At 39.5% G+C, this 128120-nt stretch overlaps 4 protein-coding genes across 14 annotated transcripts; 2 read left to right on the forward strand and 2 right to left on the reverse strand.

The window, feature by feature from the left end:
• Positions 1-27326: 27326 nt before the first annotated feature.
• cep76 (centrosomal protein 76) lies at positions 27327-50662 on the reverse strand. 4 transcript variants are annotated; one of them, XM_069537541.1, is made up of 13 exons: positions 50403-50662; positions 49297-49452; positions 49043-49127; positions 44520-44744; positions 44151-44336; positions 42466-42563; positions 42133-42261; positions 41719-41910; positions 34751-34917; positions 32482-32641; positions 32073-32246; positions 29415-29632; positions 27327-28315 (listed from the first exon to the last, which is right to left on the reverse strand). In XM_069537541.1, the coding sequence occupies exons 1-13, from the start codon at positions 50463-50465 to the stop codon at positions 28177-28179; spliced, it is 1992 nt and encodes a 663-aa protein (XP_069393642.1). In that variant the 5' UTR covers positions 50466-50662; the 3' UTR covers positions 27327-28176. The 4 variants fall into 4 exon arrangements, with proteins under 4 accessions (XP_069393642.1, XP_069393641.1, XP_069393644.1 ...); XM_069537540.1 differs by having other exon boundaries at positions 49034-49127; XM_069537543.1 differs by lacking the exon at positions 49297-49452 and having other exon boundaries at positions 50403-50650.
• Positions 50663-51326: 664 nt separating this feature from the next.
• Positions 51327-61398, reverse strand: ptpn2a (protein tyrosine phosphatase non-receptor type 2a). Its single transcript, XM_020091359.2, has 9 exons — positions 60548-61398; positions 59339-59429; positions 59148-59248; positions 58891-58989; positions 57842-57979; positions 56185-56394; positions 53810-53974; positions 53392-53600; positions 51327-53056 (listed from the first exon to the last, which is right to left on the reverse strand). The coding sequence occupies exons 1-9, from the start codon at positions 60602-60604 to the stop codon at positions 52867-52869; spliced, it is 1260 nt and encodes a 419-aa protein (XP_019946918.1). The 5' UTR covers positions 60605-61398; the 3' UTR covers positions 51327-52866.
• Positions 61399-61404: 6 nt separating this feature from the next.
• Positions 61405-68513, forward strand: seh1l (SEH1-like (S. cerevisiae)). 3 transcript variants are annotated; one of them, XM_020091387.2, is made up of 10 exons: positions 61405-61707; positions 62171-62221; positions 62696-62842; positions 62978-63189; positions 64161-64259; positions 64366-64506; positions 64672-64826; positions 66480-66633; positions 67856-67973; positions 68263-68513. In XM_020091387.2, the coding sequence occupies exons 1-9, from the start codon at positions 61597-61599 to the stop codon at positions 67932-67934; spliced, it is 1149 nt and encodes a 382-aa protein (XP_019946946.1). In that variant the 5' UTR covers positions 61405-61596; the 3' UTR covers positions 67935-67973; positions 68263-68513. The 3 variants fall into 3 exon arrangements, with proteins under 3 accessions (XP_019946946.1, XP_019946944.1, XP_019946945.1); XM_020091385.2 differs by lacking the exon at positions 67856-67973; XM_020091386.2 differs by lacking the exon at positions 68263-68513 and having other exon boundaries at positions 67856-68135.
• Positions 68514-72597: 4084 nt separating this feature from the next.
• cep192 (centrosomal protein 192) lies at positions 72598-118997 on the forward strand. 6 transcript variants are annotated; one of them, XM_069536589.1, is made up of 52 exons: positions 72598-72804; positions 75435-75547; positions 76841-77085; positions 77277-77384; positions 78114-78271; positions 80181-80242; positions 81884-82019; positions 82149-82264; positions 82585-82737; positions 82917-83067; positions 83194-83411; positions 83841-83975; positions 84307-84462; positions 84707-84992; positions 85722-85871; positions 85968-86032; positions 86883-87101; positions 87393-87534; positions 87642-87724; positions 88552-88827; positions 89256-90084; positions 90187-90304; positions 90564-90720; positions 91207-91897; positions 92879-93070; positions 93336-93484; positions 94597-94827; positions 95010-95129; positions 95384-95518; positions 95676-95736; positions 95885-96024; positions 98233-98325; positions 98970-99088; positions 99782-99979; positions 100763-100853; positions 102317-102496; positions 102656-102916; positions 103125-103252; positions 106350-106459; positions 106966-107128; positions 107778-107868; positions 107974-108052; positions 108232-108355; positions 108675-108780; positions 108879-109098; positions 109850-109926; positions 110847-110942; positions 113803-113922; positions 115666-115778; positions 116005-116131; positions 116818-116876; positions 117758-118997. In XM_069536589.1, the coding sequence occupies exons 3-52, from the start codon at positions 76913-76915 to the stop codon at positions 117888-117890; spliced, it is 8298 nt and encodes a 2765-aa protein (XP_069392690.1). In that variant the 5' UTR covers positions 72598-72804; positions 75435-75547; positions 76841-76912; the 3' UTR covers positions 117891-118997. The 6 variants fall into 6 exon arrangements, with proteins under 6 accessions (XP_069392690.1, XP_069392691.1, XP_069392689.1 ...); XM_069536590.1 differs by lacking the exon at positions 75435-75547 and having other exon boundaries at positions 72603-72647; XM_069536588.1 differs by lacking the exon at positions 75435-75547 and having other exon boundaries at positions 72607-72804.
• Positions 118998-128120: the final 9123 nt, after the last annotated feature.

The raw sequence follows: 128120 nt of genomic DNA on the forward strand, positions 1-128120 counted from the left end.
CATTGGAGTTGAAAGTGACTGTAAAAGAGAATGCTTTGCAGTATTTTTACTTCCAGCTTTAATTTGTTTAATTAAATATAAAAAAGATTTCTGAGTCAAGTCCGGGACCTTGATAAAACTGGAGAGGACATAACTTAAACCTTACTTAAAAAAAACAACCAAAAAAAACATAGGTTTCACTGTCCTCAATGCCCAAATAATTTCCCCACACTGCCATGGTATGAGTAAACCTTTTCCAAGAGTGCTTGCCTCTTCATAAACTTCTGCAACCTCAGACATCTGATTAAATAGTGAAACTAAAAGACAAAACAGACAGTTACACCAAAATTCATCTCCCCTCACTCCTGCCAAATGCCCAAGCTGTGCATATTATTAGACAGACCTGAGGTAATTTCCCATGAAATGCTCACAGTCAGTCTTAAAACAATTAGTATCTTTGTTTGATGGCAGAGAGAAGAGAAGCGTCTATGAGAACTGATTATTGAAATGGAATTTTATATTGCTTTTTAAAAACCAATTAACTGCATAGAGCTTAGTGGCTTTTCAACAAATGGCACGTTGTTAAAATATTGTTGAGAAACATTGTCGGGCATGATAATTGGCCTCAATTTAGAGCAGCCCTGGCAGACTCTTAGGAGAGCATCTCTCTGAACAATCACACAGTCAGTGACAGAAGCCTGAGTTGGCATTCCTCTGGCCTTTTCCCTTCATCGCAGATTTTCACCTGCCGCCATTTCTCAATCCCTATCTTCACTCCAGCACTGCAAACGCTTACATTTAACAGGAATCTTAAAAAGAATACTTTCAGTCTATTCATTTGAGATACAGGGCAGGGGACGTTAGGTGCAAGTATTGTCCAGTCGCTTTTTGACATTGAATTTAAATTAGCAATTTGAATCATCCTGCTATTTCATGAATTTCTTAACAAGTTGAGGAGATAATGACATTCTCCGTCTACAGTACTGCAAATGTCAGCATTTTTTTCCTTTGATCAGAAGTCTTGATATAATCTATTGTCCCCAGTCAGAATTTGTCACCTCAGCAGTGATTTATTGAAATTGCCTGAAATAAGATTGAATCCAATTTTGTGAATGCAGATTTAGCTGTTGTGGTGTGGTCAGTGTGTTTTGTGACAAAAAAATCAATATGTTCTTTTTCTTTTATACCACTGACCTTCTGATGAGAGGATAACGCTCTATACATGCTGAGCCACAGAAAGTTTTACTTGATGTGGAAATGTTGTGATACAGTCAAAAAGAGAATACTTTATTACCTCCGCCAAGGAGATGTGTTTTCTCCCCTGTCCCTTTGTTGGTTTGCTGGTATTCTATTCTATTCTAAAAATATAACCATATGTCAACTGACTTCCAATTTTTGCCACTATGAAGGAGTTGTTTTCTTCCACAGGGGTCTACTCTGACCCAGGCCTCTTCTTCCCTGTTGAACGTGGTCCCACAATGTGTCAGTGTGCTGGAGTGCTGCTTTTGCCTTATGAGTTGGTTCTTTTGGTTTCCATTTCCATCCTGTTGTCAGTGACAGTCCAACAGCCCATATGGATTTGTCTCGGGACTCTGAGACAGTCATCTCCAGCCTTGTTTTGGTGCATTTAAACTCCTCTACAAGACTTGAGATAGACAGCTCGAGGATGCCGTGTCCATACAGGTTGCTCAGACATCTTGGGACTCCTAACCACTTTCTCACATAGGAGTTGATCATTCTCTCCATGTTCTCAACTCTTGAGAAGGAAACGTTGATAGCTGTAAGTGGCCACATCAGCCAGGGTAACAGCCCAAACTGGAAACACCAGAGCGTAAGCTTGCTAGAAAGCATGGACTGGTCGATGTAATTAAAGCTGCTGCTGACATCCTGCATTCAGTTGCTGGACCTGCTTGCAGTCTTTGAGGCTTGTATCATAGCAAAAGCCAAGGTTTTTTAGGTTTCTCAGACACATTGTGGAATGTTCTAGAACCTATGATCTGATCTTTTATCTATGTTTCATTCTGGCCCATGTGATGTTTTCTTCAAAGTTTCCAACCGTCTGGTGCATGGTGCTGTTGTGGTCAGGGTTGTCATTTCATCCATGTAGGTAGGCCATGATTGGTGTTTATTGGACCCCCGACATTTTTCGCTCGCCACCTACTACCCAATTTGAAGCTCTGATAATCACCTCCATCACCACAGTGAACGCTAGTGGGGAGATAGTTCAGCCAGCCATGATGCCTACTTCAAAATGCTGCAATATGGTGGTAAAATCTGGTGTCATGAAGCAGAATTGCAGATCTTTGAAGTAGAGATTAATCACATTTATGATGGGCTCTGGTACTTCGAAGAAGTTGAAAGCAGCCGAGAGGACACTATGTGGTACTGACCCAAATGCATTAGCGAGATGAATATAGATGACATGTAGATCTCTCTTCTCACTCTTGGCTGATTGGATTTGGGGCCAGATCATGCTAGTGGGTTGTAAACATCCAGAAAATCCTGGAATTCCAGCTTTTTGGATCAAAGTATCCAATTGAGCTTGTCAGCCTTCGGGCTATGACGCTAAAGAAGATCTTGCCTTCTACATTGAGGAGTCTGATGGTCCATATTGGCTGTTTGAGGATTCCTTCTTTTTGGTATAAGTACTCCTCCAGCTCTGCGCCAAGCTTTGGATATAATTTGCTTCACCCATGCCACTCTCATTAATTTCCACAAGAAGTGTAGAACATCAGGAGCATTCTTATATACCCTATACAGGGCACCATTCAGACCTGGGACTGATGTGTTCCTCTTCTTTCCATTTCAGATGGCTCACATCCATTTGGTGTTATGGCTGCTCAATGGGTGGGATAATCGATGGAATAGCCATTGGATCATGTCTCTTTGGATCGGAGTGTGTTCTTTCCAGGTGCTCCTCTATGTCCTTCTTCAAGGTCCTCAGGGTTCCTTGCTTCTTTGTGGTGAAGAGAGATTTCACGAACTTGAAGGGGTCTGCTCACGTTTACAACACTATTTTACCACATGCCGTGTGACGTCTCCACGGACACAGTCCAGGATGGCTGGTATTAGCGGTACAGACGCATCTATTACTGCTGAGTTGGAGTTTACACACAGGCCACAGGCCACATCCCCACTCACTCATACAGCGACACACACAGTCTCAGGACCTGATCAGTATGTGAAGTTTACACAGTGTTGTCTCCAGAGTTTATGAGGCTGCATTTAAACATAACAAAAAGTTAATTAGTTAATATTTTGTGTGCTCAGTACAACACGATACATGACGCACAAAGCCAGGGCTCAGTATTAAAGTGACCGGGGCGATCCAGATTCATGATACAACACCATTGATTACATAACTAAATACATGATCATATGTTTGTAGTCTAATAAGCCCAATAAAAAATTGAAACAAATAAATGTGAACTAGTTTCATCTGTATGAACTGAAATCTAAACTCATTCTAAAGTGTGAACTTGTCCAACACCTGCACTATCAGGTCAACAAGTGACTGCTGTTTTCTAATCACACACAAGTAGAACTGATTTTTATAAAAACTTTATAAAAATCTTTATATTATGTTCCAGGACAATCGGGGCATAGCTTCTTCTGCAACAGTGAAGTTAAAACACAGCATTACGTCGTAATCTGCAGGAAGAATTTATCTTCTGTGTGTGTGTGTGTCTGCTCGTCTCTGTCCCTCTTCACACACAAACTGATATCACATTGGATGTTCACCATCTAATAGTTATTAATTTTTGATGTCTGGTCATGACTTCGGATCATTCCGGTCACTTTAACCTTAATGTCCTGACTGTGTCTCATAAACTCTGGAGTGAATCAAACAAAGTAAATGTCAGTCCTGTACATGTGTCTAATAACTTGTGATCAGTAATGGTGTTTATTGTTAAAGTGTAAATTGAGCGCAGGTTAGAGGGGGAGTGAGGAGGAAGCAAACTTTGACACAGACACAAACAGGACGACTGGACTTTTAATGAGTGTCTTTCCTGATCCTGGTTATAATTAATGAGTGGTGGAAAACCACTGACACAATGAACTAAGTGGAAAACATGATTATGTTCAGTCACTGCATCAAGTCATCCACCTCTCTACCGGAGCCCGAACATTAGCACGTGTGCTACTGCTCCTCCTTCACTCTGTGCTGTGTGTTTCAACCTAACCTAACGTGGCTGTAACTCTGTTGTGCACTGCTCCATGTGGCGTCAATATAATGTTATTATTAATGACTTTGCCTCACACGGAGCACCAAAAATGTTGTGATTATGTACTTTCCCTCGTGTGGGGTACGATTATGTACTTTCCTTCACGCGGGGCACCATTAAATGGTGTGCTTTTGGGCATTCAATAAATGTGGCTATCAGAGAAATATTAAATATTAATATTAAATAATAATTAAACTAATAAAAGATAAATCGGGGCACCACCCTTCAAAGGAAGGGAAAAGATTGCCAATTTATTGAATAAGTCTCATGAAATGACTGACTACAAATTTGGAACTCGGATTAATAATTAAATAAATAACTATAACCAAAATTACCACATCAATAGCTAGCAAAGTTGAAGGATATGGAGTTCTTGACAGTGTAGAGGTTGGCAAAATTCACACTTATGCAACATTAACTAAGACGTGTTTTGAAGAAAAACATTTGTTATGAGAATAATAAAAGTATAAACACAAAAACTAACAAAAGGTGTACTTACTATATACAGATGTGTATGCGAGTATGCGTGTGTGTGTGTGTGTGTGTATGTGTGTGTGTGTTTGTGTGTGTGTGAGTGAGTGACTGAGATGTGGCTGAGATCACATGTAGGTGTTAAGTTTGTGGAGATGAGTGTGTGAGGTGTTGGTGCCAGGTTAAAGAAAGTAGTTAGATGCATGCAAAGAAAGTGCTCAGCATAACAGAACTAACATTAACTTTCAAATAACAGATTACCAAATATCACAGCAACACAAGTCAAACTTATAAACATCACATGAAATAGAAATAGGATTAAACCGTCCTTTGCTTAGCCTAGCGTAATAATAAAGCCCAGTTGTGTTACCAGTCCATGAAAAAGAGGGAAAGGTCCTTTTTGGATGTGCTGTTTGAAGTCCAGTGAAGTGGTCTTGTTGATTTGTGGCTCCTGTTGTGCATCTGCTGGTCAGACCTTGTGTCGTGGCCAGATGTGCTGAAGTTCTTAGGCAGGCTCTCACGTCGCTGCCTTTGGAAGGTTTTAGCAGTCTGCTCCAGGCAGGCCTGCTTGAAGTTGAGGAGCTTGTGTAGGGAGGAAGTCTCCCTGGCTGGGAGAGCAGGAGCAGAACCTACTCCTCCAGGAGTGGCCAGCAGGGGAAGAGGCAGAAGAGAGAAGAGGAGAAGAGGGAAGAGATCTAGGAGAGGGGAAACTCGGCTTATATTGGCCTTGTGACCTCATGGGTCATGGGGCACACAGTGACCAATAGTGGTTGAGAGTTGTCTCCAGGAGCAGTTTTACCACCTATGTGTGAAGATGAAGCACCCTGGGAGACTGAGTTCTGGAAGCTCTCCTTTATTTCCAGAGCAAAGGAGACATGCGGTCAGGCTTTTGACTACACAACTATGGTTCACAGATACCAGGTCACAACAACTGACACATGATTGGTTCGGTGCAGCGCTACTCTCATTATCATTGGCTGTTCATTTTGTCTATCAAAACATGGATGGAATGAGTTCTATCAACGTTATATCCATATGTCTTAAATTTCTAGCAAGAAAAAGTTATATCACGATAATTATCGTTTTATTGCCCTGCCCTACCTGCAGACATAGTTTATAAAGAGACCTTGGAAGACAAGTACCTCCCTCACCTGTCCAGCCTCATCTGTACCCAAGTGTCAGCCCCAGATTCACAGCCATAAACCCAAGCATGCATGCTAACACCCAGCCTATTTGCCTTCAGTGTTACAAAGTTCCATTCCCGGCTGGCCCCGCTACCGGTCTGGTTACACCTTGGTTGATTGATTGGAGCCTCGTAGAAGCATCCATGTGCCAAAGTCTTCATTCCCCAGAGCCACACATGAGAACCACCCTCTGAGAGACCCCTCCAGTGACGTCAAGCCTGGGGGTTCCTGGCTGACGCCTCTGCTGCTCTGGCATCAGGGTTCCCGGTCCTGATCATGGACCCAGGTCAGTGGTAGGCAGATGACTGTTCCTGCTCCTGGTCCCTTGTCTTCATTAAATAATTAAAGGCTATGGTGACATTAAAACACAATCATGTATGTATTTAAGGTGTTATTTAGTTTGGTTTTAACATTAATCAGCCAGTAAGTCTACAACCCCAAATCAGAAAAAGTTGGGATAGTATGTTACATTTAAAATTAAAACTTTATTTTTTAATTTTATGATTTATAAATCATCTTTGACCGGTTTTACAGTAAAAACAATACAAAAGCACATTATTTGATGTTTGACATTATGAATTTGATTGTTTTTTTTTCAAAAATAAACATAAAAACATAAAATACCTTGTGTTCATACTGTTGGGGTTGTACTATGCCCAGAAATGGATCAAGCTTTTTTGCGTTTTTACAATATAAGATGTTTTCTATTTAAATTCACACTTAGATGAATGTAAGTTTGGATGGAAGAGGATTGTATTGTCTCATGAATCACAGATGACTCTCTGTGTTTCTCGTCTTTCAGAGTAAAGAAAAACATATTCCTTTGTGATACAAGCACTGTGTAATGAACCCAAATGTTTTTTGGTTTTTTTTGCTGGTGGCTGAACCTACAGAGAGAAAAGAGATGAATAAAAGATGAAGAAAGAGTAGGGCAAAGAAGATTAAAACATTTTTTGAACAGACAAAAAGTTTGCGTCTTTCAAAAAACTGACAGGAAATAATCCTGTTATTTATTCTAAGAAATGGCCGTCTCTTTTCATCAGAGCTTTGATCAGAGTGCCACAAACAGATCCAGAGAGAGAAAAGCAGGAAAAAAAAGAACTGGTCTCATTTCTGATTGACAGCTTTAATTAACAAAAAAGAGAGGGCTCTGTGCACTTCCTCTCACAGCCTCTGGGGGCTGAGCTTTGATAACTGCGAGATGTCAGCAAACAATACATGATTTTTGAAATGAATTATCTATTCACCTCACAGTTGCATCAGTGTATGTTTGTTTCATATTTTTTAATTAGAAATTTCAATTTGCCGAGATGCATCAAACTGGAATTCAGTGTGGAGGTGCTACATAAGAGCTTCCCTTATTCCCTATTCCCTAATTAGTGAGATACCATATGTTTTAATTGGTAAGAGGTTCACATTTATCCCGCATTGTTTGTGTATGAAATTTTCCCTTTCATCCTATAATTTCTATTTTATATTTTATTTGAGGGATAAATGAGGGAATAATTGTCAATTTGTTTTTAACATACCAAATGTTTATAAGAAATATTTTCTCGATGATTTCTTCTATTTGGTTTTGCATTAAATTGATTTAACGATGCAATTTAAACTGATGTTGACTCACCAATAACAATAAATATAATCATAATATGTTTCTATTTTTCATGTTCATACCTTCGCTAGGATATGACACGTAGGAGTGTGCCAAACCTCAGGTAAAGGTGTTGGAATGGTCACAGTTTGCTTTGGTTAATGCATAAAAAGTGAGAAAAAGATTGTGGTCTGTGTTAAGTTAAGTACTTTCTTGAGGTTAGAAGATATTTGTTGTCATGGTTACAATAATGAACATGTGACTAAGGTTTACGAAAAAAACGCTGTCTCCTGTGTGGAAGACTGTGTTTTGTCAAACCATCTGTCTATCCCAAGCTCATTTTAACATGGATTTTACCCCCCTATGCTCATAGATATAATTTCGGAACTAAGTAATTTACTGCAAATAATACGCATTACGTTGTTTACAGTTATACGCAAATAACATGATGAATATAATGACTCCCTATAAGTGTTCGTACTTATAATGCACAGTCCCTCAATTTAAATCATTGTGTTCATCGCAGGATGGTGGGTAAGAGTCAATGATTATGGTGAATGCAAGCAAATATTAGCATTAGCAAGACACTGACATCAGCATTGTCCCAGGAAGCCTGTTAGTTGAAGGAGGCTTTAATTAGCTATTTTCCATTTAGTGAATGGGAGAATTTAACAATAACCCCAAAATAAGACTGAAACTGGGGATGCACACACACAGCATAGAAACATGCATTCACAACCAGAAACGTGCTCTCATGCCTTCACTTTTAAAATGTATTTCAGTACAGATAGCAGAATACATGTCCTAGAAGTTTTTATGGTATTCCATTACAGCGCTCAGTGTGAGAAACATATTTAGAGCAGACATAGTGACTTCACATCACTATGAGGATATGTTGTCAGAAATGTTGAAGGTCCAATCCACCATTACCTTTTATTTTCAAGAGCATTTTTTTTTTTCCAAACACATGTTTTATCCACTACTCTGTCAAGCTCACCTGATGCAGCCCCACCATCATTTCAAACCATTAGATAGAGGGCAGCAAGCAGAGTAGAATCATAGTAGAATGTATTTAAGGTTAAATACAAGTGCCTCAATAGTATGCTTGAGTATTGGATAAGAGTTTGTCATTCCTTTGCACCACTGTTGCAAATTATTATCACAATCTTATTAACAACGTGTTTAGCTCTTTGATTTTCTGTATATTACAGTATAAAATATTCAAACAGATGAGCATTGCAACTAATTGTGTTTGACAGTTAAAGAGGAAAAACGAATTATATTCACAGTATAATAATTTCTATTATACAGGGACAGTTCAATTACATTAACACTGTCCCAGGTGTGACTGTAACAGTGGTTCGCTGTAATGCAGTGAAAGTTCAAAGAAAAAGTTTTGCGACAGGCAGCAGAAAGTCCTGAGGCTCGGTCAAACAACGCTGAGGAGAAGTATTGCTTTGAACAAAATTAAACTGAGAAAACATCTGAAGCCTTTCCAAAATAAATTACATTTAGGTGATTTTAAAAAATGGTGTGTAGGAGACACATCTGTTTCTGAAAGTTAGTTGAGGTGAATAGAAAAAATAAAGACTGAACTTCCAAAGAAAACAATGGAGCTGTCAACATTCTTGTTCCACAACGTCCTTGCTGCATTCAAGGGGCTGCTTTTGCCCTTATTGCACTGTAGTTGAAGTACTAATGGTACAATAAGACTTTATAATAAGACATGCACACTCAGATGATCAATGATGGCTGACAGATACTAGGTATTCTTTTGTGATGAAAGCAATGTCCAGAAAACATGCCTGGACTCTCAGCTATAGTTGAGCTCAGAGAAAGTCACCCTCATGGCTGTGAGCACCTTCCACATCCAGGAGGAGGGTGAAAAGGCACAGTTGTTCTATGTAGAAGATAGAAGAAGAGAGAAGGCTAGAAGAGGCATTTGCTCAACTAATAACCAATATTATTTGGTTTTGTCTGAAGCAATATATTCAGGATAGGGTTTTAGGGAGTTGGAGTGGATAGGCTGAGGGATGAAGCTGCTAAAAACAAACATTTACAATGGTTGATGTACATTACTGACTTTCAAAAACAGTAGTTTGATAAAAATTATGTGAAACCATATTTTGTTAAAGGAATAACACTTCACCCACTCCTCCATTGGCATTGTGGGGAGTAGATAATGAGTGAATTTTCATTTTTGGGGTGAACTATACCTTTAACTAAAGATTTGCTTGCCAGCTTTATCTTTAACCTCTTGTCACTCTTCCTGAGTGAATCACATTAAATCAGCTTCTAGTTTTAGTATATCTTCACAGCTCATCAATATCATTTCTTCACAAATCTTTTCTACACATGCACAACCTTGAATTTTTTATGCAGATTTATTTTACACATATACAAAGGTTACAACAAACTTTGCAATTATTTGTCTGCTCTAATCTACTTATTTTAAAACTTGGAAATTACTTTCTTTCTTTTTGAATCAATGAGTAACTTGCTGCAGAAGTTCAACCTCTTCCTCATGAATAGATGACATATAAACATTCCCCTGTCTTTCCCAAGTTGTAGCAGCCCTGAAAAAGTTGTGCGGGGAGTCATGGTGAATTCTGATTGACTGTGGCATCTATGTGATTTAAATGGAAGACCTGTGTACCTCCGAAGTTTACCAACATCAAATATAAAACAAAACAAAACCTCATCGTTCCAGCGAGACCACTTCACTTTAAATATTTCAAAAACCTTCCCTCTTTTTCCTCTTGCCGACAATCAGGAAACAATCTTTCCTTGTCTCTCCCCGGCATCTTCAGGGACTCTGGGTACACAGTGTGTGGGAAGACGTCTGAATTCAAGATGACTGCTCCACATCCGATGGCGGATGGGTGTTGCTAGTGGAGGGCATATTAATTGGTGATGTGCCTGGCTTCTCCTGCGGTGGGAGAATAGGAATATGAGTGGCTCCCAGTGGCTCAGCGCGTCACATAACCAGTGACCTAGAAAAGGAACACTTATCACTCCCTGGAGCGGACAGCAGAGGAGCCTCACTGCTAACGAGTGCACGGAGCTGACGTCTGTTGCTGAGAAGAGACAACAGGGGCGTTGTGGGTATGCAGGACAAGCAGAACTGAGTCTAACAAACTAAGGAGGAAGATATGCAGTGAGTGACTGTGGACTGCTATTTATAGCATTTATCAGATGAATGGTTCATAATAAGCCTGAATGCGAGTTAATATAAGAATGTTTGATTGTTTAAATTCTATTCTATTTATAGTGATATATTACTTCTTCAGTCATTCAGTCTGGTTTGTCATCAGTTCGGCTCCGAACTCTGTTTTAATTTCTGATGCAGCCACTCCCTCACCTACTGCAGGTTAAACCACCTTACTTGTCCTCAATTTCCTCACAGCTCCACTATACTGGTCCACTTCCTTTGTTCTCTGGCAGATTGTCTTTGTGCCATGTGCCTTTAGCTTCCTAGCGCGGTATTCTAGCTCAAGTCTTGTTATATTGATCCTGTTTTTTGACCCAGCCTGTTAAACCTACCTTTTGTTAAAGTTTGCCAGCCTGGATTTCTGTATCCTTGTACTTTTGTTAAGTAAAGACTTTTGAACTTTCACCTGCATCCTGAGTTGTGCATTTGGGTTCTGTTGTGCCTATCTTGATCTGTGACATCCTGCATATCCTCTATCAATTAATGCTGCAGCTAAGAGTGTTGCTGAGCTGGAGCCACCAGCAAACCAGACAGTCAGCCAGTTGGTCAGTCAGATGATACAACAGCTTAGATAGCAGATGATTTTGATTAAGCATGTCTGTCATGTTAGAATCGAGTAAACTGCATTTACACCCAGTATTAAAATCATAAATTACTCAGTTAAAATGCTGCCAACAGCAAAACACTTCCTGTGGTGTAAGTGTGCTTTCCAACCTGAGCCACAGGATAAATTTGGAGTTTCATGAAATAGTCATGGAAGAAAAAGATCAATTACACAAAATAAGAATTACTATTACTTTTATACCTCAACATAATGGGATCATTTTACATTTTCAAGCATATAAATTGGTCACTTCTAGACGTTGCTTTCAAAAAGGTTGAGAACCACTGGATTTTTTTAGAAAATAATATATTATATTTATATTTTATATTCAAAACAAAAACAAATGCATAATGTCTAATATTACACATTCTTTATCTCAGTGATAATGGCATATGTGGGTTTAAATGTATTTCACAGGATCAAATTTTACTATATTGTGTCCTCTTTTTATTTTAAAAGAAACCCTCTCCCGTTCATTTCATTTGTCTCCCCCACTGACGTGCATCACAGCCTTCACATTAATCACCCGTCTGTCGCTCCATTCTCTCCTCCTCCTGGTCTCAATTTATTCACACTCCTCTCTTTCCTCTTCCTTTAACGTGAATCAAGCCTAATTAGGCGCTCTCAAGATCTGATTTTCATAAAAGGCTCGGGGGAAGTGAGGGGTTTGGTTATGACAATTATTTTTCATAGATGGAACAGGGACAAAGTATAAATGGTTATTAGTATTCAGCACCTTAAAGGAAATCACTAGAAGATGCTGCTTTGATTGTGACATTACATTGTCATTTGTAAATATGTGGGTCAATGTTGAGGGTCAGCAGATAACAGAAATAACCATGTTATTGTGTATCATTTGGGAAACTGATCATTAGAGTTGATAAGAAAATAAGTGACATACTGTTTTCTGCAAAATAAAAAAAATGTATATAAAAAAACTATGCAAACATGCAAAATATCTGTATTACACAACAGCAGAGGTAAAGGGCTGTTTTTCCATGATGAACTAATTGACTGAGTCCACATTTGGCTGTCTTCAGTATTGGTCTTCTACAGTAGCCTTCCTTTGCTCCAATTGAGGGCAACCATGGTTTCAAATGCAGCACGAACAAAGACAGTAGAAATAGACAGCAAATGAAAAATTGTAAGATAAACGGTTGAAACTGTGACCAACATGAACTCGTCAGCACATCTTTAACATCTTTAACTCTCCAAAAAAACATGTGAAACATATATTCAGGACACCCACAGAAGCATACACATTTTCCAGCTTTTTAGTATTGAATAAATTAGTTTTTTTTACATTATTTAAAGTGTGTGCCGATCATCCAATTACAGCCTCAGGGTGGATGTAGGGGTGAGAAAACATTGGTTTAGTTGGAGAATATTCGATGATGTCCCCTGTTATATTAACCACACACACACACACACACACACACAAATTCATGTACACTGATAATCTGCTATACTGTGTACACTCTATTGTGTACAGCCCCCTGGACGGGGTCTCCAGATGGTTGGGTGCCTATTACTGAGGCCCCTACTGTGAGGGCCCCACTGTGTGAGTGTGTGTCTGTATGTGTGTGGTTGCATGTGTTTATCTGTGCATTTCTCTATATGTGTATATCTGCAAGTAGGCTGTCTGTGTGTGTGTCGGGGGGGTATAAAGGTGAGCCAGAGACAACATACAGGGAGACACCAGTGTGGCATTCCTTCAAAGACCTCATCACAGCCTCTCCTCTGACAAAGGGGAGAGCAGTGTATGTTTCTCCGGGGATTAGCTTGGCCTCGGTCATTAGGCCTCAGCCAAATACCCCTAAGGAGACGATGGTTGGTTCTATAGCATGAAACGCATACAGCACTCACACAGCTGTATGCTAGATCCAACTCATGAATATCATTACATAGTAATGGAGGAAAACTACCTGGGGATAAAGCCCAACATCAGAACAACATATTTAACAGTGCAGTCAGGACGACAATGAGAATGTGTGGAAGATAACTAAAAACCTGTATTTTTAAAAACTTGTGTCTTTTTGGGTTGAGTGAAATGTTTTAAGCCTCTGTCGTAACATTGTGGTGAGGATTTTTTTCTCACAGCAGCTTTCTTTCAGCAGAACACTTTCACTGTTTGGCGTTTGTGAAAATTAAAGGAAAAATTAAGAGAAGAGACGCATTTATGTTTTTCATCTCTATTTGTTCTAAGCAACAACTTCCATCCACTTCTGACCTTTGTCACCTGGAGCCCACTGCTCTTCATTACATCACATTGATCAGCAGAGGAAGAACCTAGCATCAATACTGCGTTTACTGAGGATACAAGCAATCAAATTGCATCTAACATCAAAATGGCAACTTGGATTAAAAAGATTGGTAGACTGATGAGTTGTTAACATTATTAAGATAGAAATAATTATATTAAAGAAATGGTGTGGAATTAATGCAAAAAATAAATTAAATGGTATAATAATAAAATGGCTTTTGTCACCATTTAAGGTTGATACTTACCCCATTATAAAGGTTGCAAATTGAATTGACTTGTTCAAATTTTGGAGTATTTCAATAGTACATTGTTATGCATTGTTTGGGCATGAAACAATCTGTTGATTTGTGGATAGACTGTTACTTATAGATAGATAGTTCATTGCAAATTATTTTATTCTAAAATGAGTACCTTTTGGATTTTAAATTATTGGTTGGACAACACAAGAATTTGAATATGTCATCTTGTGTTCTAAGAGATTGTGATCAGAATTTTTTTGGACATTTGAGAGACAAAACTTTTATTTTTTTGTTACAGTATGATGGATTATATTTGAACAACAAAAGCATTTATTGTTTTATTGAAATCTTTAATTTACTGTCTATAATTTTATTTGTTTCTATGCCTGTATTACTTTCATGGCATATATGAACATACATGACAGAAGACAACTCATCGTCCCATCGTTATGAATTATCAGTTCTTGTACAGTTTTTTCTGCACTGCCTCTGTGTGTTCTTTGCACCTCTGATCAAATTCATTGCCTCATTTGGTTAAAAAAGTTACATTTCGTATTTGACACACCCTGACATAAATGAATTCCAACTGTTATAAATAAGTTAGTTTTTATTTGTTCTACGGAAAATTCTTGGAATTTTCTGCCATCATGATGACAATCTGAACTGTAGATACAATTCATTACCTGCAGGATAGATGACAGGACGTACTGTGACGCATTCCTTTGTACGCCACAGAGGCACATTGACATTTCAATATAATGGTGCCAGTAATACATTCATCTGTTCACCGTTCATGGACCAGCAGTCAGGACTGATGTGATAGTCAGGAGTGACATGATATGCACCTCAAGCTGCTGCTGCATCTTTGATGGGAAAGGTTTGACTTTTAGCATTTCGATAAACAGAGGATTGACAAAGGCAAAAAGAGACAAAATCTAAATTATTTATATATATATATATATAGAGAGAGAGAGAGAGAGTGAGAGATAGATTATATAGATGTTTTATATTCAGAATTATATTTTAATCACAGAAAATCAGATTTAGGATGTCGTAATATTCAGACAGTCTTAAAATTCTGTAAGGACAATTCAGACATTTATATTATATTGTGTATTATATATAATCTTCATCACCAATCCATTATCATCAAAATTCTTTGCACAGCATTCCCTCGTGTGCCCCTTTTCATCCAGTGATGAATTATTTAATCATAGTATGGATGTACAGGCTCTAAGTGCGTTGTGGTTGCAGAGCCACATTGCCTAGGGGTGGAGGAAGGGGCTGGGTGCAACGGGTGGCCGGGTATTTTACAAAAGAGCAAGCAAGCAAGGCAAAAAAAGGCAGTACTCTCCAAAGGTCATCGCCACCCACCAGGTCTTCAGTGATATTTCAAATTCTGAGGTAAAAAACACCTGCTTTACTGCACTTAGCTCTCTGTGTATGCACACCACCTTCAGGCCTGCTGCGGTAATCTCCAATGGAACTATTATGTGTTGAGCATGATGAATAGAAAAGGATGTGGTAGAGCATGTAAGAGAAATCATAAAGAAAAGAGAAAGAAAATAGCAAATAAATAGAAAACAAGAAATTGACAAAACTGGAGATATAAAATACTAATCAGAAAATAGGACAGAGAGAAATGTAAGACAAAATAAGACAGGAAAGGACTGCAGATGGAGGTAGGGAGATAAAGGAAAGTGGAGAGATCGGGGGGAAAGAGGAGAAATAAGACTTCATTACAGCAATGTGTCTCCTGCTAAAGCTAGAAATCAGATAGGCTCTGATTGTTTTTTTTCTTAGATACACTGTAATCTCACTGATCTCTAAATACTGCTGTAATTGGATTCTTCTGGGGTGATCAGCAAAAAAAACCCTATAAACTGCTGTCTTTTTTATCCACACAAGAGGAACAAGAGAAGGGAAGATAACTAAAAGATAGATCAAGCTTTTTATTTTTGTAAAAAACCGTGATAAAAAAATGACACTATCTTGTAATAATGAGGCTTTTAAATATTACACAGAAATACAACCTCACATATTTTGATGCTAAATTGTAGAATATGACATGTGACACACATGATGTTAAATTTTCATTATATCATTATAATTGGTTGTGTTGTATCTTCCTTCACAGATTTTGGGAAATGTGCTTACATGCTTTCTTGCCAAGAGTGAGATAAGAAGACTCATACCACTCTCATACACAGTGGTAAGAGAAAGTCTGTGAACCCTTTGGAATGACCTGGTTTTCTCCATTAATTGAAGATATAATATGATCTGATATATGTATACAAACTGTGTTTAAGCTAATAACACACAAACAATAATGATTTTGCATGTATTCATTGAACACACCAATTGGACATTTGCAGTGCTGGTGAAAAAAGTCTGAGAACCCTTGGAGTGACGAATTGGCCAAACCTCCTTTTGTAGCAATAACCTCAAAACCAGTAGCTGCAGATCAGAAATGTTGAGGAGGATTTTGAACCGTTCTTATTTTAGTTCTGTTTGAGCTCAGCCACATTATTTGCATGCTCGCCTGAACAACTCTCTTGAGCTCTTTCCACAGCATCTCTATAAGTTTCAAATCTCTGCTTTGACAGGGCCACTCCAAAAGGCCGATTTTCTGACTGGTCTGATAGCACCCACTAACATTCAGCTCAAAGACAAAATGCTTTTTTGACCAATCACAATTGTTTTGATTGGTGCTGAAACCAGGATGCAGTAATAATGACTAAGGGGAGACATGGTTGAGGGGAGCACTGTCATTGAATTAAAGTAAAAAATACATTTAATGACAAAAAAGATGTGGAGGTGGGCCTGGTTCGGCACTCAGCTGTGGGAGTGAGAATGTGCACAGCTGGCTCAGCAGGAGCAGAAACAGGCATAGCTGCATTGAGTTGTCTCGTGCTCTCCTTTAAATGCAGTAGCGGCTGGACTGACACACACACATACAGTATGTCAACCATGTGCTTGTATGATCATGTGTAGGCTTGCGCTTTTTTTAACAGAAAAATAACGAAAGGGAAGATAGGGGTTTCTACCCACAATCCACACATTCAGTCGGACTAAGACTGTCCAAATTTTCGACAAAGGTCTTTTTGGGACTTTCTTCCCATCTAATATTTGCTTTGAAATGTATCTGCCTCTATATTTTTATCGATTTCTGTGTTTATAGAAGGACTTCCACAATTTTCTCATGATCCTTTCCTGTCTTTTCCAGGATATCTGTTCTATACCATAATCCTTTGAATAAGGCCAAGTCTTTGATAAAACTGATGAGAGTACCAAGACACAAAACATTTGATTTAAGAAATGTTGTATTTCAGAGGCATGAAGCTGGTGAAATGAATACAATGTCTTATGTCAAGTTTGCATGGACATATTTTTGTGTGAGGTGAGGTCCAGGAAATGTTAATTATTGTTTAAGAACGAAGGTATCATCATCATATTTGTTTTGGACTCCTTTGTTTCAAGGGTTGTAATTATAAAGTAGCCTGTTCAAATTCTATAATAATTATATACAGAAACTGGCCCAATTAGTGATCCCATTTTCTCCATCTGTTTGAATGTCACCTTTGTCATTGCAAGAGAATAGTGTTCTTGTGTGTTTGCTTCATAGAATTTGTTGTAATTTCATAATAAATTATAAATGACGGTATGTCATTTATTTGAAGAGATGCTGCCAAAAGAAAGGAGTAGATTTTTCTCTGTGTTGGTGTTTAGTAAACAGGTCAGTCTGTTTGACATGAAACGTGCCCTACACCTAAATAGACATACAGAGCAAACATCTGCCATAGGTTTTTTTCATATCAAAATAGACATTTTAAATTATATGACAAGATACTGTGCTTTGAACATTTCACATGTAACCCTGAAGCAATTACTGTCATAGACGTTGTGCCAAATTGGTGTAAAAATGTTAAAGCTGACTGTTAATTAATTATTCCTTTGAAATGGCATTAAAACTCCCCTGAAAATATGAATTGCTAATTGCCATATAAACTCTTAAAGGGATGGTGAGGAGGATATAAACCAGGCTGTGCAAAACAATATGACTGTTACAGGTTCATTTCAAATGAGGTGGGAAAGTGAGCAAGCAGGGAGAAGGTGAATCATACAGATCACTTTAAGATTTTTTGTTAACATGCCTCTTCCCTCTCTTTCAATTCTCCATCTGTTTGTTTATTCTGTTGCCAATCATTTTAAAGCTTTAATTGGATGTTCATATCAACTGATGTTCTTCTGGTGCCAGAGCCAAAATGTCTCTCTGTGTGTCTCTCTATCTCAGCAAACAGGGTAATTTGGGTGTTTTTTCTGCTGGTTTGACCTTTATTTGAGACTGGCACATCACTGGTCTCTAGCAGGTAGAGTCACCTGTTAGCAGTGTAGTGCCACCACTTTCCATTTAGATCCAATACATCAATACTTATTTTTCTACAAACTCATTGTGACGGCGGGGTGTGGTTAGGGTGCCAACTGCTGGACAACAGGGAGGAGTGGCTCAGCCGGTGATCGGACAGCTGTGCTTCCAGGTAATCAGGAATCATGGTTCTGTTCTCTTGCAGTAGGCTGGGTTCGAGAAGCTGGAGCAGCCGTGTGAACGTGTATGAACGTGTGAGGATCAACAAGCCTGTGTATATGTGTGTGGGGGCCTGACGAGGCGGACAATTATAAATAAAAGAACACTGTTGAAACGCCATTCTCTCCTTCTGTGTTTATCCAAAGTGGGCCGAGTAATCCCACACTCAGCTAAATTTGTGTTGCAATAAGTGTAGTATTTCAGATCCCTATATTCTTGATAGTTAAGACTGTCCTCCCATAAAAACACTATCATACAATATATGTTGTTTGTGTTACAAGATCTTGCAGCCGTGTGAGACAGTGTGTCATTTTGGAGCAAATTTTCCAAGTGGCTTGGAAAAACACTGTACTTAAAAAAGAGAGATCACTGTCAACTTTTCTGCATTCAACTAACAGTCAAATTGTTTCTTTGAATGATCACAGCAATTATTCTATAACCTTAACCTCAAATGATTGATCGTGTATCAGTGGGACCTTGTTACGACAGCTCCATCTTCCCATTGCAACTACCTGGCTCCAAATGTACAAGAGGGCAGCATTCACAGTCAGGATATTTTAGCTTCTTTTCTGGATAGTGGGAGGAAGTGTAGACCTGTCATACGTCATCCATCTTTATATACAATGTATTGTTTGTCTCTGGTTTTACTTAACAAACCAATGGAATTCAATGCAAAGGTTATTTTCTGTGATGAAAGGCTATTGCAGCAGAGTTATGTATATTATTTCCACTTTGCACAGTAACTTCTGGTTGCCAACATATTGACTGTTTTTGTAACTACCCAACCTCACCCAATCCTACATTTCCTCCAAATATTACTTATAAACTATTATATGGATTTCTTGCTTTTGTCCTAAATGATTTATTTTATTTCTATTAATGTCTCCCCTCTCTGTCCTTTCATCTTCTTCCTCCTTTGCTCCATTTATTCCTCTTTCACCAATGCTTTGGCTCCCCTCTGCTGCTTCACAGCCCTCTTTCCCCTCTGATCTCTCTTCCTTTCTTTTGATTGATCACCATTTCAATAACAGTGGCCAAGGTTATTTGGCAGCCACCACAGAGCACATTTGTTTGTCCCCCTCTGCAACTGAAGAAGATACTCTGCTATTTTAATGGACTCCAGAAGAGAGAGTCCTTAAACTGGTGTAAAAAGAAGGCCAGCAGATCCCTCTTTCTCTCTTCCGTCTCTCCTTCTCAGCCTTTGTGGGTGCTGACAAAGGACTCCCTCTGTTTGCCATGGGGCCAGATGTATCCAGGCAGTTCACAAGATGCTAACACATGGAAGCTCTTTTCTTCCAAATGCTATAGGACATTAAAGCTGGACTTAGCATTTTGGCAGCTCCAAATTACATTGAGAGGTGACTGGAAACTTCCCATCCTCAATAAACATAAATCATGTAAGGTGTCACTAAACTTTACTTCATCAGCTTCTGTTTTCCAGTAAGGATGGGACATGATGCCTCACAATAAAACTGAAAGGAGGACAGATGCTAATGCTTGAGTCCAAATTAAAAGGTAAAAAGGACAACAATAAAAAACATTCAAGCCACACAATCAGCAGTACTGAATGAGCTCTGCAGAAATTAAAGAGATGGAGTAATCCCACTTTTTAAGGTATCACCATATGTCCCATTATGAATCACTTTCCTTTTATACAGATTTTAATCGACTCAGTATTAGAGGTGTGACTTCTGCTACCAGCTCACATTGCAGCCCTGTACCCCCTCTGCTTCATGCACACAATAGGAGACAATCCAGAGTTGGACTGAAGTCATGCAGGGGTCAGCAGCGTCCTTGTGAATGTCATCCCTGATGTGTTGCCTCTCTGGCCAGTAAGGAAGCAGAAAATGTTGGTGGGTCTTTGTGCAGCACTGAGACACTGCTGGGGAATGAAATTTCTAATTTCCTGGCACTGAATCAATCTACAGTTGTTATGCTAATTTTGTTTTTTTGGCAATGCAATGCAAACTATATAATTTGAGTAGATCAAATGCCAGTACACATTTAACATCTATGAGGGGCCATTTGGTGTTCAGTATCTTGCCAAAGGACATTTTGGCATGGGCTGGGATTCAAACCACCAACCTCCTGCTAGTTTCATTGACTAATACTTATACTCTATCTGGCATCTTTTTAAAAAATTCCTCTCTGATTTCTTTTTTAATGTGATTTCTAATCATTTTGAGCGGCTGAGTTTGGTGTTTTCTGAAGCCTATCAGGTGCTGGGAATCTGGAGTGTACCAAGTGGAACAACGGGAAGGAGGGACAGGAAGGAGGGACGGAGGAAACAGCAGATTATTTAGTTGTTTATTGTTGTCCTTCCATTCTTGATAAGATTAACTGTTACCTGAATATGATGCTGTGGATTTCTTATTTATTGTAAAACCTACATAAAAACCTAATAGAAATAACATTGTTGACAGCTTTATTCATTGTTTCCTCCCCCTTAATGGGGGGTTTTGACCTCTGTTTTTTTGACTGCTTTTCATATCAGAGATTAATAAATCTTGGCTGATCCTATTGTCAAGAAAAAATATGGATGAATAATAAGTTAAAATATTAGATAAAATGAAAAACTAGGGTCAGGTCTCATCTTAGAATCAAACTTATAATAGTGTTTACAGCTAATTAATTTTGTTTGGTTCAAACTAACTAACTAATTTCCCCAGTTTGTGTGGTTGATTTGGATTAGTGAGAAATCTAATCACAAACCAAACTGAGGCATCTTAAAAAGAAGATCTCTTATGTGAAAGCAACTGCATCAAAAATGGTATTGTTGTAAGAGGAGATATAGGATATGACTACCAAAAAATCTAGCTTCTGCTCATGAACTGTAAGTAATATTATAATCAATCTGAAGAAGCAGTTTCTGTACATCTTTTGGTAACTATGGTATCATGTGTGAAAGCACATGAGTGAAGAAGTATACTTTTAATAATCAGTCAGTTAAAACTGTGGTCTGTGTATTATCCTTTGTTATCTCTCAGTCTATTGAGTAGTGATCCCATTGTAATAACCCCAGAATATTGCTGCAAAACGTGCTTCTCTGCAATCTATCTACTGTATCCGTCATTATTCATTTCTGGGATCTTTTTGTTTACTATTCTGAGTTTGTTGGTAAGTCAGTTGATCCAAACAACAATAGTGTTATACTTTTTTTTCACTGTGCCCGATTTAATGAACCAAACTGTAAATGTTTTAATCTCATGTTTCATCAGAGATGATGATGGCACTTGAGGTGCTTGTCTCAGATATTTTTATTGAGAAGCATTGATTGAAATTTTCCAAGCTTCAATATAGATTTTGCTTCATTTAAAAAAATATTACAAAGGGAAACATACAAAAAAGACGCACCAGACTTATGAAAAGAAAAAGAGACAAAACATTTAAAATGAAATAATTACCTGACAATTCCCACAAAAAATTCCTCTCATTTACCCTCAACTGTCTCACCTGAAGGTACCTAAAGAAATCTGTTCTAGGTAGTCCACACTTCTCCTGCAGCTGCTGAAATGATGCAAACATCCAGAACATATAGATCCCCAACACTATGCAAACCCAGTTCCCTCCATTGGTCAAAAAGTCCATGACTGAGGGTTTAAAGGATGGATTCGCCGACAGTGATATTGTCAACGATAGGTCTTTAACTTTATGTTGTTTTGTAGCTTGTCACCAAATCTGTATGGTGTTGTGACTAACAGAGTTATAGCTATAACAGGATTTTTTAAGGTGAAGGAGTGACATAACAATAGCACCACGTGAGATATGGCAAGCAGTCCTCTCTTTCCATATGCCAGTTGGCGAGCACTACTGTCTTGTCTAACCATAATGACACACATCAAATGTTAGCCGCTAGATAATAGTGCATGAAATCAGATAGGGCCAACCCTCACAGAGATTTAAATTTACAAATTCTAATTCTATGGGATTAATAATTCCATATAAATGTGAGTATTATGGTATCCAATTTTTTTTTAAATTGGCTTTATTATAAATATAAAATAAACATATAGTGTATATAGGTACATTTTGAAAGTGGTATAGTAATTGAGGGAGACAAATCATCTTAACTGCATTTACTCTGCCTTTCAGAGAAATTGGAAGAAAACCAAAATTTGTTTTTAAATTTGGTGAGTATAGGTGTAAAATTTGCTTTTAATAAGAAATAAAAAAAAAAGTGATCTCCAGTCCCAAGTGTGTAAACTTGTCCATCATCAGTTTAAATGGAACTTCAGTAAGCCCATCTGGGTCACTACAGCGAATAGGCATTAGCTCACTTTTGTTGACTGATGACTCTGAGGGTATCTTAGTAGTAAGAATTTTGGCATTGGGCCTGGTTATATAGCAGCTTAATCCATCAGACAAAAATTAGACCAAACTAAAATTTTCATTGCACTGAATTATGTACAATTCCACTTAGTCAGTTGAGGTGACAGTTTTTATATGATCTGTTTACATATGTTGTATTGTACACTGTAATTTCAGAAGGTAATGCATTCATGAAGAGGACGTCATTATAAAATACTGAAACTCACATTGCTTCCCATAGAAGCACTGAGTGTGTGAGAATGGGTGAATGGCAATAACCTGTACTGTAAAGTGCTTGGGGTGGTCATCCAGACTAGAAAAGCCCTATATAAATAACATTTACCATTGCTCCAAGGAATATGTGCTGGATCTCTTGTTACACTTTTCGCCATCCTTTCTTCTCATGCATCCAACAACAACAAGCTCATTAAACCGCACGCATACTGACATCTCACCCCAACTTCTCCCTCTCTCTCCTGTTTTACATCATTTAGTGGCAGCGTAAGGCAAAGGTAGTTGGGCAACGTCTTTGAGAGAAAGCTAGCATTTTGATGAGCTTGGCCCTCCCTCAACCCAAACATGCATCATTAGTATTTCAGTCGAAACACCTATCTGCACAAACTTCATGTCTTTCTCTCTCACACACACACAGTTCCTTTCTCTCTCTCCCACCATCTCCCATCTCATTCTCAAGACCCCCTCCTGTTTTTTAGCACTAATTAGCTGGCTTCTCCCTCCTCTGTGCTTCCCCAGTCACATCTCAAAGGGAGATGGATATGATTTTTCTTTAACCTAAAGGCCAAGTTAATCAGCTGAATTAATGACTTTATTACCCGATAGGCTCCAGGCCATGCAAAACATTTCTCTCTAATGCCCAACGCTCCTCTCTGTATCTCTCCCACTCCTTCTTTTTACCCCCTGCAAGAATTTTTACATTTAAAAAAAAAAGCAATAAGACAAGAGAATAAGAGGGCCAGAGTCAAGGCGTTTGATGGCAGGAAGATATGGGATATATAATATATAATAATTGCATAGATGTGGAGTTACAGGTGCGACTACTTAAACAACTAGCCTCAAATCATTTATGTATAAACAATATTTTCAGGGGTGCTTCCTAAATTGAAAAAAGTGCAATTTATCAAATATATTATTCGAATAATGGTGTAGTCTCTGTATCTGGATGTAAAAGAGGACATGTGGTTCCTTTCACCCAGAAACAACATTTCTGTCACACGCACCCACGTGCACACACAAATACACAGCAAACACAAACAGCTTTTTTGTATGGTTAAAACCCAGTAATTAGATGATACATTGGTGTCAGTCAGTAGATTTATTACCACAGTTGAAAAACACCACTGATAAGGAGATGTGCCATTAGTCTTCTTATTTACTTGACAAATTCCAACTGAGCCCAAGGCCTGTACATTGGATTAAGTTCATCCACTGACAACAGAATAATGAGTTTGCTCTACAAGAAGGAGACCAGCCTTGGGAACTCACTTCTTACTGCTGTGACCAGACAAGCTCAGTTACACCTGCCCTCTGTGTGTAGAGATGAGCTTTTGCTTTGGATGAATACCTGGGGAGAAGAATGTTAGCAGCCTAATACTTAGCAGGCAAAGAAATGCATGCAAATACATACAAATTGTTTCTGTATGATTTGGCCAATGATCATGCCTGCATTTGTATCTCTGAATATTTCTCAGGTCAACTTCAAGGCCGAAAAGAAGAATGAATTTGAAGCGGGGCAGTAGGTACAGCCGAGGAAACTGGGGTCAGGACGTTTTTACATTTCAGGGTTAGAGATTTAAAATTATAATAGTGTATTTAGGCTTGGAGTCCGTCGCCATTCTAGTCAGTCATTCGCTAATTATCACTTAACACAATTCAAGCTGAGGCTGATGGGAATTTGATTCATGTTGCAGGTATTTGGTCATAAGACCTAAGATACATCATCTGGACACATTGAATGTCTGCACAAAATTTATTGACATTGCATCCAGTAGTTGTTTCAGTCTGGACCAAGGGTGTTATATCAGTGATCAACATAACCAAAAAAGAATGATTGAGAATGTTTTTTTTTATCCCAGGCATCTCCTGTCTGAATTCAGAAGTGTCCTTGGGCAAGATACTGAACCCCCTGACAGATAGGATAGAAAAAAGCACTGTAGGAGTGTATGTGTGAATGAGTGAATGGGACTTGGAAAGTGCTTTGTTTGGTCAATTAGACTGAAAAAGTGCTCTACAAATACAGCCCACCTACTATTTACCATTGAAACACATCACCAGAGTGGCACTGTTTGATTTCTCTTTGATTCATGATCTAAAGCTACTGTTCATCAGAATTGAATTCACAATATTGTGGAGTAGAGAGACAAAGGTCATGTTTTGTCCTATAGTAATTAATTAAAGGAATTTTTAAATTGTCAATTAAACAAGCAATACCTTATCTGTGAATTCCTAAAATATTCCTAGAAACATCCTGGGGAAAAACAACCAACTTCTATATTTTTTAAACTTATTCATAAATGCAAAAGCTGATGTTAAGTTGTTGCTAGTTGTGAAAACAGTGTGAATACCAAACCTGCATCCTAAAGGACACAAGTGTGGAGCAAGGACATCAGTCAATTAAGAAGATTACAAGAATCATCTCGAGTCCTCCCTCTCCAGCAAACACTTTTTAATTTTGCAAAACTTCCTCAGATATTTAATAAATTTAAAAAAAAATTGTCAATGAATTCTCACAAATAAATTTTGACTGTCAAGCACAATAAAAAACGTGCCAAAGTAATGTGCTAAAGATGGCTCTGAGCTACAGTATACTCCTCCCAATCAACACCATTACAACTGATGATACAGTTATTGACAAAACTTGTTAAGTGTGGGTGCCTTCTCTATGGATGGAGGATACTCATTAGCAGCATATGCGACCTTGGAAGAGGAAGATGATTATATGTGTGAAAAAATAAAGTGATTGCACGATAATTAAATAATAATTAAAACAGAATTCATACGTTACTTCCACCTGTATGTCTTTTCTATCTATATATAATCATCAAAGTACAGGCCACAAAGCCATTTACAGCATATAAGCTTTACCTTTAATCAATTAATTGCTTTGTTTAAATGAAGAATGTATTTTCACTCTATACTTAACACATGCCTTGTGACCGAGGGTAATATACACACAGCACCATTAGAACAAGAAACAAGAAAGTCTCACCTGAATCCCAACACTGCATGTCAGCAGCATGGGTGGAGACGCAAGGTGTGAGTGGTGCTTTTACAATCAGTTTTACCAGAAACCAGCATCCTCTCTTCTCTCTTCCTGTTTTATATAGTAAATCCCTTCCCACAGGGCCTATTAGTCAATTACACCTGAGTACTACTGTTTAATAAGGGCTGAAAACATACCTGAGTTCCCAGCATCAAACACTTCCTTTGCTCTACATTTTTTCTGTGGTATACAGTAATGAGTGAAGTGAAGGTGTGCACGTGTCTGCGTGTGTGACATTCAGAAAAAAGAGGAATTATTCATTAGCTCTCTATTTCGCTCTTTCAGCCTCCCCCCTGATCCTCACGCTCAACAACTCTGGGGCAAATGCAGAATTGCAAATTACCTCCTGGAAAAATCGAATTAATTGGCCATCCTCATAGGCAGCTAAGTTTGGGCTGATGTGTCAACCATTCCCCTAGAACTCCAATCAGAGCAAAACTTTGTGAACTGACTTCTCCTAACACAATAACTCACCCAGCTAGGCAACTGTCACTTTGCCTTCTCTGCAATTTCAAAATCAGTCAGTGTCAAATTAGAAGTCAACTCCTGTGGGATTTCTGAATAATAGGCTCACTGTGGTTTTACTCACTTTCAAAACTGAAAAATATCCATGGGATTCTGCAGAATTCCGTAGTTCTCCCTACAGTGGTGGGTTTCTTGACGATTATTCCTTGTTTACACTATATATCACGATTGATTAAATATGCGCCTAGTGATTTCATCACACCTCATCAAACACTGAGAGCTGGAGTGGACCAATAAAGTGACCGAAGACATGTTGTCCAGTCTGTATGCAGAGAAGCTCTTGAGAGCTGTAAGCATATGGGTGTGTACTGTGTTGGAACAAGCCAGTAAGAACAGAACAGAGAGCAGTTGCTGGTATCCAGGGCCAACATTAGTCTTAGATCACCATCTAGTGTTGAATTAATGTATTTCAGATGTATATGTCTAGAGTTTATGATAGGTTTGGCCCAGTTTTAAAACACGGCTGGACGAGCCCCTAATTGTCAGGACTCGGCTCAGAAATAGAGGGAGACGCTGGTTGAAAGCAAAAAATTATCTGACAACAAACATAACACAAACTAAATAGGTAATGAGGTATGTTCATCAGTGGAATCAGAAGTGAGGGTGCATGGGGCGTGTGTGATGCAGAGATAATATTGAATGGATCAGAACAAAGCAACGCCTATACACGGAAGTCAGTTGAGTGAGAGAGAGAGCAAGTCTCAGCCAGGAGGATGGGTTTTTACAGCAGGGAGAACACCAGGCCCAGGTGCTTCCAACTACCAGTGTCTCCGCCCACCAGTTACCTGGTGTACATCAGGTAGAATGGGTTAAATAAGACAGGGGCCATCAGTTTCTATGTGTAAAATTCATAATGCAAATAGTCAAACCTTACCTTTAATCACAAAATGCTGTTCTTATAACCAAAGTGCAAAAAAATATATCACATGTTCAGTCATTAGAATGCAGTTAACTCATACAAGCCTAAACTGACTCAGGCAATGCAATACGAATCAATGCTACATTTCCAAGCATCTTCCACACATTTCGGCAAATATTTCACTAAGCTTACATTACAACTTAAATATATGACAGTCGAGGAAAGACAAACAAACAAAAAATAAAAGCATCTACTTTCCTTTCAATTACTTTTACAGTGTATGGTTTGGTTTCATGTCCACCATCACAGTATTATCTGTAGTACATACAACACATTGAACCTCATTAATATAATCATGACCACTTTATTATGGTGATGACAATGATAAACACTGTGATGTTTAAAACCTTCTGCTTCATCTTCTACCTAACTTTATACAGGTATTTTAGATTCCTGTGCAAGATTTTAAGGTATTGCTTTTGATTTTAAGGTAGTGTTTTGCTTTTGAAACTGGTGAAAATTGAGCCAAAACAATTCATATATAATAACCAAGAATTATTTAAATCAAGTTCTAACATTTAAAGACTCTTATAATCAAAAAGAGATCCTGTAAATATTCATGATAGCAAAAAAGCTGACTACAAAACAAAGGCCTGAGCACCAGAGTAGAGACAAAGGTCACAAACATCTCTCTAAATGTCTTTATCACTGAGTACAACTTCATTTAATTTAATCTTTCATGGATGCAGATATTTTAATGCAAAATTAGAAATTAGAAAAATTAGAAAGTTTTGTCTGGGCCCAATGTACTACACAAACTGGTAGTTTTTTGAAAACTATCTTTCCGTTGTTTAGAGTACAGAACGATATTTACATGCAAACATGAGCCACACTGCACAAACATTCTCTGGATACACAAACACCCGAGCTCGTACCGCCAGCCGCACATGGTCGCCACGGCAACTAACTATTTCCTGACAGAACGGAGACCTGCACAGAAAGAGACAAGAAATATGAGGTAGTGCAAAGTTTTTTTTACAAATAAATAGATAACATCAAGTATGGGCGTTTCCTTTGCCTAGAAGCAATAGATTCACAGACAAGTTACTTACACATAATAGACGATTGTGTGACTTTTGAGACATATTTCAGTCTATGATGTTACTGAAATCTGTCAGCAGCATTGTATTGAATTCTGTGCATGCATCTATGTACTGTTGCTTTATGTTGCTCTATTTACATAAACTCTCTTAAAGGGATAGCTTACCCAAAAATAAAAATTCACTCATTATCTAAATGTCCACTAACTGAAATAGCGAAGCTACTGGAACTAGCGATGCTGTCGTGCACCACATGGTGAGAGCTTGTGTGCAGTGTGTGCATGCAAACGTGAAGGCAGTTCCAGAGGATATCAGGACATTTTATTCTAAAACTACTGTGTAAATGGCGCCATTTTGAGTCGAATATGAATGTCAGGGCTATCCTACACTTGGATGACACCACACGAGCAGTATAGAAGCATCTTTTGTTTAAAGAAGGGGTCACCATCTACTACAATTGTATTGGATTTGGCAGCAAAGCTGTTTACCCCTTTTTACCCCCAAAAGTGCTTTGTTGACTCAAACACTTAACCCACCCCGCCATCGGCAGAGTGGTAAGTACATAATGAACAAACTTGAATGTTTTCATTAAGTCTTTTGCAAACATGACCTCCAGAGAAACTCCAGAGCATTGGGTCTGGACTTTCTCCAGAGGTTTCCTTTCACACATGCAAAACGCAGCAGGAGATTTTCTGCTCAGACGCGCTCACAGCAGCAACAATTTCTCCAGAGGATTCAGGTGACGGATGGTGCAGTAGGCAGAGGCAGGATGTTACATATTGATTCTGCTGCGGAGATCGTTTTTTAGTTTACAGCATCGACACCTGCGATGGCTCTTATCACTACATACTCTCTTGATATCTTTCTCAGTGTTTTCTACCTATATAGCACTGCACGTCTGTCGTCATCAACCCAGCATTTAACTTGTTAAACATTTTCCATGCACATACACACTGCTTCTATATAGTATATTTACAAATGTATCTTACCTGAGGCAAGTAGCAAAGGCTCTACGAGCACTGCGGTGCAGGAAGTGTCTTGGGAAGCCTTTGAATGTGTGTCCATCTGGCACTGCCCTCCTCACTGCATCCTGGAACTCCTCATTGCCACAAGACACACCAGTGCAGCGCTCAAGCTCATAGGCTGATAAAGCAGAGGAGAGCAGGTAGGACAGGTGATCATCCCACACTGTTGCCAGCTCCAGGTCCTAAGGGAGGGAGCACCACAGAGCCCATCATCAGCTCATTACATTACATGTTAGGATAAATCCCCTAACATGTTTCTTACCAGTGGCTCTTTAACACAGAATATAAAACTTCAGCAGCTCTCGGTCTCTCAATTAAAACAGTCACAAAAGACCCAGGGCCTGTACTACGAGCGAGTTCAACATACCCATGATATCTTTCCGATATCCTGGTGGAACTTGACCTAACAATGGCAGACAGGCTAGGCGGTCACACAAAGCTGGTTATCAACTCGTTAAGTAAACCCAGGTTTGCCTCATCAAGATTCGATCGCGTGCAAAAAAAGGGGCGGGGATTACAGCATATGAACAATGTGTAGGTTATGGAGCCATTTGGGAAAAAAATTTTTTGGGTGAAATCGACATAACGATAAATGAAGCTGTTTTACTAAGAAGACCTGTGGAACTGAACTGAAGATGGCTTGTTGATGAGAGATGAAATGTTTCACTTAATCACATGACGTAGCTTCTATAATGAGTTTTAGTTTGACACACACTGTCTGCACTGACTCTGAGGACACATTGTGGTAAAAACTTGAAATTACTAGTCAATAAAACATATGGAACTATTTTTGTACGCCATGGCGCAGGGAGCGTGTCTGTGCGCATTTGGAAAAAGGGAGAGATTGAGATGTGCTGGGTTAGTGCCGGGAATTGACTTAACCAATCAGACAATGTTTTATACTTCCCTTATCCTCGCTTTTGAACAGTGTGGTGTCATTTTGGTGAGGGCTGGCTGTTCGAGTCTTCAAGAGAGAGGGGAGCGAGGGAGGCTGGGGGCTGTCTCAAGGTAAATCTGTAAACTATCTATCCCCCATTCCAAGTAAATATTTATTTCATTGGATAAACCTACTTAAAGAGACGGATAAGAGTAAAAAACTATGTTTGGTTTTTCCACCGCTAACACACCCACTGCATAAATATAAGTAACTTCAACAACAGGACCTCAAGTGGGAGTTGAACATCAGCTCCCTCATCAAGAAAGCTCAGCAGAGGATGTACTTCCTGCGGCAGTTGGAGATGAAGAAATTCAACCTGCCAAAAACAATGATGGTGCACTTCTACACAGCCATCATTGAGTCCATCCTCACATCCCCATCACCATCTGGTACGCTGCTGCCACTGCCAAGGAAAAGAGCAGACTGCAGCGTGTCATTCGGTTGGCAGAGAAGGTGATTGGCTGCAATCTACCGTCGCTCCAGGACCTGTACACCTCCAGGACTCTGAAGTGTGCAGGAAAGATGGTGGCTGATCCCTCCCACCCTGGTCACAAACTCTTTGAGACACTCCCCTCATGGCCTTATCAACAAGGCCCGGAACCCAGCCTGACACTCCACCTTCACACTCCACCTCAGCTATATACTTGTATTGGAAATACTCTGCATACTGTGAACACTGTACTTACTCAACTGTACTGCTCTTCCTATTTTTCCTTTTTTACCTTCAAAAACATACTGTGTATATATTTTTATATTGTTAAATTTTAATACTTGATTTTTTTTTATCTTGTTATATTTGTGTCATATATACATATATGAGATGTCTGACATGCACCAACAACATCAAAACAAATTCCATTTATGTGTAAACTTACTTGGCAATAAAAGCTTTTCTGATTCTGAACAAGTAAAGAAACATAGATCAATGCAGTGAGTCTGTGGTACTGTGAGCACATTGCTCCTACGTGTCAGTCCATGTTCAGTTCCAGCAGCTGACAAAAGGTTTAATATTCCCTCTGATGAGAATCTATATCTTTTATAAAGACACTCATCGTCTCTCTGAAGACCCTTGTCCTCCTCAGAGACCCTCGAACAAGCCGTGCACCAAGCTACATGGGATAATTTTTTTTGCTCCACGGGATCTTACGGAGATGTCATGTTTCAAATGAATTGATTGGTCAGTGGACAGAGATTTTTATACTGGTTGATCTCTTATCTCCAACTTCAATCAAACAATCAAATTTTATTTGTATAGCCCATATTCACAAATCACAACTTGTCTCATAGGGCATTAACAAGGTGTGACATCCTCTGCCCTTAACCCTCAACAAGAGTAAGGAAAAACTACCTAAAAAAACCTTTTAACAGGAGAAAAAGAATGTAGAAACCTAAGAGAGAGCCAAATGTGAGGGATTCCTCTCCCAGGACGGACAGAAGTGAAATAGATGACATATGTAATGGAGAACATCAAAGAAATAGGAGTAATTAATGCCCCCGAGCAGGTTAGCTGTTCATCATAAGTTACCATGGAGATTTATCCCCTTGTTTTAGAAGTGAACAAGCTTTGTAGGACTGAAAACCCTGAAATAAACCTGAAGTTACCCCAGTAACCGCAAATCCTGATTTGGAGTACAGGCCCCAGGTGAGTTAGAAATCATCTTATAGTGCTGAGCTGAATGTTTTACCTTCCTGTGTTCCGAAACCAGGTAGCGCATCTCAAGCTCCAACTGGTTGCTAGATGCAGCAGGATCCAGAGATGGGGCACAGAGCGAAGGTTGAGGGGGCAGAGAGGAGACTGAGCCTGGGGCGCAGACAGACTTCAGAGCATCTTCACTCATCGCCTTCCAACAAGATTGATTCTTCAGGAAATAAAGGAGGAAAAAGGAAGCGATGAATTAGATCTATGGAGAGTTTGATGCTGCACGAATTAAGATTTTCATTTCAAACTAATTTCAACAAAACCAAGACACTAACACAACATCTACAAACAAAACAAATGTGGGCAGAACTGTGGTGTAAAAACCATGATGTCCATGTAAAAATTATATAATCTGAGATGGATCACAGTAAATGTAAGGGACACCATGCTCCTACCTGGAAGTCAAAGACACAAAGCTCTACAGCATCAGATGGCTGGCAGTTGGCCAGGAAGGTCTGGTGGTTGAAGACACAACCCACAGTGCGGTAGGGGGATGAGGGTTTGGGCTGTGGGGTCAGAGGCGGAGCTTCTGGGTCAATGGCCTGATGGAGGTATCTGACCACAAATACTCAGTCCAATTAGAAACCCACACAATTGTTGGTATAATTAAAATAGCACACTTTCAAATGTATCTCTTCAGAGTTATGCTGTATAAATATATAAAATTAAATAAAACTGTACTGTAAAGCACTATGAGTGCCATAATCATGTGACAGGCCGATTTGAAATCAGGTCCTAATTATCTCCAGGGTTAAAGCTCAAACACAACATCTAATTAACAAAATCCCAGAAGTGGATAAAAACAAAAAGTTGTTCTTTGGCCCAGAGCCTGGTCAACAAATTTCATGGAAAACTGTTCACAGGATTCAGAGATATCCTTCCGACAAACACAAACTTTGACAAAAGAGGCAAACTAAGGCAACAACAAAAACTGAGTGTAGTTAAAATAATTTTTTAGGCCTGTAACACCACATTATGCAATAACAACACATTATGTGATAAAACTTAAAAATGTAAAACATTTTCACTTCATTATGTAATAACACCCGCATTATGTAATAATCTGACACGTTTTGTAATGAACACAATATATAATACATTTCTCTGCAATCTGTGATCAATTATTACATAATGCAGTAGTTATTACAAAATGCATGGGTTGCACTTTTTTTTTTTACGGAAGTTTAATAATATGGTCCAAAACAGATGTCTTCTTCTCTACTGGCTTTGACAAATTAAAAGGTAATAAATATATTTCACCATAAAACATTTTTTTTCGTTCATCTTTTCTTACATGGTGCTTGCTAATGTACTGGTATGAAGGCTATGGTAGGAAACTACATCGAGAACCTAGCCTACTATATACAGTATATATATATATTATATATCATATATTATAGTTTATATTTTATATTAAAGTATATATTTATACTATAAATACACTAGGTAGTTCAGTGAGTTCCCTGAACCAATGCAACATCATCTGTCTGTATATACCTTTTGGTTGCAGTTTGCAAAAGTCACTAGATAGAAGGCATCATGTTGTAAGGTATGTGAATAAAATGTTATTAATCCCCAAAGCAGGATTCATATGTTTTCACATTTAGAGTTCACTGAAGAGAAAGCTAGCTTCTCAACTAATCAAACAAGTTACAAAAGATTAAGATTAAAGCTCAAACCTTTAACAGCCACTGCACTAGCTAACCTAGCTTGGTTTTAGAAAGTGTCTGGCAGGAAAATAGTGTTTTCACTCACTCTGTTTAAACCATAAGTGTTTATTGGAATAGCTCACAGTAGTTACCAGGCATATTCAATTAAGCTTACTACTTTTTTCTACAAATAGAACATCTTTGGCTATGTCTAAGATGTAAGCCATAGTCTGTTTGAAGTAATACTGTTGTTCAAACATGTGCATCCATGTTGTTTACAAGCGGTATCATATTGGAAGTTGAAAGAATAAAGAATTTGAAATTATGTATGGTTCCATATTGGTCTTTTTTGTGCAACTATTTTCTGTCTTTTTCTAATCCCTGAGTGCATAATGGCTTAATGGAGTGTGTGTGAGTGTGTGTGTGTGTGTGTGTGTGTGTGTGTGTGAGTGAGTGAATACAGTGACACTTATTAACCAATGGAAGGCAATACTAATCTACTGAACAAATAGTATATTTTTAAAATTAATTTTGAGTCACTGTCATCCATGCTAGAATGCATAAAATAATTGTAACCATGAATGAAGACAATCATTTTGGTTGGTTATCACATAATGCACCATATTATTACATTTCCGTAAACAAAAATGCAACCCATGCATTTTGTAATAACTACTGCATTATGTAATAATTTATTACAAAATGCAGAGAAATGTATTACATATTGTGTTCATGCTGTTTATTACTAAATGTGTCATGGTGTCAAATCTGATTTAGCACTAATAGGAAAGTAGTTAATCTCACAATATATGCACACACATTATGAAATATGGTTGTTCTCCTTCAATTTTATGTATCCATCACACAAAATCTATAACATACTACATTTCAGCTTGCGTCCAACATGATATTAGAGTGCCACATGCAACATTAATTTACAATAATAATAATGATAATAATAATAATCATGATGATAATAATAATAATAATAATAATAGTAATATCAACAACAGACCTGTGTGCTGTCAGGCTCTCCCAGAATGTAATGCTCCCATCCGTACCGCGGGTCACGACCCAGGTGTGTGTCCCTCCCTTCGCTTTGGTGCCTACACACACATACGCATCCAAACCAAAGCCAAGCAGGAGGCTGCACAGCAAGGTGGCATGGTCTTCACAATCCCCCTGGGGAGGAAAACTGCAATGAGTTCAGCTCTTCTCCAGAGTTTGTAATGTGGAAACCAAATTGTAAATAATTGTATGATTAACATCTCAACTTTAACACGAGAGTGAAACAACTGTCCTTAACCTTCATTTATTAACAGCATTTTGTTGTCATTTATTTTGAATCCTGCTGAAACCTATTGGCCTCCTAAGCCTGCTCCATTCACTCAGGAACAATGAGTTCCTGTTGAAAGTTCTGAAGGCTTGTACAAGATTATTTTGTTATGCATCTCACCTTCTTATCGAAATATTACAAGTTGTATCTTATCTGTATCTATTTGGATTTATCTTGAAAAGATAATGACTTTTATTCTGAGTTATTATAATTATTGTCTTGTCTAGTATTTTGACAATTTTTGTTCTAAACATTGCAACATTTTCAAAAATGTTACATATTTTCTGAGAAATATGACTTGCAAACTATTACAACTTGATTTTCTAAAATAGTACAAAGTTATCCAACAATGCAATTATTCTCAATATTATTACCCTGTTCTAGAAATATTAAAGCTTTATTCTAAAAAATACTTGTTTCTAAAATATTACTTAAGTAATATTGAATTTTAAGTGTAGCCTCAGTTACAGGACAAATTCCTTATTTACACTGTGACAAGTTGACAACACAAAGTTTAATTACTGGATATTCTAACAAATTTGAACAGATTCACTGGTTCCTTCACTGTTGCTTGTCTGATTCATCATGTCACTACAACTGTCCATTTTTAACAGAGTTACTATATCCTGTTCTCACTGCATTGTTTGTCTTTCACAGAAGTGTTGAACACACAAGAACGGTCTGCAGGAGAGGAAATAAGCTCTGTACATATCAAACTGTCTATGACTGTAAGCAATTGCATTTGACTTTTCTGGGGCCTGGGTTGAGCAAGTGGTTGCTGCTGCTGCTGCTGCCATGTGCTGGCTCAAGCTATAGGCAAGTCAGAATGATAAATGCTCCTCAGAAGTGCTAATATGGACGGCAGCATCAGAACAGGCTGGGGAGGGATGAGGCTAAATTAATTTTCCCTGGAATGAAAGTCATAAATCAGAGCTGACAGGGGCCACTTTGTGAGAGTTGTGTTTTGTCTGTCTTGCCAGCCGCTCACAGAGAAGACGCAGGAAACATTTATCCCGTGGAGGTCTGGGAAATTCTGTGCTATCAAGTCAGGAGATGAAAATGCATCGGTCAGTCAACTGTGAACAAATTCTCCTTTCTCAGAAATGACACAATCAGCTATTGTACTGTTCCCACTACGTGTTATATACATCCAGGCCCGCCGACAGGGGGGGACAAACGGGTACGTTGTCCCGGGCCCTGGACTGGCCCTGGAATGGGGGGGGCCCATAACTGGACCCCCATGAAGTTGGGATTAATTATTGTATGTATACTTCAAAATGTGTTGATTTAGAGAAGAAAAGTGCTTTATTTGCATTCAATTAATGACTCCTAGATTGTTTGCCTTCATTGCCCTTGAAAAAACGGCCAATAACCCCCTATCAAATGCCAAAATGGTTTGGTCTTTGGAGAAGAAAAAAGACGACATCATTCCATTAGTGGTCAGTGCGCGCTGCGCAAGTCGATTCAACATGCACAAGTCAGGAGCCCCCCCAAAAAAAGAAAGGCGAAAAAGAGAGGAAGAAGCCGAAAGCCTGAGGGGATCTCTGTATAAATATTTCAGAAAAGACTCAGGTGATGCTGCAGGTACCAGTAAAGGCAGCTGTGCAGCACAGCCAGTAAGACACGGCCAACTTTTTCCAGCCCCGTCGTCAAGTAACACAGGCACAGGCGGCGTGTCAAACATATTAGCGCAGCACCACATGAGAAAGTCACACGGAGATCAATATCAGACAGACAGGGGGCATTGAATAATTTGATAACCACAACGGCTTTATTACACTGTGTTTCATACGCCTATATATAATTGAATCTTAGAATATGCACATTACCCCGCAAATGTTTCAGGCAGGCACGCGCTGCGCACTCCAATCAGGCTGAATTGATTTGAGAATAATTCCCAGTCAGCTGAATTACAGCCAGTGTAACGCGGCTCATGGTTTAAAATAAGCCAGTGGCATGGCAACATGTGGAATTGCCATTTAGATAGAGTTAGATTTAACGAATGGGTTATAAACGTGACGTTTTGGGGTAGCCTGTAACTTCGTTTCTGATTGCCGTTAACTTGAAACTCGCCAGATGAATGGGCTCCGCCTTGTTCCCCAAACATTCTCTGGAAGTTCAGCGGACATACACGCGGGTCTGGTGATAAATAAATGGTCGATGAAATGTGCAGTTAATGAGCTCTAAGTGAATACAATAGCGTGAGTTTTATTGTGGTATGATTCTGAAAGCCATAACTTCACTCAGTCCATATCCATAGCCTATCCAATTAAAGTTGTAAATAATCCTTTTGGTTTATCCGTAGTAAATGGGCTTGTCATCCCGACGTCATGTGTTTGGGAGCTGCACAAGCGAATTCTGTGGTTGTGTTTCGGCGTTTGACAATTTTGGGAACAAAAAAAAAAACCTTAGATTTTTAAACTTTTGTAGTCTTTGGGATAGAGTTAGCCAAGTTGATCAGTCTATTCTTTTCTGTGTTAAATCATCAAATTAAGGGGTTTTCAATTTGTTATTTTTTAAATGGTTCATTTTGACCCCTGTTAATTTAGATATAGCCCTTTTTATCGAAATATTTTCACCTTTATAGGAGAGGCTAGAGAGGATGAGAGAGAAGAAGAACAGGCTACCAAACAGTATGAGAGAGAGGAAGAACAGGCTACCAAAGAGGATGAGTGAGAGGAAGAACAGGCTACCAGTGAGAGAGAAGGGGAGGAGAGTGAAGGGAGAGAGAGAGAAAGACACAGTGATTCAGGAGCATTTATGGGGACCTCTGCATTTTGCTCAGGATCTTCCTGTCCATGCCTGTGACTGTGGCTGGAGGTGAGCAAGCTTTCAGCAAATTGAAGCTTATAAAAAACTACTTGCGCTCAAAGATGTCACAGGAGAGGCTCAACGGGCTGGCAATGCTTTCCATAGAACACAAGCTTGCAAAGAAGCTGGACACCACAAAAGTCAGGCGCATGGCACACAAAGTTAATGTTAAAATGTTCAAATAAATTGTTTGTTGAGTAATGAGTATTTTTTTGAATTTCCGTCATTTAAGGGTAGGGTAGGGACTGAGAAAGTAGAGGTGTGTGTGGGTTTTTTTTTTGGGGGGGGGGGGGGCCCATTGAGAGAATTTTGTCCCGGGCCCAGCCAAACCTGTCAGCGGCCCTGTATACATCCAGTATGTTAACGCAGATAAACAGCCAGCCAAACTCGGTTTTCACGAGCCAGGAAGCGAGCGCCTTGCTCCTTTATTTACGGTTTCAATTGACAGGTGAAAGACTTTGATGGTAAAAAAGCCATTGCTTTCGAAGGTGTCTAGGAGAAGTTTAAGACACAAGGAAAAACCTCCATCATGTTCATCAGAGCTTTGCTTGTTCACAACAACTTGTGTCTATCCCGTAATGCATAGCGTATCTCTTACAAGCCTTCAAAATAAGAGTACATCATGAAATAATGCAAAGCAATGTAATATTATCACTTTTTTAGCTGTAAAAAGTTACTTTTAACATTACATGAATTATGAACTCCCTTTTTTAATGAAATATATTAAAGGGCAAATCACAACTTTTACCAGAGGGCAGAACAGCTATACTCAGAAATGCATTCACTGTAAAACCAAGTTTATGTGGCTCTGTGCGAATTGTTGGAGCAAAACCAGAAACAGTTCAGTTATTTAATCCTTTTCTTCCAACTTTAACACTACAAATTCATGAATGCAGTGATCAAAACTTCAAGTAGAGTCACATAGCTTTTTATATTTTCTGGTCTGAAGCAGCCTCTTGGATGAAAGGCGAAATATGTAATTATGATGTGTATAACATATTTATAGTTATTCACTTTGTATCTGCTTTCTCTGTTTTTCTGTACTATGTTAAGTGTCTTTGAGCATTGCTGAAAGTGCTATGCAGATAGAATGTGATATACAAATAATAATGTATCTAATCTATTCACAGAACTGAGTTTAACAATGATGGAAATAAAAATTGGTTAATTTTAAAGATTGCTTTCCTTTTATCAGGGACCGATCCAGTTATCTCCAAACATCATCTAAACAAAGTGCAAAGACAAATGCTGCAACTGAGTATCATCAATTGGCACTGCAGCACTGTTAGATACTGTGTGTCCAAACTATAACATAGCAGAAAAAAAGCAAAGATTATACTCTGATTGATTTTCACTGCTTATAAAATACTGCAGAATATTGCATCTTCTGACCTCTAACTCTTTGTAGGCACAGCATATAAACAATAGATTAGAAAATATGAAATGCATACTGTATTTCAGGATGGTTTCTCAATGGACACAAGAGATGTCTGAACAAAGCTGATGTACAAATGTATCAACTTCTCTATTAGACCGTATCCCAAATAGAAATTTTAAGGAAAGATTATACTTAAACTTACATGAAGACTATTAAAGGAAGGTTTGGATGACTGCCTGGCACTCACTCAAACACTACACCACAGACAAGATAGTTATTTACATTAAGCAATAATATTACAGCTGACACTGCAACTGAATGTCTCAAAAATAAATGTCTCAACAAAGTCTTGACAAGTTTAAGACACTAGCTGGTGCAACTTGGACACATCATCAGTGATGAATCCAGGTTCATACAGTGTTTTGGGTCTTTGATCATCATACACCGGGTGGCTGTGGCTGATGGGTAGAGCAGAACCCCGAATTGAATGTGTGTGTATGAATGGCAAACTGTACTGTACTGCGTTTCTATCCAAGTGCGCAAAACATTGGGAGGAGTAGATGCAAATACTTTAATTTAGAACAAAGCCTGAAAATAATTGCGGTGGTAGACTGCATCTAGAAAGGAAGGTGCTAATCAACACAGCATTACGCACAGATGGCTGCAGTTATTGTGGTGAGGAGGAGACGGCAGGGTTTTTTCTGCTCTGTTAGCATGTTTGGATTGACAGAAGCAAAAAGAATCCCTCTCTTGCCAGGGCACTGGCCATCATCAGCCCAGATACAGCTGCTCTGTGTGTGCTACAATGTGTCGCACCTGAGCACTCGTGCTACAGATGACACAGCTCTCATCTCCTGTGCAATATTGGTCAGAGGCATCTCTTCCACCGCCCTCCCCCCACCTGTTTTATTTGCAGAGGTTTTATTATGAGCTATTTTTTCTTTTGTTTTTCTTATGTTCTGCCATCTCTTAATTTCATCGGCTATATGATGATCACAGTTCTTCCAAGCTCCCTGTTTGCGTATTGCCATGGTCCTCCTCTGCACGGATCTCCCCCTGGATCAGCCGATGTTTCTCTCCCCTGGGATTTGTCGTACCGAGGTCTAATGAGGCAGCTAAGTCCGGTTCGTCCTGCTGCCACCATGCCCACCACGATGTGATGTCTCAGCCTTGCTTCTGCCTGATAGACTGCCTCCTGCACCCTCCCCTTTTTCCCAGTTCTGACTGAGATACCTGCAGAGGAGACTCTGTTGTCAGCTGGTGTCTGTAGAGGAGTATCTCTCTGACTTTGTAGACCATGGATTCCTCATTTAGGCTGGTGAAAGGATACTGCACCTTGTTGGTGTGCCAGTAAAGGGCAATGCTGTCTAGGCTTTTTGGCAGGCCCAGCCACACTTGGTGATCATAAACTCCAAGCCCTCAACAATGGTCACTGGGACTTTGTATATCAGCAGCGGCCAGAGTCTCTGCAGTATACCATGATGATAGATCCATAGAGCCAGTTACGGTATATGCAGGCTGACTAGACTGACACTGTTTCTCTCAGGATGCAGTCAAAGATCTTGCCCAGGCTCTTCACAGGCTTATCAGACCCTGATGGAATCTGGACACCTCCTAAAGAGAAGTGGTACTTATTACATGCTCTTCCCTTGTTCAGAACCAAGGTTCTGGATTTGGATGGCTGGAAGCTCATCCTAGCCCAAGTTATGACATTCTCCAGTCCTGTAGGAACCATCGGCATCCTGGCACTGATGCTGTTGTGACCGTCAAGTCATCCATGAAAGCTTTAAACGGGGGTTGACGGATGCCCGACCTGGACAGAAGACCTCTACATCCACTTCTGCTGATTTCACCAGCATGTTCATTGCCAAGTTAAACAGGGACACTGATATGGAACAACCATTTATGATGCCTTTCTCTAGATCAGTGGTCACCAACCTTTTTAATTCTAAATGTAAGCCGAGATCTACTACCCCGATATCTTCCAAAAAACCCACACATATGTATTATTTTTGCAATTTCTGTTAAAGGCTCAATGTACGAGCATGAATATAGACAAAGAAAGGCAGTAATATAGTAATATCAATTCATATACAACATCTATTCAATGCACATTTAGCTTCTCAGTTCAACAATATTTTCTGCAGAGGAGCTGCTACTGCAGTACAATGTTTTTACTTATCGGCATTGCCTTGATTATGGGAATAAAAATGACTATTTCCTTGTATAAAAGTAGTCCTGCGTACTCAAATAAACAATAACAACTGATCCGCAGAGAAAACGCATGCAGCCAGTGAGCCCAGAGCAGGGATCACCAGTGAAGACTGTCAAGATCGACCAGTCCTTCATGATCAATGGGTTGGCGACCACTGTTCTCGACGATGCCATTACAGAGAGTGCATTGTCTTCTAAAAAATGGGCTGACCACTGTAGATGTCAGAGGTCTGTTTCTCCTTACCTTCCCTCGGCATAGGAAAGCCATTAATGTGCACCATTGCTCCTGCCCGCCCCCTCCTCCTCCCACCACAGGAGCCTTCTCATGGGCCAGCAGGCTGACGAAACGGGCTGCCTGTCGAGGAGTCTCCAGCAGCCGCCCCACCCGGAGGACATGTACATAGGAACACACTGGTCGGTTGACGCCATTCTCATCCTGCATAATTCACAGACACACAAAGAGAGTTCAGGATAAACTGGTTAGTCTCGCCCCAAACCACTAACATACTAAACCTGTGAAAACTGCAATTAATTTGCTATTTTTTAGAAACTATCTCATAAGTGTGTGGACATACATGACATGTACATGTCCTCAAAAATTAGCAAATTATGTGAAAATTAATTATTAATTTCAGTCAAACATGTGACTTAGATGAACCTGCGCAAATATCTTGACCATTTTGGATTGGTGCGACGGTCGTATCTCAAGGAACTCCCTCCACCACTGTTTGGCATAAACCAGGAAGAGCCTCTCCTTCTCTGCTGTCCTCTTTCTTTCCAGGGATTGCTGGATGAGAAACACACAGTCACATGATGCAGTAAATATAGACCTTTTACAATGTAGCCTTTATATCCAATCTCAGCAATATTAAAGGCCTTCAGTTGTATTCATTCACTTTGAGTGGCTGATGAGTTTTTCCCTTAACTGCTAAAACCTGATACAGCTGATGAATAAATAGACAAAGATATAGAGAGACTCCAGTGTGCTGACCTGTGTGCTGATGATATCAGTGCTCAGAGTCTCTGTGAGAGGAGGGTAGAGCTCCAGACTGACTGTAAGAACTCCGGCTGGGACTTTAGATTCACTGCCTGGTGAGAGAGAGACATCCATCCGCACACATACAAAAATCTTGTATTGCAAGCATATCAACTTATTACCTCGCAGCTAATACAAAGTATTAATTGTTAATATATTTTACAGCAGTGGCTCCCAGCCTGGGGGCTAGCAGAGAGCATGAGGTCACAAGATCATTAACAAGAGGTGAGAGATATAGTCTTTCCTCCTCTAATTTAAGATTATTTAATAATTGATTTTCTCTGATTGATTTTCAATGCTTATAAAATACTGCAGAATATTGCATCTTCTGGCCTCTAACTCTTTGTAGGCACAGCATATAAACAATAGATTCGAAAATTTGAAATGCATACTGTATTTCAGGATGGTTTCTCAATGGACACAAGAGATGTCTGAACAAAGTTGATGTACAAATGTATCAACTTCTCTATTAGACCCTATCCCAAATAGAAATTTTAAGGACATTTTTCCTCTTATCAACAGTTCTATATTAAATCAGATTAATATACTATATCTCTATCAATCGGCGATGTACCGAAGTCTTATAAGGTAGCAGTACTTTAAACCTTTGCATATATTGCCCAGTTTTAGCTAATTAAAGACCAAAATCCTTGAAAAAGCTGCTGCTAACCAGCTGTGTGATTACTAAGACAGTAATGGTTTGTTGGAAAATGTTCAGTCATGATTTAGAATCTATCACAGCACAGAAACAGCACTATTAAAAGTTACTAATAATAACAAATAAACTCATGAACTTCTCTCGATACTCGTCCTGCTGTATCTTAGTGCTGCTTTAAACACCACAGATCATAAGATTCTGTTACAGAGATTGGATCAACATGTAGATTCCATAGACTGTTTGCTTTAAATGTGCTTCCTTTAAGCAACATAATCAGACAGCACCACATTTCCATTGTTACACAGATGACACCTAGCTGTACATATCTATGAAGCCAGATGAATCAAATCACTTAGTTAAACTTCAGGAATGTCTTAAAGACATTGCAGCGACGATGGCCCATAACTTTTTACTTCCAAATTCAGACTAAGTCTGGTATGCAAGGGTTTTCTTCCAGTTACTGAGGGTGTTTTTTCTCTCCACAGTCGCCAAAGTGCTGGCTCGCTGTGGGTAACGTTGGGTTTCTCTAGAGATAACAGCCGGTTACTTTTTATTACAGTGATTTTAAAGATGCATTATACAATTGTGTGTAAAAAGCTACATTCACATACACAATCATTAGCAGTAGAATCAGTGAAATTTAATGGTCTCCGTGAAGAGGAAATTGTTTTCTTTGTTATCACTTCACATTTAGGTTCATTCCAGTTAGGTTAGCTTATTGTTAAGAAATGAAGAACAGGATCTATTTTGAGGGAGGAGACAGACTTCTTTGTTTCAAATAAAATTTTAAATGTAAGGAGTTTTCATTTCTGATAATGTTATTTTACTATTATGGTTGAATTTTTTATGTCTTATTTGTCCATGTGTGCTAGAATCTTAATTATTCTTAGCTCTTAGCTATAGATATGATGCGCCAGAAAAATGTATACATTTTTGTATATATTATCAATCCTGCATTCACTGCAGCATATTTTTTCCTCACCAACTCCCATCAGCTCTATAGCAAAGCAGGTCTTTCCACTGGGTGAGCTGAGGACTGTCCTCCAGTCCAGGAAGTAGGATGAGACCAGCGTTGTCTCACTGGTGGTGTCCATTTTGATCAGCACCAAGTGAACCGGGTCACTCACAGACAACAAGGCAGTTGCATCTGCCATTTTATTGCTTTCTCCTGCAAAATCAAAAGCAATGACATGCATAACTGGGTTTAAAGCAGTAGTCTATGACAACAGTTCATGTCAAACAAATGTGGGAAAAGTTAAAAACACAGTCCAGATAATATTTGAAGCAACATGATGCAACAGTGTGCAACACATGAAGCTGAATGACATCAACATTGCCAATTGAAAAGTACCTTTTCCATCTCTATGAATCTCCAAGAGGAAGCCCTCCTCCAGGTTGGGTTCACAGGCACAGGGCACTGGCTTTGAGTGAAACCTCTGATTGCGGAAGTGAATGTAGAGTGTGAACGTCGAGCACACTTGACCTGGTAAAGGCTCAGGCTCTTGGAGGTGCTCCAGAAAGGCCTTACCACCAAGTACTTGCAGAAAAAGGTAACACCTTGATGGATCGATATTGTCTAAGAGAAAGAAAAGAATGTCATCACTCATTTTGTACACGTTAACAATGATATTTTATATCTAACACACTCAAAACTGTAGAGTGCAGTGCTCAGCTTTACAATATGTCCTAAAAATCGTACATACAGGGAACAAGAATTACTTTGAGGCAGGAATTTCGATGCAGTAAAAGCTAGAATCAAAGATACATTTCTAACAGAGTAACCATTGTATCAAAGAAAAAGTTAAACTTATTGTAATAAGTTAAACAACAAAACCCAACATGGATTCATGTAGAGTATGAATTTAAAAAAAGGTCAATAGATAAATACTGCATATTATATCAGATAGATACTGTTCAGTCATGAGTTACTTTATAATCCCTGTTTTTCGCTGTTTATGAATTTATAAAATCAGTGTTAGTCATGGCCTTTTTGAGGTTTGGCTAATTATTCCTCTCATTTATATTTTGCACGATTCTTTTTTTGTCACAAAATCTCTGATTGGATATTCTGAATTTCTACTGTCATAATGTTCAGTATTATTAGAGACTACTATTTGTCATTTGAAGTACTTCTGTGTATTTGAATTGATGTCCACCAATATTGGGACTTTTAATTAAGCTTTAAAGTAGGATGTCATTTGTTTTGTTCTTTAAGCTCTGAAAAAGGCATGTAAGTACAATAGAAAATGCCATTGTAAATTGAAGGGGGACAATCATATCTATTTTTGAAACTAATCATAATCAACTACATGCAGCCTTGATATCATTCACATCAAATTTCTCAAAGAGGTTATTAACACAGATGGTCCCAGTGTTTTTTAATATGTTTTGCATTTTTCAAGAGACATAACCTTGATCCCTAGGTTCTTAAGAATTTTAGGTAAATCTCTTAACTTTCATTATTATAAAAAAAATGTCTTTTATGTCATAATAACATTTTTGAGAAATTTCCATCAGGTTTAAGAGCAGACATACAGTACAGAAACTGCCCTCCTCAAAGTAACCAATGACCTTCTTTAATCAGCTGACAGAGGAGAGAGCGCAATTTTAACCCCACTAGACTTAAGTGCAGCCTTTGACACTGTAGACCATGCCCATCAAAAACCTGGGTTGGTATCAAGGACACTGCACTTAGTTGGTTTAATTTTTACCTTTTAGAAAGAACCTGCTCAGTCACCATATGTAATCAAAATCAGAAAAACTTTGTTGATCCATGGGGGAAATTGTGTTTGATACAATTGCTCCATGAAATATATACAATATGTGCGTTCTGTACATTCAGTATTTAGTGCAAGCATGGATATGTGCAGATATTTCAGTGCAAGACTGAGACTACCAAAATGCACTCTTTGTTGAGTCTGTTGGCGTCCCCAACCCTCAGCCTGCTACCCCAGCACACAACAGCAAACAGGAGAAGACTGGCCACCACAGTCTCATAAAACATCCTCAGCATAGTCCGGCAAATGTTGAAGGACCTCAGTCTCCTAAGGAAATAGAGGCAGCTCTGGACCTTCTTGTAGAGGGCATCAGTGTTCTTAGCACAATCCAGTTTACAGTCTATGAACACTCCCAGGTATTTAAACCTGTCCACGCTGACCCCCTGGATGGAGATAGGGGTCACCGGTGTCCTGACCCTCCTCAGATCCACAACCAGCTCCTTTCTCTTTGTCACGTTGTGCTGCAGGTAGTTCTGCTCACACCATGTGACAAAGTTACCCACCACAGCCCTGTATTCAGCATCCTCACCCTTGCTGATTCATCCAACTATTGCAGAGCTATCAGAAAACTCCAACTGGATTTGGCAGGACAGGTCTGGTATAGTGTAGAGCATGAAGAGGAAAGGAGAGAGGACCATCCCCTGTGGGGGCCCTGATGTTACTGACCACTCTGTCAGACACAGTGCTGCAAGCGCACATACTGTGGTCTACCATTCAGGTAGTTCACAATCCATAACACAACAGGGGCAGGGGTTTGGAAACAGACTGCAGAAGAGTTAGGGGGGGCAGGGGCCACTGTATCAAATCTATTAAAAATAGATTAAATTCATTGGTCATTTCCAAGCTGCCCTCAGTTCCTCTGCCACTAGCTGTTCTGAAGCCGTGATGGTCTTCGTTCCACACCAGACCTCCCTCATGTTGTTCTGCTGGAGTTTCCAATCCAGCTTCCTCCTGTTGCTGTCCTCTGTCTCATTGATCTTGATTTTCAGCTCCCTCTGAATAGTCCTCTGCTCCTCACCTCTGAAAGCCCTCTTCTTCTCGTTGAGGGTGGCTTTGTTGTCTTGTTACCTACGGCTTGTTATTTGGGTAACAGCAAACTGTCCTTGATGGGACATTGCAGTCCGCAGTTTATATAATCCGTGATGCACTCTGTAAGCCCATCAATGTCCTGTCCGCAGGGCTCAAAGAGTACATCCCATTCAGTCACCTCAAAACAGGCCTGCAGTGCCACCTCTGACCATCTCCTCAATGTCTTTGTGATCACAGGCTGCCTTTTCACCAGAAGCATGTGATCGGATCTCCCCAGAGGGGGGAAGGAGGAAGACCCTTATGCATCCTTACCGTATAGCATACAGCAGGTCCAGGGTCCTTTCCCCTCTGGTTTTGCAGGTGACTGGGTGAATTTTGTTTTATCCATGTAAACATGATATTTGGACAGAGTCCCACAGCCAACAGTTCAATGTGCAGGTGACAAATACGGTCCTTGATTGTAATATGACCAAAAAATCAGTCAGCTTGTCCATCTTGTTCCCATGTGATCTCATGTTGTGAGATGAGAGAGGGGAGATACAGCTTATATCTCCTCTTCTCCACATATCTGTTGTTTAGCGGACCTGGTTCTCTTCCTCCTCCTCACTGATCCTTTTCCTCTGCAACCCCGGTGTGTTTTTCTCCAAAGTTCAGCCAGGATGTCCGCTTTCCCAGTCGCCAACCTGGCCGGCTTCAGCACCATCAGCTGATCCCTGGAGTAAACAATGTGGTGTTGCTGAACGACGGTCGAGTTGCAAAACAAAACGCGCAGTTCCACAGAAAAAACAGTCCAAAACTCTACACACAAACATGTTTAGCATACACCCTGGTGCACATCCTCTAAAACAAACTTTACCTGTGATGTACCACAAGGTTACATTTTAGGTCCAATTATATTTTCTATTTATATGCTTCCTCTTGGCCAAATCATCCAACACTATAACATCTCCTTTCACTACTATGCAGATGACACAGATATACCTTCCGCTGAGACCTGATGACACTGAAAGCCTAACTGCTGTGTTAGACTATCTTAATGATGTCAACAGTTGGATGACAATTCAACAACTCAAAGTCAGAAATAATGTTATTCAACCCACCTAACCCCATCATGCAGATTGAACGCAGCCTTGGTACCTGGTCAGTCAGTGTAAAGCCTGTTGCCAGAAACCTAGAAGTTCTGTTTCACCAATCCCTCACTTTCAAACCACAAATTAAAAAAGTAGTTCAGTCCTGCTTCCTACAAATCAGAACCATCTCTAAAATCAAACCTTTCACACCAAAAATTAATCCATGCTCTCTTCTTCTCTACACTATACTCCTGTAACCCCCTCCTCTCTGGCATAAGTCAAAGTAATAAGTCACTCTCCCACCTCCAACTAGCTCAGAACACAGCAGCTCGGCTTCTCACTGCTCTTTAAAGGCAAAATCACCCGATCCTTCCTTCTCTTAATTGGCTCCTTGTCTGTTTTAGAATAGATTTTAAGATTTTTCTGATCACTTTTATAGCACACCAGGGTTTGACCCCAAGCTACATCACAGAACCCCCCTTAGACCCCTTATGTGCCTGCACGCAGCTGTACATCCTCAGGTGGAGCCCTGCTTGCTGTTCCAAAGTCGAGATTGAAAACAAAAGGTGACAGTGCCTTTACCATCAGGGCCCCTCGGCTTTGAAATGGCCCACCTGAAGAGATAAGGCTCGCAGGGTCAGTGAATTCTTTTAAATCACTTCTTAAAACCCATTTTTATAGATTTGCTTTCATGTTATACTGGGATTTTTTTTTTCTTTTTACTTTTCTTTTACTTTATTACTTATTTTTATTATCATGTTACTTCTTTTACGTGTTCAAGTATTAATTTACTTTCTTGCTTTGTTGTCAAAGCACTTTGTAAACTCTGTTTGTAAAAAGTGCTATATAAATAGAGGTTATTATCATCATTATTATTATTATAAGTGCCAAAAGCTCAGCTCAAAGAATAAAGTCTGCGCTGTATAACCTTCGAACTCTACAAGTATTTTTGCTTGTATGCTGTTGATTTACTTGCATTGGTAAATTACGTTTTTTACATTTCTTCGGCTGAGTGATTTCTTTGTTGACAAAGTCTGGAGCATGCTTGGGAGGAGATCCATTTTTTGCATCCATGGGTGCCTCCTATTAAAAAGCAGACACAACAACAGTTAGTGCAGAACAGTAAGCATGTGACCAAAGTCAAATTCAGAAATCTATGCAAATATTTGTTTTTGACATACATCTGGAAAATAGGTCTATTTCTCGATCTAATCATGAAGTATTCAAAGCTGCTGGCAAACGGTCATTCTACCTGGTAAAAGTGTAGGTCCTTCATTACATCATCTATTATACCCCTGTTCTGCAGAGCACTTAGAAAATCGGCCTCAGACAGAGATTGATGTGATTGCCCTTGATCATCCCTCACATTCTCAGCCAGCACCTCGCGGATCTTCCCACGTATACCACTCTGATAACCAAAAAAAACAAACAAAGAAAATACACAGATTTAACACCTCTTTCTCATTAACGCTGCCTCAACAAAGATCACAAAGAGACATTTCATGGTAACTACAGGCCTTATAATCATCACTTGTTATGATGACATCTGATTAAGATGGACTCCCTCACTATTGTAAGATAATCATGTAGCTTTGGCTTTCCACATCTTTGCCACCCATTTGTGTGTGTTCCTCATGCTCATCCATCTTCACTGTGTTGGAGGAAGTGATTGGGAAAATGTAGCATTGCTCTTATATCTTGAAAATCTGCATGAGAGTTGCCCATCAACAATATTTTCAAACACCGTCTTAGATAACTGCATAAATAGGTCTGCATCAATGAGTTAAAGCTGTCAGGTAAATACTTAAACATGAAGTTGTGTGATAATACAATCCTATCATCTGCATCATCTTCATTTCAATCTACCTACTAATTCTAAAAATGTATCTCTGTCTGTCTGTATGTGGAGCACATATCTTGCAAAATGTGCAACTTATTGGCTTCACACTTGATATGTGTATTCTAACTGGTCCAGAGAAGTGCAGTGCCAAGTTTGGTGTGATTTGGACACACGATAAGCACATTCCAAGGTTTAGAACAGGCACTGCACTAGTTTTTGTACAAGTTCAGACAAACATACACAAAAAAGACTGTGTCAGAGATCAGTCTGTGTAGGCCAGACACACCGGTCCTTTAAAAGTCATTAGTAGGACACAGAAAGTATAGTGAAGCATAAACTGGTGGTGCTTTGCTGCTGGGGTCTGAAAACAACAAAGGTAATACTAACATATATCCATGATGAATATATCCCTTGTTTAAGTAGTGCTATCTCACTGTGTGCACACCAGACAATAAGTTAACATACAATCATAATCAATTGAACTAACATGAGTGGAAATAACAGCTTACGCTGCTCACCTTGAGCAGATGGTTGTGAATGATTTGCTTCAGCTCGGAAACTTTCTCTGGAGGCAGAGACATCACTGCTAACGACGAACTCTGGCTGGCTTTACAGTCCAACGGCTAGAGACGTTAGCAGAAGGGCGCTATCAGGAACAATTAACAAACGTGTTTGTGCTATTTGAGCTCGATCTGATATTTGTATACACATTAGTTGTCTGTAACTACGCCAAGGCTCTCGTCTGTCTGTCAGTTTAAACTGTGGCGGAAACGCTAATGTCAATAAAGCGGTCCAGATGCCTGACTATAGTCTCCGATTAAATTAAATTCATGAACAAGCCTGCCCGAGAACACAAAAATATTCACTATAAGGAACACCACAATGGGGATGTGAGGGTTAATCTTCTTTTTATATATTTTATTTCAAGAATTATTTGTCCTTTTCATTCAGGGTTTGTATTGGCTACCTACGTGTCGTCTGCGACAACCTATGGCGACAACCAATACAGGACCCAATTGTAGTATGATTTGTAGTATTTATCAATAGACCTATAAGATCAATGTACCTGTCTCAGTATTTATGTGAAATCAACCTAATACTATAAATCATTCAAACATAATGGTTATATGGTTATAATTTCTATAGCGTTCAAGAAGGTACAGGCACAACTGGTAGTTCCTCCTCCACAAACACACCACTGCAGAAAAGAGAAAATAAAATTACTGATGTGATCAATATGAGCAAAGCCTCTTCTTGAAATATTGAATCAATTCCTGGAATCCACAGTGAGAGACCTTCAGTCTGACTGCATTGATCTAGCTCATGGCCAGAATGCAATTATGGAAGGATGGGAACTGGGGTGAGCTGTGGGTGGACAATGGAGCTGCTTGTCAGCTTTCCTGACACAGAATTAAAGGAAAAATACACACAGACAAGCAGACTTTGGTTTAAAAAAAGATTACAGTTTTATTTTAATCTGCATTTCATGTTTTCTTTTCTCAACACAACATATGTCATGTTCTCATTGCAGCTCAGCGATGTACAAATCTCCCCTGAAAATTTTAAAGGAAAACAAGAATGAATGGAATGTTATGGTCAAACTGATCTTTTCTGGTCTAAATGAACACTGAGTCAAACTGAAGTCCAAACAGTGCCAATGTCCAAACCAGCCAATCGCCAACACATCATTACATCTCAGGAGTCAGGACATTCTAATGTCACATTTGGTGTGCAATCACCTCCAATACAATTTATTACATCACACCTCTGGCTACTGCAAAACAGTTAGTGTAATGTTGAAACAACAGCTCACATAAACCATTTTCTGTACTTATCATGCTAAAGAAACTTGGAGCACACATTTTGCTAACTTCAAGGCACATTTAAAGCTATCTCAAACCAGCAAACCAATAGATAAAGACATGTTTGCCATCACTCTCACCTAACTTAGAATTCAATCCAAGGTGCTCTGCTCCAACTCCTAAATAGCACTATTATAGCTTTACATTGGTCCCAGTCAATTGAAAACTCGGCTAGATCATGGGTTCAAATTAAAAAGTCACATGCAATGCAAAGGTGCTGTGACCAATATAATTTTGCAATGCAGGTGTCAGTTATGTCAAAGATCCAATAGAAAACACATTACACATAAAGGGAGTACAAATAAACAGCTTGCTTGGCTGGTATTTTAATAAAACTGGACAGCTTTGCTTTGGTTTCCTAAAGTGGGATAACCTGAACAAACATGAACCCATCCAGTGGGTGAATACACACATTAAGCTGTGAAGGTATTGATAGTCACTATGACCCATGTGAAAACAAAAACTGAAGGGAAACATGTGCTTGTTTAACAGAAAATGAAAGGTGAACATTCTAGCAGAGTCTGAAACATATTGCAATTATCTGCTTAATGTAAATGGAAGAACAGGTGGTGTTCTGGTGAACCTTTAAATGCATGCATGAAATGTGAATTCTCTTACAGGAAAATAAAACTCCCTTGGCAAATGTCAAGGAAAAGGAATCATCCAACATATCTATGGTAGGATAAACAGTCAACAGAACTCCTTTTGAAATGCAGAATGTTAAAACATGTCCACAGATGATCAACACACATCTGACTATAGCAAATAAAGAATGCAAAAATAAATCTTTCAGAATAATTTTTTTTGTCTTTTTACTGCACCTCAAGTAGGTTTCTTTCAAAGCAATTTGCTATGATACAGTACATTCATCAACAGTGACAAAGAGGAAAGGAAAATAAAATCATCGTGCTGGCAACGAGATCCTGAGATGTTACTATTTTTGTTTAGATGTTACATGAAAAATATACACACGCTCATTTGATCTAGCGCTCCCGCATTTTGACCTTAAAGAAATAAATACCCTCGGATATGCACATCTTATCATCTAAATCTGCTTAGAGAAGTACCTAACCCCAGGTACTGGTGCAAAATAAGTCAGTTTTAAGTAACCCCGAGTGTTTCACTGGGAGTACATCCAGCAAACCAGTAGGCTGACAGCCAAAGCTGCCCCAGCACCGACGTTGAGCAGCACGGGCCTCCAGTACAGCCACTTCTCTTGCTTTCTCTCTGAGTCGGTCAGTCTCTGTTTCATCTGCAGGACCTTCTGTGCAGTGCTGGCAATCCTCTCCTCACGGTGTCGCTTTCTGAGACTAAAATAAACGGCAGTCAAGAGGAAGTGGTCAGCAAAGAACAGGGTGAAAAGCACATCCCCACAAAAGCACTACATGCCGGATTATTCAATTATTACATAAGAGTGACAAATGAACCTGTTAGAAGGAGAGGAGGTCTAGAATCTGAATTTCTGGGGTCCAAAAGTTGTCTCAAGGTGCAGAGATTAGAATGAAGCTTTTGTAGTGTGCTTGGGTGGTAACACTGTGTACAATGAGGAGTCCAAACCAACAACAACATTTTCTACAACTGTGTCTTTTCTCCACAAATGACTTGACAAAATTAAATTCAAGAAGTCCAGAGCTGTATTACTTACTGCCCAGAGAGGTCTTCCACATTGTGGTCATGGCTGTCTGGTTCTGTTGGCAGCAGGTTGTCTCCTGAGGCGGCCTGTGGCTCCATATAAGATGTTGGCTGGCCATTGGGCCTGCTGTCATTGAGGTGAGGTCTAGGTGGAGGTGGCGGAGGGGGCAGATCTGACTCCAAAGAGGGGGCAGATCTAGATAGTAGTCTCTGCTTGTTTTGCTACAGGGGACGGGACACAAACACGTTTTCTCTCACAAGTTCTTCAATTTATGGAAAGACTCAAATTAATTAAAGATACAGATTGTTGAAAAACAAACAAAGATGTATTAATTGAAATCCTCTCTTTAGCTGCACTGTAACAACAAAGCTTTTTTGTAACAGTTGATAACTAAAAAATATATAATTTAAAATTCTTTTTACTGGGCTACCTGTATGGGTGAGTTATCCGTCAGAATGATCTTGGCTCCCTCTATGACTGCCATGTAGGAAAAGCGGAGCTGGTCAGGGGTCTGGATCAGACCCATACGATATTCCCTCATGTCCAGCAGCACCTTCTGTATGTCCACTGATGACCGACTCTTACACCTGTCCATCTGCAAACCAGATAAACATGTTGAGAAGAAAACAAGTTTTTACTTGATACCAAAAGACTAACAGACAGATTAAAGGGATAGTTCACAGAAACAGCTTAGGAGTCTCAGGGGTAAACAGTGATGGCTCTTCTTCAGATGTAACAAAACAACAAAAAGAAAACACAGCATGCATCCATACTGCTCGTGTGGTGTCACCCAAGTGTCCACAAGCCCAAAACATTCATATTCGACTGGAAACAGCGTCATTTACACCGTGTTTTAAGCCATATAGTCCACTACAGGAAGTGGCGAAGCTAGTGGATGAAGCACCCTGTACACGAACACGCACCCTGTGCGTGGCCTTAGGCAAGTGTGTGTGCGGTGTCCCGTTTGCCCGAGGGTATGTGAACGCACATCTGAGGAGGATATCAACAAACATTTAGACCAAAAACATGGTGTAAATGACGCTTTTTCAAGTCAAATATAAATGTTGGGGCTTGCAGACACTAGCATGATACCACACAAGCAGTATCAAGGCATGTTGTGTTTTTTCTGTTGTTTTATAATGTCTGAAGAAGGAGTCACAATTGAATTCTATTGGGTTTGGCTAAATCACTGTTTTCCCCTGAGACTTCAGAAGTGTTTTGAATGGAGGTTTTTTCCTATATTTATTCAAGAGTGTGGTCTTTCAGTTCGAGCGCATGACTTGTTGAATTTATGTTCAGATTGTGTATTACTTTTCATTAAAACCCTGCCTTTGCACTTAAATTTGCTCTGCTTCTGCTCAAACTGTGCTTGCACTCAGATATATTGTTGCTTGCACTGATTCCCTCCATTCCAGCTTCAGCCCTTCTCCGCACTGGGGCAGCTTTCTGTGTGCTTGTGAATCGTCTGCGCTCAGAGTTCTCCTCATCTCTTGGATTTTTCTGTGCTACAACCCTCGCAAAATTCCCCAACCAATGGAGCGCAGGAAATCCGTGTGAGCAACAATAAATCTGACGGCAAGCACACAGTTTGAGAGAGCAAAAGTAAGTGCAAAGGCAGGGTTTTGATGAAATGTAATACACAATCTGAACATAAATTCAACAAGTCTTGAATAAATATAGGAAAAAAAACCTGCATAGTTTTGTGAACTCAAACACTTCACCCACCCCTCCATCGGCATAGTGGTGATTAGATAATGAGTGAATTTTCATTTTTCATTTTTTGGATCAAATATTAAAATTTAAAATGTTAATAAAAACAACTTGTCTTTTGATACATAACAAAGAGTCTAATACAAATACTATGTACAAATTCTAGAAATCTTTCCGTTTTTTTTTTTAATGTGGCATTCAAGAACCGTTGATCTTATTGCCTTCACACTTGGCAGGTGTATTAAAGGCCCAAAGATATGCCGTCACATTTGGTGTGATTTGGACTCAAAATGAATGTAATAGACAGGCAACCAGGGCTCTATAGCAGCAGCAGCTGCAGCAGCTGCAGCAACGGCAGCAGCGGCAGCAGCAGCAGCGGCAGCCGTGACTGAATGTTATTGACATTATCGATCTAGAAAACAGTGCATTCATGACTATAATGATATTATAAATAATATAATATGGTATCGGCCACTTTCTATGAACTTTTACTTTGGTACTTTGACTTGAACAGTTTTGGTTTAGCAGGATTTTGAGTGCAGGACTTGTATTGAAGTATGTTTACATTGCTGTATTGTTATTGGTCTGTTTACAATTTTAAATTCTATACTTCATCCAGATCCAAATCTCTTAATTTGATGATTTTGACAAATATCCAGTACTGTTATATCAAGACTTGTATGTATTAATGGTCATCTTGCCTTATCAGCTGCAGAGTATCATATTGTGGATATTCAAATGTGACCACAGAAAATGTGTACTTTTAGGCCAATACAAGAACAATCAGTATTTCCAAACTTTTTGACTTTTCTTTTAAATTTTAAAATGCATCAAGACGTAAGAACCTACATATTATTTTCAATCTATCCAGACCTACATAGTATTGCAGGAAGTTAAGAGTTATGTTGTGTGTGTATGTTTTATGCTTTTTAGCAGAGCATTAACATACCTCAACTTCTCCCTCTTCATCTTTTACTCAGTATAAAGTAATTATATAAGCATCTCATCTTACTCTCTTGAGTAGCGTTTTAACTCTGGTAATGTTTCTCTGTAAGGTTGGCTGCATTTGGTGAAGTTGACCCTCCCAGCTCTCACCAGGACCAGGGAGGTGTCCACCAAGGCAAAGGTCCCAGAGCGTCCAATGCCAGCGCTGCAGTGCACCACTGAGGGCCCGTGCTCTGGACTCAGCGAGCCAGATTCCCGAACCTTGAGGAGGAAGTTGAGGAAAGAGGCAGGAGATTCTGGGACACCAAAGTCAGGCCATGTTGTGTAATGAAAGTGGTAGACCTCCCTCGACTCCCCTGTCTGTGACAGAAAGCATATGATGTTGAGCATGATGGCAGAATGGCATAGAGAGTTCTGAATGACTGGGGTGATTTGACACAAGAAAACATCACACACATAAAACATGAAATCACAGTATTTATTATTCCTTCACATTTAGACTTAAATGCTGGGGCAGGTCACATGTGCAACCAAAAATCTGTGAAGTGCAACTAAACATTTTCCTTGGTCGCACCGGTGCACTACACATTGAGCTGGTCTGTCTCTGTATTTGATCAAAGAGTAACACCTCTCTCTTATCTCCTCTGCAGAGTTTACACCCACACCTGGGCAAGCCCCGCCCCCACACACTCACTCCGACAACAGACAGTGAAGAAGAGATATGAGAGGAGATGTATTTTTCAAACAGTGGCCAAAAACATGTTTTATACATGGTTTCCACAACGAACAACTAATGCAAAACGATTAGTGCCACGGCTTCAGGATCAGAGCAGAAGCAGCAGCTTGTTTGTACCGGGTCAGAGTGTCCTGTCTCTGTGTCCTCCCTGCATACCTGCGCTCACTTAACACTTCAACAATCAACACCAAAACCTATCACAAGTTATTAGAATCTGAACAGTACTGAAGTCTACTTTGTATTTGTTTGATTTACTCCAGAGTTTATGTTATGAGTTTGTGTTATTTAAACACATTTTTAAAAAGTCCAACATTTAGTGCGAGCACAACACACACAACATGAGACGTGCACGGTCAGGACATCAGTGTTTAAGTGACTGGAACGATCCAGATTCATGATCCGACATCATCTATTAATAACTAAATAAATGTGATAGTCAGTTTGTGTGTGAAGAGTGACTGAGAAGGGCAGAAACACAAACACACAGACACTCCTTGAGGAAATGCTAGAATACTAACTTAATACAATACATAGCTATAATCTCATGTAAATCACAACCATCCATCCTTTTAACTGTTAAGAGCTTAAGTTCTCTGAGAATCTATTTTACATCCAAGCAGAATTACTATTGTACGATGAAATATCCTTAACTGAATCGATATCGAATCAAATCTAGACCCTGTGAATTGGAATCAAATTATTTTGGGAAATCAGTGGAGATACCTAGCCAGTTAAGAAATCACAAATGTAAATGTGAACTGTCGAGGAAAGGTATAATGTGTGTATTTTTGCAATGCCAGAGGGCACAGTGATCAATTGTAGGTGCATCTGATTTATATCCTGGTGCACCTAAATGAAAAGGTTAGGCGCAACAGTGCGACCAATGGAAAAAGTTAGTCTGGAGCCCTGTGGAGAACTGGTTAAGTAATGGTCGGAATGTTTAGCTCCAACTTAACTTAATTATCTTAGTGCTGGACTGGAATTGTTTGTGAACTTCTCACCTGCCAAATTCTTTGACCAATCCAGATTCTAAAACATTTACATTATTGAACTCTTTCTTCTCATGCTCACCTTTGTGTTTTGCAGTTCCAGCAATCGGATTGTGAAATAGGACTGGTCCTCCTCTGAAAGTAGCCTGACAACAAAGCCTGTGTCTGTAAAAGACATCTGTAGCTCCTCTGAGGTGGGCCAGTACTGTGCACACTTTTCCTGCAATGACAGAATCAGCTTTATATTTGGGTTTAATTGCTATTGTTAATGTTGATAAGTTTGCTATTCCATTTCTGATGTTGTTAAAAATAAAACTAGAATAAGTATTACATTTTTGTCTTCGACAATAATAAACTTTATTTGTATAGCACCTTTCATGCAAGAAATACATCTTAAAATACTTAACAAATTAGCAGTGTAACATTAGTGTAACATAAGATGGGAATTTTGTCTTTTTAAGTTACAGTACAGTATGTTCAGATGCATACATTTTAGAAAATTAGCAGGTTCCATTTCTCTAATCTTCCATTGTTAGTGTAGCATCAGTGATCAGGATATGTTATGATATATATGAATTTTTAATAATTTGTCAATGAACCTGATTAACATTACTGCAAATTTGATTTTAGTGTTGCCAAGGCAAACCAGATTTAAAGGGAAAATTCAACATTTCAATTCAATTTTTTTGTTTTCTTGCTGACACCATAGCCGGAAGAAGTACTCCAACCCACAATTCCCATCTTCAATAATAAATATAACATGTTTTTTGGTTTTTTTTAATGTGACCTTTAGACAGAGTCAGGCTAGCTTTTCATCCCAGTTTCCAGTCTTTATACTGAGCTAATTTAAGCAAACTCTGGCTGCTGGCTCTAGTTTCAAATACTGTAGAATGGACCAACACAAGAGTGATGTTTTTCTTCTCATTTATCTCTCAGTGAGAAAGCAAAAAAGCATACTTCCTACAGAAATTAACATTGAATATGTATGCTAAGTGCTCTGTATTGTAGAAACTTTTAGAGTTATTGTTGGTGTCAATCTGACACCCTGAAACAAGTCATCCACAACTTTTATATAAAACAGAAAGGTGAATGTGATAAATGAATGATTAGCAGGTAGCAAAGTGTACTCACAGATCCCTTTTCAATGACTCTGTTGAGCATTATAACAGCTTTGCTACACTGCTCCCAAACCATCAGCCAGAAATGACCACAAGTATTCCTCAAAGGCCCCTGAAGATGCACAAGAAAGAAAAAGTAGATAACAAAAAGATCACTGAAAATTAAAGTGACATCCTGCTTATCCTTATCCTAAGTGATCCACAGGCTTCTTCAATCTACTGTATATTCATACAGATAGTGTAATTTAAAGTGTCTATCTGGCACCATACCTGAGACAGAATGTAAGCTCTTTGGGCTTCTTCCATCATAACTAAACTTGCATTAATGTAGTCATTTTCCGCGTTTTCAAGTTTTACTCGACTGTGATCATCTGAAAGCAGATGAGAGATCACAGAAAAATTAGACATCATTTGCAATAATCAAAACTTTCATTAAAAACCTAATTTATCATAAGACTCACATGGGCTGACGTCTCTGTAGCGGTTCAAATTCCGATTCACTTGGAGTTTTGCAACTTTGTAAGGATATTCGCTGGCTTGGTTACGGATCTCCTGTTGGATATAAGAAAACAAACTGACAGTTAGTATTTTCTCTTCATGTCAGCAACGTCAATGAGAGACATATATACACATACACTCATGCATACAAATGATCATATGCCTCCTGCCTGACAAGTAACAGAGATAACATTCATTTAATTATCAAGCTGAGAAATAAGAGGTCTCTTATACAGTATGTAATTTGTGTCATCTGTGCTGACATGTACTGTTCTGCTTTGCTTTCATTTGTTTACTACTAACTACTATATTATATTGTCCTATCTTATTGTTTTGACAATAATTGTTTTCCATTGTGTATACAGGATGCTGCTAAAGATGATCTCCCAGCCTCTGTTGGACGGCAACTTTGTTATCTCTTTCTTTCTAATAGACACAGCATCACAAACTGCTCCACTAAGCAAGCAAACTTTCATCATGCATCAGAATTGTTTCAACAGTAAGACATGTGTGAAAAAAATCCACTTCTCAGACTACTACAAATTTAACTATGAGAAATGTGTTTCGATTTAACTTTCGACTTCTCCTTTGAGTTATTTGGCTACATTAACACGTTACATAATAAATATTAACGTATAAATTGATGCTTTATGCTGTAGCATAACTGGGCTTCAGTAACTTCTGAACAGATTAACTGGTGGTCTGGAAATATCTTCAGGTCAGGGCCCGAGTTCAACAGAAACGTTAAAAATTGGGTCCTTCTGAACAGCTGGCGGTAGAGCACATGCGCTTTCTCTGGAAGTCCTCATGAATTCTCAGAAACTGCAGCTGACGTCTGCTAGCGTAGCGAGCATTAGCTAACTGAGCTCAACTATGAAGACTGTGCCACTGCACGTTTTGTATCGACAGGCTTTGTAGCTACGGAAGTAAGCCGCTGGGAACGCGGACTGCCAGTTTCCCACTTCTTTTTTGCTATGTGCTTATCCCCAAATACAACATGAACATGTGTTGTGGTCTTTAAATTGACACGCTGGAATGTTTCCCCCATGAAGCTAAAAGTTACAATATACCGATTAAAAAGGCGTCCAACCGACTGGCTACCAACTTAGCTAGCTAAGTAAGTTAGCAACTGATCGTCATAGAAACACGAGAGGCCCTGTGTCCGGACTTACATTGTAAAGGTTCTGCCATCTCCCTGACGAATCGATGTCTTCAAATTCCTGCTCCATAATGTCACCGTTTGTTACCCGAGACACTTTGTGAATGACCACGGAGAGTTTGCAGCACTGTTCGTTAAGTTACTCCTTTCTGTCAGCCATCTAGACAACAGTGTGATTAGTCCCGGGATCCCTGCGGGAAGTCTGCTGCTTCTGCACAGTGCTGCATGCACTCTGACTGACTAGGGTTGCCAGTTATGCATCTGACCGCATGAAATAACTCAAGTCTCTCTACTCTGCTGTGTGGTTATTTTATTATATGAATTTGTACATCAATATTGTACTACTGTTACCATACAGCGTTTTGTAATTTTATTCCAGGTTGTGTTTTCTTATGTAGTGTATAATATTTATACACCAGTGAAATATACATTTCCATTAAATTGGACGGTTTTGGAAGTTTTGGATCTTGAATCTTGATATTTGCAGTAAACGTAATTTGAATTATCTTATAGCTAGTCAGTGAAGCTATCTAAAACAATATATAAATCAAAAAATGAAAAATGTGACATTTGCTGAACAGCAGAGAACATTAAAACAACAAATAAATCAGCATAAAATACGAAATAAATATGTCACAAATATTTCTGTGAGTGGTTAACGTAAATGTCAGTAAACATTCAGTGTAAATATTCCACTAAACCTGGCAACCCCGGCCCAATGTAACATAACGATGCTACTTGCTACCTGATTTATATTATGATAGCTGTGTTTATTCTTTTTAAGAACCTGGTATCTTAAATTAATTTAAATACAGTTTTTGGATTATACCAGTTTGTTTATCCGGGACAAGTAACTCAAAATATGCGTTTACAGTTGGTGTGATGCGCCCCTCTGTGGTCAACATGGGAGCACACACTCACTGCTATCACACACATTCACACACTACGAGGACCCGCCAAACACACACACACATACACTCATATAGATCATAGACTGTATACACACCACAGGCCTGCTAGCTGAATTGCCTAGCCAGTGTTGTTAGCACTGTTGTCGTAATCATGTTTGTAGCGCGTAGTATCGCTGCAGATCATAGAGATCTGATCCACGATGTGTCGTATGATTTCCACGGCCGGAGAATGGCAACGTGCTCCAGTGACCAAAGTGTTAAGGTAAGTTACGCGGAGCATCACTTTGCTAACGTTAGCGTTAGCTGTCATCGCTAGTTAGTTAACATTAGCCTCATTACAAGCGCTCTGAGCTCATCACTGAATTTACTTTTATCTCCCACCAGACGTAAAGTTATATTCACTACTTTTGCTAATTCTGACGTTTATATGCAGTTTTATCTTGTTGTATTTAGCTTAGGTTGGTTGACATTTTGTTAGTAGCATATTAGCTAGTGACGCTGTGGGGAAGTTGTATTGTAGTTGTATGTAATCTTTTCAGAGTTAGCATGGAAGAACAACATGGAACTCCCCTGTATGAATAGTACACATGTGACTAAGAAGTTGTTATCTGATCAGTTCAGGATCACAACGTGAAGACCTTATTACTTTCCAGTTATGCCAGTGAGTGTTGAACAAACCTACTTCAGTGCTACTCTTGTTTACATTGTGATCTTATTCCTCTCAGGTTTGGGACAAAAGTGAAAATGGAGCGTGGCACTGCACAGCCAGCTGGAAGGTAAACCACCTGCTGCTTAATCACTTTTAACCTGTAAAAGCTTATGGCTAAAATAATATATAATCCAATAAAAGCTAAATACATTTGCATAATTTTCTTCTTTTGATTTATCTTGTCTTCCTTACGGTTACAGCTTGAACTAGTGAGTTTATTGTCCTGGATTGGGGAAATTCAGTTTCACCCCCCCCTTCAAAACCAAGACCTATGAAACAAACAACAGCGTGACACAAAGCAAACTGTGCACATCGGAATCAGAATCAGAAATCCCTTTATTGTGCCAAGATTGAGAAATTAACAGCATTGCAACAGCAAGATAATCAAACAAGCATAAAAAGTGAAGAATATGAAGTACAAGTATAAGTGAAAACAAGATAAATTACGAAATACAAATAAATGAATTACTGTATACAAATTTGACAATATTATTTTTTGGAGTTCAGTGATTTGAGAGACTCTCTATTCTCTTTTCCTCAGACACACAGCGGTTCAGTGTGGAGAGTTACCTGGGCTCATCCAGAATTTGGGCAGGTTCTGGCTTCCTGCTCCTTTGACAGGACAGCTGCTGTGTGGGAAGAGATTGTAGGCGAATCCAATGACAAACAGAGAGGATTGAGCCACTGGGTGAGTAAAACTGTACCACCAGATTCTGCTCTGTATGTTGCAGTTATAACAGGGATGATCATCAACTTTCTTTGCCAAAGTTCTTTGTTTTTCATGGAAGCTCTGACTCAAGTATTTCACATTACTCCTATTTAGATAAAAAGAACCACACTAGTGGACAGTAGAACTTCAGTGACAGATGTGAAATTTGCCCCCAAACACATGGGCCTGATGTTGACCACCTGCTCTGCGGATGGAGTGGTGAGGATTTACGAGGCTCCTGATGTGATGAACCTGAGTCAATGGTCCCTGCAGCACGAGATCTCCTGCAAGCTCAGCTGCAGCTGCATCTCTTGGAATCCCTCCAGGTTAAAACGCAACTTCACTTTGCAGCAAAAATGCTGTGACAATGCAGTGTCTGCAATGTGTGTGTGTATATATATATACATATAATATTGCACTTCTGTCCGTCCTGGGAGAGGGATCCCTCACATGTGGCTCTCGGAGGTTTCTGCATTTTTCCCGTTTCTTTTGAAAAGCTTCTTGTGTACACACATGTTTAACAATATTTGCGACACTCTAGACTGTTGAATATATATGCACAGATATGGTCATGTTTGTGTGTCAAGTTTTGAGGCACTTTTTTCAGCTCCACTCAGGCCCCATAGGCTTGTACACACATTCTTCATCCGATCACGAGTCGACAGCTCTGCGAGCATTCACACCTGGTATTAACATGTGGCCTCACATGTGTCTCGTGATCGGATCTCTCTTCCCCACCCTATATGCAAATAAACACGTATATCATTTCTGTAAACCTATTTAAGGAAAGTATTGATCATTATGTGGTGATCAGTGATATTGTGGCGGTGGTTACAAACAAATCAATGAGCAGAGAAAAGATCAGATCAACTGTAACAGGAAGGAATTTTATAGACTTGCTGTTTTCCCAGCAGAAAAAAGTCCTGTATTTAAGAGTTATATTTATGGGTTGCTGTATAGAGTCTTCAGCTGGTAAATGGGTTAACCTGGTATTTAAGTGTGGATTAGAACTCATGGAAAACACATTTGTGAATATTTAGGGCTCAAGTTTAATGAGGTACAGGTGTGTTAGGGCATGTCAAAATCCACTTTTGATATCCCAGTGGTGGCAAAAAGTGCATTTTTCTAAACAGTTGACCTCTTTTATTAATCATGAATGTGTTTTGGTCGTAACATGTTATAAAATCAACCAGTGTACCATCTCCAATACCCCTTTATAAGACAGCATTGAATTTTAAATTTGAGCATTGTAGGTTGAACACCGTAATATTTATTTATTTTTCTCCCTACCACCCAGCTCTCGTGCCCATCCGCCAATGTTTGCAGTGGGGAGTGACGACAGCAACGTGTCATACGGTGGGAAAGTTCAGATCTATGAGTACAATGAAAATACAAGGTATGTGTCCTGTAGTGTTCCGTTTGCCACTTTTGAAGTAAACCATTATAAACAAAAAATCTTTTCATTAAATGTAATGTTTTTTTTATTTATCAATGTTTAAAAGGAAATATGCTAAAGCAGAGACACTGATGACCGTCACTGATGCAGTCCATGATATTGCATTTGCTCCAAACCTGGGAAGATCTTTCCACGTCCTTGCCATAGCAACGAAAGATGTCAGAATCTTTAAGCTTGTTCCGATGAGGTGATAGATTCAGTTTTTTTCTCTGTTTATTGTCAAAGTTGTCATATGAAGGACTAAAACATAGAGGTTGTTGTGTCATTGCTTAAAACCTGCCTTTTACATGTCAGTTACATGAAACTGATTTTTTAGATTAAAAGAAAAAAAAATCTTTGATCCGTCTGACAGAAAGGACAGCACCTCTACAGGACCCACCAAGTTTGAAGTGCAGATTATGGCTCAGTTTGACAACCACAACTCCCAAGTGTGGCGTGTGAGCTGGAACATCACCAGCACCCTGCTGGCCTCCTCTGGGGATGATGGATGTGTGCGGCTCTGGAAAGGTTGGGAGGATTTTTTTGTGTTGCCTGCTATTTTAATAAATAGATTTAGAATACTAGTTTTATAAGTAAACATAGACTCTCACATAGGGATTTTACAATAACCGCGGTTTCATAACACCGTGCAGTGAAATCTCCTCTCGTGATTCACATTTTGTGTGTGTGCAGTGCTCTTCGTATGAGCCACTCAACTGAAATGGTAGTTGAGAAGAGGGAACTAACGTACGGGCCTTATTTCCACAAAAACAAAGCCTTAAATCTGCAGTGTGGGAGCATTTTGGATATCTAAAAATGCACGGCAAAGAAGATGGATATAAAATCTGCATAACTATAAGCAAAAAGTGACGTCCAAAGTTTCCAACTCATCAAACATGTTGCAACATCCTCGAGATCATCATCCATCCCTGTATGCCCAAATCAAGGTAAAAAATGTAACTAGCTAATGTACGCTGGCCCAAAAACTCCAACTCTCTCTCAAACCAGGAGTCCACAGCGAGAGGAGAGATCCTGGTTTCCTTTTGGTTTCTGACCAGCTGACGTGCTGACAGAGCCAATGAGTTCAAACATTGATTGGTCCACATTTGAAGCAGTTGTCTGTAAATACGAATGTATATACATTTTTAAAATATCATGCAGCCCTAGTTGGTGGTTTGATCCCAGTCTTTCCCATTCTGCATGCCGAAGTGGCGAGATGACGTCTGTGCCATTCTCATAGATGCACTGTATGTGTGAATGTGTGAGTAGCAAAAGATTTACTGTAAAGCGCTTTGAGTAGTCATCAAGACTAGAAAATGCAAGGGTGGAGTAAAAAAACACAGACTCCAAGGAAGACGGTCTTGAAGTCAGTGCGCTGTAAACAACCGCCAATCTAGTGTTTCGCATTTGCTTTTTTTGTTGCAAATAAAAAAACAATGCTTTGGAAGTCCCTGTGTTTTTGCACCAAGAATACAATGAAAAACAAAGTTGACATAGAACTTTCTTACAGCTGAAAATTAAAACTAGTGTAATGTGAAAATATATGTGTAAATTTGCATCCTCTATAGAGAGAAATAAACATAATTTTAAGAAATATAAAATTAGGTTACACATGAAATAACATAACAGCAACAAAGAGAAACAAACATATATACACTGCCAGTGGTTATGCATCTTCACACAATCAGATGTACATATATATATTCTGCAAGAAAACCAACCAACCGATCTCAAGGTGAAAAAGTGGTGATACAAGCATAGAAGACACAGATGAAGATGGCGTCGGTGTGCTGTTAAAATGATCATGTGGTCTCTGCAGTGGAATTAATATAATACATTCTGCCTCTGTATGCTTCACCACCTCTTGCCTAAATAATGAGGAGGATTTGTTGCAGTTGAGAACTCGTCTGTGCAGAGAACCTCCCACTGCGTTGTGCATGAATGAAAGGTATAGTCTGGAGAATTGGGTCTGGATTTAAGGTCATGTCTGAAAACGGCTAAAGGCTGATATTCACCACATCTAAAAATCATTGGAAGGGAAGTAATCTATAAATGATGATCAGCTGTCAAATCAGCCTGACTCAATTTGTCCCATCATCTCTTTCCCTTTGTTTACATACTAAAGAAATTACATATTACAAGCATCGAAGCCCTAACTTTGCCTCCTCTGTCTTTCTGCAGCTAACTACATGGACAACTGGAAGTGCACGGGCATCCTGAAGGGAGACGGCAGCCCACTCACCAGCTCATCCGGTCAGCCCACAGCCATGAGCACCTTTGTGGGCTCCTCTGTTCAGACACCTCAGAATGCACTGAATGGGATGCCTGCAGGAAGGTAGGTGGTGTGGTGCATCAGACGCCACTCACCCAGCCCAACCCGAGCCAGTCAAAACTGACAACTCACTCTGCCTCACACTGACTGGGACTGCAGCTGCTAACTGACAAACTCCTGGGCCAACACTGACCCAATGCTGCACTTATGCAAAGAGCTTGGCTTCCAGCATATGAGTTGAGGGCATTAAGCCTGTGAAGCCCAATGTGTTGTGTTTTGTTTCCTCTTGATAAGTATGGGTGCATGTTGTAAGGGTTGATTTAGGGCTTAATGCTCTCTGGGTATAAAAACTAAAATAAAGCCGTTCATATGCATTTGATATGGGACTATTATTTTGAGTGCTTGTCCTATTGCGATATACGGCAGAACCATTGTGTTGATAGCAAGCAGCATTTTGTATCTGTCATCAAACTTGATTACAACATTTTAACTTCCAGTAGCTCCATGACTGTTGCATTTTAAATGAAATTCATTCATTTCCTAAACTATTTTATTTTTCACTACATTTGGATGTATCTGAGCAAATCTTCTCCAAATTCTTTGCTGAGTGTTACAGAAGGACGGCTTGAATCAATCTTATTAACCATCGGCAATAAAAGGAAAAAGTATATACAATACATAGTTTATATAGACATTGATGGCCTTAAAGCACGGCTTTGTACATTTTCAGAAACAAGCTAATACATTATTTTACAGGTAACATGGTTGCAATAAAATGTTAAATTTCAGAATTCAACACTCTCCGGGCTTTTGTTGATAAAGCCTTATAATATATATATTTGTGGCTAATGATAGCAAAACTTTGGCTAGAAATTTCAAATTTCAGTCCTCTTTAGTTACATCACATTTAAGCATGAATCTGTTAATAGTCACTTCTAGCAAAAGTTACAAAGGTCTAGAAAATAATATAACTCAGTGTCATATTTACTGATGGTAAAAGTGGCAGTAAACAAATTGAGCTAATGCTGGTTTTGTCAGAGTTTGTATGTGGCTGAATTCATGTTTAATTTGATAACCTAACTTTACAAAACCACCTTAATTTAACATTCTTGGTGTATTTGACTAAACTCTAACCTGAGTAACATTGGATCTGTGTGTAGTATGATGTTCAATGTTACAGAATAATCCACTCTGCTACCAAGTTAGATTTTGTAATGCAGTTTTCTTTCTGGTTGACAAAACTGTGTGACATTTAATATCATAATGTGCTGCTTGTTGCATGCAGGATTGGCAAGAGAGCTTCATTTGCCCCTCCCCTGTGGCAGCTGACCTCTCCAAAGATATACATGGATCCTGCATATTAATAATGTCTCCTCTGCATCAGCTACCATTTGCCCTTTTTGGTAATGCATTTCAAATGTGTCTGTTATGTCCTAGCTCAATACGTGGGAGTTACTTGTGTTGTTCATGGCTTCAAATTTGCTGTGATTACAAGATGCTGTTGTCAAGTGGGTTCGCCTCTTTGAATAGACTCCTTTGAAATAAATAATCCTGTAGAGCACAAACTCCATCCTCACTCCTTTGATTTCTCATCTCTACTTCCTTTTACATGTTCTCCCCCTGTATTCCATTGTCTTTGTCCTGTCCATGTATTTGTCGTCTTCGTCTTCCATTTTATTTTTGTTGCTTCAGGTATTTCTTTCCACCTCTGGATTCTCCCAGAGCAGGGGCCGGGTATGGTCACCTGCTGCCTCCCTCCTCCCTCATAGACCACTGTGATGCTGAGCCCATTCAGCCTCAACAACAGGCTCTGCCTCACAGACACTCCTCTAGATCACTGCTAACCTTACCAGAGGCTGAAGGGCAATGATATTGTTTTTTTAGCTAAAATAAGCAGGGGGCCACAAAACTGATGCTCATTTCTAATAAAAATCTTAATTGTTTTGTGTTTTTAATTGATTGTTCTTTGCAGAAATTAGAAATGTCAAATGATTGTGGGAATTCTACATTATAGCCAGGAAAGCTATTTTGACTGCTGTAATAGTTAGAGACTAATAAACATAATGTTTCAATATGTAGCTTTGTATTCAAAGGTTCAGTTTGTAAGAGGGGTAAAAGATCTATTGGCAGAAATCTAATATAAAATAATCCCACTGATGTTTTCACTTCTGTGTTTCATCTCAATTGTACAAATGGTTGTTTTCTTTCCCCTAGAATGGGACCTTTATATTTATATGCTGTATGCAGCCATGTTTTTTACAGTAGTCCAAACTAGACAAACAAATCACTTTTTGAGTTTTTATGACAACTGAAGGTCACCACAGGTTCTCTTCCATATTTGGAAGGGGAGGGTGAGATGAGGGGTATTCAGCTGCAATATGCTACTTTACCAGTAGATGTCACTAAAATCTACACTGAATCTTTTAGTGATTTAAGTGCATGGAATGCAAAACAAAAAAAACATCTATTAGTGTGGGGTATATGTTTTGGGGGTCATGAAACATTGTCAGAGTCATTGATAGATAAATTAACAAACCTTTAGTAACTACTGATATTTCACTCAGTGCTTATGGAGGCTTGAGAGTTAATAAGCCTTATAATTGTATTTATGAAGCACTTTATAAAAGACGGTTAAAAAGTGCAAGACAACAAATCACAGACAGAAATACAAGAACAGTGCAGATGATTTTTTAAGGCTAGGCTTTCTGGTAGAGGTATGTTTCCTTATCAGTAGCTGTATAGATATATTAATATTATATTAAGTATCAATCAATCAAATATTATCAGAATCCTTTATTGTCAGTGTTTAACTTTGTCACCAATATTCAACATTGAAAATCTTTTTGCAGCTCTTGTTACAGCAGCGATTAACCGATTTTAGAAATCAGACATCAAGAAGTAAAAAATTCAAATGTGTAGTTTTCTTTGGTTTTTTGGGGGGCTTTTTGTTTGTTTTTTTGCCTTTATAAAAACACAGCTAAGAAATAAACATATTAAAGTATGACAGTGCAGTAACAGTATAATAATGACAGTGCAGATTGTACATTAGGACAGTCAGTCTGACAGTCCCCTGAGTAGTAGTGCAAAAAAAGTAATGATTTTGTGCAATAATTAAAGTTCCAGAAAAATAATAAATAAAAGATTCACATTGAATACCCGTGGGATAGACTGGGTGTGTGTGTTGTTGTGTGTGTTGTTTAATACAGTCCTTGGATAGGTTATGAAGGGGAGAGAGTGTGTGTTTGTGTGTGTGTGTGTTGTTTACAGTCCTTGGGTAGAACGGGAGAGGGGGGTAGGTGTGTGTGTGTTTGATGTTTAACAGTCCTTGGAAGGTGTGGGTGGGGGTGGGATGATGGCTTTAACGGCCTGTGGGTAGAAGCTGTTTGAGTCAGTACATGTATTGATGAGACATTAATTTATTTGATGTGATGAGGAGGGAGAAGAGGAAAGAGAAGCTCCATGTGTCAATTGTCCCCCAACATTCTAGACCTATAGCAGCATCAAAGAGCAGGTCAAAGACAAGCTCTAACTATAAGCTTTATCATAAAGGAAGGTTTTAATCCTACTCTTAAATGTAGAGAGGGTGTCTGCCTCCTGAACTGAAACTGGGAGATGATTCCACAGGAGAGGAGCCTGATAACTGAAAGCTCTGGCTTCTACTCTACTTCTAGAGACTTTAGGAACAACAACTAAGCCTGAATTCTGGGAGCGCAGTGCTCTAGTACAGTGACATGGTACTTTGAGCTCTTTAAGGTATGATGGTGCCATAGTATTAAGGGCTTTGTAGGTGAGGAGGAGAATTTTAAATTCTATTTTTGATTTAACTGGAAGCCAGTGTAGTCAATGTCATCTAGAGCAGCCATATCATTAATGTAACGCTAAGGTGTTTAGGTAAATAGAAACAACGTCACATACTTTTCCCTGGACCCCATGCCCACTGCCCTCGTTAAGGCATGTCCACCTGTCCTGTGCTCCACCATGGTCAACATAAACAATTCCGTTTTGGAATCTGCCATGGTCCCTTATAACTTCAAAACAGCATCCGTCACATCCATCCTGAAAAATCCAGGTCTCCAACCTTCCTTTCCTCAGCAAAATCCTGGAAAGAGCAATCGCCGGCGAACTCCAAAAGCACATATCCAACCATGAGCTCTATGAACCCCTTAATCCTGATTCAGACCCCACCACAGCACAGAGACTTCCCTCATCAAAATCTCCAACGACATCTTCATCACTGCTGACTCCGGTCTTATCAGTATCCTCATCCTCTTAGACCTCTCTGCTGCCTTCAACACACCATCCCATCCTCCTCAACACCTCAGCCTTATTGGTACAACTCTCCTGGTTCGTCACCAAGGTTCCAGCTCCTAACCAGAGAATTGGGAAATTTCCTACCCGACACTGACAGTTGCTCCATCTTTCCATCCCCCAAGGTCTGAAACCTGGGTGTCATTCTCAACTCCATACTATCTTTCCAATCCCACTTCAAATCCGTCACCAAAGCCGCCTTCTTTCATCTCAAAAACATCTACAGACATGGGCTTCTGCCAACTCTGTGGCAGAAACCCTCATCAACCCTTCATCACCTTCTGTCTGGATTATTTTAATAAGGGCTTGTCCGGTGTATCAGTGTCCTGAACAGATTTTAGTATTTGCAGAAGTCTGCCACCAGGATTCTCACTAAGCACTGGCAGCACATCTCAATCACCTCCACTGGCTCCTAATCAAGGCCTGCATCATATACAAACTCCTCCTTCTCACCTATAAATCCCTCCACTCTCTAGCCCTACCATATCTAACTGACCTCCTCCACCCCTATACTCTGCTCAGAAGGCTGCGGTCCTCAAACACAAGTTTGTTCTCCATCCCCAACACCAAACTGCAAACCTTTGGAGACAGAGCCTTCTGTGTCGCAGCCTCCACCCTCTGTAACTCTCTCCATGCTAAACTCCACAATGCTACATCTCTGGACAGCTCTTAAAAAAACCCTCAAACACCACCTGTTCACTAATTCCTTTGGCCTCAGTTAACACTCCACCCTGCCATTAGTGCTGTTTATTTCCACCCTGTTTTATGCAAATTCTTTTCTTTTCTTTTTTTGTCTTTAGTCACCACAGACACATGTAAAGCGTCCTTGGGTCTCTTAAAAGGCACTATATAAATTCAAGCTATTTTTATTATTGTTATCTATTTTCTGTTTTAAATCTTGAGTTATGTTTAAAAGAAATTCTTTAAAAAACATTAGTTATTTTTGACACTATGATATCCTAGCTCTTATAAGATGATACCAATGGGTTTATTTTAGGAAACTTAAAAGTCCTGTTTGAACATCTGCCCTGCTGAAGTATCATTAAATAAGCAAGTAATCAATTTGTTTTGTATTTAATCTTCCCTTGTTATTCCTGAAATTAGATATTTCCTTATGGGGTGCAGTTGATGGTGATTTATCGTAGTGTTAAATAGTGTTTCATTTCTTGACAGGGAGGATGAAATTTCATTTCATGGCTCTCATACCTATACATCTGCCAAAGGGGGGAAAGCATGTGTAGGCAGTTGTCTCAGTAGACAGCTCTCTGCTAACCAAGGCGTCCTTGCAGTTGCTTGGCAGAACACGTGATACAATAAAATCCCCCATTGGACCAGGGACTATCATTGCTCTAGTAAGGCCTCATGTCCTGTGTGGTAGAGTAAATGTTTTGCTTATTAGGAGAGCGCTTCAAAATATCATTGAATGTTGCAAATTCACTTGTTTACACTGATACATCTGATTTCCACAGTAATTCAAACTGTTTCTTACCAGTTTACGTTTGAAATTAAGCATCCAGTTTCTTTTTTTTGTCTTGAGAGGAGCGACACCAGGCTGATTCATTATTAGGCTGTTTGTCAGTGTGTCAAACAAACCCACAGAAAAGATTGATGTGGGCGTAATCCAATCACGGTTGACTATTACATCGCTCTCGTTTCTATTGTCCAATCAAAGTGGTGCATTGGGATTAAGTCTTACCCCTCTCGGCATGACGTTCTCGCGGGCTTCCTGTGGTTTCCGGGTGCAGCTTGGTCCTCAGAACTGTTGCATGGTGTGTTCCCTGAAACATTTCAGCCTTTCATTGTTAAATACACGACTTAGGGAAGTTACTTGAGGAACTTAACTGCGTCTTGCAGCCTCTTGCTGCTAGTTTATAAAGACCAGACTTCGAGTTGGAGTGAAAAAAGCGGTGTCTCGGAGTTCTGAACGTAAGTTGAAGTCCAGCTAACGCTAACGTTATCTTTTGATTTGTTTCGTCTTGGTGAAATTGACCACTTCTGACAGAATTGGTTTATATTAGCGAACAGGATTATCTAAATAACTAACGAGACTATACTCTCAGTTACTAATCTTCTTGCAACTTTCCTCTAACTTTTGAACGAAGACAGAGGAGCAACTCAAATGTAGAGCGTACTGGCGAGTTTGACCAACCCATTTGTTTTTAGCAAGTAGGTTAGCTAGCATTAAAAGTTAGGTAACGTAGCCTTGCTAACGTTTGGTGACTGCCAGCAATTTATGTGTGTGTGTGTGTGTGTGTGTATATATATATATATATATATATATATATATATCAGTTAAACTTATCAGTTAAAATGTGTGTGTATATATGTGTGTCTATACAATATATGTGTGTATATATATATATATATATATATATATGTGTGTGTGTGTGTGTGTATATATATATATTTATATATATATATATATATATATACACACATATCAGTTAAACTTAAAACGTTCCTTTTTGATAAAGCCTACAGTTAGTTCTGGATCAGGAGAGTCCTGAACCATCCCTTAGTTATGCTGCTATAGGTCTAGACTGCTGGGGGAACTCCCATCATGCACTGAGCACTTCTCCACTTCTCTCTGCCCCCCCCACACACACACACACACCCCCACACACACACACACACACACACACAGGCACCCATATACACACAGGCACCCATATACACACAGGCACCCATATACACACACGATTCTCGAACTAAAACTGCAGTCCAGACGTCCACAATTTGTGATAAGCAAAGAGAGAACAGTGCGTAGTATTTATACTGAGAGTGTATGTGCGCACTAAAGCTGAAAATGGTGTACGCTAAGTAAAAAAATCAGATTTACAAAACCTTGTGCATACTGCACACTTGGGCACTGTTCCCTTTATAAATCACACTCTATGTGGAAACGTGCATACATGAATCTGCCACATATTCTGCCCTCCTACTAGGGGTGTACGATATTTATCATCTATGATAATCGTAATTGTTTATTTAACAATGTGCAAGCTCAGTTTATCGAGTACTAGGTAGAGCCTCATGGACCGTGCGCCCCACGCAAAAGCTCCACTGGCCAAGTCAGAGTGCCTCCAGCCCGAGTAGAGGCACTCTCTCCACCAGCCCAGTGAGTTAGTGATGGAGAGCCAGGCGCCTCATATGAGCTCCACAGTCCGAGCCGCAGTGCACAAAGCCCTGATGCAGTCTCCCGGAGTGAGTGCTCCTCTCCACCAGCCCAGTATTTGATGACAATAAATCATTTTCCAGCGTTCTAGAGATCACAGAGCCTGCCTTCTCATTGACGGAGTGTGTGCATGGGTCTGTCAGCCTTATCCCTCTCTCATTTTCCTTCCCTCCCTCTAACTGTATGTATTTTAATCATCCAAAACGGCAGGATTATTAAATTCAGAGACAACTGATAGTTACATTATTTTTTTAATTTTAAGGAATTCTTTTTTGAATGATGAAAAGAGTTTTCAAAGATAGGTAAATATTAAACAGTGTTAAGTACATCACACATATACCTGTCGGCTAATAAACCAGAGTGTTGAACAGTGTTTGAACAGGTTTGGTTTCGTCTGATTGGGTTTGTTGCATGTGTTTTTCATTGTTTGAACTGGATTGGACTGAATTCTGTTGGGCTTGTGGGGGAGACTGAAACAGTTTTTGTATGTAAGGATAGAACTCTGGATGTTAAGACTGTGAGATGCACACACACACACACCCTCACCTCTTTTCTATTCTAGTTTTATGTGAAGTCCAGCATGTTGTTTAGTGTTTTTCTCTTTACCCAGCTATTTTTTAAAGTAAAATAACAATGGCTCTGTCTATTCTAGGATCCCGCATATGAGTCAACTATAGGGCTGTCAACGAATATTCTAAATTCGAATATATATTCGGATATATAATTAAAATAAAATATTTTTTTGTGAAAATTAATATTCGACTGTGGAAAAAACACATCAGCGGCTGCTTTGCGAGTGGGCGCACTGCATGACGGGCCGGTTAAAGAAGTTATTATTGAGCAACAATTCATATAGTAATTAATTACTAATAAGTGTTGTTGTAAATAATAATAGTTCTGGAGTCAGAGATATCTGCAATGAGAGAGAGAAAAGGAGACAGGGACTACGGGAGAAAAAAGAAACAATTGACATGTTTTAAAATAAATAATTCAGTGTAGGGGCGCAGAGAGACAGAGAGAAGTGGAGAAGTCCTCAGTGCATGATGGGAGTTCCCCCAGCAGTCTAGACCTATAGCAGTATAACTAAGGGATGGTTCAGGACTCACCTGATCCAGAACTAACTATAGGCTTTATCAAAAAGGAATGTTTTAAGTTTAACTTTAAATGCAGAGATGGTGCCTGCCTCCTGAACCCTCCTGAGTGGCAGCTGGTTCCACAGGAGAGGAGCCTGGTAGCTGAATGCTCTACCTCCTGTTCTACTCTTACAGACTCACAAGAGAGCCTGTGTTTTGGGAACGAAGTGATCTATTTGGATAATACGGTGTTATGAGCTCTTTGATAATGAAGGGGCTTGATTGTTAATTTTTACAATATTGCGCAGGTGGAAGAAAGCTGTCCTAGAGTTTTATATGTGGGTCAAATGACATGTCCTGGTCAAACATAACTCCAAGGTTCCTCACAGTAGAGCTGGAGGCCAAACTGACACCATCCAAGGTAACTATCTGGTCAGACAGTGATTCTCTGAAATGTTTAAGGCCAATTACAATGACCTCGGTTTTGTCTGAATTAGGAGTAAGACGTTTTTGGTTGTCCAGGCCTTGATGTTCTTGAGACATTCCTGAAGTTGAACTAAGTGATTAGATTCATCATGCTTCATAGATATGTACAGCTGGGTGTCGTCTACATAACAATGGAAGTGTATGTGGTGCTTTCTGATGATGTTGTCTAAGAGGAGCATATATAAGGTGAAGAGTATCGGTTCAAGGGCAGAACCTTGTGGAACTCCATGACTAACTTGCATGTGCATGGAGGGGTCGTTGTTAACGTTAACAAATTGAAATATGATAAATATGATTTAAACCAGCCTAGTGCCATTCCTTTAATCCCCTACATTGTTCTAGTCTCTGTAGCAGAATCTTATGATCTATAGTGTCAAATGCTGCACTAAGATCCAACAGGATGAGTATAGAGACTAAAGTCCATCATCTGATGCCATGAAAAGGTCATTAGTGACTTTTAATAGAGCTGTTTCTGTGCTGTGATGGATTCTTAATCCTGACTGAAAGTTTTCCAACAAACCGTTACCATCTAAGTAATCACACAGTTGTTTAGCAACAGCTTTCTCTAGGACTTTGGAAAGGGCAGGTTTGATATGGGTCTATAATGAGCGAAAAACCTCTGGATCAAGAGTGGCCTTTTTAAGCAGAGGTTTAATAACAGCTAGCTTAAAAGCTTGTGGTACGTAGCTGGTTACCAAACACATGTTAATCTGATTTAATATGGAACTGTCAATTAGGGGGAAAACTTCCTTAAAAAGTCTAGTTGGGACAGAATCTAATAGACAAGTTGTTGGTTTAGATCAGTGGTCCCCCCCCCTGGCCAAAAAAGTGTAACAAAATGGGTGAAGTTTAACTTCTATCTACGAATTTCTTCTTGTAGCTCAAACACTCGCAAAAGCACTTTACCCCGCAAGAGCCGGTCAAAACAGTATTCAGTTCACGGCTCATCTGTCTCTCTCTCTGTGTCTCTCTCTGTGTCTCTCTCTCTCAATGTGAAAAATAAGCCCAGGTAAAACATTAGGTTTACCGCGAAAAAAAAAAATCTCATTGATCTCTTTCACCAAAATCTTACACACTGGACCTTTTTAAGTTTTTGTCGAAGAACTGTTAATTTCTAAATAACACTACTTGTATTTTTCTGTCCATGCATGTGTACAGTGAAGTTAAGTTTTTTTTTTAAGTTTTCAACTAACAATACCCTGCCTTGTCGTCTAATTTTCTTTCCTAGACATTTCAGATGAGCTTCGCCTAAACTCAAGACAAGCCACACTTGGCTGTCAGCCTGCCCATTTCAAACATCATGGCAGACAATTATTACAAACTGGAAGATGAAGTCCTCCCCAGCTTCCTCTGTGAGTCTATGGACAACTCCAGTGGCCGTCCCACACTAGGGAATGTGACACTGGGCTCAGGTCCAGGACTGCCAGTGGCTGCCTCCACAATGGCCAAAATCAGACCCAGTTCAGACAACAGGTGGGAGCTGGCTGCTGTTTTGGACAGATGTGACTTGTTTTTTGTATCACACCAGCCATTTAGTGTGATAGTGGACACTGAGTTAGCATTCAGCTGTCTGAGCACTGAAAATAATGTAGAACTCTTTGGTATGTTTAAAAAGCATCTGTTTTGTGAACTCGTTGCACTGTTTTTGCTTTTTGTTTTTACAGAGAAGATCATTGTGAGTCATATCTGGATGACAATGAGTTGAAGCAGGCCAGCTCACAGACATCAGTTGGAGAACAGCTCAAGTTTGCCCTCAGCTTTAAGGATGACTTGTGAGTATATATAGATCACACAGAAGATTTTGCTTTGCAGTGTTGTCTGAAGTCTTGTATGAGCTATATCTCATCCTAGAATTTCCTTCCTTCCTAGAATTGTTTAATAATTGCTTATTTTTCTGTAGCCTTGTAATTAGGGTTTGGGTTGAATTCTATTTGCTGTATTTAAACTGGTGCAGAAGTTTGTCACCAAAAATCAAAAGCTTGTTTTACATTACAATTATCTAACTGTGTGTTTATATATCTTTTTTTAAATCAACCCTTGTAGTTCGATTATTTCACTGATCACTTTTACAGTTGAGTGCAATTAGCAGAGATGAATTCCATTGGAGTGTCTCCGGAACACCTCAAGGGAATCCTTTCAAATTTAGCACCCGTTCACTTGGACTCATGGATTATCTGATTACAATTTGGTGATCAAAGGGCAAGGTCACAGTGGCCTTGCTAGACATGATTTTGGCTTCTTGAATGTGATATCTCAAGACCGAAATTTTGATTAGTTGTCACTTGGACTCAGAAGATAAACTTGTCAGTCTTTAAAAGTCACAGTGACATTATACAAATATGGAAAACAAATTTATGTAGATGGACTGCACTGGTTGGTGGAGGCATACAACTGCAATTCTGTATCTTTACTTGTGGACAAGCACAATATTGTTCTATATGTTCTATATTTTATGTCATTTGTATGTGGTCTTAATTATATGCCACGCATCACCTTCTCAGGGACAAAGCGGATGACTTCATTGCAGCCCACCGTCTTTCAGACATGCTGGTGAAGATTAATCTAAATGACAGCGTGTCTCAAAACCAGGGCTCTATGATTAAGCTGCTTCCTACACAGATGGGTTCAGTCAATGCTTGGACCACAGAAGTTGGAACAGGTAAAAGCGCCTGCTCCTTGCTAGCTTTAGAATGCCCATACTACCCAGCATGAGACTCTGTTAGCATATATATATATATATATATATATATATAATGGCATGCCGTTCAGGAAATTATCTTTAAATATATGGAGTGAACCTTGAATATATTGAATGAAACTTCGAATATATGGAGTGAAACTTGAATATATGGAGTGAACCTTAATATATTGAATGAAACTTTGAATATATGGAGTGAACCTTGAATATATTGAATGAAACTTTGAATATATGGAGTGAAACTTGAATATATGGAGTGAACCTTAATATATTGAATGAAACTTTGAATATATGGAGTGAACCTTGAATATATTGAATGAAACTTTGAATATATGGAGTGAACATTGAATACATTGAATGAAACTTTGTATATATGGAGTGAAACTTTGAATATATGGAATGAACCTTTGAATATATTGAATGAAACCTTGAATATATGGAATGAAACTTGACTGACATCAGACTTCACCGCAGTGCCTGTGACCATCTTGTGTAACGTGTGGATGCTCCAGCAAAAAGTGAGTGACAATGAGTCAGTCCGCTCGGAATCTTGTAGCAGGAATATTAAATAATGAGGATATCATTAACACACTGGCGAATGTGTGTATGGGCCAAAATCCTCCCGATACTACTTCCCAATACCGTTCTTCTTACGAAGACGTTTGCTCCCGTCGTGGCTGACCTACTACAACAGGCAGGCAGCTGTTTATCAGGCCAACCTCAGCATGTCTTCAACCTCACAGGAGTGCCACACAACACCCAGTGTACAATCTCCACCCTTAAACAAGAAAGGGCCCAAGACACAAGATGGAGGAATAGCTAGGCTTTATTTAAAACTAGATGAGGGCTCTTATAGTGCATATAAAAATATAGATCATATTCTATACCACAGTGCAGCTATGATGAGCCCTGGTAACAGGGCATCTCCTTCATAAAAAAAAAAAGCAGAACTATTAACGAAACACTCTGCTGTGTGTAGAGGTCTGTATGTAGGACAGCCATTCACTGTGTTTTACCTTCATGAAATCACTTGAAAACTATATCAAGCTAACCATACAGTGTCTTGGGCCCTTCCTTGTGTACGGGTGGAGATTGTACACTGGGTGTTGTGGGGCACTCCTGTGAGGTTGAAGGCATGCTGAGGTTGGCCTGATAAACAGCTGCGTGCCTGTTGTAGTAAGTCAGCCACGATTAAAAAGCGAACTTCATTGTCAGAAGAACGGTATTGGGCAGGGCTATATTTTGGACCGTACACGCATTCACCAGTGTGTTACTGATGTCCTCATAGTTTAATATTGCTACAACGAGATTGTGAGCGGACTAACTCATTGTCACTCACTTTTAGCTATTGCATCCACGTTACACAAGATGGTCGCAGGCACTGCGGTGAAGTCTGACGTCAGTCAAGTTTCATTCCATATATTCAAAGTTTCATTCAATTTATTCAAGGTTCATTCCATATATTCAGACTTCATTCCATACATTCAAAGTTTCATTCAATTTATTCAAGGTTCATTCCATATATTCAGACTTTATTCAATATATTCAAAGTTTCATTCCATATATTCAAGGTTCATTCCATATATTCAAGGTTCATTCCATATATTCAAGTTTCATTCCATATATTCAAAGTTTCATTCAATTTATTCAAGGTTCATTCCATATATTCAGACTTCATTCAATATATTCAAAGTTTCATTCCATATATTCAAAGGTTTAATTTCCTGAACGGCATGCCATAATATGTATATATGTGTGTATATATATAAATATATATATATATACACATGTATTTACGGATGTATATGTATGCATGGGAGAAAAAGGACGCATTTTTGGATGATAACGGAGTTTCTTTTACTCTTAACAGATCTTTCAACAGGGCTTCTGACACTTCCCCAGTTTCGACATAAAGACAATACAGATGCAAAGGTACCCATCTTAATGCCTGTATAATCCAGGATGACCTTTTATATGTGAAAGCTCAATTGCAATGATGTATAACCAGGTCCGTTCATAGGTCATATTTTTCAAACAGGGTCATATACACCCAATCAGCCATTGATTTGGTATCTTGCATCTTCTCAAGGCTGTTTGGGCAGATGTTACTGAGGGGGTAGAGCGGACGTTCTCTAACCAGAAGGTCAGCAGTTTGATCCTAGTCTTGGGTAAATGGCAATAATCTGTACTGTAAAGAGCTGTGAGTGGTCATCAAGACTAGAAAAGCGCTATATAAATACAGACCATTTACTTTCAGTAGGATAATGTCACAAACACAATATGAGTTCAGTGACCTCCCTTATCTCCAGGGGTCTCATTTATAACCGTTGTGTGTGCACAATACATGAAACATTCATACGCCACTTCCCTAAGGGATTTATAAAAAAAATGATGGGAAAAATTAAAATTTCCACGCAAAGTCTGACCCATGCGTACGAACATTTTGGAAACTGGAAAATGACGATGCAGACGTGAGGTCGTGAACTGAAGCAGATTACTGATCCACTCCACCGTTAACATTAAAAACAACATTGTTATTTTTTTCTCGTGTGACAAAACTGTTCCGTAAGAATCTTCATTTGAAAAAACGTACAGCAAATTAACTTCAGAAACCATTACACAGCGTAGTTACAGACCTGAGTCATTAAAAGTTTTTAATTACATCTTCTTACTTGCTGCAGTCTACGTGACTGTGCCATCAGGCGCACAGAGCACATTTAAGATAACAAAAAATAAAGAAAAAATATTTTCTATTTCCAAATAATATCCCAGAGTGGAGGTTAGGATCCAATGATGTGAGAAGTAATCAGTCAAAAGGTATGTCTTACCAGCTGGAAAACTGGTAGACATACCTTTTGCCAAATTATATTTGTATTTTATTTAAAGTGTTTTTTGTTAACAAAGCCAGATAGTCCATTTTATTAATGTTTTGTTTGTTTGTATTTTATTTTAATTAGAAAGGATATTTGAATGTTCTTAATTCTAATTCTAATTCAAATGTCAGACGGAATATTCCTAAAGTCCCTTGCTCTTTTAAAGGGTTTACTTGCATTATTATGCTGTTATATTATCATAATGTCAGTGGTGAGTACATTTTCTCAAGAAAATGACAATAATATAAATTATCGCAATAATTTCTCTGACAATATATCGTCCAACAAAATTTGTTATCTTGACAAGCCCACCTCAATATTTTTAATAATGCATCAAGTTAGAAGTTTCCTTTCACAGTTTACAGCTCGTTACAGCACGCTTTACAGCTAGTTCTCTCAGAATCTCTTTCATATCCAGGCAAAATTGGTATTGTAACCAAAAACTCCCTAAATTTGATTTCACCACAAACTCTACTTACATCTTTGTCGGTGTCTTATGTGTGTATGACTTTGCACATATGACACCTGCGATTCAGTGCATGTCTGAAAGCAGCTTAACTGAATCTATTTTGAATCAAATCGAGACCTTGTGAATTAGAGTCTAATCAATTTGGGAAATCAGTGGCAATACCAAGCCCTACCCTGTCTTTCTTATACAAAACCACAATAAAGTACCTTCCTTTTTTCCGTACACACTCAGGCCTCACCAGCCACAGAGGGAGAGGACAATGTGCAGAGTGAATGTGTGGACAGTGACCATTTCAGTGGCAGCAATTCAAGCTTCCTGGCAAACGAGAAGCTCATGTCTGTGGACAGTATGAACAGTGATATCACAGGTATGACTCGTCTTTATCTGCTGCAATCTTTGCATGGTATCAGTATCTTATTTTACCTGATAGACTTTATATTTCCTTCTTATTTTAATTGAAGAAATTAACTATAGATTAATCATATGTTGTTCTCAGATGATGACACTGACTTCAACAATTTGCCTGATGATGAACTGGAACTGTACTTCAATAAGCTGGTCCCTCCTGCCATGCAGAGAGGCAGAGTTGAGGGCCAGGAGATTGTCTCAACAGTAAGACTGTTCTCTTGTTTCGTAGACTGTACAGTAGGGGTGCGTGATATTGAGAAGAAAAAAAAAATCTTGATATTTTCTGTGATTTTGCCGATAATTAGACCGCTAATGGAGCTTGGCCGGGCTGGGCTCTCTGTCCGGAACAAGTGGACTGCTGTTATTGAGAACAGCTGCTTGAAAATACAGTTTAGTTACAAAAATTATAATTCAGTCATTTCTCATGATTCCAATATCCTAAGCCTTTTTTATTTTCCATCAATCTAGCTCCTTGTGGAGATTTTTTGTAATGTTTTACTATATCTTCTGCACTTTTATTTCAGGAGGACCTCGTGATGTCTGACGTGCGTCTGGCTGCTACAGGTATGGACTCCTGTCCTGCCAGTGATGAGGACACTGAGGATGAGCTGGAATCTGCCAGAGGAAATAAAAATGCATCCAGAACACGGCTGCTGTCAAGCACCTCCAGACAACTGGTCAGAAATCGAAATATATAAAAATTCATTTCTCAATTTCTCAAATATAATAGGCACTATTGGCCTTAGAAACGCTTTGTCAATTATTTACATCTTTCTTACTAAAATGTACTGTAGAACAGACTTTTGCTTCATTACAATTTTTTTTTTTGTTCGTGTATATCAACTTGTTGGAACAGGTTGGAGAGAGTAATCGTCCCAGTTTCCGGCCGGGTTTAGAGGGAGGTAGTTCTGATGATGAGTATTTAAGTGGCCGCAGTGGTGCATCTGTGTCTGGGATCGAACACAGACGATCTGCTGAGGGACAGGTCATCAACCCTCCTGTTACAGGTGTAGTATAAACGTTCCTGCCTCATCTATTTCTTTTTTGGCTCTCTGACTTGTTTTTGTGCCACAGCTTGGAAGCCAAACCTCTACAAGATCTCCTGTTTGTATTGTGTCCTTTTGTAACTACAGGGGATGGAGGAGGTGGGGATGGGAGCAGTGGGAGTGAGGAAAGTGGAAATTATGGGGGCGTGTTAACCATCCCTCCTCCAACAACTAATGTTCAGACCACCTATGATGTCCTGCGTGGGCTAGGGATTGTGGGCAGCAGTGCTGTTGGTGAAGATGAAGACAGTGATCTGAATAATCTGGTTGGACATGGAAGGAACAGTCTTTCCAGACATACTGAGGTGAGAATGAGTCACACTCTGGGCACTTAAATGGTTTTATTCTATGTAGCAGGAAGGTGGCTCAGTGGAGCACCCAAAACAAAAGTCTCTAGGGCTGGATATCAGCACTGATTTCCAGATTAATTTCAGTTCACCAAAACATTAAATTACATTCAACCAGTGACAACAATTAACAACGCAACCCACAGCAAGGTTGGGTATCCACCCTTTAGTTCACTCTATAGTATAAATTGCTAATCCATTTCTTGGTAACACATAACTACTTGGTGTACACATAATATTTTACAAAGATATGCATGTGTACTCAAAAAAGCATTAAATTCGAATTAATTATTAGGATTTTAAGGATTGTTTTGAATTTAATGGCACTTTCTCATATACTACAGTTTTTCACTTTGAGACCTGCAGAGTTTTTTTGTTGTTATGCAGATTGGTCACCGGGTGGGTCCTGTAGGAATAGGGGAGGCCAGCTCCTCTCTGGGAGTGTCACTGGGAACTCAGAGGCTCTCTCCTGTGAACTGGAGCATGGTGCTGGACCGACAGGAGGCACTGGTCAGTACAGATGTAAATACAGTCCATTTACATATTTGTTCTGTATTGATTTGATATCGCTGATATCGATATTCTCTGTTATCATAATGAAGTTATTTTATATTCTAGTAGCATCTGTTCAGTAGTAAATCCTCAGTGTTAAACGTTGGCTCTAAACATTTTTGTACTTATGTATTTTTATTGGAGAAAAGTAAGAAAGTTAAGCAAAACTAACTAATCATTTAAGCATGAAATGTTTTGTTATTCAGAGGTTAGAATTAGGATGGGGTGTCATTTAAAAATGCATTACACTGATATTATTGTGACTGATGTGGACGTTATTGTGGTTCTAATGGGATTGCAGGATGCAATGGAATGCACGGAAACTGGGCCCACTGTTGACCGATTGTTGGATTCAGTCTACCTGAAAAGTAGAGCTGGACTCAGAAGACCCCAAAATGTAGCAGACCTGACTGTCTCCCATCTTCAAGGCATACAGGGGAGTTTCCACCTCTCCCAGGTACTACATTTAAAAGAGGACCATGTGAAAATAAGGGATTTGCAAAGATCTAGAGCAAGTATCTGTTACCCACACGACAGTTTGCTAACGATTTGCTTTCTATTTCCACACTGAAGTCCTTGCTGAATTACATGGACATACATCTAACACATTTTAAAATAAAATTTTGAATTTAGACAAGGGTCTTGGCACAATGTATGATTGTTATTTAGCTATTCCTTTCTTCTTGTCCACTTTCTTTTAGGTATTGCTCCCAGAATGTGGTGACAAGGATGGGGATGACAATGATGATTATGATCACAGTGGAGTAGATGAACCTGATGGTGCCAGACCCTCCTTAGGCTTGAGGGGAGGGCCCTGTGGGGATGTGAATACTGCAGAGGCCTCAGGCAGTACCAGTGAGGATGACACAAATCCTCTCTCCACCTCCTTGGAACCCAAGTATTTCTCCCAGAGCTTCCACCAGGAACTAGAAGATTCAGACGAGTGGCACCACTGTCCAGACAACCTGGAGCTGGAGTTTCAACAAGGCAATACTTTTTCTTTTTGATGTTCAGATCCGAAGTTTACTTAAGCTGCTTTCAGACATGCATTGAACTCCGGAGATCCTCTGCAGCTTCTCTGGAGGAGATTTTTTTGCTGTTGTGAATACGTTTAAGCAGAGAACCCCCTGCGTTGTGCATGTGTGAATGGCAAACTAGGCATCCTCTGTAGGACATCTACATGTCTGAACTACTATTAATAAAGCCGTTTAGTTAATACTAGCCACTCAAAGCTAGGCCTTTCCACAAGGATATAGAGTTGCTAGCTATTTGGTCCAGGGAGATACCCCTTCAGAGAAAAGTTTGGATGTATAGTTCCAAATTTTGTACTTCTAGTACATTCTGGTGCCATTACGCCCTCATATACAGTGATCTTAATTATTTTATGTTACAATGAGTTTGCCTGCCCAATTATATGTGGGAATTGGAAATCTAAGAATAAACTTTCATTGCAGATTGAATGACTCTATGTCAGAGTAAACCAAAAATTTACTGCAGGAAGTTTCATGTGATAATGACTTTCTAAAATAATTTTCACATTGACTTGAAATGGAGGCCAGCGATTTACAACTTCTTAATCTATTAACTCAAAAATGTATTCAATAAATTAGCAGCTGGAATTGAACTAGTAGATAGCTGTTCAGCCAATGCCTACAGACAGCTTTGCAAGCTTATTCATGCAGAGTGTAACATTAACAACACAGATTGTGTCTTTAGGTGCCAGCACCACACATAATGTTGTGTACCAGAATGAAGAAGGGCAGTGGGTGACAGACCTGGCTTATTATTCCTCCTTTGAGAAAGAAGTTGATGGGAAGACGTCAGAGAATGCTGGCCAGTTTCAAACTGAGGACTTTGTTGACCCAAGTAAGTAAACAGCACTCCTGTAATACAAGGACATTGTTTTATTTTGTGCAAAATGTGTGAATTGAGTGTTTTGGACCCTTTTTTCCTCCTTTACAGGTAATGCTTTGGAAAAGTTAGCTAAAGATCAAGAGGAGTTTGAAAAAGAGCACCAGTTCATTCAGGTATGCATACACATAGGGCTGGGCAATTGACCAGATATGTATCGAAGCCAACATTAATAACCTCTAACTGACTTAATCTTGTTCATTTATAAACGGTTGGGTTTCTGCTACGCTCATTTTGTCGGCCCAGATACCTTGCACCGTGCCGTATTATCCTACCGCATGTCCTCCCTCCTCACTCCCCCCGCTAATCTGTGCTCGTTTAACACTTCAACATTAAACAACCAGCAATAATCAGAAGTGAGGACACATACAGGACTTGAAGTTTACATTGTGATTGTTTGATTTGCTCTAGAGTTAATGAGATATGCATTTAAAACACTGAGGAAAAAAAAGTCCAACATTTTGTGCGCACAGAGTTCACGTGCTACACATAACACAAGACGTGAATTGACGTGCACAGCCAGGACATCAGGGTTCAAGTAACTAGAACCATCTGGATTCATGATCTGACACTAGATTAATAACTCAATAAATGTGTGAAGAGAGACAGAAACGAGCAGACACACACACTCTCCTACAGACAGGAGAGAAGTTCTATCTGCAGTTTATGAGAGATGATAGGTGGTGTTCTAACTTCATTGTTTATCCATGAAAATAAATAGGAATTCAGCAGGTTTTTATAAAGATGAGTTCTACGTGTAGGAAAAAATCAGAGGAGCAGAGTCACTTTAGTAATTTGACCTATTTTATTTATTATTCAATTGAACATTAATCAATGAATGGATGAGAAACATGTATTGTAGTATGTTTGTCAAATTGTAAGGTAACACTAACAAACTTCTGCATCTTTTGACTTGTAGTAAATGCGAAGAACAGATTTGGTAATTTGTTAATCCTCTTCATATAGGAAGAGAAGATTGAACTGGTCAACAGCAACAGCACCTTCCAGAGTGACTCATTGTGCAAGTTCCCCAGCAACAGCCTGATGAGGGCTTCCCAGGTCTCATCTGAATTTAAGCAGGGAGACCAGAGCTACCTGCGACTGTCTTTTGGAGAGTTTTTTGGACAACGCTCTGAAGCCCTGGGCTGTTTGGGCAGCATGAGTGATGTGGATGGAGTTAAACGGGTAAGTGAAACTGCTTTCTTAAACTGCTTACTGAAATTGAAAATTGATTTTACTACCTTGGCTAATAATTATAGTTATTCAAACATAAATCTATAGTTGAGGTTTGCATCAACATTGATGTGTTTTTGGTATCTGCTCGCTGAAAACATGTAGCTGCTAGGTTGTTGGTCAGAAGCATAAGAAATGATCATGGTACAGTAAATTGTCTTAGCTCTTGGGTCAAGTTTTTCAGAGTTTTTCTGGGGGGGTAGAAAAGTGCATTGAAAGTTTCTTTTTTCTTTTTTCCTCTAGCCATCTTTTGGCTACATTATTACTTCTCCAGAAAAGAGGGAGCCATTTCCCCTCATTCACCCCACAGAGTTCTCAGCTACAGTCAAATCCTCACACATTGATACCATGGAGCTTAGTGAAGCAGACAAAACACTCAACCCAGGTGTGTTCCCAGTGTTGCTGTGGCTGAAGAATAATTTAAGGTTCATGTGTTGTGTTTTTATTTAATTCAAAATTAATCGCACTATGCTTTTTGAATTTTACATGCAGAGGACCTAGACAAAACTCTTGAGGCTCCAGGTGAAAGGATGTCACCAAAAGGGGATGTTGATCCAGAATCCAGTGAACAGGAGGTATGAATATGTTATTGATATTTTTATTTAGTATATTTTATATATAATATGTTAATATTTTTTTTCTACTGCCCCCCAAAAAATAACAAAATAACAAAAATAGGGATTGGGTTATGTTGATTATTTCTGATGCCTTCCACTTGATAAACCTAACCCTTAAAGGTTCTGTGTGTACTATTTAAGGATTTTTGGCAGAAATTGAATATAAAATAATCATAGTGATGTTTTTTCTGGTGTTCCATCTAAATTGTATGAATTGATGTTTTTTTAAAAATCATAGAATGGGCTCTTTATATTTAAAATCTTTATATTTACATGGAGGGGGGGGGGGGGGGCTCTCTGTGGAGGCTGCCATGTTTTTGACTGTCATCCAAACTGGACAAACTAAAACCTTTTGAGTTTTCATAACACTGAGGTTCACCACAGGTTCTCTTTCATTTTGGGAAGGGGAGGGTGAAATGAGGAGTATTCAGCTGCAACATGAAACTTCGCCTCTAGATGTCACTAAATTCTACACACTGAACCTTCAAAGGAACTGATTACAGTCATTGCTGTATAAGTAATGGTGGCCTTGGCTGGTCCCCCCCTTGGCAGCGCTACTGCAGTGAGGCACATCACTCCACACTACTCGACCAGTGATATCCTCCCTTTACTCTTTTCCAACTACTTACATGTTATCTTTATTATACCATTGTGAATTTACATTTATTTGTTCCTTTATAAATTGTGTGATTTTTTTTTTTTTTTTAAACTTGTTTAAATACATGTCTTGTGAATTCTGTTTCAAATCAACAAGCACAAAGTAAACAAGTACATGTTCTCTCTAGGACCATTCTGTTAGTGCTGCATTATCTGACCACAGTGAGGGCTCTGCAGAGTCAAGCTCGGGCTCTCAAACCTGTGCCACCCTGGACAACAGCAGTCACCTAATGCTGAGTATCAGCACCATTGCCTCAGCCATTGCAGATGCATCCATCAGCACTAACCCATCTCAGCTGGCTGCTATGATCATGGCACTCTCCAACAAGAGTAAGATGAGGAATCAGCCCATGTCTGCAGAACCTGTTGTTAACACCACAGAGGATCCAAACTCAGTTGAAAATGTAAAGCTTTGGATTTATTTGCTTATTATACATATATTTTTCTTTAAATAGCATTTATTAATGTGTATATGTTGGTCATTTCCATGCACACCAAAAGTGACCTCAGTCCTTTCTGGTGTTATGACATAAACACTAACCAAATTGTTAATTCAAAAAAATTGAATCCCAGCATTCCACACTAATATACACAAATATATCTTCAATTACTCTGTTACTATACTGTTTCACCATAACAAACCCCAAAATTTTTTATGATTTACTTGTATACAACTTGACAAAGAAATGTACTCCTTGTGGTGACTAAAGTAAAGTCTGTTATTATGAATCAAGAATCTGTTTCAAAAATTGAAAATAGAATTTCCACAGTTTTAAATGTTACTCTTAAAATGAATGTAAAACATAAAAAACACTGCTTTGCCTCTACATAGATTCTCTCTGAGCCAGAACAGAGTGCCATGTGTGACACACTGCAGACAAGCACCCATGTTGGAGAGCCAAGTGCCTTTGACCTGGAGAAGTACCTGAAAATGGCTGATGTCTCTTGCACCGGTGATGCCTCTGTGGCACACACTACCTTTGACCTGACCAGATGGGCTCACAACCTCAGTAGGAACCCTCAAACAGGATACCCTGAGGACCAGAACAACTCATTTCAGCCAGTGGATAGTGAGACTCAAAAAAAGGCATCTGAAGTTTACCTTTCAAATTTATTATCACCAGGTAATAAAGGTAAATCAAAAAGAAGCCCTCTTCCTTGTCCCCGCACATCTTTCAGCTCTGACAGGAGGTCTATGGGATCAGGACAGTCTTCCATGCTCAAGCTTCCTGTAAACAAAAGGACACCTTGTGATAAAATAATTTCTTCTGCAACCAAGACTTGTGGATCCACAGGCAGTACCGCCACAGAAAATGGAGTAAAGCCAGGAGAACTAAACCCACCAGCACCCATCAATACTGGGTATTCTTTAGTTGCAACACAAAAGAGTGATACAATCACTTCTACCTCAACTGGCTTGCCTAGAAACTCACCAGGATGGAGGAAAGGGCAGTCGGGCCTGCCCTACCGTAAAGGTTACTCTCCCCCGTCTCAAAGGATGAGGACTGCAGGCCAGCAGCATCAGGACAGACCCAGTAATTCTCCGCCGAAGGAACCACTATCCAGGAATACTGTGGAAGCTCCACTACCTTGTAGCTCTGAGGAGAAACATGCTGGCTCCTCTTCTCAAAACATCTGGCCCTCAGTAGAACCTGCATCAGGTTAGTAAGCAGCAATATTGTACATTGTTGACAGGTATTGCCTGGCATGATTATCATCGTGAACTCATATGTTGATTGATATTGTTGTACTTTTTTTCTCAGAAGTCCCAAAGGATTTTTCAGAGCCCTGTGTGGAGGAGATGCAGTGTAACTTCAGACCATCCACCTCTCCACTCACACACTCCTCTCCAAGTCAGACCTCCATTCCCAGTGCTAATGGGTATTGTTTCACATGGTTTCTTCAGATTGTATTAAATATCAGTTTTATTATTAAATGGATATCTTCAAATAAGTTAAACCCAAATTAATTGGTTACAGTATTAGACAAGAAATGAGATTCCAGATCTTTCTTAAATATTTACTTTGTTGTCTGGTTTTATTCTGTTAAGCTAATGCTTATAAGTAACATATGCAGGACATTTGCATTTTGAGTTCCATTATTAATAATTACTCTGCCTTCATGTTGTCTTGTCTTACAGTATAGTGTCACCTTCTTCCTCCAGTGGAGGTCTGACAGACAAACGTCCTGGTCATGACCTCTCTCCTCAGTCTACCTGCTCGAGCCCTAGTCTCAGCAGGCTCACATACATCTCAATGAATGATGGCACTGTCATACCAACTCCTGAGAGACAAAAGGTAACAAACAATAAAGGGAAGTATTATGATCTGTGTTGAAAATTTTCCTTTCTGCAGTAGTATTATTTTAAATGTCCAGTGTGTAAGATTTATGTTCATTTGCAGAAATTTAAATAAAATATTCCTAACGATGTTTTCACTAGTGTGTAATAACCTAAATTGTACAAATTATTGTTTGCTTTAACCTTGAATGGAACGTTTATACTCATCCGGAAAGGGTCCTCACTACGGAGGCCCCCATTTTTTTTACAGTTGTACAAACTGGACAAACAAAACACCTTTTGAGTTTTTATGACAACTGAAGGCTGCCACAGGTTCACTTTCATGTTTGGAAGGGGGGGTGAGGGGAGGGATATTCAGCTGCAACATGCAACTTCACCAGTAGAATTCTACACACTGAACCTTTAAGATATAGGACAAGGTAGAAAATATCCATTGTATCTGTTACAAGTAAGGCCCCTGTCTTCATTGTTTTACTCTCCACAGAATAATTGCACCATGGCACTGAGCACCACCATCATCAGATTCAGTCCAACTCCACCTATTGGACCCGATGAACAGTCTAACCATGATATCCCTTGTCCATCTAAAAGCATAGAACAGCTGCAACCACAGCATTCTAAAAGTCTGGACCCTCTACCAGCACCGCAATGTAAAAGCCAAGAGCCCTCACGCAGTGGTTCTGCCCTGAGCTGTACTCGCAGTCAGAGTGAATGTAACTACCACTGTGCCAGGGACGGGACCAGTGATCTTTCAGCAGGTTGTAGGACCCACAGGCACCTCTCTGAATCAAATGTTAGGCAGCTCACCAAAGTGGACTCAGGCTATTGTAGCAATCTGAACATTCAGCAAACTAGAAGCATCACAGCTCCTCAGAGCTCCCAGCAATGGGGAGCTGCTAGCTCAGCTTTGTCATCCGTGTATGCTAGTGGCCTTGGCGTTCCTCTGTCCTACTCATCAGAGGGATTTCACTATGTGCCCATCCCCAGTTTTAAGCCCCAGTGCACTGGTTTTATTGACCTTCCCCACCAAGGAGATGTGCATTCCCTCCTCACTGGACGTTCACTCTATAACTCCCACCTGGCTCAGCAGTATTTGGGATCTGAAGCTCCATTACATCCTGGTGCCTATCCTGTGGGACCAACTGGAAATGGTTTCTACAGTGTGTCCTCTACAGGCATGTCTCTTTTCTATACTTTTAATTTTTTTTTAATTTTGTTTAATAAGGTAGTCACATTGAGTTTAAGATCTCTTTTCACAATTAACAGCAAAACATAACAATTAAATAAATGTAACTAAACCATAACCAGATTCATTAAAAACATCACATGGTAAAGATTTTAAATCCCCAAGGGGAACAAAAGAATGTAATTTGTGTGAAGTTTCTAAATCATTCCATTTAGAAGGTGCATAGTTAATGAATCCAGTTCTGCCAATATTTGTGCATACATGAGGAATGTCTAAAGTTAGGAAGTCACTGGATATTGTGCTGTATGTACTGGTTTTAAATGAGAGAAGAGAGCTTAGGTAATTTAGAAGTCTTAACAACAACTTTATAGATAAATTACATGAGATGACTGTCTCTTCTCTCTTCTCCCATCATACCAAGTCATACAGAGAGCAATGATGTGTGCTGAATTTGCTGTTTGTGATGAAGCGTAATGCACTGTGATATACTGGGTTTAACTGCTGGAGGGTTGAGGGGGCTGCGTGACAGTATAGAATATCTCCACAATCAAGTTAGACTGCACAATAGCTTTTCGGATTGATGGAGACAGACAATTTTTAATCCTGTAGAGGGAGCTGAGTTTGATATTTAATTTCTGGGTTAGTTGTTGAATATGTGTTTTAAATGAGAGTGACCTATCGAGCCAAATTCCTAGATTTTTGTAAGAATCTGTTAGAGTGATATGGGGACCATTTCATGTTTAAGAGTGGGATGAATACAACCAGTATTGGAGGTAGAAAATACTATGAATTGTGTCTTATCTGCATTTAAAACCAGTTTATACAATTAAGTCGTTATGCTCTGTCTGAAAAATAATACATATAATACAATAACTGTCATACAAGTAATCATGCAACACATCCACTTAATCAACATACTAGTTGAATATGCTAACTTAATAGATTCTGCTTCCTATTTGATTTTTTTCAGGCACATCCAATAGTCATCCAACAGTGAGCCACATCCATCCAACCTCAGGGCTTCTGGGAATTTCTGCTGCTGCTGGCTCTCTTCACCTCCCCAGACCTCCTCAGAACCAACAGGACATAGGAATAATAGCAAAACCTTACAGTCACCACGATGCGGAGCCACTGGGGACAGATGGACTTGAAGAACTAAGAGGTAGCAATGGTTTTAGTGTTTATATTCAATACCCTCTTGTACATATTTCAATATATTTTGCACATATACTACAGAATCTGAGAAGACATTGAAAACTGAATTTAGGTCATGTATATATTCTTGGTACTTTAACTAATGATATATGTGGGCAACAGTCTCTGCATCTCATTATCTTCACTCTTAATAAGAGTAATAACCTTGCTCTGCATTGAGGAGGAGCAGCATTTCCCTGCATCAGTCATCCTCACTCTGCTGGTATCCTCAGGCCAAGTGGTGGTACCAGGGGAAGTGCGGTTTCCTCATGCCTGCTGTGTAGGCATTGCCTCAGAGACCTCCCTCAGCCTCTTCAACCCCTCGGAGAGATGGCAGCAAGTGTCAATCACTGTCACCAGCCTGGCCATTGATGGAGAGAAGGTGAGCAGAGAACACAGGGTTGTAAGTGGTGACGTGTTGTATGCAGTATCAAAGTGCCTAGACAATACTTTAATTAGGTACTTCACAATTAGCTCCTAATATTCACTCCACCGCGAAGAGTCTTGGTGCCCATTTTGATAGTTTTTTTATCTTTTATTTGACAAGCAAATTTCCTCAGTTGTCAGGTGTGGCTTCTTTCAATTAAGACTCATAGCCAAAGTTAAGGCCTATCTCCCACAAAAGGATCACAAGAGGGCTATCCATGCCTTCATAACCTCTCAACTACTGTAATTCCCTGTATGTGGGCTTAGACCAATCCTCCATTAAACGTTTACAGCTCGTACAAAATGCCGCTGCTCACATCCTGACCAAAAACAAAAAGAGAGACCATAACACACCTGTGTTGCATTCCTTCCACTGGCTTCCTGTTCGTCAAAGGATCAATTTAAACATTTTACTGTTAACTTTTAAATCTCTTAACGGACTGGCACTGCCTTACTTAGCTGAACTTCTCCATACACACACTCCATTTAGGGAGCTGAGATCAGCCACTCAGCTCCTCCTGGACCTACCTAAAGCATAACCAAAGGTGATAGTGCCTTTGCAGTAGCTACCCCAGACTTATGGAACAACTTACCACTCCACATTAGATCTGCCCCCTCTCTTTCACACTTCAAATCACTAATAAAAACATATTTGTTCTAGTTGGCCTTCTCCTCGAGTTGAGTAAGTTTTTATCCCAGCTGACTTTAATTTATCTCATTATGTATCTTATATTTTACTTTATTTAAATTCTTAATCATTCTACTTTCTCTCTTATTCTATTTTATTCTGATGTATTGTGTTTTACTGTCCTCTTGTTGTACCTTGTACTTGTGAAGCACTTTGGTCAACCAAGTGGTTTTAAATGTGCTATATAAATACATTTGACATTGACATTAGCAATGTCAGGGATTTGGACACAATTTTAAAACGTTAAGAAAGTTCAGCATTAAAGACAAGTTCCTATTATCCTTAACCAAGTTATATCTACTTAAACGAGCTGATAACACAAGAAATTAATTGAGCTGCATTTTCGCATTCTCATCTATCTTCAATGTTAACTCCTACAGGTGGAGAGCTTGCCTTATCAGTGGCTCAAAGTCAAGAACAAGACAATCATTGGGCCAAAGAGTACAGAGGAGCAGAAAGTGTTGTTCATAGCTCCACAGGCTGGTGTCTATGAGTGTGTTCTCAATGTTTGCTCCTGGCCTGCGTCTGCTGAGACAGAGGTGGCTGCCAGGGCTAATATCTTTGCTAAAAGGGTGGTGCTGATTGCCATAGCAGAGAATCCTGCACTAGAGGTAAGGATTACATTCTTAACAAAAAATAACCATCAATTAAATGAAGTAAACTACTTACAGGTTAATATTCCCATACAGAGATGGTAATAAAATACATATTTGCAGACATGTTCCTGCTTGAAAGTAAATATGTTGCATTGTGTGTCTCAAAGAAGGATTCTCTAATTCGCTTTGATCCTCAGGTTGAAGAAACTAAATATTTGGATTTTGGAGACCTTCCGGGAGGCAGTGCCAAATCTCTTCCTCTCAAACTTGTCAACAAGACTCATGCCAGAGTGCCCATCCGTCTTGTAATCAGTGCAGTGAGTCCACAGCATATTTTTCCACATTCTTTGACCACATGCACAAACACTGATCCATAACAATAATGCAGTGACCTCAAGTGGCAGCTTTATGGATTCTACTGTGTGAAGGCTATAACAAATGTATGATTAAAAGCAGTGTCTGAGGGTTAAGCTTCTGAGTTAAACCACTTCTAAGCTAATGACAGAGCAAATATAAAAAAATGCTATCAAAGTGTTTTTAAATCAGAGTGTTTTCTACATCTCTCTCCTAGAAAGCTACAGCAAGCCGATGCTTTACCCTTTCCAAGCAGCCAGGTCTGATGACCGAAGAAACACAACAGGGACACATCACCCCAATGTCTTCTCCCTCTGTGATGAATCATGTGATGTCTTCCAACTACGGAGAGGTTAGATAACTCAATCATTGAAACATAAGTCAGAATCTCAGTCATTTACACTTTCTTGCTACACCTATTAATTCATATATTCTTCTCTGTCCCACCTGCTCAGTGTGATAAACTGAAGAAAACACTCTAACTATTACTTGTCCATCTGTCTCCCAAGAATCCAGTAAGCTTCATGGTCTGGGTAAATTTCAAAGCCCCTCAGAAGTACACATTTTCAGGTAATTAACCTTGACTGATTACCTCAGTGGCATTTAATTCAGTAGGTCACTGAACCTACAACAACCTATCAATTATTTGATCTTGTATTTACATAACAGTTATTGAGATTATTATTATATCAGAACTTCATCTGTTTTTGCTTGGCAGGAGAGCTAGGTCCGGCTGAGGGGTACCTCGCTCAGGTGGACATTGAATTGGACTGTCCTGGTCCAAGTTATGTTATCTTGAGTATTCCCCTCAACGCCAGGTCTGGAACTGCAAGGGTCCATGCTCCTAAAGACCTACAGGTAGTCAAGCTGTTAATGACTTTTTATTTTAGACTGATAGGTTTCTCTGCACGCTACATTTAAGACATGAAGGACATAAATGCACTTTGTTTGTCTTGCGATAAGGCCCTCAGTGCATTTCGGCTTATTATGTTTCTGTGTGGAAATGAAAGTACAGGAGTTAGTTCACCAATTCTGACTTAACAGATCAATAACTAATAAACAAAATGTCCTTAAAACACTAGCAAAGCCTATTTCTAATCAGAATAATGTACACCACCATCAAAAATTATATTTTTATCAAGACGAAAAGAAATCTGATCAGGAGGAAAACCATTGGCCTTTATGCACAGCAGGCAGTGAGATGAGTGGGCAGGGACTGTTTTAAAATGCAACGCTGAATACACATACTGTAAAATTATTCAATAGCAATAGCATCACAGCTGTACAGTCATCAAAAAATGGTCTCCTCCTTGTCAGACTACAAATCTTACTTGAGAAAAATATATTCAGGCACAATTTTGAAGATTTGATATTATTGATAATAATTAATAACTCCACCGGTGTGGAGTGTAGGGTCACCCAAATCAGTACACACATAAACGGTTTCCTCCTGGTCACACTAAAACTCTCACTATTGACAATTGGTGACCCTACAATCTACATGGGTGGAGTTATTAATTACTATCAAAAAAATTCCTCAAAATTATGATCAATCAATCAAATTTTATTTGTATAGCCCATATTCACAAATCACAATTTGTCTCATTGGGCTTTAACATGGTGTGACATAATCTGCCCTTAACCCTCAACAAGAGTAATGAAAAACTACCTAAAAAAACCTTTCAATAGGGGAAAAAGAATGTACCTGCAAACGATAAGGCACAGGGACTCCGGGGAAGAAGTCAAGTCAGTAACATGTATTGATGAGACATTAATTTATTTGATGTGATAAGGAGGGAGAAGAGGAAATAAAAGCTCCATGTGTCCCTTGACATTCTAGACCTATAGCAGCATCAAAGAGCAGGTCAAAGACAAGCCTGGACCAGCTCTAACTAAAAGCTTTCTCATGAAGGTTTTAAGCCTACTCTTAAACATAGAGAGGGTGTCTGCCTCCTGAACTGAAACTCGGAGATGATTCCACAAGAGAGGAGCCTGATAACTGAAAGCTCTGGCTACTACTCTACTTTTAGAGACTTTAGGAAGTAAGCCTGAATTCTGGGAGTGCAGTAGGGTGATATGTTACTATGAGCTCATAAAGGTATGATGGTGCCATTTACTAAGGGCCTTGTAGGTGAGGAGGAGAATTTTAAATTCTATTCTCGATTTAACAGAAAGCCAATGTAGTGAATCTAATACAGGAGATACAGTATGTGATCTATTTTCCTGGTTCTTGTCAGAACACGTGCTGCAGCAATTTTTGACAAGCTGCAGGGTCTTAAACAACGTAATGCTGGAGACTGATAATAAGGAATTACAATAATGAAGTGTGGATGTGACTAAGGCATGGAATAGTTTTTCAGCATCTTTTTGAGCCAGGACATATTATGTAAGTGAAAGAGTGTCATCCAGGTTTTTTTGTCATGCTTGAAGTTTAGTTAACTGATGGTTTTATTGATAGGTATAATTGGGTGTCATCAACATAGTGGAAATTTAAAGAGGGTGTCCTGATAATGTTTCCTAGTTGAAGCATATAAAATGAGGATAAAATTGGACCGAGATCAGAACCCTGTGGAAACACTGTGGTTAACTTTGGTGTGCATAGATGGCTCATCATTAATTTGCACAAATTGGAATCAATCTGAAAAATAGGATTTAAACCAGTTTAGGGCGGTTCCTTTAATGCCAATTAACTGTTCTAGTCTCTGTAATAAGGTTCGATGATCAATAGTGTTGAATGCTGCACTAAGGTGTAACAGGACAATGACAAAGGACTGTGGTACATATCCTGATGATCATAGATTGATTACATTCAGTAAAGTAAAATTAATTAATTATAAAATTAATTTCTTTAAGTAATTTTGTATTTTTGTAATGATAAATTATAGTTTTCCAATGTGAGAGTTTAAACCTGAAGTTATGGAGAGCTCCCCATTGCTGATACTATTACTAAGGATTATACATTTTATTTATTTTTTTGTTCTGCTGTTTTCTAACTTGTGTAACTTCTTGACTGATGACATCCTAGTTGTCAGATATCCCAGATGTGTTTTGTGCTTTTTTGTCTAGACTCTCAGCCTTTCTGCCCCGCTGGGTATATCTCGAAAACAGACACTGCCATTAAAGAATGCTGGAAATATTGACGTGCAGCTGAAACTCGAGGTAGGTCTGACCTTTACTTTTCTATTAGATTAGGGTTTCAGGTAAGTCTCCTACATTTTGTGCTCAGACTATGGCACATGCAGTGTGAATTCATTGATATATTGCTTCTGTTTCTTTGTGCTATCCATTTTTTTGGTTCTCTTTCACTCACCTCTCTTGCTTACTCTTTTTATAACTTTGTTTCTAGTGTTTCTTTTTTCTCCTTCTTCATCATACCCTTTTCTCATCTATTCTCACTTACTATTTCTCCATTCCTTTTCACCTGTCATCTATTTCCTCTGCCTTCTACTCCTAAGCTGATTTCAGACATGCACTGAACTCTGAAGATCCTCTGGAGTTTCTCCATCGGGGCTATTTGTGTGAACACAAAAGTCTGAGTGATAGCCCTTCAGAGATTCTGCAGACTTTCTCCACCTGGCCCCCTAGGAAAATTCTGTTGAAACTCCAGAGGAGCTGATGTGACAGCATAGCAGGAGATCTTCTGCAGGATTTACCGTGACCCAATTTTCTGGAGGTCATGTCTGAAAACTGCTTTTTTCGCTCTATGGTTATTCAACCTTCGGTTCCTGGTTTTGTCCTATGTCCTGCCGTCTTCTTCTCAATTCTATTTCCTCAAATTGTTTTCTTTTATCCTCTGTGTACAGAGTAATGATGCTGAGGGCAGTTTCTCTGTGACACCTGATGAACTCCTCCTGAGAGTAGGAGATGAGCAGGAGGTCACAGTTTCCTTCAAAGCACAGGGAAACAGGAAAACCAGAGAAAGGTTGGCATACAGTTATAGCATTTCCATGCTCTTAATTTAATTTAGTTTATATTCTGGGGTAATAATTAATTCCTGTAAAAAAAAAAAGAAATGACAGTTTCATCCATTTAATAGCTGTGTTAAAGCATTTGAGAAACAAGGATAAGACTTTATTTATTCAGGAGGAACCTGATAATTTGATCATCTGTATGTTATGTTTCTAAACTTCAAATAGAGAAGTATTGCTGTGACAGCAGTTCTCGGGGATAAAAGGAAACATATTATTTGTAATCTTGTGTCTTTATATGATACAACATTTATTGAAATTCTAACACTGAAGGAAACGGCAAAATTAAGAATAGAAGCTTGACAAGTTTACATCACAATGGTTAACAGTACACTTAATAATTGATCTAGACATATTTCATTCATATTGTACACTCTATGCCCTGTCACTGCAACACCATTATAAACCAAAATGAAATAGGTAATAATAATCTCAAACCACTAATTAAAAAAAAAAAAAGATTCAAATATGTAATTGGCAATGGGTTTAGAAAATTGAGCAGCGTGTAAATGTGGGGTTTACACCATAACTGGGTGGTTGCAATACATACCTGAACCATCAGTTTTATTGTGTCAAATATACCAAAGTATCATGCTCAGTTGACATGTCATTCACTCATTGGAATAAACTTTGTTGTTATGTTACAGCCTCCTCACCATATTGGTGTTGCCATCAGGCCCTCAGTATGAGGTAACCCTGAAAGGAGAAGTTGTACCAGAGGACTCTGGGAAAGCTGCTGTTCCCTCTTCTGCTGCCTTTGGCTCTGGTCTGAGCAAAGACATTCCACCAATTCTGTCTAATAAACAGTTCATAGCTTGGGGAGGCGTCACTCTGGGACGCGCTGTGTAAGCAACGTTTCATTTTTCATTGGTTACAAAACTGCCTTGAGATAATGTATATTATCTTATTCTATTAAGGCTTGTATAATGTTATTCATGGGAAGGGACATAGGCTGTCTATAGAGGATGTTACTCCTCAGCAGTTATTTCAATATAATGCACAGTTTGTTTATAGTCATTAAAGAAATTTAATTTTTGATTCAGGCAGCCGTCACCTTGATTCCTTAAGAGTCGCTATATTATTCAAAGGGTTCACCAGATCCCTTTTTTAAGTTGCTGTTCTACACAAACTTGTATGCTTCTGCAACAGACAGTGGCTGAAGCAATTATGTTTTCGGGTTGTCCATCTGTCCATCCCTTTCTCGTGTATGTCAAAGATCAAGGTCACATTGACCTGGCGTTCCTGTCGTATATTGAGACTGGCTGAGGGGATTTCATTACATCCGGCACAATTCACTTTGGTGCTCAAAGGTCACTGTGGCCTCTCATACACGTGCTTTGCCTTGTGGTCTCAATATCTCAAGGGAATTTCTTCAGAATTGGCACACGTGTTCACTTGGATTTACTGATGAACTGATTGGATTTCAGTGGTCAAGGTCATAGTGGCCTCAAAAAACATATTTGTGACCTTTTGAATTTCATATCTCTACACCATCTTTCAGTCCAAATGACAACTGATCAAAGGTTGAAGTGAGGACATTTCAGTGGTCAAAGATAATATTCACAGTTACCTGATATGAATTCTTACTCTTTGTAATCAAATAAATACTAGCAGCTATTGTTTTTCAGCCAACAGAAGCTGGTTCTAAGGAATAACTCTACAAACGTCACACAGCAGCTACGGTTGCTCATTCGTGGTCAAGATCAGGACTGTTTTCAGGTAGACTCTAATATTTGAGTATTTGAAAACTGATGAATGCCTGTGTTTTGCCTTGTTTAGAATATTCTCACATTCCACTTGTTTACGTCCTAGTTGAATTTTCTCATCTACTAAAACCCGGACTGTTACACTGTCCTATCCTTATAACTGAGAAATAATTTGGGATTCACGAATTTTGACTGAGCGTTTTTATTTTAATTATAACACATTTTCTCGCCTTTACGGCACCGGCTTAGCTGCCCAGCAAACTTGCAGACCAGCGGGATGCATTGTAAATCATCTCACATGATGCCGTTCAGCCAATCAAATCTGTGGATTCTGTTTAGCAGTGAGTGAGAACACACACCAGGGTAGAGCGGTTGTCCTTCAACCAGAAGGTTGGCGTTTGCAAACCCCAGTTTTCCCCATCTGCATGCCGAAGTGTACTTGGGCAAGATGCTGAACCTTGAATTGCCCCGCATAGAACTGCTAATAGATGCACTGTATGAATGTGTGTGTGAATGGGTGAATGGCAAACTGTACTGTAAATCACTTTGAGTGGTCATCAAGACTAGAAAAGCTCTATATATAAATACAAACCATTTGCCATTTAAAAGCAGCACTGTGAAACAACATTATACCTTTACAGCCCAGATTTTCTGGCACGACAAGCTGGATCTCACTTGTCTTACTGAACAGGGAAAGGGGGATGGAATCTAAGGGGGAATAAGGAAGAGGAAAGCAGGTATTACAGTTCATCAGTTCACCCAAAAATGAGAATCCACTCGTTATCTACTCTGCTGATGGAGGGATGGGTGAAGTGTTTGAGTCCACAAAACTCTTTTGGAGTTTCAGAAGCCAAATCCAATACAATTGAAGGAATGTCATCTTCACATTTATTCTAAAAACTGGGTGTAAATGAACAGTTTCAAGACATTTTAAAATGTCAGGGCTTACGAACAATTGGATGGCACCACAGGAGCAGTATGGAGGTATTTTCAGTGTTTTTCTGTTGTTTTTTTACGTTGATATTGGATTTGGCTGCAATGCTATTTACCCCTGAAATCCAAAAAAGTGTCTTGTGGACACAAAGTCTTCATCCACCCCTCCATTGGTATAGTGGTGAGTAGATAATGAGTGAATTTTCATTTTTGGGTTAACAAAAAGGAGTAAATGGGAACATTTATTTACATTTTTTATACAAAAAATTTGTAGTTGTTAGTAATCCCCTCAGTTCAATGTGAAAACTGGCAAGAATTATTGTTAAATTATTATTGCATTATACTTTATTTTGATTTGACAGTCAGTTATTTGCTTCACACAGACATTGATACATCTTATTTATTGCACTAACTCATAACACCAGTTGAATATTAGCATGTTTCTGGACCTTTGCAACTTTGGAGCTCTCAGAATTTTTAATAATGAATTCCCCTGCCAGGGACAGTTCTAATATAAAGTATTCAAACTTATTTGTCATTAAGCTCCAGAGTATGTTCAGTCCAGAAGAGCGTCTAACACGCCATGGGGAGCTGTCCATCCGTCCCAGAGAGGACGTGGCTGTGCACTTGCTCTTCGCTCCCACCAGGGTGGCCTCCATGTTGGCCAAGCTAGAGATCAAACAGTCTGGAGTCCGCCCTTCACAGCCAGGGGTCAAATTCACGGTGAGGATGTGACCATTCGTTTTTCGCTGCTCATCTCTTAGTCTGGAGTTATAGTTTTCCTTTTAAATTGTCACTCTAAGCTGCTTCTTTCCTTCACTATCTTGTGGCAATGTTGTCCATTTTCCATTAAAAGTTGTATCCTTTGTTTGGCATTTTAAGATTCCACTGTCAGGCTATGGAGGGACCAGCAACATCATCCTGGAGGACCAGAGGAAACAGGCCGACAGCTATGTGGCAACACTGACCGACATTGCCCTTGGTCGCATCAGTAAAGTGTGTCTGTGTGTGAGGAACACAGGCTCCAGAGCAGCCTTCATTAAAGCAGTTGCCTTTACAGATATGCAGACGCGATCAGTTTTGGAGCCCTCTGTCATCAGCCTTGCCCCATCACAGTTTGTGCTGAAGGAAAGGACACAAGAGGTAGAAGAGTGGATACAGCATATATAATTTACTCTTGTACATTAACCCTTAAAGAAAATAAATTGCTAGGATTTCTTAATGTACTGTACAAGACAATATTATGCCAAAAGACAGGGAAGAATTAAATGATAGTAACTGTGCTATTGCTTGGCTGTGGTTTGTAATTAACTAACACTTTTTCACCATTTGTATTTGTTTGTGTTTTCAGGTGATAACTGTGCTCATGAAGTCAACCCAAAGAGAACAGAGCCTGTGTCAGTCACTGCTGTCTACTGCCCTGCTGGCAACTGTCTGTCTGTTCTGTGGAGATGAGGTCTCCAGGCAGCAATACAGGAGGTGAGACTATTTTTATTCAAGCTTAATAAAGTTCATCAATTTGTATTCTTTGTAGTGACAATGGGCCTTATTCACCAATTGTTCTTAACAAGAAATTTCTTTTTTAAAACCCACTGATGCAGTTTTTACGAAGATTCTGACATTCACCAATGTTTTCTATGTTCTTATGTAAGAACAGAATCTATGCATTCTGAAGAGCAAAATAGTCCCCCCCGTCTTTACGTTTTACACACTGGTGTTTACATATTTAATGTGTTGAATGTTTCATAGTTTCACTGCTACAGCTTTTAGTTAAAATGTTCCATCCAAGTGTAGCCTGTTAATTCTGAAAACTGAGTTTATTTCTGTTCTGAGACAAGAAATGGCTCAGGACTTATTTTGACATCCATTCTGAGATCAAACAATTTTTACTTCAGTTATGCAACTTTCTCATGATGCAGCTTTCACTGAATGTGTAACTGCATTCCATTTAGTGTTGTCACGATACCAACATTTTGGTATCGATACCAGTACCAACATGTATTTTGATACTTTTCCAAATAAAAAGAGAACACAAAAAATGTCATTATTAACTTTATTTAATTTAAATTGGAAAATCTTAGAACTATAACATTATGCATCAGTAAAAATATTTTCATTAGATATAGCCTATCTTAAGTAGGACCAATGTCTTTAAATGGTATGCTACTATGCTTTAGTCTTTATAACATATTAAATGGCTAAATGTGTATATAAAAGTTTTTTACTTCATAAAGATCATGCATGTGCGCATTAACAGCTTTGGAAAAAAAAATAATTAAGGGACCACTTCAGATTTATCATTTATCAGCATGTCTACATGTATGGCAAAATGTTTAAAAATCACTGAGAATATAAATATAATATAATATAATAATATAAAATAAAATAAATATAGGCTATTTAAACCAGAGAAAGTGGTAATTGCAACGCAGCTTAAATTTTTATCCAGAGCCATTTTGTGGAGAGTGAAGGGGGCTGGCGTTGCTTGCTTTTAGCACTGAATGTGGCTTTTTTTTCATGGGTATATAAGTTATTACCTGTCGTTCTCTGAACTCCTTGTACAGGTCTGGGTGCTTGTCCTTCAAGTGTTTTGCTAAGTTGGAAGTGTTTCCACCCTTGACAACAAATGTTTTGTAACACCGTTTGCACAGTAGTGCATCGTTGTTAATGGCTTCACCGTGCTCATTTGTTTTCAAGCTGAAGTAATTCCATATAGCACTTCGAGCACCTGGTTTATCTATGAGTTGCGGCGTGGTGATGGTTGCAACAGCTGCCATTCTCTCTCTCTCTCTCTCTCTCTCCTTTATCTCTCTCTGTCGCCAGACTCCTGCTCCGTTTGCTTCACGCTACTCACTCGCTCGCCTGCTTGCCCCAGCTTGCTCGCTTCGGCTCAAATTACAATGCGGTGACGTTAAAAAAAAAAAAGTAATGGTCTTATCCAAGCACTGTATAGTTCCATTTTAAATGCATCAGTACCCCGGTATACCGAACAAGCCTAATTCCATGTATTGTTTTTTGTGGTATTTTATGTTCACTGCTGACACTACAAAATATAACAACTTTTTTATGATTTGAGTTCGGTGCAGTGCTGTCTTTAGATTATCAAATTAATCACTCCTGGCTTCTTAAATGTTCTTTTTAATTTCTATGATTTCTGTGTGCACATGGCACAGTAGTCTCATGCCCTTTTATGGGCGGGGTGTTCACCTATGCTAAATAGGAAAAACTGTCACGTACTTTCAACTTACGAACACATGACATTCATCAATATAAGAACATAGATGTGAACAATTCTGCAGTTCAAGAATGTGTCATGAGTCTGACATACAGTTTTCTGAGAAAACCTCTAAAGAACAAATAGAAGATTTGGTGATTGAGGCCCAATGTTGTTAGGTTTAGAGAGTGGCTGCAGATACTGCACCATCTGTAAAGGCCTTGAAAACCTATCCTCCCAATCAGCCTGCCTAAAGGCAAAAGTTGCAGACACGGGTCAGGATTAAAATCTGTACAGCCAATGCAATGACAAGGAGACCAGAGAACTAGGTTTAGGGGGTCACAAACAAGGTAGTGTTCAAATTACATGAATAAATAAAGAGCTCTGTCACATTAAAACATGATAAACACATAAAAGCAGTAATATGACAATACAAACAAATGAAGGTGAAAAGAACCTGCTATACTCAGAAAACGCTTAGATCTTAATATCAGGTCTGAACGGGGTGATGGTGATAATTTTCAGTTTCTTCATAATGTGAATTGCTGCTAGTCAAGATCTTAAAGGTATACTTCACTGAAAAATGAAAATTAGATGAGTGAATTTTCATTTTGCTGTTTTCTTTTGAATCCACATCCACACATTCTTTCATTAAATCACACTTCCTCTTGTAAGACTTTCAGTGAAAATCAACTTTATTACTGTGTAAAACCTTTCTGTTTTCTCTTACATTAAAATCAGTAGTATGAAATCCAGGTCATTTCCTCTAGGGCTTTCCACATAGCAACCACACACCTTGTTGATGTGTTGCGCTACATGCAGCATCTCTTGTACTGTCTGTCATGGGAGAGGGATCCCTCACATACACGTCCCTCTCTGTGTTCAATCCCAGTCTTCCCCATTCCGCATGCCTTGGACAAGATACTAAACCCCTAAATTGCCCCTTCTCTTAGAGAAAGTGCTGCACATAGATGCACTGTATGAATGTCTGTGTGAATGGAAAAAACTGTACTGTAAAGTGCTTCAAGTGATCATCAAGACTAGAAAGCTCTGTACCACAAATAGGGTTTTTATTTGGTTGTATTTCTTTACTCTTGCAGAGGGTAAAGGGCAGAGGATGTCGCACCTAGCTCTATGAGACAGTGTGATTTCTGAATATTGACTATACAACAAAATTTGACTGATAGCAGTTGTCCACTAAGCAATATTTGTGTAATATTTGATGCATGTGGATGAGTTCTATACATTTTTTCAAAATCATTTAAAGTGATGGTTTATAGTTCTGATTACAGATGTCTCCGCTTTTGTGAGAATGCCGTCTTTGTTTCCCCCTTAAAGCGTGTTTATGTTTTGCTCTTTCAGATTGGTTCAAAGCAAACCAGAGGCTGCACAGAAAGCTCTGTCCGAGAACAGTCTGCTGAAAAACGTCAACTTCAATGAGAAGTTCCTGGGGGAAGAAAATGTTATAGAGAGTAAGATGGAACTATCATGCTGATCAAAAAGATTTGTTTGGTCTCTGCTTTAAACGGCTGTGACAATGTAGTCGAAATAAATTGTTAAAAATATAATATTTAAATAATATCCAATGCTTTCTCCTTTTGCTGCAACATTAGATATATATTGATTTACACCCGTTATCTACTCATCTATCTAATGTTGTGAACATGTACGAAGGCCTTTGCTGTTAATCTCACTTAAGACAAGAAACAGCTGGTTTCAATTTAATAATTGCGTTTGTTGGGTGCTCCACTAGTGTAATAGTTGAGGTTTGTGCATACCCCATATCAACAACGTATATTTTCAGCCAAGGACCTTTGCATTTGTCACTCCCAAATCTCAATCAAAAAATTAATATTCTAAATCTATTTTGTTAAAGAATGCTGGATATGTTATAGATTATTGAAAAAGCCAATTATGTTATGTTGGAATGTATGCCTCAATGTTTAGAGTCTGACTTATGATTTCACTTTTCCTATAGCCTGTGACCTGCCCCAGCGGCCGAATGAGGCCCACATCTTCTATTGCAACATGAGTAAGGTGGTGGTGTCATTGCTGGGAAGTACAAAGAACACAGAGTGTGAGAACAGAGACCACGCTGAGATGAAGCTGCCCCCTGCTAGGCGAGATTCAGAGACAGACTGGTACTGTCCAAAGTATTACCCATGCACATATGTTAGGACCTGATTCATCTAAATACCAATCTCTACTCAAACACAGGAATACAAATATTGATTGTTTTTGTTAATCGAATTGCCAAAAAAAAAAAAAAACAGGTCAACTGGATTTGGTTGAGTCTAGTTGTTTTTGTTGATATTAGTATTTTACCATCTTTCGATTTTGCATTCATCATCCTGATTTTGATATTTGAGAGCTACTTGAAGTATATGGTTCCAGTAAAAAGCCTACTAATTAGAGCTGTCTAGAGCGCAGCCAATACTGGGTTTGATGCTGATTTTAGATGAGAAGAATTCCATTATCGACCGATATTGTAACTATTTAACTAAATCCAAGTTACATTGAAAGGAGAAGACGATTGGGCTGTAAAGCAGCTTATCCTGACTCAGCACCATTGTCCGCTCATTATATGTGCTCAGCTACATGTGCTGGAGACAGTGATGAAAATATTGTAAACAATGGAGTGGGTTGGGCTCTGATGCTGACAGACTATGGGTGTTTACATTTTCTATGGTGAACACATTTATTATTATTATTATGTGAGATTATTACTTATTATTGATTTTATTACTCTTTTTGAACACATTGCCTTATTTGCTTTTATATATCTTTCAGTAGTTTGGTAAATGGTGGTGTGTCTTTGGATGTACTGCCAGTCAAAGGTCCCCAGGGTCCAGCACTGAGAGTGACAGAACTCTCCTTAAAGGTACAGAGATCCTCTTCATTAAATAAAATAATGTTGATTTGAGTGGCTATTACCTTAGTGCTTTTTCAAAAGGATGAATTAAAGAAGATTTTCTATCTACCTCAGGCTTCAGATCCATTACACAGGAAGTCTGAGTCCTGGACCATCCATCCAGAACAGCTTGTCCTTACAACTCCTACCATCAGTGAGTAGAATCAAAATTGTGTGAACTTCTCATCATTTTTGATGTCTACATGGCATTTCTGCAACCTATTGTGGGTGTGTTTGAAGCAACCAACTACAAACCACATTTAAGTGCCTCTGCAATGGAATCTAACATTGTTAGTAGCCAGCAGCTAAATTTTTGACGATATCCATTTTCAGATGGAGCGGCCACCACAAGTCAGATTCAGATCTGTAACAACACCTCCAGAGAGCTGAGCTTTGATTTGTCCTGGCCCGCTCATTGCCTCACCATCACGCCTCAGCATGGAGTGATTGAGCCTCAGTAAGAAAAAACTACAATTGGTGGTTCGGTAAAAGCTGTGTTGTGAAAACTGCCACTGAAAATAATGGATTAATCTTGGAAGGCCAGTGATGTAGCGCTTTTATTCTTATGAATGCAACATCAGCCTGACAATGATGTTTTTGTACAGTATGTGGCAGCTAAGCTCTTATTTTATTGTGATCATATCTTCCCTAGGGTGCAACCTTACAGGAAGAGGGTAAAATGTTAATCTATGTGACTGTGTGTGTGTGTATATATATATATATATATATATATTTGGGACTTTTTCCCATTTTAATCTTTATTTTTGTAAACCAAGGTGCCATCTGCAGATTTGGATCAGCCCTAACCCCTCACTAGCAACTAAATCTGCCCTGCTACCATGGAGTGGACAGGTTTATGTACAGTGTGACGGTCAACAGAAGGTATGGAACATTACAGATTCACTGGCATTTTTGGAGCAAATGCTATTCAATTGTGGGAACGCGATATGAGCTAAATGGGAACATTACCTCTGTTTTAGTTTATTAAGGTACAGATTCGTCCGGACCTGGCTCTGGATGTGTCTGCAGCCTCATCAGATAGAACACTGTCAGCACTACCCCCTCATGCTGCCACCCCTATTCTTCCTGTGGCCAGACTGGCCACTGAGCCCTCAGTGTCCCTGCAGACACCACAGGCTGAGGTGGAGATCAGCAACAAGAGCATTGTCTTTGCCACCACTCCAACTGGGGAAACATCAGGTAGGGAGGTGACTGCTTGAACTATTCAAAGCAGCGAGCACATTCATCAGCCCGTCTGGCTCGCTCTCTTACTCTCGCGCTGACACACACGAACATACCAAAACATTGTCATCAACTCCAACTGGTCAAAAACTGAATTTGTTAACTTAGACAATGTATGGAGAGCCAGAGGAGATGGCAGGGCGTACTCGATTTGGCTCGATTCAGTTGGCAGTGCACTGCACGAATGATGGTGACACAGAGAGGAGCAGTAAATGACTGACAGATCCGGTTAAAACTGTAAAATATAACTTTTTACTGTCCAAACATGTATAATAATTATAATAATTATAATAACTGCATTTGTATAGCACTTATCTAAACAAAGTTACAAAGTGCTTCACAGGAAAAATAATTTAAAAAATCCATGGCTAGAAGAATTAATTATAATAAAAATGTATTTAATTCAGTTAAATGTTTTGAGCCACGGAGCAGTTTAACCATCACATTTGAGCTCTGTATGATTAGACCCCAACTGAGAGATCAATGAGAACATTTTTGAAATAAAACAAAGAAAAATAAAATGAAAGAATATAAATAAAACAGACACAATTTATTAAAAGCAAGATTGTAGAAATTGTTCATTATTTATTGCAATATTTATCATCATCACAATCAGTTACATTGTTGCATGTTTTGCTAATATCGTGCCTTTTCTATGGTCAATTAACAGTATGCATGTTCAAACTCTTGCGTCTCTGCTGTACTTCAGAGGCCCAACTGGAGGTCCAGAATGGGGAGGTGGAAGTGAGGTGGTACCTGTCATCATTTGCCCCACCGTATGTCAAGGTGCTCTTTTCTTCATTATCTCTTTCGTCTGCCAACTGTTGTTGTTATTACTGCTTATGTTTCAAATCAAATCAAATTTTATTTGTTTAGCCCAAATTCACAAAACACATTTTGCCTCAGGGCTTTACAATCTGTACAGGTAGTGACACCCTCTGTTCTTAGACTCTCGGTTCGAGTGAGGAAAAACTTGCCCACAAAAAAACCCTTTTAACAGGGAAAAGAAGGTGGAATAAACCTCAGGGAGAGCCACAAAGGAGGGATCCCTCTCCCAGGACAGACAGATGTGCAATGGATGTCACGTGTACAGAACAACGCTTCAGAAACATATTGTACGATTACAATTAAAAAAAAATTATTACAGTAGCAGTGGTGGTAATATGTAACAATGCTACAATAATAAACATGTTAATATTAATGTCATGGAATTATGACTAATAGTAATAACAAGAGTGGATGTCAGGCAGGGCCACGGTAGTAGTGGGAACCACGATCCAATATAGGGAGCAGCCATGATCCATGAGAACCTGCTGAATGAGAGAGCACAGAAACTCCAGGGAAGAAGTTTAGTTAGTAACATGCATTAATTAGACATGTATGTTTAGAGATGGGGATGATAATAGAGAGGGGGGGGGGGGGGGGGGTCCCCCGGCAGTCTTATCCTATAGCAGTCTTATCTTCCTTTTAGTTTCTCTGTGGAATATATGCTTTTACTATTTCCAGTTTCTTTTATTGAGTTTTTGTGTCATTGTGGTTACCTTGAGCAGTAACTTCAGTCTTCTTATGTCTCATGATTCTGGTAAGGATTTTTTCCTCTGTATGTTTACACCCCTGATGTTGTTTATCTGATCTTGTAGTTGTGTCTTGTTATTGACCCCATTGGGTGATAATAGTGACTCATGTCAACCTGTTTCTCTTCTAAGGGTGTTGACAACACTGGAGATGTCTACCGAGCTACCTACACTGCTTTCAGATGCTCCAAGGTCTCAGGAGTTCTGGGAGCCAATGAGAAAATGCAGGTAGGCATTCACAAATATTTAGAGCAAGTCAGTGTAAAAGAACTGAGCAAGATTTACTAGAGCTGATTTCAGTTCTTCATTGAACTCCAGTTAATCTCTTCAGAGTTTCACCTAATAGCCCCAGCTCGTAAAAAGTCAAGATAATGTGAAGCCATGTGAGAAAACAGCAGGAGATTATCAGGAGGATTCGTCACGAGCAAGTAGGCCTGTGAATGATGTTTCAAACGTGGAAAAAATTTATATCTCAGGATAATAGAGAGGTGCCATTGTTGGTGAGGGCCGATGCTGGTGTCGACGTCCTTTAAACAAAAACATGCAGTCTCCGCAGCAGAGTAAATGTCATATCCTGCCTCCTGCATACTGTTCCACCCCATGAACGCCGCTAATGATACAGCGGAGACAAGTCCTTAAAAGTATGGGAATAAGTCTTCCAAGAAGACCATTAGCTGCAAATTGTAAAACTGATTTCACAGTGAAGAGCACCACATCAGAGTGGAATGAACCTGAAGAGAAAACATGTCGGAGGCTTCCTTCTTATCTTCTTTCGGTTTATTGGTGGATCGTCAACAACTTAAGGTTCATACTGCAGTGATGTTGTGCTGCTGTTTCATGTGAAATAAGCTTTACACAGGTTTTTTTTGAGGTTTTAACATAAAATGTTTGACACACTTTTAACAACTGTCATGTCCCAACTAGAGAGAGATTTTTGATTTTTGAAAACAACTTTGTAAGGCATTTTTTTACCGGTACACATTGTATTAGTCACTACCTAATACTTTTTTTTTTTAAACACATTTCGGCAAGAAATAGATAAATAATTCAAAAAAGGTAACCTGGTTATGTACACTGCCATTTTCGCCTGCCCTAAAACAAAGTTTAAAGGTGGCTCTTTTGTTTGTGCTGGCAAGTGTACCATACCTAAAACCATATAAAAACCTGCTTGTTAAAAACCTCCTTAAAACTTGTAAAAACAGAAACAATTCAGACAGACAATGACACTCATAAAAACAGTGGCCAAAATAACCCTTTTGCACGTTTGTGTACAATGTTCTTCTTATGTTCTGTATTTTCCTCACTATAGTGCGCACTGGATTATAAGGCGCACTGTCAATGAATGGTCTATTTTCTAACTTTTTTCATATATAAAGCGCACCGGACTATAAGGCGCATTAAGCGAAACAAAACAGTCGGATAAGTCAGTCAGTCAAACTTTATTAAATGCGTTTACAATAACTCTCAACATTGTTCAAATGTTAATGAGCGTATTCACAATAGCTCCCAACCTTGTTCAGTTGTAACATGTAAAAAAAAAAAAAAAACTGATACCACTAAATCAAACGTTAGCGTATTCACAATAACTCTCAAAATTGTTCAGTTATAACACGTAAAATACAACACAATACACTCACTTTTTCAGTTCATTCCTCGTCCACAAATCCCGATTACGGCATACAGCATGCCTGGATCCCTTTCGTCATTATCCGAGTCAGTGTCGTTGCTGTTACCTGGCAGTTGAATTCTCTCGCAGTGTCTCTATTCCCATGTTCTACTGCGTGACTGATAGCCTTGAGTTTGAAGTCTGCGTCGTAAGCATGTCTCTTGACAGGTGCCATTTTGGGGTCCTGATACACACACACTGTAATATTATGGTGAAGCACAGTATATATTACACCGCGATGCTCCTGACTACTCCTGACTGTCGTACTAAAACATTTTGATAGAGCACCGTGTGCGCTGTGTACCACACAAAATCGCTTCGAGGTCAGTAAGCACAACCAGAATTAATCCATATATAAGGCGCCCTGGATTATAAGGCGCACTGTTGTTTTTTGGGAAAATTAAAGGCTTTTAAGTGCGCCTTATACTCCGGAAAATACGGTACATGTTTTTACTTATGCACAAAACTGATATTAATTGCTTATACAATCATCCTATGCTACTACTTATAACATTTCATACAAACCACTATATTGAAAAGGTGTATATAATGTCCATACTTTTTTATTGAATTTTTATTCTATTACTTTTTTATATTTCTTTATTCTCTTGTCTAGCTGCTGCAACAACTGAATTTGCCACGGTTTGTGGATCAAGTGCCACTGCACTAATGACTCACACTTAGAACTGCTGAATTCATATTTATGATCCTGAATAAAGGGGGCATCGCTTCTTCTGCAACAAAGAAGTTAAAACATTGTTACATCATAATCTGTGTGCGTGCTTATGTGTGTGTGAGAGATCTCTGTCCCTCTTCACACATAAACTGATAATTACGTGGGTTATTCACCATCTAGTCATATATTCTAAAATAATAATGACTCAATAGTGTTGGATCATGTCTCTGGATCGTTCTGAATTACGTTGTGTGTTGTGTAGCAGGTTTAAACATGTCATAAAATCTAGAGTGAATCAAACAAACAAAGTAAATGTCAGTCCTGTACGTGTCCAAATAACTTGTGATCAGTGATGGTGTTTATTGTGAAAGTGTAAAGTATGGTCAGAGGGGGAGTGATGAGGACGCAAACTCCAACCACACCTTAAATGTGCGTCTACCCTGGTCCTGAAGTAGTGGTTATAATTATGCAGCGGCAGGACGTTGCTAAAACAACTATCGTAGCGGTACACATTACACATTACAAACCAACCAGTGCTTCTGCAACAAAGATGTCGAGATGCAATAAAATTGTAAATAAAACAGGGTTCTGTATGTTCCTGACCTTAATTTTGAAAAAAATACTGCAATCCCTAAAATCTTTTGTTGAACAATTTTTTTATTATAAAATCGTTATGATAAAGTTTATAGCATAAAAAAAGTTACGATACAAATACTTTTCCTCCAATGTTTTTCTTGCCCTGTCAGGTGCCCATTACTTTCCTGCCTAGGGACCAAGGAGACTATGCACAGTTCTGGGACTTGGAGTGCCACCCGGTGTCTGAGCCCCAGCAGAAAACCAGAACCCGCTTCCAGCTCTGTGGCACTGTGAGGACCCATCCTTTAATTTTATGATGTTTGTCTTGGTCTTTCTCACAACTTACTGAAGCTAATGTTCAACACCCGTAAAGCGAAATACAGCCACGCGTACTTTTCTTTTAGTGAACTGTTGTAAAGCTGCTACTTACAAACTTTTCTTTGGACTCAAAGATGAACTTACTCACTTTCCTGTGAATGTCATATATAAGTACTGCCCGTAGGGAATTGCATTACATCTGGCACAAATAGCTTTGACTCATGACCTGATGAGAATTTGGCGGTCAAGGGTCACTGTGACCTCTGAAACAAATTTGGCACACATGTTCACTCACACTCACTGAGTAACTGATTAGATCTCGGTGATCAATGGTGTGATATCTCAAGACTGCTTGAAGGAATTTTGATCAGTTGTCACTTGATTCAAAGATAAACTAATTCTGGTTTTCACTGTACACAACACTGATATGCATAGCCAAATGAACAGCTCTTATCCAATTTGCCTTTGAGATGTACCCATGGTTCATTGGGGGAAAAAGCTGACTTTAAAGTATTCTAATGTTTCAGCTGAAAACCAGCATGTATGGTTGTACTAGGGATGTCCCGATATGACATTTTCGTGCCACGATTATTGTCAGAGGAAATATCATGGTTTTCACGATTATCAATACTAAAGAAGGAAAAGACACACAACAAGCAATATAAAGCTAATAATATAGCTAATGAAGTAAAATATTTATTATTATCATAAACTATATCTAGTTAGTTTTTATACTCTAACATTTCGCTATTTAAAAGTAATGTATAATGGTTAATAGGAAGATAGAGAGAGCGTGAGATGAGGTTGTGAGTGTGTGTGAGCTGGTCATAAAAGTAAACAAGGATTTCTTCTCGCCGTGAACTCCACACAAATTACATGACTCACGAGATGCAGGACACCATAATTAGATATCGTAGTTTTTACAATTCTTATGGATATAGAATTAACAAATGAGAAAAGTGTCTTGTGGGATGAGAAGAGCCACCTTGCTTAGATGGGGCCTGCAGGCTTCACAAGTCTGCTTTTAAGCAAAGTAATATTACAGACCCAGTTAACTTAAGAGCATACACTGCAAGTGGAATGTCAGATAGACAGCTCCACAGAAGAAGGTTAGGTGGTTATAATGGTGCTGCTGTTGTTGTTTGTGTAAAAGATGAAGTGCTAAATCCCTCAAATGCAAATCTGTGACTCCAATTTGAAAAACTACATTCATGTATGTCTTAGTATTGTGCTGAACTGAATGTGATCAGTTTCATACTGTTTTTAAAAAATGTGCATATGAGGTTTATTTTTTCAAATAGACAGGTTTCTCACTGCTGCTAATAATAATTTCTTCTCAATTGTACTTAAGCCTAATTCGTTCCTCAACAAAAGGCCACGACTGGTGCTCGATCTGCAGTTGCCAATTGCCATGGGTAAACTCTTCAAAGACAAGATTAGAAGCTCACTGACACATCAAAAACTTGAATCTAGTTGGGGTCACCACGTTACCGTCCCCCCATCGCTTGTCTGTCTTGTAGTATGAACTCACAATGACTGAAAGAGTCTGGGTCACAAGACAGCAAAAGTGTGTACTGCGCCGCAGTAATCCGATGACTCAGAATTTTATGAAGTCTGAACTTGTCTTTAATTAGCCCAAAGTTTTGAGGGGTCTTTCATTTTTTTGAATCACTTTCTGGGATGAGTAGTCTAAAATTTTGTCTGTATGTCTAAAGGGTCTAAAAGCTGGACCTGTGGAAGGACCACAGGAAGCAGACAACGCTGTGGTGAAAAAAGAGCCCACAGTCAAGACCAGAAAGAGAGCTGATGCCTCAGCAGGCAAAAACAGGTTAGAAATAAAACTAAAGCTAAATATACATATGATCCTCACCATGTTGTCTACAGCCAGTGTGGGAAATATCAGAACATCCACCTGTTAGAGAAGTATTCTGTTTACCTTGTGTATAAGGAAGCTCTGTTTGGATGCCCTGATAGCCTAGGAATTAATCTCACATCACCTGAATGTAATTACATTAGGCTTCCTGTTTAAACTGTCACAATTTGTAATCTTCCAGCCAGGAGGAGACTGTGTGGAGGGGCGTGTATTCTCCACAGGATCTGTACACCTTCCCTGCCACACGGGTGGGTGAGTCCAACACTCTGAAGGTCAACATCCGCAACAACTCCTCCAGTACGCATGAGGTGAGACACAACTTATTCCCATCAAGACATTTGAAGGGATTTGTTATTGTCGCTTACTGCAGCCGAAACTGAAATACAGTGTATACAAGCATATGCAGCATTTACAATACCACAAATTGATTTACCTCAAGTTGTTTCCTTTAGTTTCATTTGCTTTTGTAGATGGGATTTTATCAAGTTCACTTTATATTTACTATCGCAGGGCTCCAGACTAACTTTCCACTGGTAGCACTAATCCCCCTTACTGAAAGTTTTAGGAGCATCAGAACATGCAACATAACACATTCACATTTTTTCCCATCTTAACTGTTTTACTGATAAATGTTTTGGTAATAAATAGATAATTTACAAAATACAGAAATGTGACAAATGAGAAAAAACTAATTAAAGCAGTTTTCAGACATGACCTAAAGGCCCACATGCACAACACTGCAGGAGGTTTTCTGCACAACAGCATAAAATTCTCCACATTATTCAGGCAAGAGGTGGAGCATTCAGATGCAGCAGATGGGCATATTTGTAAGGTGCACTGGGGCTCCTCATTATAAAATGTATTCACACCGTCTCTAAAAATAGTCACAGTCTGGGATATTTGTCCCATCTGAGAAATGTAATAACAGTCACTTACAGTTGTTGCTGGGCATGGGTTTGATATTTGAAGTCTGGCTTCTCTAATTGTCTTTCAGCTGAAATTTGTAAACACTAAGGAGCCCTTTCACATCAAGCATTCCAAATATTCTCTGAGGTGAGTCCAGTTTTATTATCCCCAACTCCATTTCATGACAGCAACCCACTGAGAATTCGGTCTCAGGAACTTTAACTCGTCTCTGTAATTACTGCACTTTGTGTTATCTTATTACTGCTCTTCACTTTTCCATTTATTGTTAGAGATGGTTTCACACGGATTTCTCTCATAAAACTCAGTATCTATGTATTTATTTTAAGTCAAAACATGCTCTGACGTTTTCCCATTTTTAATGCTCACTGTGGGAGATGTTGGGCCTTGGTGGAGGATGTTACTACAGTTTATTCAGTGCACACTTGAGGCTTCGGGAGGAGCTGATGATTTGCCGAACTCAGGCCTCTTGGCAGTGTTGGAGGGCACTGTGCTTTGCTCAGTGGGCAAAACATGTGTTTAGTATATTGGAAATTGATAAAACGATAAACATTAACTGTGGTATAGGGAGAGAAAAAACATATTGGAATTGATTTTTACTTTCTCAACAAAAATAAAACACTCACAAGAGTTACTCCTGTACATCTTGTGATTTTGGTCATAACCTGAATCTGACCCTGCCCGTCAGTTAGTGTATGGTGTGTTTGACAGCTTGTTGTAGCCTTGTGGTGACCCCAGCATGTTGAACTTTGTATCATACACTCTCATGTCCACCACACTGAACACAATGCTGACCCTGTTATTGTTTATTTGGTATCTCCTGACATTTTGTTCGCAAATGGATGAGTTTACATTTACAGTACAGTGTCATTAAGATTGTTATTTTAGCTATAGCCTCATGTCATGTATGCAATCATGAGTATTTGATTGGAATGTATTCATTCATGTTTTGTGTGTGTGTGTGTTAATATTTACTGAGTATTCAGTAATTTTTCTCCTCTACTCATTAGATCACAGCACTATCTGAACCTACCCATCCAGTTCAGGCCAAGCACTGCAGGCAGACACACCGGTGTGTTGCTCATCCAGTTAGTAACAAGTGATAGTCTTGTTATTCAGCTGATTGGTGAGGCAATCCCTTGAACTCAACATCTACCATCCTACACCACGCCCACATGCAGACTGGCTGGCTTTGGGTGGATGCTCATCTCTCAAATGCTAAGGAATCAAAAAAAAAAACCTGGACTTAAACCATTCCTTGTCTTCATATTTGAAGATGTGGACTGTTCACCTGGAAATGCCAACATCTGCCTCTGGATCAGACTAGGACGTCTACCGGTGGCCCATAAAAAATTATTGTGCTTGATGCAGAACATTTGCATGTCTGTCTTATAAGAAGTCTGCAACACTGTTAGGGATTATTTGGAGTTGGTCACTCAGGAATGCCTTTGTCTCTTGTTTGGTAACATGCCGATTTTCTTTTTTTTTATTATTTCTTTTTTTTTTTTTTAGAGAGAAGTCATTCATTGTGGCTTATAGGATTAAACTAATTTATTTTAGTAACTCCATTAAGGCCCCAGGGGATTTAAGGAGTCTGTTTTTTAAGAATGACATATATTGTTGGGTCTTTTCACATTTCATAAGATCTTTTTTTCTCCTTTTTGCTTGTGTGGTTTCTGTGTATGAGACTCCTTGTCTCACAGAGGCCACATGGATAATGGCCTTTGTCAGCACCATGTGTAGACTTCCAAACAACCTCAAAGACAAACAGTTCAGATGTACTAGATTTAGTCATGATCATTGATTGTTATTTTATGCTTAAAGTGGATGTTTTTTGTTCTTAGTTTGGTCACCATGTTAAAACAGTGTCAATTGCAGTTCAAGTCGCTGGAAATTAGCTCCCAGTTTCCTCTTTCAGCACTGGGGCAAATGCAAAAAATTGCATTTGAGTATAGGATTCACATCCATACTTGTGTTTTTGTAGCTGGATGGGGAAATACTGGTGAACTTCAACCAAGACATAGCATTATTCTGTCAGAAGAAGACAACATGTAGGGAAATGTAAAACAATGTTTCATACTTGTGTGGGAAATTTGAATATATGAAGGTAGTATATTGTCTCAGGTTGTGATCAACATGCCCTGACAGCTATCCTATCATACTTTAATTTAAAATTTGTAAGGCTATAAATAGTGTATTATATAATATATTGCTACGTGTACACATTTTAAATAAAACTTGTGATAAATAGTTTTGCATATTCCAGTTCTTCCAATGAGGTAAAGTAATTGAAAAAATGTTTTTTAAGAGAAGTTAAATTGCGTTAAATGCAAAAAGTAGAGAATGTCTATTCATTCAACCTTTATTTATACAAGGTAATCTGGTCAGGTCAGTGAAAAAGAACTGCCATGTCTTTCAGCAGAGCAGCACATAATAAAGAATATGTGCAAAATATATAATAAAATAAACTACAATCAAATAAAATCACTGCAATAATCAATAACTTGATTATGAAAGTGTTATTTATAATTAATGTTGTAGCAAACAAGGTTTTGTTAAAAATGACAAAAAGTCCTTAGCTAATATATAGCTTAGATATTTTATCTTGTATAACTTTAAGCAATTTGAGTAAATTAATAAAATAAAAAAAAATATTTTAATTGTGGGACTGATAACCCCGAACTTAACCTGAAGTTAAGCGCAAATCCGGTAGTGGTGGGTAGAGTAAATAGAAAGAGTACTCTAGTAAAAGTACGACCTAGTTTGGATATGTACTTGTATGTTAAATAGTATTTTTTTTAATTCTTCTTTTGGAATTTTATTTTTATTTTTAATAATATTTAACCACATCTTCATATCTTGCGTTAATCAGGTTCAATTTCAGTTTGCCTTTAAAACTTAATGCATGCACTCACACAATTCAGGCTGCTTCCAAACAATTCCAATGAGGATTCAGTGTTTTTTTCTTTATGTTTGAAAGCAAACTGTGCTTAACATTATGTATTATGTCACTTTATTAATACAGTCATTGTGCACTTCACATTTTCATTACCTCTTAATGTCCTGTTTGAATGCAATAGATTTTATTGAAGTTATTTACTACTTGAGTAGTTTTTAATGAGATACGTTTTACTCTTACTCAAGTACTAGTTTATGAGCACCTTTACTTTGCTTCATTATAATTAAAAATAATATTAAAAAAATAAATGAAAAAATCTATGCCATTTAATATACAGGTACATCTTCCAGACTAGGTCGTAGGATCAATACGTGAAGACCAAAATTATAGGCACCAATCCCTGCAGGAGTGGTTTAGATGCAGTCATTCGAAAACAATGTATTCAACTTAATTAAGTAAATCTTTTCAATGTAAAATATGTAACATAAATTCAGGCATGAAATATTTGCTAGCCGATCAGTAACAGACACTTTGCTCTGCTTTTTCCATTTGTTTTTAAAACATCAAACCCCACATTGCAGCTCCACTGCAGACATGCAGAAGACACACTGTGTTGCAGCCAAATCCAATACAATTGAAGTAAATGGCGACCACTTCTTCAAATGTAAAAACTCAACAGAACAAATGCCTATTAACTCAATGGTAAGAACATGTTCACCCCTTAACACTAAGGGGTGGGTATATGTTTATTTCTGTTTCTTAGTTATTTATTTTATTTGCATTGATGTATTTTTTTATAAAATATTACTGTAGTCATAGTCATCTGGGGGGATGGTCAGGTTGTGCTAGCTGGTGTTTCAAATCACTTGCCAGTCTGTCAAGTGCCAGCTCTGACTTTGGGCCAGACAGTGGAAGTTGCCATTGAGAGTTTGGAGCCACTTTCCGAGCTGGGAAGCCACTTTTATCAATCCATAATTTTTGTGCAGGTAGCTTGTGTCCCTGAGGATTGTATGTGGTTTTCCACAGCTTTTGGCATCTGGCTTCACTCAAAACAATCTTTATCCCAGGAATTGTAAGCAGCAGACCTCCTGTCCAGGACTGGTGCCCCCCAGGAGAGTGGTGGCTTCAACCAGAAGTAGTATCCCTCTTATGGCCTCGGTTCAGCATGGCTCAGACTGACCTATTTGTGTCAGCAGAGACAACCCCCTGCAGGACGTGGTTCTCTCTGGAAGGTCAGATGGACCATGGATGCACTTTTTCAAAATGGCTGGAAGTATTGTTGTAAGCTTTCCTCCATTCCCTCTGATTCCCCAGGTGCTCAATCGGATCAACTTGGGCCACTACGAGGTGCTATTAATAGCCCCCATTGGTTGCCACCACTCCTTCATTCATGGTCAACCGTGGGATAGGCCAGTCAGGGTAGACATTGTCTCCCAGGCCGGTCAGATATGGCACCCCAGACCAGAAGTCCTGCAGCTTTGGGCTTAGCCCCATCTCAGTCCCTCTCTCAGAGTTTCGATAAGGCTGTCCTGAGGAACATAGGCAATGCCCAGACTCCCTTCACTTGGGTTAACTATGTCCAAAAGTGGAAGGTGGTGTGGTGTTTTCTACATGGTGTCACAAAAGACAGGAAAAGCCAGCCACTATTGAGCTGGTTCTCCGATTTCTTCAGTCACTTTTGGACCGGAACAGTGCGCCCAGCACCATTAAGGTATGCACTACTGCAATTTCTTTCTTCCACAAGACAGTGGGATATCTTACATTTGGGAGATATCTTTTGGTATCTCCTTTCATTAAAGGAGCGTACCACCTGCAACCGGGCAGGACTCCCAGGGCTCTATTGTTGGAACTCCCCTTGGTATTAAGGTCCCTGAGGCAGGCTCCTTATGAACCCATAGCCTAGAGTTTCTATCTCACAAAGCAGCTTTTCTCCTGTTAAGTGAGGATTGTTTAAGATGGAAGACAGATGACTTCCGGTGATGCAGCTGAGCAAGGAGGACGTATTCTCCGGAGCTCTTAAGGAAAACTCGGTTTTTAATTATAAATGACGCCCGCTGTACCTTAAACTTTATCCAACTGGTGAAATATGGACTTGAGATCTCGAAATAAAACGCAAAGTTCAATTATCAATCACTTTTCTTCTCGGGAAACTGTAGCACGTGAAACGAGCGCTGAGCACGGCATGGCCGCGGAACAGCAATGTGATGCAGAGGGAAGCCACGCCATACTACAAGAAATAAAACGTGGTAATGAAGCACTCTCCCAGAAGCTCGATGCAAAAACTGCCGAAATTAATCATTCTATTTTGGGGTTGAAAACAGTGATAGACGGGATGTGTTCACGTATTACGGAGGCGGAGGAAAGAATTAGCTCAGCTGAAGACAAGCTAACTGAATTGGACTCCCATGTCATCCGTCTGCTGAAAGTGAAGGACTTTCTCGTGGACAAAGTAGACCAACTAGAGAATCAAAGCCGGCGCAATAATGTGCGTATTGTCAATCTACAGGAGGGCGGAGAGGGAGCGGATCAGGTGCGGTTCTTTACAGATTGGATCCCCTCTGTGCTGGGACAACAGCGCTTTCCCGAGCCACTGATAATTGAAGGAGCGCAGCGGTCCCCGACATACTGCCGGCCAGGAGAGAAGCGACCCAGGCCCATCCTCATCCGTCTACTCAAGTACCAGGACCGGGATAAAATTCTCCAAATAGCCGCTAAGACATCCAGAGAAAGAGGTTAGCCAATCACTTTCGATGGAGATGCAGTGATGTTTTTCCCGGATCTGAGTACAAACCTGGTGAAGCGCAGAAAGGAATACAACCACGTTAAGAAGGAGCTGCATGCAAAGAAGCTCCAATTCAGCCTCCTGCATCCAGCGACTTTGAGAGTCATCCTACCTAATGGAGAGAAAAGGTTCTTCAAATCACCTGAAGCAGTGGCATCCTATCTCCGAGACGTCCCAGGAAGTGATTAGTGTAGAAAGAGAGGCATTTTCTTTAAGCTTATTGTTGAGAGACTACAAGGCAGGTTACTGTCAAATCTCTAAACTTTTCACATGAATAAGGTGTTGAAATTTGTCAGTTTCAATGTCAATGGTTTAAACGGGCCTGTTAAAAGGAAAAGGGTTTTAACATATTTAAAAAAGATTGAAACGGATATAGCCTTTATCCAGGAGACTCATCTTACCGCACAGGAGCACAACAAATTGAAAAGAGGATGGATAGGCCAAGTCTTCTCTTCATCTTTCAACTCTAAGGCAAGAGGAGTCGCTACTTTAATAAATAAAAACATTCCCATTACTGTTCAGGAAACGATTAGTGATCCATTAGGCCGCTATGTTTTAATAAATTGTCAAATTTACTCTGAACAATGGACTTTATTAAACCTATATGCCCCTAACTATGATGACATTTCCTTTATTCAAGACATTTTTCTTAAAGTATCAGGAGGTCATGAACATATTCTCATGGGAGGAGATTTTAATTTCTGTTTAGACCCAATTTTGGACAAATCAGCAACTTCCACTTCAAAGTCTAAGTCAGCCTCAACTACTCTATCATTCATGAAAGATTTGAATCTAACAGATGTTTGGAGGCAAATACATCCCCAAACCATAGACTATTCTTTTTATTCAAATTGTTATAATTCACATACTAGAATAGATCTTTTCTTACTGTCAACTGTTACGGCCCCAGCCCATGCCTGTGTCCTGTCTGTGTATGGTGTGTATGCTGTGTGGGTGTGTCTTGCAGGTTGCTGATTGTTGGCTGGCTGGAAGTTCCTGTGCATGGCTCCCTGATTGGCTTGCTGTTATAAACCCCCTGCCATGGGCTGTCTCGCTCTCTCACTCATCCCTGAGATCTCCATCCTGCTGCATTTAATTTTGTTATGTTCTGCACCTGACAACATGCACCACACATACTACATAACACTCAAACACCCTCACACACTACTGACGCTCACTTTCACACTCCATCGTTTAGTTCCGTTTATGTCAAATCAATAAAGCATATTGTAATTTGCTATCACGCTGCCTTGTCTGTGTGTTGTTGCGGCCTCAGAGCCAGGCGTAACAAAGTTGGGGGCTCGTCCGGGATAAGTGCTGGGCGTTTAGTGGATTTGTTGCCTTGTTGGTACGTATTTCGTCTTTGATGTTCTGAGTGAGCGCAGTAATTGGGTATTGCTGTCTGTGTAATTAGCGGCGCTTGTTGGATGTGATTGACTGATCTTGTGCTGCGTGTGACGTCGGGTTTGTGGGGTTCCCTTTGTGGGGATTCCCTAGGTGAACAGTGACATGTTTCTCCCTTTGTGCGTTGGCGCACATGCGTTTGTGAGTTGTGAGCAGGTGTGTTTTTCCTGGAGCCGGTTTCATTCATTCATGCGGGACGGACGTTGGCGGAAGCGGAGAAAGGTGAGTGTCGGACAAGGTGTGTGTGCAGTGTTCTGTTGGAGTTTTTCCTGGTAAGTTTAGCGGCGTCTCTCCTTTGGGATATCGCCGGCGGGGGGTGTTAGTGTTGGGGTACGGTGGTTGAGAGCTTCCCTTCCCCTTTTCCCATAACCTGCTCGGGAGCACTGTCTGTGGTTTCAGGGTGGTGACCAGTTTACTGGTGGCTGCTTTCGAACCAGCGGGCTCTAGGTGCATAAATACCCGCCGCTACGCCTCATGAAGACTAGGGGGGAGTTAGGTAGTTAGTTTCTGGTTAGGCAGATAACTAGCGGGGGAACTCCGACTGAAAGCGCACAGGTGGGTCTGACATTTTACTTTTTCTGTTTTTCTCGCAAGTGATTGAGATGGATGTAATAGTGAAGGCGTTTTTGGAGGAGCCGTCTGAGCAGTGGTTGGATGAGTGTTCTAGGGATCAGTTGCTTAAAATAGTGGACTATTATGAGGTCGACGTAGGGGACAGAGGTGTTAAGGAGACCGTTCGGTCCAATTTGAAGGTGCATTTGTGTAAAATGAAGGTTTTGGGCACCGTGAAAGAAGCTGGTGCTTCTGTGTGTGATGACTTGGTTGCGAGTCTTGGTGTTGGTCCTGGGTTGTCCTTCGAGCAGCAAAAGGAGTTGCGTCTGAAGTTTGAGGCAGAGAAGGAGCTGTCTTTGGAGAGGATTAAGCAGGAGACTGAGTTGGCGATACTGGAGCTGCAGAGGCAACAGCTGCAGGTGGTTCGTAAGGAAAGCAGCGGCTGGTTTGTTACCTGGTGGTCCCTCTGTGTCTGGGGGAAATGCGGTGCGTGCTGATGCTGGTAATGATTTGAGTGATTTGAGGCCTGTGCCCAAATTTAATGAACGTGATCCGGAGACGTTTTTTCTAATGTTTGAGCATCTGGGGGATGCACGGGGTTGGTCTGAGGCCACACGCGCATTGTTGTTGCAGTGTGTAATAACCGGCAGGGTCCAGGAGGCTTATTCGTCCTTGAGTAGCAGTGAGTGTGGGAATTACGCAACAGTAAAATCTGCTATTCTGAAGGCATTTGAGCTTGTCCCTGAGGCTTATCGCCAGCGATTTAGGACTGGGAAGAGAGGTGAGAAGTCTCACATGGAGTTTGCACGTGACTTGTCCACTTATTTTGATCGCTGGTGTGTTGCTACAGAAGTTGAGTCATATGATGGTCTGCGGGAGCTGGTTATTTTGGAGCAGTTCAAGAACTCGCTGTCGGAGCGCATTGCTACTTACATCAGTGAGCGCAAAGTTAAAACGACAGCTGAGGCCGCTGCCTTGGCCGATGATTATGTGCTGACGCACGGGGGGATGCTCCTGTGGCTCGCGGTGGGGGGCACAGGGGCATTTTCTCCTGTGGCAGTGCAGGGTTTGGGCACCCTGTAAGACCAGCAGACCAGCAGAGGGACGAACGTGGTGCACGTGAGTCTAATAAAGTTTGTAATTATTGTCACAAACGGGGCCAATGGAGGCGTGATTGTTATGTGTTAAAGTCCAGGTTGAAGCACACTGAGTCCAGTTTTACCCCCAAGCCAGCAATGTTTGTTGCGCCGGTCTTGGAGGATTTGACGGCAGGTACTGAGGCGGGGCCTCAGGTGGCCAGTGTGGGGCTATAGTCTTTTAAGCCGTTTATCAGTGACGGTGTTGTTTCCCTGGTAGGTAGTGACAAGAGAGTGCGTGTAAGGATACTGCGGGATACGGCTGCTTTCGATTCTTTCATTTTGACGTCAGTCTTACTATTTTCAGATGAGACTAACACCGGCTCATTTATCCCTGTGCTTGGGATGGGATTGAAAGTTTTGCGTGTGCCTCAGCACAAAATGATGTTGTCTTGTGATCTTTTTCAGGGTGAAGTGGTGGTTGGCGTGCGCCCGGCTTTACCTCTGGATGGAATCGAAGTGATTCTGGGTAATGACATATGCGGTAGCAAGGTTTGGGGGGATGTTCCCCCTCCTATTGTGGTTCCAGTTCCCCTCGTTAGCAGTGAACCTGATAAGAACGAGAGGGAGTTCCCTGATGTATTTACTGCATGCGCTGTGACGCGGGCCATGGCGCGCACGCAGGCGGATGGGAGTTCCGCAGAAGAAGCTGACAGTTCACTGCAGCATGATGTAAAATGTTCTGATGTACCTTGGTCTGTCTCTTACAGTGAGTTGGTGGAGCAGCAGCAGATGGATGTCTCCCTTAAGGCGTTGCGGGAGATGGTTTGCCCTGTTGGTGAGGTGGGAAATCACGCTCAGTGTTATTTTGTTGATAATGGTGTGTTGGTGAGGAAATGGGTGCCTCAGTGGGAACATTTTGTTGGGGATCCTGTTTACCAAGTTGTTGTTCCCACTAAGTTTCGCAGTTTGGTGTTGCAGATGTCCCACAACGAGAGTGGTCATTTGGGCGTCAGGAAGACGTACGACCGCATCCTGAGGCATTTCTTTTGGCCCCGACTGAAAAGAGATGTGTCGGCCTACATTAAGTCGTGCCATACATGCCAATTTACCAGTAAACCTAATCAGACACTCAAGCCTGCTCCTTTGTTCCCAATACCAGCTGTGAGGCAGCCTTTTGAACACCTTGAGTTTGATTGTGTGGGGCCCTTGCCCCCTTCGAGGTCAGGAGTTTGTTACTAGTTGACAGTGATGTGCCAGAGCACAAGGTACCCAGCTGCCTATCCACTGCGCACAATCACAGCCAGGTCTGTGGTGCATGCTTTGTCGCAGATTATAGCTATCTTCGGTGTTCCCAGGGTCATCCAGTCCGACCAGGGGTCTAACTTTTCATCTCATCTATTTTCGCAGGTCCTGAAGCAGTTGCGTGTTAAGCACAATCAGGCCTCTGCCTACCACGCACAAAGTCAAGGTGTTCTGGAGCGATTTCACCAGACCTTAAAGGCGATGTTGCGTGCGTATTGTGTTGAGATGAACGGTGACTGGGAAGAGGGTTTACCATGGCTGTTGTTGGCCGCAAGGGAAGTTGTGCAGGAGAGTATAGGGTTTAGTCCCAACGACCTTGTATCCGGCCATACTGTTCGGGGCCCTTTGGCCCTGTTGCGTCACAACTGGAAGGAGGATGACCCTCCACGAAACCTTCTGGAGTATGTTTATGGTTTTCGATACAGGTTGTACAGGGCTCAGGAGGTGGCTAAGAGTAAGTTGGTGGATGCACATAGCAAAATTAAAAAAACATTACGACCGTCGGGTTGAAGATCATGTTTTTCTCCCAGGAGATCAGGTCCTTGTTCTGTTGCCCATTGTAACATCTCCCTTTCAGGCTAAATTTTCTGGCCCTTACTCTGTGGTTGAAAAACTGTCTGACTTGAACTATCTGATTGCTACTCCAGACCGTCGGTCTTCTACTCATCTGTGTCATGTGAATCTATTGAAACCATACTATTCTCGTGTGCAGGAGTCCGGTGTTCAGGGGGTCCAGTCATCGGATGCCTCTGTGTCTGTTTCTCCATCCCCTGTGGTGGCAGAGCAGGGCGGGGATGGCGTACCAGGCCCTGATGATGCTGTATTATATGGCCGGTTCAAGAATTCTGAGACTCTGCAGAATTTGGATGGTTTGCTAGGCCATTTGGAGGTTTCCATACGTGCACAGTTGGTTAGTTTGATTAGGCGTTATACATGTTTGTTTAGTGGCACACCTACCCGCACACACTTGATTGAACATGATATTGATGTAGGTGATTCTAAACCCATTAAACAGAAGTTCTACCGTCTTCATCCAGAAAAGCAAAAATTTCTTGATGCTGAGGTTAAGTTTATGTTAGAGAATGAAATGGCAGAGCCGTCCTGCTCTTCTTGGGCCTCGCCTTGCTTGCTCGTTCCAAAGTCGGATAACACGCCCAGATTTTGTTCAGACTTTCGTAAAGTAAATAGTGTCACAAAACCTGATTGTTTTCCCCTCCCTCGTGCGGAGGATTGTGTAGACCAGGTTGGGTCAGCTAAATTTGTGAGCAAATTTGATTCGCTCAAGGGATATTGGCTGGTCCCACTGTCTGAGAGGGCGAGAGACATTGCAGCATTTATTACATCCACAGGCTTAT

Source organism: Paralichthys olivaceus, chromosome 13 (assembly GCF_024713975.1).
Source record: "Paralichthys olivaceus isolate ysfri-2021 chromosome 13, ASM2471397v2, whole genome shotgun sequence".
NCBI classification, from domain to species: Eukaryota; Metazoa; Chordata; class Actinopteri; order Pleuronectiformes; family Paralichthyidae; genus Paralichthys; species Paralichthys olivaceus.

Coding starts and splice junctions, on each gene's coding strand:
- cep76 (XM_069537540.1), bottom strand. CDS start 50,465: ATGTCTCTGCCTCCAGAGAAAGTTTCCGAGCTGAAGCAAATCATTCAC. Junction 49,128..49,296: donor AGGACCTACACTTTTACCAG/GTAGAATGACCG, acceptor GCTTTTTAATAG/GAGGCACCCATGGATGCAAA. Junction 42,262..42,465: donor CTGATATCATCAGCACACAG/GTCAGCACACTG, acceptor TTTCTCATCCAG/CAATCCCTGGAAAGAAAGAG.
- cep192 (XM_069536589.1), top strand. CDS start 76,913: ATGGCAGACAATTATTACAAACTGGAAGATGAAGTCCTCCCCAGCTTC. Junction 84,993..85,721: donor GGAGCTGGAGTTTCAACAAG/GCAATACTTTTT, acceptor TTGTGTCTTTAG/GTGCCAGCACCACACATAAT. Junction 87,535..87,641: donor AGACAAAACACTCAACCCAG/GTGTGTTCCCAG, acceptor TTTTACATGCAG/AGGACCTAGACAAAACTCTT.
- seh1l (XM_020091385.2), top strand. CDS start 61,597: ATGTTTGTAGCGCGTAGTATCGCTGCAGATCATAGAGATCTGATCCAC. Junction 61,708..62,170: donor CCAGTGACCAAAGTGTTAAG/GTAAGTTACGCG, acceptor TATTCCTCTCAG/GTTTGGGACAAAAGTGAAAA. Junction 62,843..62,977: donor AGAGAGGATTGAGCCACTGG/GTGAGTAAAACT, acceptor ACTCCTATTTAG/ATAAAAAGAACCACACTAGT.
- ptpn2a (XM_020091359.2), bottom strand. CDS start 60,604: ATGGAGCAGGAATTTGAAGACATCGATTCGTCAGGGAGATGGCAGAAC. Junction 59,249..59,338: donor CTACAGAGACGTCAGCCCAT/GTGAGTCTTATG, acceptor ATCTGCTTTCAG/ATGATCACAGTCGAGTAAAA. Junction 53,057..53,391: donor GTGGAAGACCTCTCTGGGCA/GTAAGTAATACA, acceptor CGTTTATTTTAG/TCTCAGAAAGCGACACCGTG.